At 37.2% G+C, this 144,179-nt stretch overlaps 6 protein-coding genes, 1 long non-coding RNA gene and 2 other non-coding genes across 9 annotated transcripts in view; 4 read left to right on the top strand and 5 right to left on the bottom strand.

The window, feature by feature from the left end:
- Nucleotides 1–2,113, top strand: part of nat16l (N-acetyltransferase 16, like) — a 2,913-nt gene extending 800 nt beyond the window's left edge. The window contains exons 2-3 of the mRNA XM_062993564.1: nt 121–345; nt 1,529–2,113. Of these exons, the coding sequence (XP_062849634.1) occupies nt 121–345; nt 1,529–2,113 (810 nt within the window). The remainder of the gene's footprint in view (nt 1–120; nt 346–1,528) is intronic.
- Nucleotides 2,114–44,251: 42,138 nt separating this feature from the next.
- Nucleotides 44,252–49,202, top strand: vgf (VGF nerve growth factor inducible). Its single transcript, XM_062993186.1, has 2 exons — nt 44,252–44,418; nt 47,169–49,202. The coding sequence occupies exon 2, from the start codon at nt 47,208–47,210 to the stop codon at nt 49,134–49,136; it is 1,929 nt and encodes a 642-aa protein (XP_062849256.1). The 5' UTR covers nt 44,252–44,418; nt 47,169–47,207; the 3' UTR covers nt 49,137–49,202.
- Nucleotides 49,203–65,202: 16,000 nt separating this feature from the next.
- On the bottom strand, nt 65,203–80,741 carry ap1s1 (adaptor related protein complex 1 subunit sigma 1). Its single transcript, XM_062993184.1, has 5 exons — nt 80,596–80,741; nt 73,726–73,904; nt 69,835–69,943; nt 68,633–68,770; nt 65,203–66,293 (listed from the first exon to the last, which is right to left on the bottom strand). Exons 1-5 carry the CDS (start codon nt 80,596–80,598, stop codon nt 66,246–66,248), a joined length of 477 nt encoding a protein of 158 aa, XP_062849254.1. The 5' UTR covers nt 80,599–80,741; the 3' UTR covers nt 65,203–66,245.
- A 520-nt stretch (nt 80,742–81,261) lies between these two features.
- On the top strand, nt 81,262–118,741 carry LOC134312317 (uncharacterized). Its single transcript, XR_010011532.1, has 3 exons — nt 81,262–81,336; nt 88,577–88,665; nt 118,259–118,741. It is a non-coding gene; the product is annotated as an uncharacterized LOC134312317 (long non-coding RNA).
- On the bottom strand, nt 86,011–90,699 carry serpine1 (serpin peptidase inhibitor, clade E (nexin, plasminogen activator inhibitor type 1), member 1). The gene is made up of 9 exons (XM_062994166.1): nt 90,638–90,699; nt 88,396–88,637; nt 87,921–88,145; nt 87,545–87,739; nt 87,238–87,436; nt 86,866–86,966; nt 86,677–86,763; nt 86,504–86,587; nt 86,011–86,416 (listed from the first exon to the last, which is right to left on the bottom strand). Exons 2-9 carry the CDS (start codon nt 88,634–88,636, stop codon nt 86,370–86,372), a joined length of 1,179 nt encoding a protein of 392 aa, XP_062850236.1. The 5' UTR covers nt 88,637; nt 90,638–90,699; the 3' UTR covers nt 86,011–86,369.
- On the bottom strand, nt 116,779–119,670 carry LOC134312316 (uncharacterized). Its single transcript, XM_062994167.1, has 2 exons — nt 119,604–119,670; nt 116,779–117,701 (listed from the first exon to the last, which is right to left on the bottom strand). Exon 2 carries the CDS (start codon nt 117,668–117,670, stop codon nt 117,062–117,064), a length of 609 nt encoding a protein of 202 aa, XP_062850237.1. The 5' UTR covers nt 117,671–117,701; nt 119,604–119,670; the 3' UTR covers nt 116,779–117,061.
- A 1,367-nt stretch (nt 119,671–121,037) lies between these two features.
- Nucleotides 121,038–121,111, top strand: trnat-agu (transfer RNA threonine (anticodon AGU)). Its single transcript has one exon. It is a non-coding gene; the product is annotated as a tRNA-Thr (tRNA).
- A 2,900-nt stretch (nt 121,112–124,011) lies between these two features.
- zgc:77439 (uncharacterized protein LOC378987 homolog) lies at nt 124,012–134,901 on the bottom strand. Its single transcript, XM_062994164.1, has 8 exons — nt 134,833–134,901; nt 132,687–132,905; nt 131,843–131,981; nt 130,748–130,890; nt 129,760–129,812; nt 126,351–126,475; nt 125,172–125,486; nt 124,012–124,698 (listed from the first exon to the last, which is right to left on the bottom strand). Exons 2-8 carry the CDS (start codon nt 132,899–132,901, stop codon nt 124,345–124,347), a joined length of 1,344 nt encoding a protein of 447 aa, XP_062850234.1. The 5' UTR covers nt 132,902–132,905; nt 134,833–134,901; the 3' UTR covers nt 124,012–124,344.
- A 2,036-nt stretch (nt 134,902–136,937) lies between these two features.
- trnas-uga (transfer RNA serine (anticodon UGA)) lies at nt 136,938–137,019 on the bottom strand. Its single transcript has one exon. It is a non-coding gene; the product is annotated as a tRNA-Ser (tRNA).
- Nucleotides 137,020–144,179: the final 7,160 nt, after the last annotated feature.

The raw sequence follows: 144,179 nt of genomic DNA, 5'->3' as shown, positions 1-144,179 counted from the left end.
ATATGTTTGCACATTTTAGAGTATGGGTGCAACACTAAAAACAATTAAAACCTAATTTTTAAATGTAACAAATAATATTTCGAAGTTCTTTAAAAGTGATTAATATGTGTTTGCCTGTAGGTGGCACTGGAATCTGGACTGGTGGTTGATGGGGGTCAAACAGTTGTGGTAGAGGGTTTAAGGGTTTGCCCCACTGAAAGAGGATGTGGCATAGCTGGAGTGATCCAGAAAGTGACTGACCGCTACATTAAACAGGTTTATCCAACTGTAACAACCAAGCGACTGACAAGAGGTGACATGCCAGAACCTGAAAAAATCTCAAAATTTACTTTCCTGGCTCGTCGGGTAAGTTAAACGTTTTCTTGGTTTAAATTGAAATCATTTAATATAAGGGTTTTAAATCTAGGAGCTAAACCAAGAGGGTGTTACAGGAGTAGTGCTACAATTCTGTTATTGTATAGTACAAACTACACACTAATACAATTCATTAAAATATATTTGCCATGCTTTAAAAAATCTGTCTTATGCCTACTGAAAGAGAATTTTAACTGAAATAAACTGAAACAGAACTACTAACAATGAACTTCATTCTGGTTGCTGCAACCTGCCTCGCAGTACTAAAGTCTGGAAAGTTTAAAAATGGGCATTTCCACTATTACATCAATAGAAAAGTTTAAAGCAACTAGAGATGTTAAGAATCTGCCTGGAAGAGGAATCATGTCTGTATTGAATACTGACTGCCTTAGCCAAAATTCTAAAATGGGCATTGTTTTGATCATTCATCTGTTACCCCAAGTCAAATAGCAATTCTGTGGGATGAGGCTAAAGGTAGAGTTCAAAGGCATTGAGCTGGGAAAGAATTCTGTATAGTATAGATTTTGTATAGATGTCTTATTAAGCATTATAGGAGAAGACTCTGAGCTGTTGTCTAAGCAAAGAGGCCAACTGTGGCACACAGAATTGAGACATTATTTTCTGATAAACAATATATGTTTTTGTTAATATTTATTAAATATTAAAATGAATAAAACAGCCCATTTTGGTTGTTGTCCAGTGGTTTGCCAGTAGCAATATATTTTAATGTGGTTTAATTTTGTGACATGACAGCCTTATTTATTGTTAGGTGTTATGATTGAATACAGCTCTTATAAATAGAGATAATTAATATGCAACAATAAAAAAAAGAAACAATTACCCTATGCGTTACTCTATGGGCAAAAACATGTCTGCCTTAAATTAGAAGCTGCTGGAATATGGGTGACTGTCCACAGTAAAAAAAAAATCAGTTGTACCAGAAGCTTTTAATTCTGGCAGACCAGTTGTTTTGTGGTTCTTGTATTACATCTAACCACCTGAACAAATCTTTCCCCATCATAAGGTGGCAGTTTGTTTTTTATTTAATCTTGGCAGGAGGCCACTGTTCCATTCTCTTTTCTAACCACATCTGTATGCCGTTTGTATATTTTTTGGCCCAGCATGTTTTATGTAGATTTTCTCTCACATGCTTTGTTTATTATCTCTCTATTAGGCTGTTCTGTCTTTACGTGGAAATGCTGAGAGTTTTAATGGATTTGTTCTGGGCCTGAAAGCAAAACTTGAGACCATGCAGAATTCAAATGGACCTACTACCATAACCCCCAGTGTCTGTGTTCTGAAGGACGGCCCTCAGCTCAAGGCCCTACTCCTGGAACCTGATCTTTCCTCTAGACTTCAACTTCCAGGAGGAGTCATTATGCAAGACTGGCAGCCTCTGAGGCCAATAGAAAGCAACCTGGAAATTCTAAAAAGACGAGACCTAACTTGGATGGTTGACTTTTCCAGTGACAAATCAAGTTTCATGAGCTTCCACACACCTCTGTACCCTATTCCATTTAATGGGGGCTCCCTGCGACTCAACATTGACATGTTTGGGGCGGATCTGTCTATAGCAAGGAGAGCACTTGTATGTCATTTGGAGCAGGTAGCTGGGGAGATTCAGGGCACTGTTACTGTTCATGTGTACATGTTCCAAGCTTTATGGGAGGGCATGAGCGATTTCTGTAAGGGGGATGAGGGGGTCAAACAATGTAGGGATTACTGGGAGCAAATCTTTCTGGAAATTGCAGTGCCATAGCTAGTTTAGATAAACAGAAAAAGAGTAAGATTGTCAGTGGCATCACAACTTGAATATAGTTCATTAATTAACTAACAAATTTATACACATTTTAATTAAGATATTCTATTTTGTATACTCAATCACTATTCTGAAGTTAACATGCCTAAACAAAACTGCAAATACTAAAAAAGCACTGCACTATAGAGCGCTGTCTATTTTCTGATAATGATATTTTTGTGCTGGTGCCATTTTAACACATTTTGTGTCATATGTTAAACTTACATAATTGAAAACTACACATCCAACAAACAGTGTTAGAAAAATAATTCTCTCCAGACGTATTACAGAATGATGTGTTTACCTCACAGCTAATATGTTCCAATCACATCTGAAGTATTGTGCTAGGGGGATATTAGATTATTGGCAAGCAAGTACAATTTAGTCTAAAAATGCACATCAACAGTAAGCGAGCGATCAAAGTTTGTGCACTGATGTGCAACATAAAAGCAAAGAGAAAAAATAAATGAACCTGAGTGGATTGGGCTACGTGAACGTGAAAATCGTGTAGTGTGAACTAGGCATCAGCTAGCTGTAATGATTTAACCTTAAATGATTTAAAATGAATGAATATTACTGTTTGATATTTGTAATGTGAAGGAAACATTGAAAGTTTCTTTTAGATGTTCTTTTTTAAAAAACATGTCTGTAATGATATTTTCAAATATTATTTGCAATGTAAGTATTGTAATAGAACAATAATATTATTACTACTACGTCTTTTAATCGGTCCTAAAGAACACAGTGACACATTATGTGCATGTACCTGTACATGCACAATTATTTAATTCAGGTTCTGGCATTAATTTGATATTTAAATAGTCATGTGGACAGCATTCATTGATTATTTTATCTGACTTAATGTAACGAATTAGGGCTAGACGGGACAAGAGGGGAGACCAAAAATAGTCTCCCAAGACTGATCGGACACTGCCTCCTTAAATGCCCCGAGCTCATCATCTCAGACAGGTGCAGCTGGGCACAATCCGCTGGGCTGGGGACCAATCACGATGAGAGGCATTAGCTTGACACTGAAAACAAACTTTTCTCTAACATGTGCTTCTGAAGAGGTGGGTGTGGCAGGTGCACCTGAGTTCCAGGTTCCAGGAGCACATAGAGGCTGGAATCGTGACACTTAAAAGATGAACTTACAATCATTGGTGAACAGGCACACACCAGTCACATTCTGAGTAAGGCCAGTAATGGGTGAATGGGTAAATGCTGAAAACTACAGTCATAACCAAAAATACTGGCACACCTGCACTTCTTTTTCCCAGCACTGTGATTACAAATGCTTTGGTATTATTAACTTTATTTTTTGTTTGCATTTGAGCAACACAAAAAGCTGAGAAAAAAGTCAAATCTGATATAATTCCACTGATATTCCATGGACTGGACAACATTATTAGCACCCTCTTAGTATTTGTAGCACACCTTTGGGAAATACTAAGCTATCCTCTTCCTGTAACCATGCATGAATATCTTACACCTGTCTACTGGAATTATGACCACTCATCTTTAAGATGAACTTACTGCCCCATGTCTCACAGATTTGAAGGATGCCTCCTCCTAACTGCTGTTTAGAGATTACTCTACAGGTCTTTGATGGAATTTAGAACTGGACTCCATCATCACTTCAGAACTGTCCAGTGCTTGGTCTTGAAGTATGCTTTGAGTAATTCTTCTGATGGAAGACTCATGACCTCTAATGGAGATTGAAGCAATTTTTTTTGCAGTGCAGTTCTAAAGCTTCAAATTTATGGTGCAGCAGCAAACCTGCCTGGCTGTGGGAGAAAGACCAAAATTTCCTTTAGAGGTGTTAGCAATCTCACGAGCACATCAGGGGAATAAAACAAGCACACTTACAAGTCAGCCAAAGCTTGGTTTAATAAATACACACACTGAGTACTTTATTAAGTACACCCATTTCTTATTTATGTTCAAAGATTTTATTGACTAAAAAGATTAACTTTATCGTTATACAGTTACTTACTGTAGCCTGTTATTCTGTTTACTTTGTGACCCCCATGTATTTTTCAATCAAAAGGGCCCCCACTTACCACAGGTTATTTGGGTAGTTGACTGTTGTCAGCAGTGCTATGGCACTAACTAATTGCATAGTAATTGCATAGTAATGTCTGTTGTATTGGTATCAGTGTAGTATTTTAAAACATACCTCAGCCTTGGGAGCAAAATAATAATTCAACCAAAAATGAAGTGTCCAGTACATACATTGCTATGGTATCTAACTGTACACCTACGAAGAAAGCTAATACCTACACTCATACCAGAACAACACACACTACCTTGTTATTATTAGTGTCATTGCACGGCCTAGAATAGTCCACTAGGGTGCAGTCATAGTTTGATTCCTTGGCTGGGCAACCAGGGTCCTTTCTGTGTGGCCCAATGTATCAGACACACCGCAACCCTGACCAGACAGATAATCAATAAATGGTCCACAGGGCAAACATAATCTGGTCAGTGGGTGTCTTGATAAATGGGTTACGTGGTGAGAATGTCTACAGATCAGACACTCCTTGATTGTAATTAGTACAGATAAGTGTCAATCTTTCATTCTACCACATTCCAAAGGTGCTCATTAAGATACACCAAACCCATTGCAATTTTTATAAAAACATGACTTGTGCTTTGTAACATGGCCATTATAAGAACAGTACACTACCACTGATCTATTGACAAGGCAGAGCAAAGATCAGTGATATATTCCAACAGTATACCATTGTTTATCAATGCATGTATGCAAGACATTTATGGATCTTACCATCAACAGTCCACACTATTTAAAGATTCAGAGAATCCATAGAAATATGTACATAAATGGCAAGGCTACAATCCAATCTTAAGTGCAGGTGGCTTTCAAACTACTGACTCGCATACTATTGCTCTATGTTTTTATTTACACTTTTTCTATAGTCCCAACTGTTTAGAATTGGGTTTGACATTATAAATAACTAGTGATAGCACTCGTGAAAGCAATGCATCACAAAAGTGTCTACACAAATAGTAGCAGGTGTTCAATTCTAAAAGACATAAAGCATTATAATGTCCTCGTAAAATTCATTCATAATGCACTCTCACATTTTGCCTTCCTCACTATTCATCTTTATGAATAAAATCTGACTTTTAAATGAAGCAATCAAACAAGTTCTCAAGTTCTCAAGTTCTCTCAGTTCTCACTTGCCAATTTTAAACCCTTTATATAAGTAGAAAAACAAGCAGCTGCAGCTTTGCTGTTTTGTTTTTCACCTCCATTTCCACCTTATCGCTTCCTCTCCTTTTTTGTGAATGTGAATGTAATAATCTCAGCGCTAACACCAAACGTTCTATTTTTAATCACGTCTTTAAAAGAAATAAGTTGTCTTTAGCCCACGTTTTGCCCAATGTTACATTTAATTCCATTCAGATAATATAAATCTTGAATACCAGACTTAGCCATTCAGACCAGGAGGCATAGAATTACCTTAGCTCTATTAATATTATAGTAATTTCTGCTTAAATAGATTGTTATTGAACTTGGCTGTGCTTTATGACTCACACATAATAACATATATGCCAAGAAGCAGTGGGCCCGTCAGCACAAGAGCAAGGGGACGATAATGAGAATTACAATTGCTTGTCAATGACTTACTGAGGAAAAGAAGTACATATGCAAACAGGCAGCTGAATAACTGTATTACTGTTTTTAAAAGAGCACAGAGAAAAATGAGCCCAGCATGAACTAAAAACTGTGAGAGTCCCAGTGTTGTTCACTCTGTCTCATAGTTGCTTCCTGGCACTTGTGCAGTTGTGACCCATCAGTATGACGCATCTGAGAGAAGGAAGACAGACCAAAGAGGGCTGCCTAAATGACTGGTGAGGATAATCATTATACTTGATACCTTGAAAGTGGTGATAATAACCCATTCTCTATGTCAATTGTAGTCCCTACCCAAACTTCCTTTAAATAATTATCACCCATTTACTATTTACCTCACTAAATATGGGGCTGTAGGATTCCGCATACGCATGTAGAAAGCTATTCTTTTAGAGAAAGAGGCCTCAGACAGTTTGTACAAACTAGAATGCCTTTAAAGATTTATAACTTGGTTATAATGTATAGGTAAAAGTAAAAGTAAAACTTTACCTTACATGTGACTTAATTTAGACTTTCTTTTACATTTAAATACATTAAAAAAAAGTTGGGACAGTATGGATAATGCAAATAATGTCATATTACAGACAATATGAACCTAAGATAATTCATATTTAGTTTGGTCAACTTAATTTCACTTGTTAATACACATTAATTCCTGCATTTTTTGGGACGTTAAAGCTTTTACCACTGTGCGATGTTGCCATTCCTTCTTAGAAGCCTAAAATGCAGGAATGGATGTACTGTACGTATATTAACAATTGAAATGAACCTGACCAAATGAAACATGAACTATCTTTGGTTTAAACTGTTTGCAATTAAACAAAAGTCAAAGTAAATGTAAGAAACAATGCATTTCATGTTTTTCTTTGCTGTCCCAACTTTTTCTGATTTGTGCTCCGTTCGTTTCTCTGCACCATCCGCCATATTTTTTATTTTTTTGTGAGAAAAGTTGTGCTGGGATTGCCTTCACCGTTACGGCAGCATTGGATGCTCACTCGTTCTTGAGTCAAAATAGCATTAAAATTTTAAGATACCTTACTAGTGAGCATATTAAGGCATCTAGGATTTCAAACAGCCTACTTCTCGGGAGCGTGAGTAGGATGATGTAAAATGCTGTCTATGTAGAGAGCTCACTAGGTTTTTGAACACACCCATTGATTTCGAAGTTGGTTAACAAACATGTCCATGCACCTATTATCACAAAAACAATGATTTAATCACTGCCTCTAGATCCAAATCCAATACAAAACTTAACACTTAATTAGAAACACGGGCACTCATTTATTTTAAAAATACTTTTTCATTAACTAATAAAGTATTACCTATTGTTTACATAGACAGAAGCTAAAACATTGAGGAATGAAATACTGTGGAGGATGAGGCAAGCTCTGGAAGACACACAGAACTCTAAGTTGGCAATGCTTGTATGCTGGCCTAAAAAAATCCAAGCAAAACCTGTTTACCCTGATAAACAGAAATCGTTTAACATCTAAGCATGAGAGTACATGAGATATGCAGCCTGTATAACAAAACACAATGTTACTTTGACATCAGCTACGGCTGAAATCAGATTGGAGGGTGTTTCTTTTGAGTGTGTTAATGTGATAAAAAAGCAGAGATCGATGCACCTCGCCCCCAGAGGGTATGAAGGTTAAAGTCATTGTGAGAATGACTTTACATGAGCCTGGAATATACACATGCTGTAGTATACACACAAAACAGCTCTCTGCACCCTAGATGTTCCCTTTGGTAATCCAGTCAACCTCCTTTAAAATTCAACAGCAATTATTGGGACAGTGCTTAAAATTTGGAAAGGCAGAAATGGATTATAATTTTTAAGTCTGTATTTTATTACTTATATCTACACTGATCAGCCATAACATTATAACCACCTCCTTGTTTCCTCACTCACTGTCCATTTTATCAGCTCCACTTAACACATAGAAGCACTTTGTAGTTCTACAATTATTGACTGTACACAGCAAAAAGTCCAGTGTTGAACTAACTCCCACAGAGTTGATTTTAACACTTTTTCAGGGTTTATATAGCTCCACACTCTTAAGAGTTAAATCAACACTTTCAAAATAGTTAAATGTTTAACACCTTGTCAGAGTTCCTGTTTTAACGCATAAAACAGAGTTAAAGTAACTAAGGAAGTACAAACTTCAGCTAAACTTGAACCGTGGTATAGATAGAGCTTTGGGCTGTCAACCGGAAGATTGGTGGTTAAAATCCAGGCTCTGCTATGCAACCACTGTTGGGTTCTATCTAAAAATAACACTGCTCTGAGTTATATTTTACTATTTCAGTAGTGTTCATTTAACTCCCTACATTATTCTTCTAATAATATGAATTAATTCCAATACACCAAATAATTTTCAAAAATAACATTTATTTTTCCTGGTGGCGGCGGTTGAAGATGCAAAAGCAACAACAGGCCATTTGTTGGTCATAGGCTGAAGACAAAGTCACAATCAAATAATGGAAAATTCATCAAATTTAATACTTTTACAGAGAGGTGTTGTGTTTTAAAATGTCTATCTATTGGTCATATTTTCCCTTAAATCAGATAAACTTTGTAACAGAATAAACAAACTAAACCTTAAACTCTACAATAATGAATGCATGAATTAATGCAAAAAAAGCCTGCAATTATTAGATTCAACTTTGTCATTGTGCAGAGTACAAGTACAGAGCCAACAAAATGCAGCAGCATCTAACCAGAAGATAGAGATTATTTACATATAATACAGTTAAAGTGCAGTAGTGTCCAGATTAGACATATATTGAGAACAGTAAACAGACAATGATTGTCCAGTGTATAAACTAGTCTATAATTATGAAAGTTATGAAAGGTGAAAATTATAGCAAATGCATTAAAACACACAAAACACACGTCGCCTCGAGATCACTTCCTGGTGAACTTTCAGCTGACTGCAACACGTGACGCAGCTCTGGTGTTGAAGTAAGCCTCTTGGCCACTTTTATGATATTTGGCTTGAAGAACGCATTCTGTCTTGTCATCAAAACAGGAGAGTCTTGATCAGCCTTTAATAAAGAATTAATTTTAAACTACTAGTTGTACTACTACATTAAATGCTTAATTTCAACCCAGTATAAACATCATTCCAAACTTACCAATCCTTTTGTATCCAGAAATCTTGGGAAGATGGAAAGGATATCAGCACTTCTGCCTGGATCATTAACAAGTTTCTGGCGGTGCTGAAAAATGTCCCTCATCATCTTCTCAGATTCTCATTTAATCTGAAAAGAGATTAAATATCTAACTTAAATGTATGTAATTGTCATGCAGTTATTTGGCACAAATAAAAAGAATATGGAACACACATACCCATGATTATTAATCATATGAGCCACCAATATGGTAAACATTTGCCCAGAATAATCATTGAAAAAAGAACAAAAACAACTACAGTACACAGTTCCCCAGGAGGCAGGGAGAAAACAAGTCGTTTAGCTTGCTAACCTAGCTGACTAGACGGCTGCACACGCAAACAAAAAATCACACAGGACCAAAAGCAGCTGATGTAACTTAAGTGGCAGCAATCAGCTGCAGTCAATTTGTGCAGCGTTCTTACAACAGAAACTTTCTCTCTCACTCTCACACACACATCCTTCAGTACAGCTATGTTTTATACTGACAATATCATCATCAGTGTACACTTTCATTAAAACTGAATTAATTACACTTACCGCGTAAACTTGAGAGGAGGAAAAGGGTGCCGTCGTCTCCTTGTCTCCAACCGAAGAAGTAAAATGCTAGTTTAAGTTAATCTAGAGGCGGAGTTTAAATTAATCTAAGTTAGGTTAACACCGATCCAATCAACTCTGCCAAATAACTCCAACACTGAACAGAATTTAAATCCGAATGTGTTAAAATGACACTTTGAGAGTGAAAATCTGAAATGTTTAACTCTGAAATTTCAACACTCCAGTTTTTGCTGTGTAGTCCATCTATTCATCTACATAGCTTTTTAGCCTGCTTTCACCCTGTTCTTCAATGGTCAGGACCCCCACAGAGCAGGTATTATTTAGGTGGTGGATCATTCTCAGCACTGCAGTGACACTGACATGGTGGTGGTGTGTTAATGTGTGATGTGCTGGTATGAGTGGATCAGACACAGCTGCGCTGCTGGAGTTTTTAAATACCGTGTCCACTCGCTGTCCACTCTATTAGACACTCCTACCTAGTTCGTCCACCTTGTAGATGTAAAGTCAGAGATGATCGCTCATCTATTGCTGCTATTTAGTTGGTCATCTTCTAGAGCTTCATCAGTGGTCACAGAATGCTGCCCACGGGGCGCTGTTGGCTGGATATATTTTTGGTTGGTGGACTATTCTCAGTCTAGCAGAGACAGTAAAGTGTTTAAAAACTCCATACCAGCACAACACACACTAACACACCACCACCATGTCAGTGTCACTGCAGTGCTGAGAATAATTTTCATAGCATTTTAAAATCATAGATCAAACTACCTGCATTTAAAATGTTCTTGTTCTTAGTGAGCATTTTTAGAAATTTATAATGGTAGACTGATGGCTGATGAAATTCTTCATTTAAACTTAAACTTTTATTTGTCCAAACTGACTAACTCTATCAGGCAAATAGAAATCAGGCAAGTAAAAATAATAAATGTAAAACATATACACTAATCTACATTTTCAGGTAATCTTCTACTCAGTAGTCTTCTAAATGGGACTACAGCTTTAATACATCAAAACTCAGCATAGGAAAAAATGTGACTGACAATATTGTGCATTTTTGCACGTCTCTAGTGTTTACAGAGAAGAGTGTAAAAAAACAAAGAAATGAAAAAAATACTGTGAAATTGATGTAAATCTGACCAAGAAGAGATTGAGTAAGCACTGCTCTAATACTGGCAAAAAAAACAACAAAGCAATACCAGCAAATTACCTACAAGAAGCATTAACTAAAACTGTTGTTGGACCTTTCTACTGTTGGTACAAACGTGATCTGATTTAAAGAGTCATTAAACTAACCTTACATGCAACCTCATCACAAAAGTCAGTAAAAAAAAAAAATCATCATCATCATCTAGTTCCTTGGACTGAAAAAATAGAAGTATCTGGTCCTTATCACAAAAGGCATATTTCTAAAATTTTGAATAAGAACAAGAATAGATATACCCCTATTTAAATACATTATTAGTTGATTATTGTATTGTAATCTACCAAATGTGAAGTAACTGTAAATTAAGGAAAAATATATTTTAATAGTTAAGCCTAAGACTTTATGTTTACCTTTCACTTTATTTAAATTTACAGCATATGTAGTTTGGCCAGGGTGCCAAACATTTTGCATAAAATGGTACATCATTACCACATCATTTGAATACATAATAAGTAGTATTTCATGACTCCTAATATATTTGCCCTTTTATACCAATTACCATAGGAGAAATAAATCCTTCAGTACAGCAGTATTGGGTCCTTGCTCTAATTATACAGTCCAGCAAAAGACAAAACATGCCAGTCCCACACAATTTTCCAAACAAAACAGCCATCAATCTAATTTCACTTCCTCTTCGACTTGGCACTACATTAATTAGCTGGCTGCTTGAAAAAAGAGGAAGTGCTTTAATTGATAAACGTGGGTATGTGCGTGTACAGAAGTGACTACTGTGCCATGGCAGGCCTTAATCACAGGAAATAAGCCCAGGAATTTGGGGTCATGAATGCTATTATGCCCAGAGCATGCTGGGTAAAGAGCCAGCCATTACAGAAACATTACATTAAGCTAATTCTCACTAAGAAAGAAGTGAGCCAGCGTGGAGGGAAAAGAGGGGGATGTATAGAGATTGCTAGTTAGGGAAAACTTGCATGGCTAAGATGAAATAATTAAAAGTAACGTTTCTAAAAATCAATATAATAAACAAATATTGAAATTAATAGTTTTGTATTAATGTCATTTCTTATCTCATCTTTGAGTCCTCTCTAGACCAAGCTAACATTTGCCAATCACCCACCTACTCATTCAAACAAAGAAAGATAATGCCAAGCTACTAACAGACAGGAAGATCATTTGGTTTGGAGAGGATTATAAAATAGGAAAAACGTCCTTTATATATTTGTCACATGATTCTATCATTCACTCAGCATGGTGGCACATACTGTACAGGGGTTTCATATAGGGTTTTGTATTTTCTTCCCATGACTGCATGGAATTTCTCGAGGTACTCTGGATTCCTCCTACTTCACTGAAACATGCTGAAAGTAGATTTGCTACTCAAAATTACTATAAGGAGTGAGTGAGTGAGTAAATGCTTCTGGGGTGTATGCCTGTCTTACCCCTTTTTTCCCAGGACCTGGACCAGAATAAAGCAGCAAGTAAAAATGAATAAATAATAACAAATTCTAGGTAAGTCAAATGACATTTGCAACTCATTGGCTTAATAAGTCCTCAAGAAATAAATATAATAGAAAAATAATTGAGGAATAGCATCATGTTAAGGGAATGCTTTTCACAGCAGGGTCAGGCAATCTGGTCAGGAATGTCAGGTAAACGAATCATGCATTTATAGACAGAACTTGAATTAAACCTGCTCTTTTCAAGTGAAAACCAAGCTAAAACCAATAAATAAGTTATTATTTTAGGTATTATTTATTGGAAATGTTGCATATATCAAAGAATGTTCTAAGCAAAAAGGGGATTGTGATGTTTCAAAAAGGCTGCTTGTCTTTATTAAAGAAGGCTGTAATTTATGCTTATTGTTGATGCTGCAGTTGCACTCACCTCAAACCAGGGGTGGGCAACTAAACCTTCCAAGGGGCCACATGAGAAACTGGGACTGTTGTTGAGGGTCTGACCAATAGGGTGTACTTAATTCTGCTCAATATTTATCCACATCATACTTCTCAATGTGAAATATTTTTCTGTGTGTGTTTAGTACCGTAATGTCAATTTAAACCCTTGATTTAAATTGTGATACTTAAGTAAATACTTAAAAGTCCATGTCGTGTTAAAAACTCTGCCGTCTCTATCAATCGCACTCAGTTCTGTTCACCAACACATAACGGCTGGATACACTTTAACACGTAAATTGAATGTTTCAAAATAAAAACAATCCTGGTGTATTGCATGTGTGATGTAAAACTTTTTTACACCACTAACCCACTGACCTCATGCAAGGGCCAGATGTTTGCCTTAAACCAAAATAATCCTGACTAACCTTACAAAGTTGATAGCAAAAGTAAAAAAAAAAGATATTTTTGCAAATTTGTCACATCGACCGTTTTAAAGCTGCATTTTGATCTGAAACATTTATTTAAGATAACAATTTATTCAAAATCTATATCACTCATGTGAGAAAGTAATTGTCTCCTCAACCTAATATTTGGTTTTGCCACCACTAATAGTAACAATTGCAATCAGATGTTAGTGATGTTAGTCTTTTACATTGCTGTGGAGGAATTTTGACCCACTCTTCTTTACAAAAGTGTTTCGTTCAGCTACACTGGAGGTTTTTTTGAGCATAAACAGCCCATTTAAGGTCTTGCCACAGCATCGCAAGGGCATTCAGGTCAGGACTTGAGTGCTTGAACAGACATATGCCTCTATGTAAAATCTGCTGTATGTTTATTTTAACCTATATTGTTAAAAATCCAAGAATTAACTATTTAAAATTATATTTGTAAAATGTTTTGTCAGACAAATACATGTTCCAATTATTCAGTCCCAGGAAGAGTACAGTCGCAAAAGATAATAAATGTATGTAAACGTTTGACTTAAATCGTGTATTTATTTTTGACTTCACAATGCCAGACACAGCTTTCTCTTCACTCCCATTTAGTTTCAGTAAAGCTTTGCATGCTTCCTCCAAATCAAATCAATGACTCATCATTGGTGTGTGCTGATTTCCGTAAGTCCAGACTTCATCATCCTGCTTATTAACCCACATCCCTTTTTCCATTCACGCTTAAATGACCAAGCATTGGCCAACTGCACTGCAGCGGATTGACCAGCGATAATCTGGAGTTACATAAAGAAGAAAGAAATGGTGGAGCAAATATGACTGGACTCTAAATGTTTTTATTAATGCATTTTCCCTATTTTTTTCCAGTCTAATGTTTTTACTCTGTTCTTTCATTTTTCTTCAGGTCTTCCTGATCTTGTACCATGAGTGTTGTTATACACATATTGACGGTTCTGATGTTTCTCCCACCAATATTGAATCCTCAGTCATCTTCCTCCAGAACTGCTTCTCTTATTACAGTGGTACCTTGTAAATCAACGTCCCCTAAACTCAAAATCTTTGAAACTCTTCGTCGAGAAATTTGTACCCTTAAACTCAACATTTCCCTTAAACTCAACATGCTCAGTTTGTTTTTAAAATGTATTTATTTAATTTCAAATTAAAAATGAATAGCCGCTTTGTTCAGCGCTCGGCTTAAGTGGTGCGGTAAAACGTCATCAAAATGTGCATATGAGACGAATTTGCATGTGTGTGGAATAACCTTCAGATTCACTCTGAAAGCTCCACATGTATCTGTGTTTAGCTGGAGTTTTCTTACTGTTTCACTTTTAAACTTGTTTTACAGCTCGGGATTCTAAGAAATTGTAAGAATCAGCTTTTTATTTCAGTGTTTTGTATATTATATTTGAGTTATTTTCAGTGTATAAGTGTCAAAAACAACCCTATTATTTTACATAAGCCTAAAATATATGCAGTTCCACGGGACCATGGAACGCATTAACAGGTTTCCCATACATCCTTATGGGAAAAAATACCTTGAAACTCAATGCCTTTTAAACTCAATGCCAGTCCCAAAACCAACTGACATTGAGTTTCAAGGTACCACTGTATATGGTTACAGATTGCTGCCTTGTCCAGTTTCTTTGCCAATGTAGAATGAGTGCATTTTTTTGACGGTGGCTTGTTGATCAGTGTAGAGATTCCTTATTAGAACAATGACATGCTCTGTTATTACCATCGTCCTGAGGACATTCCATAACTTTGTGGTCCATACAGCTGAAAGCATGCAGTATATCAATGAAGTACTTCCTTTTATTTCTTGGCTTTTTCTATAATCCAGCATACATCTGTGATGACACAGTATTTATTGTTGTTCTGCCTTTTTCTGAATCCTACTTGCACATCTGGCAGCTCTCTTTCAATCTAATGCTTTAGTCTGTGTTGAATAATTCATTTATTCGTTCATTCATTGTCTGTTTTACCGCCGCTTTATCCTATTCAGGGTCGCTGTGCATCTGATTCACTAGGTGGAAGGTAGAAAACACACCAGACAGGTCGCCAGTCCATCACAGGGCAAACACACATAAACACACACACTTTCACACCTAAGGGTAATTTTTAGTAGCGCCAATTAACCTGACTTGGACTGGAGGAGGAAACCATAGCACAAAGAAGAAACCCACGCAGACACTTGGCAAACATTCACAACAAACTCCACACAGAAAGGACCTGGACCACTCCACCCTGGAATCAAACCAAAGACCTTCTTGCTGTGAGGTGACAGTGCTAGCCAGTAAGCCACCATGCCGCATAATTTTACTAGTGTATAATATGAAGGATATTAAATGAGAGTTTGCACACTCCTTCTTTTCTCTTTTCTTTGGCATTGAGATGAAAAACTGACCTCTGTAATCTGGCAGCAATCGGTCTGACTTCATCTTTAATTTAGTGTGTAAACTTCACTTTTATTTGTCCTGCTTTCTTTCCTTTGTGTAGCCCTGTCTTTGTCCCTTATGCATCTGATAATAATCTAGCAAATGGACTGCAGGCATAAAATCACATTACAAACAGGGATGAAGATGGGAAGCACCAGAGCAGACTGAATTGAAGAAAAGAAAACAGACAAAAGAAGACAGGCAGTACAAGACGGCAAATAATGTTAAACCTTTAGAGCTGACTGTGCAAGCAAGGTGCAGCAAAATACATAAACACAATACACACAGACACACTTTTCTTTCATTGTCTATCCAAAGAAATTCACACACAAACACACACACACACATACAGAATGAGAGAGAGAGAGTAGGAGGGAGAAACAGTATCATTGCCTTATTAAACAGACTCTCAAAGGAGTAAATGACCGCCCTGGCTTGATTGATAAGAGACAAGGATTGTTACTGATGACGTCACTTGGAGGTCGTTACATAAGAAAATAATGTCAAAAGGACAAAGGAGTAAAATCATGATCAGTAGTGGTACTGCTGTAAAAATGAATGTATCCTATTTGCACATCTGGCAGTTCCCTTTCAATCTAAGGCTTTAGTCTGTGTTGAATAATTCATTCACTCGTTCAATTATCGTCTGTTTTGCCATCACTTTATCCTATTCAGGGTCGGTATGATACACTAGGCAGAAAGTAGGAAACACACAGAAACACACACACTTACTGCTGTAGACATTTTGCACACGAATCTTGATTTGTTTGTAATAAAAATGAATGCTTTGGGTTGCTTTAGTTTGTAAACATTTTTATGCATTACATACACTGCATTACTCAACACAAGTCCATGCATCTAATATTAAAACCAGCAAATGTAGAAAGTGTTATCTGCTCTGTCATTTTAATATGGGGATCAGATTTTAGTAATTTGCCTTCACCCCTAGTCAGAAAATGGGCCAAACTCAAAATTCCTTTTAACTGTCCCAACAACAAATCTTTGGTCAGAAAATAAGCAAAGAGAATATGCACTAACACTGATCAGACATATCATTATGACCATCTTCCTAATATTGTGTTGGTCCCCCTTTTGCTGCCCCATATGCAACAAACTGAGATGCACTGTGTATTCTGACACCTTTATACCAGAACCAGCATTAACTTCTTCAGCAATTTGAGCTACAGTAGCTCGTCTGTTGCAGCCTTCGCTCCCCACGTGCATCAATGAGCTTTGGTCGCCCATGACCCTGTCGCTAGTTAACCATTGTTCCTTCCTTGGACCACTTTTAATAGATCCTGACCACTGCAGACCAGGAACACCCCACAAGAGCTGCAGTTTTGGAGATGCTCTGACCCAGTCGTCTAGCCATCACAATTTCGCTCAAATCCTTACGCTTGTCCATTTTTCCTGCTTCTAACACATCAACTTTGAGGATAAAATGTTCACTTGCTTCCTAATATATCCCACCCACTAACAGGTGCTGTGATAAAGAGAGAATCAGTGTTATTCACGTCACCTGTCAGTGGTCATAATGTTACACCCTCTCGGTGTATATGCCACCATTTCCTCATTACTGCTCACTGTTGCAGTGAACTTTGCAGTGAAGTTTTAAAATTCATTTTAATAGTCTTCTTGTGTGCAAAGATACATTCCTGAATTTTTTAAGCTATGTCTGGGTGTTCAAATTTTTCCAAAATACCTGGCCTGTTTTTGGATTTTGGATTTTTGGGTTTGGCTAATTATTTGTCTGAGAGTGCAAATGAGTGTACAAAAAAAGTTAGATTTTTGTTAGAAATATAGTACTTAATCCAGGTTCTTCTTTCTTTTTTAAGTGTAAAACTAGTGGACTGGGGCCCCAGCACCCTGGGACAAAATGCCCCAGGTACTTTTTAGATGGTACTTTTTAGAACCATTGTTCTAGAAAATGCATTTATTTATTTATTAGGATTTTAACGTCATGTTTTACACACTTTGGTTACATTCATGACAGAACAGGTAGCTACTCGTTACACAAGATACATCAGTTTACAAGTTTAATGTCAAACACAGTCATGGACAATTTAGTATCTCCAATTCACCTCACTGTGCATGTCTTTGGACTGTGGGAGAAAATCCACTCAGACCTGGGGAGAACATGCAAATTCCACACAGAAAGGACCCGGACGGCCCCACTTGGGGATCGAACCCAGGACCTTCTTGCTGTGAAGTGACTAGAAGCGACTTGCTCTAGAAAAAATGACTGGGTTGACTTAAATAACTATGCAACTTGCTCCATGGCTTCCGCACTAAGAATGCTTATACTGACATAACAATCCAGATATTATAAAGCATTATATCTTTGTCATACAGATTAAGCATACAGCATGCCTGCAGCAACAGGCGTCTGTTACAAGTGTAGCAATGGGAATTAATATGATCCACTTACTCAACTGCATCTGTCAGTTTGAAACATGTTGGTATTGCTGTGTAGTGACAGTGGGATTCATTCCCAGAAACCAGAAAACAAACAGGGCTTGTCACTGTCACAGCAACAAGCTGTTCCCTCATCTGCTCCAACAGCAGTTTAATCAGAGAAGCCGAGGCAGCATGCAAGTTTCCCCTCATGTATACAAACATGCTTATAGTAAACACTGCAACAGTGACCAACAAGTCTGGTTGCACCATTTCAGGCAATGTTCATTATAATTCCACTTTATTTTAATAACCATTTTATCCCAGTTAGTACAGGTGAGTCCAAAGCCAGCCTGAAACACTAGGTGCAATGCAGGAATACACTCTGGACAGGGCACACATACACCACAAAGCATTATCCATTTACCTGTTCACTCAGTCACTAACTTACTGACTCACACTTAGGGGGAATTTAAGGTAGTTGATACATTGTATATTTTTGAGGTTAAAGGGAAAGTTGCTGCATGATTTTACTGCACTTTCTGGCATGTACTGTTTCTTAATTAAATTAATAAATAGTAAATTATTGTTGTCAAGGACTTGTTAAAGATTGAACAATAAAAAAATACAGAAACATATTAAAGGCAATGAACATGTGTTAAAGCTTAGTTTGGTCAGTTATAAAGAACTAGAAATAATATGAAATATTAGCCACACTGTCTAGGTCAGGCCACCCATCTATACATTTATTAAAATAGCTACTGTGACACTAACCATCCCTTTAACTGAGCCCTAAAACTTAGAAGCTGGGTTTGAAGGAATTGTTTGACATACATCGATCAGCCATAACATTAAAACCACCTCTTGTTTCTACACACATTGTCCATTTTATCAGCTCCACTTGCCATATAGAAGCACTTTGTAGTTCTACAATTACTGACTGTAGTCCATCTATTTCCTTGCATGCTTTGTTAGCCCCATTTTATGCTGTTCTTCAATGGTCAGGACTCTCCCAGCACCACTACAGAGTAGGTATTATTTGGGTGTTGGATGATTCTTAGCACTGCAGTGACACTGACATGGTGGTGTTGTGTTAGTGTGTGTTGTGCTGGTATGAGGGGATTAGAGTTTTTAAATACCGTGTCCACTCACTGTCCACTATATTTGACACTCCTACCTAGTTGGTCCACCTTGTAGATGTAAAGTCATGATGATGATGATCGCTCATTTATTGCTGCTGTTTGAGTTGGTCATCCTCTAAGACCTTCATCAGTGGTCACAGGATGCTGCCCACAGGGCGCTGTTGGCTGGATATTTTTGGTTGGTGGACTATTCTCAGTCCAGCAGTGACAGTGAGGTGTTTAAAAACTCCCTCAGCACTGCTGTGTTTTATCCACTCATACCAGCACAACACACACTAACACACCACCACCATGTCAGTGTCACTGCAGTGCTGAGAATGATCCACCACCCAAATAATACCTGCTCTGTAGTGGTCCTTGAAGAGTCCTGACCATTAAAGAACAGCATGAAAGGGGGCTAACAAAGCATGCAGAGAAACAGATGGACTACAGTCAGTAATTGTAGAACTACAAAGTGCTTCTATATGGTAAGTGGAGCTGATAAAATGGACAGTGAGTGTAAAAACAAGGAGGTGGTTTTATTGTTATGGCTGATTAATGTATGTTCCACAAACATGAAAGAGTTGTAAGAAAGATGGTGGATTGAGTAGCTGGCACTAGCGGATTCTCTCTCTTTTTCTGTGTGTGTTTACCTGTGGTCTTACAATGGCTAGGGACAATCCTATTTGTTTTAGCTATTTTTCTTTTGGTTATTTAGTAATTTAGTTATTAGTTTTTAGTTTTAACCACAGTATTTTTCTACCCTGGTTAAGTACCCTGCTGGTTAAGTATTCAGTAATTCATTCTCTACAACATTCTCTACAACATCACAGTTGCTCACCTGGCATTTCACCTGGTGTTTACTGCTTGTTACAATACCATCTTGTACCGTAAAAGCAACAGGTATCATGGCATAAATCCTCCAACCTATCCTTATTTAATTCTGGATAAAGGTAAAAGTCACGTGTAACTGACACATTTTAAAAAGTGGTTTATAAAAGTGGCCTATCCAATTACTAAAAAGGGAAATTAATACATGCACTATACACTGGTTATTTACTTGATATTAACCAAGAAAAGTGCATAATAATCCAATTTCTTCTAATACAATTAATACAATTCCCATGTTGTGCCAGTTGTTTATGTGGCCAAAAAGTTCTGGGAGATACGCCATAAAACTACATCACTGTAAATTCCTGGGACAGCACGATGGTGCAGCAGTTATTGTCAGTTCTGCACAGTGTCCACTCCAGTCATTGTGAGAAGACTACTGTTCCAGCACCCACTATTACACTGATTTTATTCAACATGCCAGTAGATGGACTGGCTAATAACCCAGAGTTGTGAGTGGGGTGAGTGAATGATGCTTTAAGATGGACAGGCAGGTGTCCTTCTGTCTTTTGCATAAGTGAATCTGATCAAAACAAAGTGGTTAATTAAGCTGAAATGTATTAAGTGTAAAAAAGCAACAGGGTGCAAAAGCAACAGTTGAAATACCACATCACTGCTGCATGTGTGTTAGCGCAGACACAGTTGACCATTTCTGTTCTGATTTTTTTTTATTGTGTGTGTGTGTATGTGTGTATACCGTGTATGTGTGTGTGTGTGTGTTTGTGTGTGTCACAGTGTGTATAAATTGACAGGCGGTAATTAAATGCATTGAGCACTATCTCCTCCTCCAGCCCCGCGCCAGTGACGCACGAGCCAGCAGCAGGAGAATGAGTCATCCAGCCTCCGGGGATCCGCACCCCTCTCCTTTCTCCACATTTCTCTCGCCCTCTCAACCTCTCTCTCTTTCTATCTCTCTAATTTACTCCTGCATTTTTTTGCTTTTTAAATGCAATGCCTCCTTTTAACATTCAATCCTGTGTATAGTTTTCTTTTATCTTGCTGCCCTCTCACCACCTTATTTTTATAAAATGCCCAATGCATTTCATTCTTCTCATCATGTTTGTCCACCTGTAACCCTTTTAGGTCTTTTATCACACTTTAAACTTTAACCTTTTCACACATTTTTTGCAAACATGTCCACTTTCCCAGCATAAGATATACTTCTGGCCCCAGCATGTCTTACTGGGCGTGCTCTGTAGTAGTGTAGCAGTGTAAGCGCATGTTTTGCTTACAAGCTACCTGAACTGCATTATCCACTCTGCTGAGCCAACCAAGTTTTATAAATCAAGTTACCTAGGAGGCAAAGCTTATCTTCCAGCGTTCTGTTTACTTTATCGCACGTCACACGATGCATAGTGCCCAGGGACTCGGCAACCACTACATGCTGCTTTTTTGTGACAAAGGACTGTGGATGAGCGATGTATGTGTGTGTGTCGACAGATGTTCAAGGCAGGGTCTGTCAGCAGATGAATTTGGTCTGATCTACACCAGCTGGGGACCAAAAAAGGACATAAATACATACTTTTCTAATGTGTATGCACAGAATTGTGTAAGATGGCATTTTAAATAAGTACCGTGATAATTTAATCAAAATAATTAAAAGTGCCACTGACAAAATGTCTTAGTTTGTTTATTTTCTCCAGTTCTTGAATCAAATTAATCATCCCAGTATAAAAGTGACATTTTCCATTCAAATCATGCACTTTAACTGCTTCTAGCAAAAACTAAATTGGTACAGTGGGGCAGTAAAGCTTGGGGCAAGATCACTGAATAATTGACACAGTTATGAGCCAATCACATTATTCTTTATATAAAAAAAAATACAAAAATCGGACAGTGGTAGCCTAGTGGATAGAGCTTTGGGCTATCGACTGAAAGGTTGAGATTTCGAATCTCAGCTCTGCCATGCAGCCACTGTTGGGCCCTTGAGCAAGGCTCCTAACCCTCTTTGCTCCAGGGGCTCTGTACAATTGCTGACCCTGTTGTGTTGTGCTGGTATGAGTGGATCAGACACAGTCTAGATCGATAGAGTTTTTAAACACCTCACTGTCACTGCTAGACTGAGAATAGTCCACCAACCAAAAATATCAAGCCAACAGCGCCCCATGGGCAGCATCCTCTGACCACTTATGAGGGTCTAGAAGATGACCAACTCAAACAGCAGCAATGTATGAGCGATCGTCTCTTTACATCTACAAGGTGGACCAACTAGGTAGGAGTGTCTAATAGAGTGGACAGTGAGTGGACACGGTATTTAAAAACTCCTGCGCTGCTGTGTCTGATCCACTCATACCAGCACAACACACACTAACACACCACCACCATGTCAGTGTCACTGCAGTGCTGAGAATGATCCACCACCTAAATAATACCTGCTCTGTGGTCGTCCTGTGAGAGTCCTGACCATTGAAGAACAGCATGCAGAAAAACAGATGGACTACAAAGAACTACAAAGTACTCCTATATGGTAAGTGGAGCTGATAAAATGGACAGTGAGTGTAGAAACAAGGAGGCGGTTTTAATGTTATGGCTTATCAGTGTATATGACAACTAAAGGCATTCAATTCTATTCTATTTATTGTTTACTAGCCATTAGGTCTGGTGCCACCTAGAAACACTGGATGCATGTTGTCAACCTTTGACATATTTGTGAGAGAATAGACCCCAAGAAAACACATACAGAAATGGTGGAGGACATATAAAAGTCTGAAAAGACTGTAAACAGATACACGGTACAGATTTCGTTGGAATGCTGATCATTACTAAAATAATGACAATCACACATAAATTGAAACATCTACCTGTAACTAAAGCAAGAGCTGCTATAGTGTACTATTCCAATGTTTGGCAGAACTTTGCCAAACATTAATGCATCCCACTTCCCCTCCTAACATTAAAGCTGAAGTACAGAAAGGTTGGAGGTGGAGAGAAGTTAGAACGATAGTATTCAAATCCAGTATAGTTCACTACATTATTGGAGGGGATGGCAAGGTGGAACAGTGGGTAACGCTGTCACCTCACAGCAAGAAGGTCCTGGGGTTTGACTCCCAGGTGGAATAATCTGGGTCCTTTCTGTGTGGAGTTTGCATGTTCTCCCTGTCTTTGTGGGTTTCCTACAGGAGTTCAGGTTCTCTTCCACAGTCTAAAGACATGCAACTTAGGAGAATTGGAGATACAAAATTGCTCGTGATGATGTTTAACATTGAGCTTAAACTGATTAATCATGTGTAAGCTGTCATTACCTGTCCTGTCATTAATATAACCAAGGTGTAAAACATGACATTAAAATCCTAAAAACAACAAACAAACATTATTGGAGGCATTTTATTATGGCTCTAGGCCTTTAACATTCGATGTTTAGGTAGCACATAATTAAACTATAATTTTAGTTTCTAGATACATTGACCTTAATTAAAAGATTAACTGTTTTAAGTATTAATTGGTGTTCCATTATTATGTGAACACAACATCTAAATGTAGGTATGGACCTATCATAGCATAATTCACATGATCTTACTAATTTATAGGTTTCCTAAATGTTTTAATGATATTAGGTTAGCAGAGGTATCATAAATATAAGATACACACTATATATAGAAAAACTTCCACCTGGAGCGAACTATGCTCACAAGAGGAAGGTGATTGTTAATTAGGAAAAACTGACACAATCAGCTATGCCTCCGTGCCCCCTATACCAGCCAAAATGGCTATGCAAAAGCATACAACTCACACAACTTAATGTGGCTTACTGCAGAACTATTGTATATGTATTTCAGCCACAACAATTCCTAACGGGTGTAAAAGGTGAATTTACATGCTTCCAACAATTTTCAGCAACAGTTTATATATGTTATTTCTTAGATTAAAGTAAATAAAGGAGAGTTTATTTTTTGATGTTATCTCTTTTAACACTGTACCTTTGTCATTTCTGATTATAAGCTTAACTTGTTTTGGAATGTTGAAATACTTATCTTTATAGCAGAACATGTTTAAGAAGACCTGGTTGTAAAACTTGGGACAGTTGGTGTAGAACTGATACTCAGGCACCCCAGTAGCCATCCCTCTCTTTTCTTACCCACCCATGAGTGCAGTGAGGGTGAAAATGTGTGGGTGAGAGTCCAATAGTAAATTTTCAGGTTTAATTACATCAGCAATTGTTTCAGTGAATGCAACATGGGGGTGTACAGGGAGTAATAGATTACAAGAAGAGAAAGAGCACATTACATTATATTTAAGAGCAAAAGCCAAAAACTAATGTGACATTTTATCACAGCCAAAGTTTTTAAAGCCTCTCGATTTAAAGTCTCTGTTTTTTTTAGTTAATTGCTCATAAAATGTGGTTTTGTTATCTAAGTCCTTACATTAGTCAAACATGTTTTGTCTGAACTAAACAAACACAAGCTATAATTCTGTTTGTGTTGTTCTAAAACAGTGTAATAAATTAACTACAAAAAAGTATGTGAATGTCTCAGCTAATGGCTTCTTTATAACTCCAGGCATTTTGGGATGAAAGTAAAGGTATAGGTTGTATGGAGCCCTGACTAACAATAGATATCTTTGTCTTTGTAACCTGTCATTATCAAAACACATTTCACAGGACAAAAAAGATGTGTGAATGAGGAAAGGCCTTTCTAAAGACATCTAGGTAAACCAATCAGAAAAACTGTCTACAGATTAAAATGTGTATGAACTTTTTGTAATTACAAGTAATCAAAATATAGTGTATCTTTCTCATAAGTGTGCAAATCTAATCAGTGAAAACAGGGGCATTACTAATGCATGGAAATAGTTGTTGTAGCTATTAGATATAATGGCTATAAGGACATTCCTTGTCCAATCTGATCTATAGGTGGGTATTTAACTTATTTATAAATCTACAGTAGTTCATATCAAGGCAGAATGTGTTTCGCTGTTTATTAAGATTATAAAAATCATAAATATCATTATATAAATTCATATGGTTTACAGACTTGAAACTGCAGTCATGCAGACTTTTTTGCATACTTGCTGAAGAAATGAATGTATGAATGTATGAACGTTCTTGTTCATTGTATTTCATCTTTCTCTCAATTATATTTTACTTGCCATTTGTTATATTCACTCCTCACATGACTTTCACCTTTCTTCTCACTGACTCTCACACCTCACAAACATCCTGTTCTGTTATTCTGCTATTCTGCCATTTAGATTCACAATAAATCCTATTTATAATCAAGTTTAAGAGCGTTTGACTTCAGCAATGTCAGAAATTTTAAACAGATAAAGAGAGAAAAAAAGTATCCTGACATTTATTTTAGACTGATAAAATACAAACGCTGATGTTGCAGTGGATGTGGACTCTTTATAAATAATAAATGTATTCTGATTCTGATTAAGTTAAACAGAATTGAAAAGTACTGTGAGGCTAGAGCTCAGGGAAACATTAAGAAAATAAACATACATCTTAAGAGCAGAGGTTAGCATTAACATTATAGGTAAGTTGAAGATGGGTCATAAGGTTTGAACAGCACTGACCTGTTTAGAAGAATGTTAAAAGCTCTTTAGTGTACAAAAGATGTCATCAGAACGCTCTACTTTTAAATAGGGGATATCTGTAGAAACTATGTAGAAAATAATCTGGTAATGCTGTTTTAGCTGTCTTTTGCTAACTGATGATACAGTCAGCATACATAATGTAAAATAAATATGAAGTGGCAAAATAAAATCCTCTTTTTCTGACTGTGTATTTGTCAAAATGGATAACTTTAAAATAGGGCTGTCATATGATGAAAATTTTTTTAATCGAGATTAATCGCGATTAAAGAACCAAAATAATCACGATTAATCGACTGCAAAAATAACTAAGCAAAATTTGAAGTCATGCACATTTTTATAGCAAGAACATGTTTACCAATAAACAAAATTAATAAAATTATGCTAAAATTATTAAATTATTATTAGATAGCCAGCCAATGTCTATATAGAGCTGTTAACAGCTACCCATCTTTCAGCCAGTTATTCAAAATGACAAGTCTGTTCACATTACCTGTATACAGTATAAACACAATGTTGCTGTGTTAAAGCAGTGCAAATTACCACAGTGACGTACACTGTAAGCCCGGATAAGTTCAATCTACTTAAAAAATTTGAGGAAACCGGTTGCCTTAAAAAAGTTAAGTAATGTATAATGAAAACTTGAGCATAACTTAAAACATTAAGTTATTACACCTAAAAGGCAAGTTGATTAAACTTTCTTTTTTTTGTTATACCAACTGCTTTTCCCAATAATTCTACTTAATATCTTGAGCTCAATGGAAAAAACTATTGATTTCTTCTTAGTTTTCATGTTAATTACATTTTAAATATGAATTACAAATGTTTATAGAGAAACAGACACAATTATAAAATTATTTTTCTTTATTTCACTTCAGAAGTATTTACTTAAAATACAACATGTCAAGAAAACATCTTTAAAACTGTACAAACTGTATATAAAGTTCTGATGAAACACAAACAGCTCCTCACAGTAACCATGAACCTGTAAAACAACAAAAAGAAACAACATTATAAACACTATAAACAACATTAATAGCATTAATTTAAGGATTAAAATAAAGCAAGCCAGCACACTCTTTGCTTCGTATGAAGGCTAGCATGCTAACATGCTAGCATGTAGCCTAAATACGGCAAATAAAGCAGCGCTGTTTGATTATTTATTTAATGTCAACATTAAGATCATTTATTTTAAACAAAATTGTTAAGTAAAGTACAACACTTACCAAAATTAGACGGAAGATGAAAAAGCCCCATCAGACTGGTGTACATGCTACTCAAAAATAGCATAATGAGGAAGAAAATGTTTGTCCACTTAGTTTAACAAAGGTTCCACTTCACAAAAGACATTTCAGGAAGACAAGTTTACTTGTGCAAAAAGCCTTAAATGAAAAGTAAAAAGTAATTTGCAACAACAGGTTTCAAAAGTTAAAACAAATGGCTGCCTGATTCACCAACAGCAAGCTGAAAAAAGGCGGACTTACATGTAAATGGTTTTTCTGTTTTATTACCTTAACTTAACTTTTTTAAGTTAATCTGATAGAAAAGTAATTTTTTTTGTTTAGTAAACTTAAATCTTTTAGCACATTTAAATGTGTACTCAAATTAGTACAATGTACTCCGCATTTTATAGTAGAGCAAAAAAACTTAAATAATTTATGTATGTTGTACTAAAAATGTTTGATTAAATATAAAGTCCGGGCTAACAGTGTATGTTTAAAGTGGCACAAAGCCCAATAAAAATTGTTTGATTAAAAATTTTAATCTTGATTAATTTTTTAATTGCGATTAAAATTTTAACGTGTTACTACTTTAAACCATTAAACAGAACATGATGATGTACCAAGGAAACTTGAGTATAGATACATTGTATCTCGTAAAACATGACTGCATATTTTAAGAAAAATTGCTAATCAACCATACCATTCTTATAAAAAAAAGTTATTGTACTCTTGGTTGCTCATTTAACCAATTAACCCAATCTGATTGGTCAGCCAAATAAACACAGCAAAGCTTGATTTTAATCAGCCCTGTAAATTACAAAGTGATTACTGTTATGACTGACCGTTAAAGTAATCATTTTGTGATAATGTTCTTTGAAAAGGCAACTCAAATTCTTTGGACAACAAGGGTCTCATTATGTAAGGTGATGGAATGGGAGTTTATTAGAAGCTTACTGGAACAACAACAGCTCAGTTGCAAAGCATTAGGCCACACAAGCTCAAATAATGCCAAAGCGTGCAGCAGTTTACTACAATGCCCCAGGTAATAACACTTAATTCCAAGTTACAAACTGGCTTTCTATTACAGAAAAGCTACATCTTAATTAAAATCTCTCTTTTCTGCAAATTTGTATAACCCAGTAAAATTACAAATCCAAGTTACAGGCCTAAATAAATTTGAAGATAAGCCTAATGCTGTAAGTTGTCAGACAAAAGTTGCACCATTTTGCACAACTTCAGTTATCCCCCCCCCCCCCCCCCCCATTCTCAATTCAACAGTATTTAAATAAATAGATTGAATCACAATTTTACATGTCATAATATAAAAACAAACATCACAAATCCAACAAAGTCTTATTTAACTCATTTAACAAATTAATTAAATTGACTGATTGTGCCATACATTTTCAACAGGGGACTAATCTAGAATGCAGGCAGACTAGCAAAGCTCACATATTCTGTATGTATAAACCACAATTTTGTGGCATGTGAAGAATAGCCTTCGTTTTGATGGTAGTATATGTCTTTCTAAAATCCCAATATACCTCAGTATGTACAATGGTACCTTAACACATAATTGAGCACTGATGCACCCCATACCATGACAGATGTCTTTTGCACATTTTGCTGATAACAGTCTGGATGGTAATTTTTGACTTTGGCATGGAGAATTCTATGCTTTCCAAAAACAAGTTGAAATGTGGACTCATCTGACCACAAAATTTGTTTTCACTGTCTTTTGCTCCATCTGAAATAAGCTAAGGAACAAAGAACTCAGCAGCATTTCTATATAGAATTGATGTATGGCTTTCTTCATGAGCAATAGAGTTTGATAACAGAGTTTAGTTGTTAGTAGTGGCAGACTGTGTTAAGTGACAACAACTGTTTTCTAACGTACTCCTTAGTCTATGTGGATACATTTATCACAGCATGACAGTTTCCCATGCAATTACATCTGAGGGCTCAAAGGCCATCACATTCAACATTGGTTTCCAGACTTGCACTGCATAGACTACTAGTTCTTTGGATTCCCTGAATCTTTTTAAAATATCATGTATGGTAGATAGTGAATGACTTTTTTTTTTTTTTATCTTGCAATGAGAAAAAAAGAAAGAGGTTGTTTTTTTGAACTGATTGACCAATTTAAGCTTGCAAAGAATGCTCCACTGCCTTTAGTGGATCCTCCACCCAATCGGAATACCCTCACCTGTTACCAATTCACCTGCTTATTGTAAAATACTTCAGAAGAGTGCTCTATACAATTTAGATTCCTATGTTGCCTCGTCCACACTTTAAGTGTGTTTCAGGCAGCAGATTCAAATTTTTTTATATTTACAAAACACAACGCTATATTTAAATCTGGATGCCAGAGGAGCACCAAAACATAAGACAGATGTTATAGTATGCAATTAGATTTTACAATATTTTGTATTTTAAACTATGTGTCACCAGTTTGGGGAAAGCCCTTTTTCTGAGTCAGCTTAACAGCTGTACATATACAAGGCAAACTGCTTAACAATTTGTCTAGCCAGGTTAGAAGAACTGTGGTCAGCCTCCAGGACCTCCAGGACCAAGTACATGAAAATTAAATTAAGGCTTGATTCTCCTTTTAATATACACTGATCAGCCATAACATTAAAACCACCTCATGTTTCTAAACTCACTATCCATTTTATCAACTCCACTTAACATATAGAAGCACTTGTAGTTCTACAATTACTGACTGTAGTCCATCTGTTTCTCTGCATGCTTTGTTAGCCCCCTTTCATGCATGTCAGTGACACTGACATGGTGGTGGTGTGTTAATGTGTGTTGTGCTGGTATGAGTGGATCAGACACAGCAGCCCTGATAGAGTTTTTAAACACATCACTGTCACTGCTGGACTGAGAATAGTCCACCAACCAAAAATATCCACCTAACAGCACACTGTGGGCAGCATCCTGTGACCACTAATGAAGGTCTAGAAGAAGACCAACTCAAACAGCAGCAATAGATGAGCGATCGTCTCTGACTTTACAAGGTGGACCAACTAGGTAGGAGTGTCTAATAGAGTGGACAGTGAGTGGACACAGTATTTAAAAACTCCAGCAGCGCTGCTGTGTCTGATCCACTCATACCAGCACAACACACACTAACACACCACCACCATGTCAGTGTCACTGCAGTGCTGAGAATCATCCACCACCTAAATAATACCTACTCGGTGGTGGTCCTGACCATTGAAGAACAGGGTGAAAGCAGGCTAAAAAGCATGCAAAGAAACAGATAGACTACAGTCAGTAATTGTAGAACTACAAAGTGCTTCTATATGGTGAGTGGAGCTGATAAAATGGACAGTGAGTGTAAAAACAAGGAGGTGGTTTTAATGTTAAGGCTGATCGGTGTATTCCACATTAAAATCATGTGTTCAAATTCAGCTTGTAGAAACTAAGAAAATGCAAAAAAAAAAAAATTGTGCACAATTGCAAAATGAAACAGGTGTATAATTTTATGTGACTATCAGCAGTTACATTTTGTTCAGTGTTTCAGCATTTTTGATAATTTGCAAGCAGTTTCTATTGCTTTCCATTCATAGGGAGTTGGCAGCCATTAACACACACACACACACACACACACACACACACACAGTAATTGCCTCTTCAGATTATAAACCCAATCCAAATATTAGAATCAGCAAATGATCCAAAACAGCAATTCCAAACCAAAGGCATACACTAAATGTATTTGAAAACCTCTTCTAAATAGTGTTTTAAGCTATTTAAAAACACCCACTGCTAACAATTACAAAAAACAAGCAAAAACCAATGTATTATTCATAGACAATAATAACCACTAGAATGGGTTGGAACAGGGTAAATCTGGACTCATCAGACCACATGACCTTCTTCCATTGCTCCAGAGTCCAATCTTTATGCTCCCTAGCAAATTGAAGCTGTTTTTGCCGGTTAGCCTCACTGACAAGTTGTTTTCTTAAGGCTACACAGCTGTTTAGTCCCAATCCCTTGAGTTCCCTTCACATTGTGCATGTGGAAATGCTCTTACCTTCACTATTAAACATCCCTGAGTTCTACTGTAGTTTATACCATTTGATTCCACCAAACGTTTAAGTAATCGCCGATCACGATCATTCAAGATTTTTTTCCGACCACATTCCTTCCTCGAAGATGATGTTTCCCCGCTGTCCTTCCACTTTTTAATAATGCGTTGGACAGTTCTTAACCTGATTTTAGTAGTTTCAGCTTCTCCTTAGATGTTTTCTCTGCTTGATGCATGCCAGTAATTTGACCCTTCTGAAACAGATAAACATCTTTTCCACGACCACAGGATGTGTCTTTCGACATGGTTGTTTAACAAATGAGAAGCTACTCACTGCATCAGTTAGGGTTAAATAACTTGTTGCCAGCTGAAACATAATCACCCATGCAGTAATTATCCAATGGGAGGCTCTTACCTATTTGCTTAGTTAAATCCAGGTGGTGACCTTTTTTTTGGCCAGGCAGTGCATATTGGCTTGTCGTGGCCAGCCAGCCACAAAAAACATAATCACAGTGTACATGCATTGACTAGAATGGTCTAAAGAACTCCACCATTGGACTGAATATTTTCTGATGTTATAAAATATGTTTTTGCTTTACATACTCAACATGTTCAACCTTAGAAAGTCGTACAAATACTGTTGTGGCTTCATTAAAGCAAATTCATCTTTTTCCATTCATCCAAGTCTCCTACTGGACATGCATTTTGCTGAGGGCCTCACTGAACACTATGTTTTTATTTTCTAGGCAAGCATGGGAAGCATTATAGCCCCTACTCAACTAACACACTTGTCTATCTGTTTTTGGCCTTTCCATTTGGGCTGCCTTTTTTAGCTTGCTTATGTTGTTTCTTTTATTTGTTTCTGTTACTTTGTTGTTCCCCTATGTTTTGTTGCTTTTTAGCCACTATATTGTATTGCATTTTTTCTATTTTATTTATGCATTTTCTCCCATTTTCTCCCAATTTAGCATAGTTAATTTGTCTTCTGCTGCTGGGGGGATTCCTGATTGCAGTCAAGTTGGGTATATTGCTGCTCGTGCCTCCTCCGACCCGCGTGCAGCCCTTAGCGGAACCCTTTTTCACCCATGCATTCTACACAGGTGCCTGTCTGCTAATCAGGGTCCTTACACAGCGTTTGAAGACCCCACCTACATAGTCCGGTCATCCCGCCCCTAGCAGAAACGAGTCTGCTACAGACACTGCCAATTATGCCAGCTAGATGGTGCCCAGCTGACCAGTGGCAATATCCCGCTGCGCCACCTGGGTGCCATTGCAGTGTTTTTTAATCATAGACCTGATGACCCACTGCCCTGCATTGTTTCGAATTTTTCCAACTCCTAGCATTTTTCAGTCTTTCATGAGATAAATCAGGTGTGTTTGGGTCACAAAGAGGTTGAAACTTTGCAGCCGGAAAGCCTCCAAGATTGTTGCTGAGAAACCCTAATCAAAAGGACCCCAGGATAAAGTGACTGAATTTATTCAGGCAGGTAGCATGTTTAAAAATTTAGCCAGTAAACTAACTTAAATAGTCAAAAGAACAAACATAAGACACATTCATACCATTTAATCCAGCCTCCCAGACACATTTAGACAGTGTCACTACATTTCTATAAAACAGTTTATTTTATTTGTTTATTTAATATGATTTTAATGTTTTACATGTTGGGTACGTTCATGACAGGACAGATAGTTACAGGTTACATGTGATTCATCTGTTCAAAGTAAATGTCAAACTCCATCAAAAGAAATTGGGAATCTCCAATTCACCTCACTTACATGTCTTTTTACTGTGGATGGAAACCTGCCCAGAGGGTAAATATATGTATACTTTCTGCCAAAGCTTCTGCAGTGTTTGGCATTATAAATAGCCATAAAGGTTTAAATGTGTGCATGTTTTATTCTCAGATAGATCCAAAAAATTCTAAATAAATTCTATCCATAAATAAATAAATACATACATACATAAATTACAATATGTCTGACTAGCCATAGAATGCCCCCCCCCCCCCCCCCCCCCCCCACACACACACACACAGAATTAAGAGTTTTGCTGTTTGTGTGCCATTACTGTACAGTCGGGCTTACTCAATTAGTTGATTTGATAGAATGAAAATGCTGCCTTTTATGCTGGCTTTTAGTGATGATTCATATCTGTAATTGAAGCGTACTCTTACCTCTTTTTTCTAGTAAGAAGGTAAGCAGCAGCAGTTGCTTTGCATCTAATAAAATGTAGCCCACTAGGTAGGTTAATGAGGCTATATGCTTGCACAACACCTCAGTAGGTGCTAATGAAATAAAGGCTCTCAATACTGTGTGAATATCTAGTGATAGTTGGCCAGCTTTTAAATTTAGTGGCTGCCGAGGTTAGGTTCTCTAAAATATAATACTTATGAGTCAACTAAACAGTAGCCTTATAAAAAGAGTATTACAGACTCACATTTTAGAACAGTGATCACAACATCTCAGCACTTTACAACAAACATCTCAGCACTTTACTATTTGCAAATAAAGAAAATGCTAAAAATAAAGTTATATTATTCAGAGTTGATTACAAATCATATGACCAATATTTTCCATGACTATTGCTTATTACTTTTATGCCAAAAGTCAGATTTTTGCTTGCCACAACAATTAAAAAAATCTTTATCAGCACTTGCAGAAGTCTGTATTTTGTCTAATATATTTTAAATTTGTTATTTTTAGTCAGAGCTGATTTTATGATTGATTTTAGAACCTGTTAGCAATAGTTGTAGCTGAAACAACTACACTTAATAATTACAAGGATTGTCCACATAATTTTAAACCCTTCCTAGAAAATTAAAGTCTGTTACAGCCAAAAAGGGGGGTGGCAGTTGTTGGTAGCAATTTCATTATAATGCCCGTGGTTTGGGAACATGATGCCCAGCCAGCTAATGGTCAGGTGCTCATATACTTTTGGGCATCCACCTATTTAAACTAAAAAAACAACAACATATTACTAACAGACTAAACCATTTACATCCATTTTCGTTTATGTGATGCATTGACTTTCAGCTGTTATGGCTCTTAAACAGGGCTGGTGCCTTTTTTGTATTTTGCATTTAATAAACATACATTGTAGGAAAACCTATAATGCATCGTTTTCTGATTTTCTGAAAATCAACCGAACTTGCCAGTGTCACATCTGAGGGCTCATCCATGTCAAGTCAGACACCACCAGTTTATTTTTTTTTACCTCATATTTCAATTTAAACCAGTATCATTAGCTCTGCTGCCATCATCCCTCCACAAATCAAGCCCTGAATAAAGTTATGGCTTTAAAAATATGACTAACGACATGCCCACCCATTATGTTTTACTGCCCACCCAAGCAAAGCAGTCCAGAACCTTTGCTGCTCTTAAAGGTTTGCTCAAATGTTTACTTTAGTTCCACTTTTCCTAAAACCTCAGGCTTTTTTTTTGGCAAGAATCACAATTCACACTGCTAAATAAATTCACTGCAAATGTTTTATCTGAATGAGGGTTATCAGCATCTGCAAGCCTTTGATAACACAAAGATCAATACAGTGATGAACCAGCTTCATCACAGCTACAGCAACTAGGCTTCAGCTGATGATTAGAATGCACAATGACTTACTCCTATAAATAAATAAATACCTTAATCAATAAAATCAAGTACTCGAAAGGACACTTGGGTTGTTCCCCAAAAAGGAATAAACATTCAGAAATGCAAATGCTCCTTAAATTTTCAAAAATATTTGTAGTTTTAAAGAACCATTTTGAGCTGCAGATCATTTTTAAAGCAAATAATCTGACCTTACATCTACAAGGTGGACCAACTAATGAGTGGACACAGTATTTAAAGAATCCAGCAAAGCTGCTGTGTCTGATTCACTCATACCAGCACAACACACACTAACACACCAGTCAGTAACTGTAGAACTACAAAGTGCTCCTATATGGTAAGTGGAGCTGAAAAAATAGACATTGAATGTGTATATACCTGTATATATATATACTGTATATGTACAGTGAAGCCCGAAATTATTCATACCCCTGGCAAATTTTGACTTAAAGTTACTTTTATTCAAACAGCAATTTTTTTTTTGGACCGGAAATGACACAGGCGTCTCCCAGAAGATAATAAGACGATGTACAAGAGGCATCATTATGGAAAAAAATATTTCTCAGCTTTTATTTACATTTGAACAAAAAGTGGCATGTCCAAAATTATTCATACCCTTCTCAATAATTAATAGAAAAGCCTTTATTGGCTATTACAGCAATCAAACGCTTCCTATAATTGCTGACCAGCTTTTTGCATGTCTCCACTGGTATTTTTGCCCATTCATCTTTAGCGATGAGCTCCAACTCTTTCAGGTTGGAGGGTCTCCTTGCCATCACCCTGATCTTTAGCTCCCTCCACAGATTCTCAATTGGATTCAAGTCAGGACTCTGGCTGGGCCACTGCAAAATGTTAATGTTTTTGTCCGCTAACCATTTCTTCACCACTTTTGCTGTGTGTTTTGGGTCGTTGTCGTGCTGAAATGTCCACTGGTGCCCAAGGCCAAGTTTCTCTGCAGACTGCCTGATGTTGTTGTTGAGAATCTTGATGTATTGATCTTTTTTCATGATGCCGTTTACTGTGATTAGGTTCCCTGGTCCATTGGCTGAAAAACACCCCCAAATCATTAGGTTCCCACCACCATGTTTGACAGTGGGGATGGTGTTCTTAGGGTTGAAGGCTTCTCCTTTTTTACGCCAAATGAAGGATACATCATTGTGGCCAAACAATTCAATTTTTGTTTCATCTGACCATAAAACAGAAGACCAGAAGTCTTCTTCTTTGTCCAGATGAGCATTTGCAAAGGCCAAGCGAGCTTTTGTGTGCCTTTTCTGGAGAAGTGGCGTCCTCCTTGGTCTGCGTCCGTGGAACCCAGCAGTGTGCAGTGTCCGTTGGACTGTCTGCCTTGAGACGTTGCCACCAGCAGAGCCCAGATTCACCAGGATGGCCTTGGTGGTGATCCTTGGATTCTTTTTCACCTCTCTCACTATCCTCCTGGCCAGCACAGGTGTCACTTTTGGCTTCCGACCACATCCTCTGAGATTTTCCACAGTGCGGAATGTCTTGTATTTTTTAATAATACTTTGCACTGTAGCCACTGGAACTTGAAAACATTTAGATATGGCCTTATAGCCCTTTCCTGACTTGTGAGCTGCCACAATGCACAGCCGCAGGTCCTTAGTGAGCTCCTTTGTCTTAGCCATGACTGTCCACAAACCAACTGCAGAGAGTTGCTGTTTTTCACCTGTTGAGTTGATTAAAACAGCTGTTCCCAATGAATCAGGGTAATTAGGATGCTTTAGAACAGCTTGGACTATTTGGAATGGTATAGAACTTTGGATTTTCCCATAGACTGTGACAGTTTGCAAAGGGTATGAATAATTTTGGACATGCCACTTTTTGTTCAAATGTAAATAAAAGCTGGTAAATATTTTTTTCCATAATGATGCCTCTTGTATATCGTCTTATTATCTTCTGGAAGACACCTGTGTCATTTCTGGTCAAAAAAAAAATTGCTGGTTGAATAAAAGTAACTTTAAGTCAAAATTTGCCAGGGGTATGAATAATTTCGGGCTTCACTGTATATATATATATATATATATATATATATATATATATATATATATATATATATATATATCAGACTTTCTAACATTAAAATTTCCATTCTTTAGCCAGTAATAAATTCTTACATTTGCTGGTTATCCAAACATGGCTTGCCAGTAATACACAACAAATAGTGAAATATTTTCAGCCAGCTCCTGTGAATGCAGAAACCTTTAAGGAACCTTTTTTGGCAGTGCATACCAAAGATAAATCATCAACTTCAGTTTAATGCATTAAGAACACCAGTATTTTTTACTTTCATAATAATAACAAATGATTCATGCTTTCAAACAGAATACTGGTGGTATTTTGGAAATAAACAGAAAGGCAATGGCTGAACTGCAGCATTGTGTATTTGTGTGTGTGGGTGGGTGGAACACTCGCACAGGCATTCCCTGTTACATAAAGGCAATATGGGGAAGCCCTGGAAAACACACTATGATTGCCAACATTTTTTGCTGGTGTGTGGGCGGACGGTTTTGCTGCCTGCATTCTGAGCTGGAAGGCAAGCCTCCCACAGATCTGCCTCCATTATAAATGGGTTCATTTAAAGAGGAAAAAGAGGAACAGGGTAAAATTATGACTGCTGCATTGGGGGAGATTGAGCTGGGGGAGCTTACTGCATGATGCAGAGAGAGCCGCATCATTAACTCTGTCTCCTCAGTCAGCGCTTACCAGGAGCCTGCCCACGCAAAAAGAAAGTGACGTGGGCGGTATATTAGCGATAAAAGGCTCCACAGACCACATCTATTTGGTATTAGTTGGTTCAGATGTATTTGTCATTAGATGTGATGCCACCGTTCTCTCTTGTGAGCTACAACAAGTTTTTAAAGACATTTGACTGCTTTGAACAAATGACACTTGCTGGGTGAAGGAAACGTACCCAGTCAACCACGAACTGAACACAAAATCTCTATTGACATCCATATAACAATAATTAGCAATGCTGTTTGTCTGACCTAATCTAATTCAGTCACTGCCAATCATAACAATGTATGACATACACACCCTGGATGTTGTTATATATATGAGTGCTATATGTTGTCCTGGTACATATAAATTCATAATAAGTGATATTGATTGGATTAGACAGCCAGGGCGGTAAGGAAGGGGAGATAAGGACTATGTCCTTCCCCTAAAAAAACAGATATTGACAAATATAATACAGAAATACTGGGGCCACATGTAGAGTTGGCTATTGCAGCACCAATTTTAACCATATTAAATAATAGCTACTGTCACAACTTATCTTAATGCTTCCACCCCCAGTTAAAGGATGAAAGAATAAAAGAAATGTGGATCTAGTGAACGGCCCAGAAAGAGGTTCCCTGTTCACCGGCACGCTGCCAGTGGCCATATTGCTAGTAATTTTGAAGAAGTGCAAATTGAACAAATTGCATGAAAAATGTGGTATATAAAATACAAATTACTTTAAACAGAATTGGTCTAAAAACAAATAAAAACAGTATTGTTTTCTTTTAAAAAATACAGCCAAAGATCAGCAGTGGTTAAAGATTAGAACAACAATAGAATGTGGATATGCCTTAAGTTAAACAACAGGGCACTAGGGGGGAGGGGGGGTAAAGAAATAAAGAAATAATAAGGAGATAAAGAAATAATACAACAATGGCGGTCTGGCAACCAGAACAGGACAACTACTAATCTACAGTGCAAATCACCACATACAGCAATTCTCTACACATAAATCCAAGCTAACCAGTGCCAGGACTCACCTTCGTGATATGCCCCAACTATTAACATACACCCCACCACTAGGGCTCAGGCCTAATGGTCTTCACCAATTGCTGTTCATAAACATTAAACAATCACATTCACTGATTTATACAAGTTAGCTACTTTTTTCTTAAAACCCAGTATAAACAATAACCAAAAAGCCCAAAAGACAACAAAATAGAGGAGAAGTAAACTGCTTAGCAGCTTGCAGGACCCTGCACAAATACCAGCCATTAGGCAAGATACGCTGGTACTTTGAAGACAAGAGGTTGCTTTGAAAGCACTTGTCCTCAATCTCACACTAAACCAAAACATGGGGAGTATTTACTGTTTAAGGCTTGCCAATAGGCTATGCATTAGTCACAGAGTACAAATTAAACACAATAGTCACCTAATTTAATGTAAAATATTATTTTTAAAGCTTTGTCTCTTATTCAATGAACACCTTTTGACTTGGAGTACAATTTTAAGAACATACAAAAAAATAATAAACAAAAAGTAACTGAGATGTGTACTCACAAAGTTCCCCCTTAATAGCTCAATAAAATAACTGAACCAAAACACGTAACAGTGGTATCTTAAAACTCAACGTCAGTTGGTTCTGGGAGTGGCGTCAAGTTTAAAAGACGTTGAGTTTCAAGGTATTTTTTTCCATAAGGATGTTTGGGAAACCTGTTAATGCGTTCCATGGTCCCGTGCAACTGCATATATTTTAAGCTAATGTAAAATAAAGCGGGTTTTTTTTTTTACTGAAAATACTGAAAATAACACAAATAAAATATAAAAAGCACATTCACATGAGAAGCATCACAATAGCTTTTATGCTTTTATTACTTCATAAGGAGTGTGGCCATGCACAAAGCTTAACGTGACTTACTGTACTAAAATGAGCGAGAAATTTCATTAGTAAAGAAAACTTATGAGCAGTAATAATTAAGAGAGGTTTAGTGTTTCTATGTCGTTCTTTTAATACATTAAGTCACATTAAGCTTTTTTTAATGATAAGGTTTTATACTCTCAAAAAAGCTGATTCTGCCGCTCAGATGGCGCAGCGGTAAAAACACTAGCTGTTCACCAGAGCTGAGATCTCGAATACATCGTATTGAATCTCGGCTCTGCCTGCCTTCTGAGGCTGAGTGGCTACATTAACGATTGGCCTGTTGTTCAGATAGGGGCGGGATTAAAGCTGGATGGGGACTCTCTCTCAGACTAGTGCGATCACGACCTCTGCTGGTTGGTTAGTAGTGCCTGCATTGAGATGGGAAAGGAGTGCAGTAGAGGGTGTGGCTCTCCGTACACAGCGCTGTACTGCACTGCACTCGTCAAGTGTAGGTGATAAGATGTTCAATTGCTGTACACGTGTGGGAGAGGGCGTGGAGCAGCCTTGTCCTCCCCAATCAGGAGTAGGGACCAGCATTAGTGAGAGGATGATTGACGGGTCGAAATTGGATGCACTAAAGTGGGAGAAAAGAAAAAAAAAAAAAGAAGCTGATTCTTACAATTTCTCAGAACCCCGAGCTGTAACCCAAGTTTTAAAGTGAAACAGTCAGGAAAATCCAGATAAACACAGATAAATGTGGATCTTTTAGACTGGATTTGATGGTTATTCCACACAAATGCAGATTCGTCTCATATTCACACTTTGATGACGTTTTACTGTACCGCACAAGCGAAGCGCTGAACAAAGTGGCTGTTTATTGTTAACTTGAAATTAAATATATAATTTTGTAAAAAGCTGAACACGTTGAGTTTAAGGTAATTGTTGAGTTTAAGGTAAACGTTGAGTTTAAGGGTACAAATTTCTCGGCAAAGGGCTTCGAGTTTCAAAGCTTTAAGTCACATTAAACTTTTTTTAATGATAAGCATTTTATAATCTCTCGAAAAAGCTGATTCTCACAATTTCTCAAAACCCCGAGCTGTAACACAAGTTCAAAAGTGAAACAGTCAGGAAAATCCAGATAAACACAGATGCATGTGGAGCTTACTTGTGAAACGTTGAGTTTAAGGTAAACACTGAGTCTAAGGGCACAAATTTACTCGCCAAAGGGCTTTGAGTTTCAAAGACTTTGAGTTTAGGGGACGTTGAGTTACAAGGTACTACTGTACTTCCTAAATTAGATGAATTAGATAAATGCAACAAATAATAACTTGTACTTGTGTTACCCCAATTACTCTTAAAAACAAAATACAAACTTAAACAAGCTCAGTGACTTGAAATGACTTTGCTAATTATTCACTAGTTAAACATTTTACATCTTACACATTATAATAATTCACAACTTAATTATTCCACAAATGACTGCAAAATTACCAAAATAATGATTGTGGGCCTACACACACAAACGCGCACTCACCCAATAGCAAACAGGTACAGGCATGAACGATGTTCGAATGCGGTGTGGCTAATTATCCTCTTCTGATAAGTTGGAAGAAAAACACAACTCACAGCCAAAAGCGAATCGAGAGATAAAGCGAAGGAAAGTCATAGTTTTCCTCTTTGGCGTGATAACTTCATCCCACACAGTTTTTCACAGTGTGGTTTACCTGACCTTCAACTTTGCAAGTTCCAGGTCCAAGCGCAGTAGAACCAAAAGCCCACAGCTCATAAGCCAAGTTTATCAGCACACAGTCCTCAAACACTAACCAGCCTATTATAGGTGCATGTATCACTATAACCAAAGTTCGCAGTGTGATCCCAGCTAGAAAAAAACGGTTTTAGAAGCACAAACTTTTTATTGTCCTTGTGTACACAAATTCAGTAATGCAAAAATATATTAGTACCTGGGCTACTTTCTGTCTATCTGTACTGTTTATGTTGCTGTTGTATTGTTTATTCTATGTTTATACAATGACTAGACATAACATTATGACCACTGACAGGTGAAGTAGATAACACTGATTATCTCTTCATCACGGCACCTGTTAGTGGGTGGGATATATTACGTAGCAAACGAACATTTTTTCCTAAAAGTTAATGTGTTAGAAGGAGCAAAAATGGGCAAGCGTAAGGATTTGAGCAAGTTTGACAAGGGCCAAGACGACTGGGTCAGAGCATCCCCAAAACTGCAGCTCTTGTGGGGTGTTCCTGGTCTGCAGTGGTCAGTATCTATCAAAAGTGGTCCAAGGAAGGAACAGTGGTAAACCGGCAACAGGGTCATTGGCGGCCAAGGCTCATTGATGCACGTGGGGAGCAAAGCCTGGCCCGTGTGTTCCGATACAATAGACGAGCTACTGTAGCTATAACTGCTGAAGAAGTTAATGCTGGTTCTGATAGAAAGGTGTCAGAATATACAGTGCATCACAGTTGCAGGGCTGTTTTGGCAGTAAAAGGGGGACCAACACAATATTAAGAGGCTGGTCATAATGTTACGCCTGATCATGTATATAGTGTTCCTTTTTCTATTATTTTATTAGATGTATATATGTTGACAACTGCATCAAGAGAAATTCCTTGTACATCTGGTACTTGGTGAATAATAAAGATTCTGATTCTGTGTCTGTCTATCTATGTATCTACTATTGGGTGTGTGTGCGTTTGTGTATGTGGGCACAAATTTGATTTGTGCACAGTGGCTAATTTGAATGCTCATCTCTGTCACAGTAAATTTCAGATCTAGTCACTTAGGAGGTCATTGACTTACAATGAATTTATTGTTGTTCATTAAAAAATGTGCATGGCATGTTCTAAGAATTGTTCATGTCTTGGCCATGGATATATTAAATGTTTGGCCTAATGAAAATGAGTGAATGAATTTTGCACGTTAAACATAGCAGATATTGGTCGGCAAACAGACCTGAGTAACATTGATAGAATTGTTAGGGCCAAATGACTGGGTTGCAGTATCCCTGAAACAGCAAGGTTTGCTGCCGTAGTAAGTACTTGCTATTAGACAAGCCACAAAAGTGTCTACAAGGAGCAAACAGGCATCAGAAACGGACAATGGAAAAATGAAACAAGTTCAGAACAAGGTCTACTGCTCTGACAAATCCTGGATGACCAGACACAAGTGCATTGTTTACCCACAGAAGAGATGCTACCAGGATGCACTGTAAATTCAGGATGATTCAGCTCACAATGTACAGAAGGTGAAAGAACTGCTGGTAATATCCTGGTAACAGATACCACAGAACTCCTTCAAATGTCTTATGGAGTCCATGTCTCAGCAGGTCAAAGCTGTTTTGACAGCTTATTAAGTGGGTGGCCCTAATGTTTTAGCTGATCTGTGTAATTATTCAGAGTAACTTTTAATATAAAACTATAACATTTCTTGCCTTTTGAGTCAACGGATGGATCATATTTAAAATTAATATAAAACGTTTAAACTCTAGGATAAACTATATTGTTCATATTGCTGCTTAATCAACACATGGCCATCCACTCTTTTGCACTGGAGCTGTGCCTATTGCCTCTAGTCAAAAACACTAAATCAGTAATGTTGTGTGGGCTAGCAAAATCATCCAATAACTTCACAACCAACATAATGCCATTTTACACGCTTGAGTTCCCTTTCGCAATAAAACAATTTAATGGGAAAAAGCAACACTTGAAGTATTGACCCAAATGTCATTATTTCCCACATTTCTCACATTCATAACAATGGCCACAAGCAAGAAAGAAATAGAAAGAAAAAAATCCATTACCTGGTTAAATGCTGACAGGCCTGTTTTAATTTTCTTAAGCATATCTTAAAGTTTAGCACTTACCTTCTGTTCATGTTTCTCTCCAGAAATAATGAACAATGCTGTGGGTTCAAGTGCAAAAGCAAGGGAAGAAAAAGATGACTCACTGAGTGAGAACACGCACTTAAAAAAACTGCAGCTTCTCTAATGCTGTGTGGCAGTAATATATATATATATAATTTGGCATCATGTTAGGGTCTTTGCATCTACCACTCTTTGCTTTTTTTTAGAAGCACAGTAAAATAAGTTATAATTCCATCTGTTACGATTTGCAATACACCCACATTAGCTTTTCTTTGTTGACTATCATGTATGCACTAATACATACGAATGCTTGTTGTGGGAGAGCAAATAAATGTTTTCAATTAATTTCATTACACTAGTAAAATTTATTGCAACAAATAATCTTATTTTTGCTAAAAATGTCAATGTAGTACATTATACAAATCAGTGACTTGTGCAACACCAGTGAAAGACATTGGCTATTGGAATCTGAGATGCAAAATAACTTATAAATGTATGAAAGATGGGGAGTGAGTTTCAACTTACCATTTAAATCTGGTGATTAGATGCTGATCCAGAATATGTTTTAGTACAGAAAAATGTTAGTTCTCTTGTAACATAAATGAACTAAATAATAGAAACGTGTTGTTTTTATAAATTTTTAGACAAAAAATTAGTGATATAATTGTAATATGAAAAAACTATTTAAAATGTAATTATTTTATTTTGTTGTGGGTCAACTACTTGTACATTACAAAAAACACAGTTTGTATAATGCATGCATTTACACTTCTTTAAAAATAACTGACCCTGTACTGATTCCCTGTGTTATATATCTGACGCACATTTTTATTTACATTTACAATTTCAGCATTTAGCAGATGCTTTTATCCAAAGTGACTTACAGTTGTGACAGTATACAATCTAAGCAATTTAGGGTTAAGGGCCTTGCTCAAGGGCCCAACAGTTGCAACCTGGCAGTGGTGGGGCTTGAACCGGCAACCTTCAGATCACTAATCCAGTACCCTAACCACTAGGCTACAGTATTTAATGTACTTGGTTATCAACAAACATATGCACAAATGGAACTTAAGTTGAAACACATTTTGTAAAAGACTGTATATTTTAACTTATTTAGGTTACTAGTTATACAATACCTATACCACCCCTTAACTTAATAACCTGCACCACCTGTAGCAGCAGTGAGTGCAACTAAACATTTTTAATAATTTGATCTTTTCCAAAAATGACCGTCCCTTCTCCTCTTTGTAGATGCCCTGGTGTCTAGAGGACAGAAAAAATGGTACTGCTTCATTCATTCGGTTTTGGGTTCATTCATCAGGGTACTGCAGCGTGGCGCGCGACCTGGCTCCCATCAACACAAAAATCCTTATCAATGGAGTGGCTGACGTCAATGAGCAGCGGTGACGCGCATCACGTGATCGCGAGAGGGCCGAAATATAAAGCAGAGCTGGCCGTGGTCCTGAAAACATCTCCAGCGCGTCACGAAGCCTTGAACTCACCGGTACATTCCGCCAAGCATTGTAATACCACCCATACACTCAGATCTAACAGGAAAACTGCTTCTTTTAGAGAGAATAACTGTACCTAAACGTGAAGTACGAAGAACAAAGAGCAAAAGTACAGCAGACCACGTCAGCGCTCGGGATCCCGGTAAGACCTCATTTACATACAATAGCGTCATAAAGTAGCGAAAACTAGTTTAAATCGTAGCCTATGCATGCAGTCACAGTGTTCATTGCATTGTTTATTGCTTATATGCTTATTTAGTGATATGAATTTTACCAAACACTTTGTTTACTTTTATTTATTTATGATTTTCAGATTCAGTGCTATAAAACGGAACATTTTGCAAAATATTCTATACAGTATAATGGGTTTTAAAATTTACATGCAAAAGGGAAACTAAAAGAATAAACATTCAACAGTTTTCTAACAGAAACAAATCCACAGCATTAATGATGTACATGGGTGGAGTCGGAACTGATGCATCATCATTGTGGTCATTTGAGTAAGCGATGCCTGTAAATGACTTGTACATCACTGTCGATTTCATGTTGTGGGAACACTTATGATAAATAACCTAGATGATGATCAACAGTAATATTGCCACTCCCCACATGTTACAGCATCTTGTCTTATCATAACATCTGTGTGTTATTGGGAAGTCAGCTGCCAAAAAGACTTCGTAACTAACTTCTTGTCCTGTGGTTTATTCACTTCATGTTTTTCAAGTGGCATAGCAGATATGTGTAGTATTTCCTATTAACTTCTTGTATGCTGGTTAAATGGTGCATGCAGTTTAATGTAGGCTGAAGTATGTATTTATTGATTATACCTGAAAACGTGTTCTTGTAAAACGGAGTTTCCCTGCAAAAACAGTAACGTTAAAAGCTGTCATAAATCCGTACTTATAGAAGAAGCAAGAATCTTAGGCATTATGGAGACTCCTAACTAATGTGCATTATTAAGTATTGTTAATAAGTGGATGTGTGTGTGGGTTGTTCATTTGATGCCTGGACAGGAGTCCAAAAAGACAAAAAAAAATAAAAACCACCCACATCGTATTAACATTGTGTGCCCTCTTAGACTGGAGTTTGTTATATTTTATCTGTATTAAGTTGGCCAAATTATTTTATGTCCAAATATGCGTTAAAGGTGCTGTCATAGCAAAAAAAAAAAAAAAAAAACCTACACTGAAATCCTACTGATCACAGAATCACGATTGGATTTCCACTTCAGTGCATAGTATAGGTGTCTGATTAATAAATGCAAGTACAAGAATTTTCTCTGCCATTAATACTTGCCAAGAGGTGCGAGCTTTTTAGAGTATTAGAAAGGCTATAAACGTTAGGGCTAAAAATAGATAGCACTTTATTTCTCCTCTTACAGTAACACTATAAAGCTCTGTACATTTGCCAACATCTGCCACCACACCAAATCAAAAGCTCTGCGCTTTCAAGTGATTTTCCTATACTGGCGTTAGTGCGGCTCGTGTGCGGGTGCTCACATATACAAAGTCTCTTCAAATCTTCACGCACAACAGGTTTTTAATAAATAAAGTAATATAGTAAAGATTAACAAATTAGCACGCATTTGCAAAACAGTGAAAACCCTCAGATATCGATTATAGCTGGACTGTAGCTCTTTGTTTCTGTGAAGCTTTGTTCTCTTTGGATGAGAGCTTGTGACGCACGATGGAAGTCTGTTGCCATGATTTCTATACAGTGGAATAAAATTCTGAATGCACAGTCTGCATAATTAAAGCATTTTAAAATAATGCTTTTTGTAAAAAACATTTTTAACATTTTACCTGAAATTACATAAACAAATAGTAAGGCTTTCTACCCAGACATGAAAATTATCATTTTATAATATCATTAATTAATAATAAAAAAAAAAAGCTAAAAAGAACTCTAAAAAAAAGTATTATAGAGTCTACAGTGTTGGTAAAACACATATTTTAGATAAAGGAGATAAATTTGTGTATGTTTGAAGTGCAGCACAGATGCTGCATCACCTGAGTTACCAACAATATCATGCATTTCATCCTATAATTTTTTACCTGTTAATTTTTATACGAATATTTGGACAAAAAAAAATCTTGGACTACATGTCTCGGACTTGTGGGAGAAAACTGGACTACCTGGAAGAAACCTGCACAGACACGGAAAGAACATACACAGAAAGGACCGTTCACACATAAAGGGCAGGGGGATTAAACCCAGGCCCTTAATGTTGAGAGTCAACAGTACTACTGACTGCACCACTGTTCCACCCTGAACCTGGCCTTATGTTGTTTATTCCTAAAAACCTGGTTTGTTGTAATTTTTGAAATTACTAGCACACCAGCGCCAAGATTCTGAACTCCTCGGTTCGAAACTCGACGTTGCCAGTTGAGTTCAGCTGGGTGCCATCTGGCGGGCACAATTGGCAATGCCTGCAGCAGATACTAATTGGCCACCGTATCTGTAGGGTGGGGACTGGACTATGTGTGGGTGGGATCTTCATATGCTGTGTAAGGACCCTGACTGGCAGAATGAAAGAAGTGCAGAATGCAGGGGCGAGAAGATGAGGGCTGTGCACGTGTCGGAAGAGGCGTGTACAGCAATGTGCTCTCCTCTGATGCAATCGGGTACCCCTCAGCAGTGGAAGACAAATTGAGTGCACTAAATCAGGAGGGAAACGGGGAGAAAATGCATAAAAAAAACACAGTTAATAATTCTAAAAAAATACAATAACAATGTTAGAATGTTAGAGTTGAGGATAGCAGTGTAGAATTTAAGCGTTAATGTGGATAATCATTCAGATCTTGGGTTTTAATTTTTGAAAAATTATAAAAATTATAACATGAATATGACTACTTTTAATAACCTGTCCTGAATATTATTTTTGTCTGTTAGGTGTTTTTTCATCCCCCCCACCATCTGATCTGCACGGTCATGATTCGGAGCCGACAGCCCTCAAGAGCCCCAGTTGTGCTTCTCATCATCTTCTTCAGCCTTACGATTAAGACCACAAAGTCCAGCCCTTTGACTGGAAATATTGAGGGTGATCAATATGGGCCCCCCTCTTCTGAACTTAAACAGGCTCAGTTTCAGTCCACTCAAACAATAAATGATCAGCAAGTGCCATCAAATGAAGAGGAAGAGGAACTTTTCGAAGATATTGACCCCAAAACCCTAGCAGCAGTCCTCCTGAAGGCCATCAACAAGCCTCAGGAGGAGGTAATAAGTAAAGAAGACAAGTCCAGAGAAATGAAGCACAAAGAAGAAGAGGAAAGGGAGATTCAGGGGGCTGATAGAGACAGAGATGGGCATCAGGAGCTGGAAATGATCATGGCAACTGCTGAGGCTCAGGGTAGAGGAGAAAGAGAGGATGATGAAGAAAGAAAGAGAGAAGAGGAAGAAGAAGAACGGCTCACTGAAAAGGTGACAAGTCACACTACTAGTCAAACGATACCAGTAAAAGTACAGGAGGTAGTCACAAAGGAAGTGGTAAACAAGGAGGGGCAGCAAGAAGAGAGAGGCACAGATCAGGACAATGAGGAACAGATAAATTCAGAAGAGTTAAAGAATCTAGAGACCATGCTAGAAGAGTTTCAGAGCTACAGCACAACCAGAAAACGAGAGCGTGATTCCTCATTCAGTGAAAGAGAGAGCCGAGGTGATTACTTTGACTTCCTGGACCGGAATGGTCTCATGAACAATGAGATCAAGCCCAAACCCAAGGGCTACGACCTGGCCGAGCCCAAGAAGAAGCTTAAGTGGCAGCAGGAGCTGGAAAAGGACAAGAATCGGCCATTGTCTAAAGGAGGAAACTTTATGGATGATAATCTTGAGGATCAACAACAAGATAATGGAGAGGAGGATGAGGAATTGTTGAGTCCTGAAGAGGAGGAAGCCAGGGCAAAGGCTGAGCAGGAGGAGGTGCGTAGACAGGCAGCTGAAGCCCAGAGAGCCAAAGCAGAGGAAGAGAAGTTGGCAGATATTGCATCAGACATGATATTGCAATACATGGTCAAGCAGGATGGAAAGAAGTACAAGGACAATAATGCAGCAGAAGATAAACGCTCAGAGGAAGAGGGCACCAATGATGATGATCTTGATCCACAAACTATTGACAAGTTGATTGAGATCTCCAGTAAGCTGCACCTGCCTGCTGATGATGTTGTAGATATAATCAGTGATGTGGAAAAGAAAAAGAAAAAAGATGCTCCTGAAAATCTGCAATGGCAACGGCCTCTTATAGTTCCTTCAGCACCTGCTGTGCCATCTACATCCTCAAGAACGACACCATCCTCAAAGCCTCCTAAACCTAACACAACACCACTGAAAACATGGTTCATGGAAAGAGCTTCCATTAAACCCAATAAGCAGGACTTTTGGATCAAGCAACAGCAGCCCTTTTGGACCTATCCCTCCTATCGGTTTTACCAGAAGCCATACAGTCCTTATTACCCCATTTACATGCCACCTCCCAAGCCTAAACAACGCTACTTTGCCAAGCCCTCGTTCTCTCTTAATGAAATTCTGGGTAATTCATTGGACTATGACTTTAATTACCCTCTCAAACAAAAATACCGTCCCTGGACAAAAACTCGCTCCAGGGCACCTCCGATCTACTGGCGGAATCTCTACTATCCCAACTATATTGTCCCTCCTCCACGGACTTTTCAAGCTGCACCCATGCCCAAACCCTGGTCAGCCCTGCGTCAACGACCAGCTTACTATTACTCGCCCCCAGCTTCTGTAGTTACCAGACAGGAGGACTATTACAATCAGGTGCAGCAGCCACAGCATGCCAGTGATGAGGGGCTTGATAACTTTATTGAGAAGGTTCTTCTGAAACACCCTCGTATGTTTCAGTGAAAATGATGTAATGAAAAAGTAAGAGAAAAAGACTTTGAGCAAGAAGGAAACAACTAAAAGACTGTTTTTGCCACCACACCATATGTTAATTTCTTTAAAAAAAAGTTATTTTAGCCTGATCTGTCCTGAACATTTCTGTTTTGCCTAAAGACTGTTAATGATGCCTTTTTTGTTTTACAAGACATAACAAAATGATGTCAGGATGATGATTCATATTAATTTCACCTCATCTGTTTACCCTCCTCCCCTACAAATACCGACAGAGCACTGAAATGATGTAGGGTTCAACCAGGGCTCAAATACTCAACTACAAACCTAAAACTGCTTCACACTCCAAGAAGGCCTTTTAAAAACACAGAGAAAGAAATACAATGTGGCATCTTTTATAAGCCTTACTTCTATTTTTTGATCATTTTTATTATTTTAAAACATTTTAAGATCATGTTGTTTTTATTCATTATAAAATAGAGAAGCAAAAATATTTAAAGGACACCTTTAAAGAATGCATGCACAAAAGGCATGTTTATTCTACTTCATAAAATTCAGCCAGACTAAAAAATTATCTGAAATCAGTGCCATATTGTTTTCAAATATTCATGTTTGGTTCATTCAACCTGAAAAATTATACTGTCTCAGCTGTACCTAGCAGTATTCCACTAAAGCGTGTGTGTGCTTATTTTAGGAACAAACTCAGACCTGTATATAGAAATGTTATCTATATACTGATAGTGTTTCCTTTTCTGATGTTTTTACCATCGTTTTCTACACAAAACATGTTGATGGTGCAAAGAATGCTCATACATTCCAAGTATTTTTAAGAAAAAGTTATTTCATAAACTGTTTTAAATACAGTAATTAATTGCCTTACTAAAACATGTTCTTTGCTTTTTAAGACTGGCAACATTTTTCATTGGCTGGTTTGATCATAAGCTGGGTGTTTCGGAAAAAAAACATTTTTAGATAATAAATGGGGGTTGGGGGTTATAAATGTATTAAAAATGTATTAAGAAAATACATTTATAAGTTGCATGAGGTATGAAGGCAAAATGACATTCATGTGCACCTTTACCATACAATGAAACTTTAAGTTTTATTGTGGTATTTGACCAAATCTTGATGAGCTATATGTTCTCAGACACCTCTGTGTGGAGAAATTGAACAGCTCCAGCAACAAGAGACTTTCAAGTCAACAGAAGTTAAAAATAGCATCGACAATCTTCTAATTGAAGTCAATCTCACATATAGCTTAAAGCTTTTAATCAATATCTACCCACCAGCTGCAACCAAGATCACATCTAGCTGAAGTCAGATTTAATGGTACAGGATAATTTCCTAATGCATTAGCAGAGCATAAAAGATTAATAAAAAGTAAATGATTTCCGAACATTTTAACCAACAATGGTTTGGAATAAGAGGCATTATTATCAACAGTCCATTCAACATATTTATTTTAAAAAGTCCCAGTCAAGTAATGGTGGACAGATTTCGCCCTCAGTTCACTCCTTGAGTACCAAAATATGATTATTTTTCTGCAGGACAGTACCAGAAATAAAATAAAAAAGATAGAATAGGGGAGGTACCCAACATCGTAATTCATTCAAGCAGCTTTTAAATCTAAATAAGGGAGATAAGATAAAGATAAAGAATAAAAAATGGACAATAAGGTGACAAGTATGTGCACGTTTATGTGAACTTGCATCTAAAATGTATTTCTTTGAAGACATTATGAGCATTTTAAAAAAGTATAAAAAATGATAAATGTCTAGCTTACAAGAGTTTTAAAAACTGTCTTGTATAAGGAAAATCAGCTGTCTGTCAGTTTTAGATGTATCTTGTATGTATCGTAATAAACATGCGTTTGCTGGATGTAAATAATCGCATGTTAATGACTAGTTTTGCTACACGGAGAATTAAATAAAATTGACTATTTTTATTATGATTTTGTGTTGTGTCTACATTGTTCTTTACCATCACTGTTTATAATAGGTTTGGCATATTCTCCATGCCTGCATAGGTTTTCTCCAGGAATACTGCTGTCCTCTGATCTCCCTATAACACCTTTTCTAAACATCACCTTGGGTGTGAGTATTATTTATATAAATTTCTTTTAACATGTTTAGATTATTTAAAAGATATCTTAAATGAGCCCTCACTCGTGCTGACAGGCAGAAATTTAGCTTGAGGTGGATGGTCAGATCTCCACAGACCCTTTGCAAGTAGCCTAAAAGAGATCCTGCTAATAGGTTCTGCTATGATTGTGCTACCATGCTGCAGGTATATTCATATAATACAGCAATTATCCTTGTAAACTGTCTGACTTAATGATTACACAAAGACTCTTAGCATGGGTAAATGCACTAGGTAGATGTTACAGACTTCCTACCAGGCAGTAAATAAATATGGCCTCAGTAAGGGTGCCTGCTTTATAAAAAAAAAACACCTCATCACACATAACCAGTGCTGTAGTAAATACACATGCGCAATCACATCAAAATGTCAGCATAATCATGTACTATGCAGTTGTGAATTGGAATGACCTTTTCTTTCATAAATTACTCATAAAATGTGTGATTATGTCATAAGTAGGGCCCTACTAAATTCACATGCTTAATGTGCTTAATTTCACGGACCTTGTTTTTCAAAAATCACAGATTTTACGAATTTTTAAAGAAAAGTGCCACATTTCACGGCACTTTGTCATTAAACAACACTCATGATCGTCTGTTTTGATGTGCCCCCCCCTCTGCATCCACAGAATTGGTTGGGAGTTTTCCAAACTCAGTTACATAGTGTTATTAGCTGCCTTAAACTTTGACATTTTGATTAACCGATTTCACAGAGTTTACAGCAAATTGCATATTACACAGGAAACAGCTCATTTCATGGTTCGTGACATGATTTTCATGGTCGCAAATTAGGTAGCTTTAGTCATAAGAATAAACAAAAACATTCAGTCCAAGCTACCAATAAACAAACTATTGTTCATTCTATGCTTTGACTAAACAGTTAGATAAACCATTCTTCTGATGCTCTCCTGTACAGTTCATGGTAGAAAGGGCTGGCAACAGATAATTTTGGTGCTACTCAGCTTTAATGTTCCTAATGACCTAGGTTTCATACTTGTTGTATGTAAGGAGCTGGATCTGTTTTACTAATGTCCAAATGGGTTTACATCGACCTCTAAAAATTTGCCAGTAGGTGGACTGGCTATACTAAAGTGTCACTAGTTGCAAGGTGGGTGAATGGCTGTGTGTTGCACATCTCAGCTCATCATTTGAAAGAAAAATCATAAGCCCAAATTTAATTATTATTAGCGCTTGAATAAGGATCATGGGGATGGTTTGGTTACAGAATCATGTCCTTCTGCCTTGCGAAATATGGCCGGCTGAGGGAGCATGGAGGCACACATGTTTGATGTGTTAGTTAGACATTCACTAGCAACTTGATGACCGTTAATTTGCTCCATAGTTTTTTCATGACAGATGTGCCAGCTCCTCTGTTGGCAATCTGCCTTTTCTTGAAACCATGATGCTGGGCTCGGCCCAGTGTGATTTTCTGCTAATGTAGGAGGACACTTTGCATCTTTCTGGAAACTCATCCAGTGTTGAGGCCCTTTTCAGGTGTCATGAGGGACCCAGTTTGAATGAGCGTGCAGCACTACCTGCTGCACCACCCTAGCAACCTGCTACTTTTACTACTACTAATAATAAGTATAACAATGTTTAAAAATAATCATTTAAACCTCTACACTGTTGGAGTAAATTATGTGACACCCATAAGCACTAGATGTCATCACACATGACACATGGTACATTTTTAAAGCAGGTATTATGAAAACCATAATGCTGGGCTTGGCCCAATATCATTTTCTGCTAACGTATGAAGACACTTTGTGTCTTTATGGGAACTTCAGTGTCGAGGCCCTTTTTGGGTGTCATGAGGGACCTAGCCTGTGCTGCACCACCCTAGCAACCTACTACTACTACTACTAATAATAATAATGTATACATTTAAACTTTACTCATCATTTTATTCTCTACGCTGTTGGAGTGAATCCTGTGGCACCCATAATCACTAGATATCCTCACACATGACACATGACATAAATATTTAGAGCATGTATTGTGAGAACCTTGATGCTGGGCTCGACCCGATCTGATTTTCTGCTAATGTATGAGCACACTTTGTGTCATTCTGGGAACTTCAGTGTCAAGGCCCTTTTCGGGTGTCATGAGAGACCCAGCCTGGACAAGCATGCAGCACTACCTGCTGCACCACCCTAGCAACCTACTACCACCACCACAAATACAAATAATATTAATAAAATAATAATAAAATAATACATTGTTGGAGTGAATCCTGTCTCACCAATAAACACTAGAAATCATCACACATGACACTCATTTATTCAATTCAGCAGGAAACATATGCCCTGCTGTTTGGAGAACATACAAAACCTCTCAAAGGCAATGACTGGAGGTGATGATCAAACCCACTCTTTATATTTTCGATCTATCTATCGATTAATCAAACAAAAGACAGACAGATAGACAGATAGATAGATGAAACAGAAGAAATAAAGCTAATAAAACACTGTAAGATAGAAGCAAAGATGGAGGGATGGAGAGTGTGGGGGTGGAGAGGTTGATGAGAAGAGCACAGCCCACGGAGGTGCAGTGATTCATGAGTCACGTGGTAAAGGTGTGAGTCATACTCCCTTTACTGCAGAACTCCCTTCCACCAACACACAAAGCAAGCAGTTTAATCATATTCACTAACTGAGTCCACCAGCAGCCAATGCTTATTTTAGTACAATAACATTACATCCCCTGTTTCATGGTCGTTCCATCCATGTGCATTACTATATGGACTGATATCCATCATGACCACAATGCATCATGCCCATCAATACAGTAACACAAAGTGGATAATTGGTATTAACAATGTACAGAAGCTATAGCTTTTTTCTTCAGCTTCTCTAATCACCAATGTCTGGTTCTCCTCTTCATGAAACACCTTAGTAGAGGACAGATTTGGACTGCAGGCGGACTTGTCACGCACCACACTTTAAATTACTTGCAATCTTGTGTTGAGAAATGTTCTTTTTGAACTGGTTTACATCTAGCAGAGACCTTCATCTAAGCAACTTACAACAACTTATGACAGAAACAATGCAAGCAACTGAGAATTAAAGGCCTTGTACAAGGGCCCAACAGTGACAACCTGGCAGTGGTGAGGCTTGAACCCACAACCTTCTGATTACTGGACCAGTACCTTAACCACAGTGCTACCACTGCCCTACAAAGAACTGACTGAAAATTGTAAGTGCAGTTGCTAACCGCTTCTTTTCACCTGCAAGAGGAAGGTTCACGTAGGGATCAGTATCGCATATGGAGAGTCATACCCTGCTCTCCATTATCCCCTTTCTATCCAGGCACCATCGATTAGCCAGCAGAGGCCTTCATTGCAGCAGTAATGAGGAACATCTCACACCTTTCTATCCAACAAACATTAGCCAATCATATCTGTGGTAGGTGTGCAGTAGCCAACTGCATCTTTTCACCTGCACAAGGCAAGTTCATATGCCGATCAGCTTTGTGTACAGAGAGCCACACCCTGATCAACACATTATCCCTCAACTCAGACGTGTGCAGACACCATCAACCAGCCAGTAGAGGTCATAATTGGCTCAGTTATGAAGAGTCCCTATCCGGCTTTATCCTATCCTATAAACAACAGCCAATCGTTTTTCATGCAGCCGCCCAGCCCAACCGGATGGCAGAGCTGAGATTCGTAATAATTTTTAACATGTAAATTGGTTATTGCACTTGTAGACGTTAACAAAAACCTAATAAATTGTATATTAAGTGTTTTCTGTACCTGGAACTCTGCAAGTCCAACACTACATGCGGTGTCATCGTGCTGCCCAGAATGAAAACTTATTAAACTAAATTTAAAAGAATCATAAAACAATCAGCACTTTGTTGTGTTCAAATATTGATCTTTTTTCACATTCGGCGTGACTTTAAACCTTCTGCTTTCGGGCACAGCATGAAAAACAGCATAATAGAAAAAGCCACAGAAAACCAATGTGCTCAGTCTGCAATAAACCACCCAGTTCATCAGCATCTGCCCTGTGGTGGATTCTTCACTCCTTAATAATGGCTATAAGCAGCTTCAGCTTCGCAATGTGAGATCTAAAATACAAACAATAAAAACCCATTTTTGGTCATTTTGTTTATGGCAAATAAAGATTGTCATCAATGTGTGTGTATGTGCAATGTTATACTGTTGTTTATCAGTACATACTGTAGCTAGTTACAGTTTATAACCATAATACGGAGTGGCTGTAAAAACTTGGCATTAAAAATTCATGCTGATGAGTATGGAGGAGCCAGTCCATGTGATGTAGAAAAGCAGCAGAGGTCAAAGACATTTGGCAGAGTTTCAGTCACCGCTGGAGCCAAGCTCATGCCAGATCAGTCCAAATATTCATCTTGTGGTGGAGTATTAAAGGCATATTGGTATAGAACGCCATTTCATGAATCCTCCAGCAATCTGCTTTAATTTCTCACTTCTAAATAAATAAACACCGCAGGCTGCTTTGAGGAAAACATTCTTATAATTTGTGGTGTATGTATGTGTGTGTACCAGTGGTGTGATGTAACAGAGTAGTAATACTTTATTACAGTACTTAAGTATTTTTTGTATCTGTACTTTACTTGAGTTTCTAAATTTCCGTCAACTTTCACTTTTACTTTCCTAAATGAAATGTATACTTTTGCTCCGATATATTTGCCCTATACAAATGGTACTGAGGACAATGCACATTTTTAAAAGCGCCATATGTTTTGTTAAACTCTCTTTAGGTTATTGGGATATACTGTATATATATACAGTGTATCACAAAAGTGAGTACACCCCTCACATTTCTGCAAATATTTCATTATATCTTTTCATGGGACAACACTATAGACATGAAACTTGGATATAACTTAGAGTAGTCAGTGTACAGCTTGTATAGCAGTGTAGATTTACTGTCTTCTGAAAATAACTCAACACACAGCCATTAATGTCTAAATAGCTGGCAACATAAGTGAGTACACCCCACAGTGAACATGTCCAAATTGTGCCCAAATGTGTCGTTGTCCCTCCCTGGTGTCATGTGTCAAGGTCCCAGGTGTAAATGGGGAGCAGGGCTGTTAAATTTGGTGTTTTGGGTACAATTCTCTCATACTGGCCACTGGATATTCAACATGGCACCTCATGGCAAAGAACTCTCTGAGGATGTGAGAAATAGAATTGTTACTCTCCACAAAGATGGCCTAGGCTATAAGAAGATTGCTAACATCCTGAAACTGAGATACAGCATGGTGGCCAAGGTCATACAGCGGTTTTCCAGGACAGGTTCCACTCGGAACAGGCTTCGCCAGGGTCGACCAAAGAAGTTGAGTCCACGTGTTCGGCATCATATCCAGAGGTTGGCTTTAAAAAATAGACACATGAGTGCTGCCAGCATTGCTGCAGAGGTTGAAGACGTGGGAGGTCAGCCTGTCAGTGCTCAGACCATACGCCGCTCACTGCATCAACTCGGTCTGCATGGTCATCATCCCAGAAGGAAGCTGACGCACAAGAAAGCCCGCAAACAGTTTGCTGAAGACAAGCAGTCCAAGAACATGGATTACTGGAATGCCCTGTGGTCTGACGAGACCAAGATAAACTTGTTTGGCTCAGATGGTGTCCAGCATGTGTGGCGGCGCCCTGGTGAGAAGTACCAAGACAACTGTATCTTGCCTACAGTCAAGCATGGTGGTGGTAGCATCATGGTCTTGGGCTGCATGAGTGTTGCTGGCACTGGGGAGCTGCGGTTCATTGAGAGAAACATGAATTCCAACATGTACTGTGACATTCTGAAACAGAGCATTATCCCCTCCCTTCGAAAACTGGGCCTCATGGCAGTTTTCCAACAGGATAACGACCCCAAACACAACCTCCAAGATGACAACTGCCTTGCTGAGGAAGCTGAAGGTAAAGGTGATGGACTAAACCCAATTGAGCACCTGTGGCGCATCCTCAAGTGGAAGGTGGAGAAGTTCAAGGTGTCTAACATCCACCAGCTCCGTGATGTCATCATGGAGGAGTGGAAGAGGATTCCAGTAGCAACCTGTGCAGCTCTGGTGAACTCCATGCCCAGGAGGGTTAAGGCAGTGCTGGATAATAATGGTGGTCACACAAAATATTGACACTTTGGGCACAATTTGGACATGTTCACTGTGGGGTGTACTCACTTATGTTGCCAGCTATTTAGACATTAATGGCTGTGTGTTGAGTTATTTTCAGAAGACAGTAAATCTACACTGCTATACAAGTTGTACACTGACTACTCTAAGTTATATCCAAGTTTTATTTCTATAGTGTTGTCCCATAAAAAGATATAATAAAATATTTGCAGAAATGTGAGGGGTGTACTCACTTTTGTGATACACTGTATATATATATATATATGACTTGAATGTACAACCCAGATCAAAAACAAGGTGGGACAATATAGAAATTGCAAATAAAAAAATGCAGCATTTCTTACATTTACATTGGCTTTTTTTTCCAGATATTGCAGATACGAACCCAAGATATTTCATCTGTTAATATACCTACACCTGCATTTCAGGCCTACAACACATTTCAAAAAAGTTTGGACATGGCAATTTAGGGCAAATAATGAGGTAAAAAACTGACAAGATTTCAAACAGGTGATGTCAACAGGTGATTGTAATGATGGTTTGGCACAAATCATGTTCAGAAGAAAGAAAGAAACTGTATTTTGTTCTATAAATTATTATGCTGTAAAGACCTTGTTTTTCTGTAGGTGTAAACTAGGCTTGTTAAGGTGAACAGCTTCAGTGTCTAGCCATACAAATGTTTTAACTCAATGGGCACAAATGCCAACAGACATACTAGAAAGTCTTGCGAGAAGCCTTTTCTGAGTAGCTGTTGTTATTGTTGTATGCTGTATGATTGCAAGGACATCACGTTATTTACCATTTGCTTTTGAAATGGGACGTCCAACAAGCTCGTGGTCAGGTGTAAAAAAAACTTTTGACCATATAGTGTCACACATATACCATAAATGTGAACAATTTGGTAGAAGACTTATCGCATATTAATTTTGCCAAGGGTGAAACCAGTTATCAGGTGTGGGGGCAATTACTTTTTTCTACATAGGTGATCTAGGTTTTAAAATAATCTTTATCTTTAATAAATAGAATAATGATTTAAATGTTAAAAGATCTGAAACATTTAAATTTGACAAATTAGATAGAAGCTTATTTGAGAAGCAAATACTTTTTAACAGCACTGTATGTCCAAAAAGCTCATGGTCACCCATACTTATAGTCATATAGCATAAGTTGTTTCAGGTGGTTGTTAGGATGTTGCAAAGTTGTTGATATGGTATCTCATTTGATTAAATAATCAGCTAAGATAAAACATCACTGTATTGTGTACTGTATTGAATTGTTTCCAGGACGGCTCTTATGATTTATTCATGCTGCTGTATAAATGGTAGAGCAAAGTTTTTACCGCTAGGTATTCTTCTATCGTAGGTATATATGTTGAATTGCTTGGCCCTCTCTCTCTCAGTCTACATTTCTCTTAAGTGTATGAAGTAAATCCACAGTGACCAAACTCTATCATCAATTTTTTTTTTGTTAAACGATGCAATTTTTTAAATGGACGTGGCTCTATTTGATGTCCATGGTAGATAGAACTGCTAAAAAAGTGAGTGACTCAGCAGTGCCAAATAAAATGGAATCCACGAGGACGCCCACAGATTTTTAATGAGAAGTCGCTGCGAGTGCATTATCACCAAGGTAATACATTTAATACACTTAGTAAAGCAGTGACAGCATTTACAGTAGCACTCTGATCATGCTATGAGTAACTGTTTGTTTGTCTTGGTAAAAATACACATCCTAACCTGTTCAATAAGCAAAAAATCATCTACCGAAGTGTCCAAAAAGCTTTTGTGTGTTGAAATCACCAACTGCAGCACCAACCATTAAAAGCAACATCCCACACATAAATAGCAAATGGAAAATGTACATTCATCAATTATTCATTTTTCTTCAGTAATTACTTCAAACTGATAATGGTCATAGGAGTGACTGGAGCCACACAAAAACACTGGATGCACACAGGGGCAAATCAGAGAATACAATCCCCCTCATGGTATGTTTTAGGGAGAAGGAAATTCACAGACAGTTGCAGAACATGCCAAACTTCTCACAGTGACCAGAGGTAATATTCAAACTGAGTTACCCATGGCCCTGGAATCATGCAATACAGAATGTACCTGCTGCATCACTGTGCACATATATTTTAATGTATCTTTAATAGATGCAATTCTGACAGAACAACAAACCAACCTATTCACTATATAGACAAAAGTATTGGGACACCTTTTCTAATTTTAACTAACCAATGAATGTGTTTCAGCCACAACAATTGCTAATGTGTAATAAATCAATTATATGAAGGAAATTATATTCTCTTTGCAGAAACAGTTTATGGAAGGTTCTTTCCTGTTCCACCATGACTGTGCCCCTGTGCACAAAGCAATATCCATAATAACATGAAGAAAAGCTTGGTTTAAATAAACTCCAGTGGCCTGCACAGAGCCCTGACCTTAGCCCCACTGAACAGCTTTGGAACATCAATTGAGGCTATCTTGAACAACATCAGTATCTAGCCATACAAATGCTTTTTGTGAATGGGCACAAATTCCAAGAGACATACTACAAAATCTTGTGAGAAGTCCTTGTTGTTATTGCTCAATAGATCGCAAAGACATCACTTTATTTTAATACCATTTGTTTTTTAAATGGGATGTCCAACAAGCTCATGGCCAGGTGTCCAAAAAACTTCTGACCATATTTATTTATTAGGATTTTAACATCATGTTAGGGCAGTTGTAGCCTAGTGGTTAAGGTACTGGACTAGTAATCAAAAGGTCGCTGGTTCAAGCCCCACCACTGCCAGGCTGCCACTGTTGGGACCTTGAGCAAGGCCCTTAACCCTCATTTGCTTAGACAATATACTGTCACAGTACTGTAAGTCGCATTGGATAAAAATGTCTGCTAAATGCCGAAAATGTAAATGTTTTACACACTGTTACATTCATGACAGGACAGGTAGTTATTCGTTACACGAGATTCATCTGTTCACAAGTTTTAATCAAACACAGTCATGGACAATTTTGTATCTTCAGTTCACCTCACTTGCATGTCTTTGGACTGTGGGAGGAAACCAACACAGACACGGGGAGAACATGCAAACTCCACACAGAAAGGACCCGGATCGCTCTACCTGGGAATCGAACCATTGTGGTTAGCACACAGAAATATGGATTGTTGGACTTGGGTTTAAATTTCAACTTCAATTACTGTATAAGAAGAAATTTAGAATGTCATATGGTCAAAAGTATGTGGACACCTGGCCATTAGCTGGTTGGACATCCCATTACAGAACTATTGATATTAATATGGAATTGGCCTACTCAGACAGTGTGTTTGTCAAAAAGGGCACTAATGTTGGACAAGCAGGTCTGACCCACAGTCATTGTTCCAGTTCATCCCAAAGGTGTTTAATAGGGTTAAGATCAGGGCTCTGTGCAGGCCACTGGAGTTCCTGTACACCAAACTCTCAGTTTACTCAAAACTTAAATATTAAAAACAAACATACTTTTATGTAGCCTATTTGCATGATGAAATTGATCAAAAGAACAGCAGCGACCAGCAGAAATTAATTGTGGTATATTTTTGTATTTCTTATAAAGATAGTTTGAATAATTTTATTCTAAGTGTGATCACAAAGTCACAAAACAATGCCACATATCTATGCTTGAAAGCTATGGATTAAAAGCAAGAATGCAATATTATAAACGTTAAATAACTATTTGGAGTGAGCAACAGAAAAAATTATTGATGGAAACATACAGAACATTAGCGACACACTGACACAACAGTAAACAGAAATTTTATGAATTGCATTTTTCTGAGCATGTCTGCGTTTAACGTGTTTAGGTTCATCTGCGACCCCAGTTTTTTCAGTCTTGCTTGTTTCAGTGGTGCAGTCAGTTTCACTGCACCACTGTGACAAAAGACCAGTGACTCATCCACTTACATGCTCCATCTCTCCATCCCATTTTCTCAGTCAGTAACTCTAACACTGTGTTACATCTCCGCTGTGCAAGCACACACACAATCCTTTAAAGAATCTGTCATCATTCTTTTTACTTATTAGACAAGAAATATCAGTCAACATAATAAAATTATTTAACAGGGAGTCCTAATGCTCAACTACCTTAACAAGTACTTTATCAAAACACTGTAGTGGAACTCTTTGGTCAGGTAGCAAACTCAGACATCTTCTCAGCTGGATTAAAGTTTAGTGACAAAAAGTTCCACTACAACATCTTTGCATAAGATCATTAGAAAGATATTATATTACTATTTAATAAATGCAAACGTGTTTTAAAAATCACTCGTGACAGACACATCAGCTATCATTTTGCAACAACCATATTCTTAAAAGCATGAAATTTAAATTATAGGATATAACTTCACATTTAGGCCACATACACAGTCGAGTCAAATTATTATGCAAGGCAGCTGACTAGGAGTGACTCAATAAGGTCCTGGTAGGTTGTCACAGGTATCTGGAGCCATGCTGACTGCAGTGCATCCCACAGCTGCTGTAGGGTGCATGGAGGGGGGGGGGATTTCCATAGAGTGAACATGACGATCGAGGTGGTCCCACAGATGCTTAATTGAGTTCAAGTCTGGGGAATTAGGGGGTCAGGGTAGTACTTGGAAGTCTTGGTCATGCTCTTCCAACCCAATGTCAGACCTTTCTAGCTGTGTGACATGTCGCATTTTCTTGCTGGAGGATCCCATCCACCCCAGGGAAGATACTTTTACCCATGACAATGATGAGGGATATAGTGTATGTGCAGACAGCATATCGCACACCTTATAGACCGTTTCAAATGAATATTCATGAGTCCAGGAAGTGACGTTGATGTTCCTAAGACGCTTCCGCTTGGTGGTAAACAGCGCTCAGAACAACAGCGATTGACCACAACTGCTTCAATTCTTTTGCGCTAGTTCAGTTGTGATTTACTGACAGTATGTCTAAATTAAAGTTAGGACCGTGTTGTTCGGTTGTCGGATGTTCCCTCAGGCCAGGTACAAACTTGCTTTCAGAAATTAAGGTGAACAGATTTCCAAAAGACAACGCACAGCGAAACGCTTGGATTGCTGCTGTAAATAGAGCCGGCTGGATACCCACCATCAACTCTTATAATAAATGTAATATATATTATTTCATAATAAAATATTGTGAACAAATGTACTCACTTAAACGCTGTTCTCTTGGTGTCTTGTCCCTGACGTTTAGCTTAAGTGTATTAAAATATGCAGGCGCTTAATATTTGTATTAATAGAACAGAATAAACATAAACCTAACATAAGCCTTAAAAAGTTTACATTTTCCTGAGAATACGATGTAAAAGCCATAACTTTATAGGACTATATTTTGGGGAAATGTCACTATATGGAATTATATTAACGGCTTAATTAGCTGTAATAATTAGCTTAGCTTAATTATTAAATGACACACAGACCTGTAAAGAAACATGGTTCTACTTTTGTAATACAAAAAGTAAACATTCTATTTATGAGTACATTGTGCTTACTGTAATATATTTCATGTATTTCCAGTTAGGCTATAAAAAAATCGTTTTAGCATTAGCTAATATGTTCTAATTCAGATGAGAAGTAATTCACTGTGGTTTGTCATATTTTTATCATATTATAATGGCTCTTAACTCAACAGACACAAAAGGGGAGATGACACAATAATGATTTTAATAATTAATTGTATGCGTCCAAACTGCGGTTTGCTTTCACTGCCTCTCTGGTGTAAACACACTCCGTTTCAACAGGGTAGTGATACACGTCTGGGTATGTTACCTCAGGCAAACGTTTTAGGTCAGCGGAAAAACACTTCTTAAATTCTCCTCAAAAGGGTCTGGTAAAGATACTTGATGATCTATCATTCATTTCTGCTAATATCGCGTTTGTTCCGCGTTCGGGAGACTCGCAAAGTACGAGCTCGTCATGTTGACAGCTGGATGGATGTTTAAAAGTGGCGCTACCGGAAAGGCGAAAGGAACAGACATGCGCAGTAGCGTTGTTATTGTTTACCCTCATTGAAACGGTCCTCCAAGCCAGCTTCTGAAATGTGACTTCCTTTATGAGCGACGCGCTGCTGCCGTGTAAAGTAGGAAGTGGCCATAATAATGTGACTCTGCTGTGTATACAGTTCTGTAAAAAACTGTCCACTTTTTAATTTCCTTCTGTTTGAACATATTTGCCAAACAAACACTTACTGTATTTTATTATTAGTCCTCCAAATCATTGCAACACTCACTCTGTCAAAAACAACACTAGGTTTTTGGGTATTAACTGCTTAAGGCTTTTCCACAGCATCTATTCTGTGTTTAAGCAAAAACTTTGATTAGACCCCTGTACAACCATTTTTTTTTTTTGCCATACAGATTTAGATGTGTTTGTATAATCCAAGAACCCAACTTTACTGACAGATATGACCTAAAATTCTCCCCCCAAAACAACAGGTTGTCCAAGTGTTGATGCAGCAGTTTACAACAAAAAGCCAGAGTTTTTGAATGACCGAGGCCTCAATATGATTATTAGATGTGTGACAAAAAATCACTAACTAATGGTGGGGAAGAGGTAAGAGATAAGTGATTTTAATATGCACTGTCGCCTCACAGCAAGAAGGTCCTGGGTTTGATCCCCAGGTGAGGCGGCCCGGGTCTTTCTGTGTGGAGTTTGCATGTTCTCCCTGTGTCTGCGTGGGTTTCCTTTGGGAGCTCCGGTTTCCTCCCACAGTCCAAAGACATGCAAGTGAGGTGAATTGGAAATACAAAATTGTCCATGACTGTCTGACATTTAACGTGTAAACTGATGAATCTTGTGTATAAAGTAACTACCATTTGTCATGAATGTAACGAAAGTGTAAAACATGACGTTAAAATTCTAACAAACAAGAAAAAAAGCTCTAAACAAGAGCAGAAAAGGACAAACACAAGGGGGAATTGTAGGCTACTTGACTGTCAATGAAGTGTCAATGTATAAAGGCATGTGTGCAGTGTGGCTGTAAGTTTCAAAACTGTAAGCATTCTTAAAAAAAAATATATAATAATCATGTAAATACAGGTAAATTGAATTACCACTGTGGATTTTAAATAATAAAAATAATAATATAAATGTTCATGCTAATAAGGCTTGTTATTACCAAAATGAATATTTTAGCATGAACAATTTGTGACATTTTGTAGTAGAATATAACATGATACCTGCTATAGCAGCATATATACTACAATTGGCTGTCTTCATGTGCAGTAGAGTGTCAAGTGTTTTTCAAAGCGCATACGTAACTGATAGCAAGTGGTTGTAAGTTCGGGGTGGCTATTACTTGGCTAGTACCGAGGTTAGTTAGGACAAATTTTAGTATCTATACAGTTAATGGTTATTTGGTTTTACTGACTTTTTGGTGGGTTAAATAAAAAAAAAAAAATACACAAAACAGACTAGGACCTTTTCAGTACTAAGTGCTACAATAATTATGTTTACCAGCTGTTTAAAATTTCCAATGAAAAAAAGACCAATTACCTTGTAAAATAAGCTAACATGAAATAAAAAAGTTATAAAAGCAAAGTTTTGTCACTACAGACATTACAGACTGCACTTAACATCATTACATATCTTTTAAATGCTTTCCTTAGGCACTTACCTGACATTATTTAAGCCACAAAAATTGAATAATGCAATTATTACATAAAACAGGATCTCCAGCTTAATGGACATTATCAAAAGTAGCTCTCAAACATGGGACAAGAGGCAGTGATTTAAAGTAAAATGGTGCAAAAATAGAGAGAGAGAGAAAAAAAATCACAACTGTACTGAATTTTTTTTTAATTTCAGACAGCACAGTAAAAATAATTTTACCATCATAACTAAATCATACTCCCTACCCAAATCCCTTTATTGTTTTTTTTAAAGAAGGTACTTAAATATAGTTCCCTTTTATCATATCTTTGGAAAGCAGGAAGAAGACATACAAAACAGGAAAGAGGTTAGGCTCCTTTTGTGGTTACTTTTGCCTTATATTCATATTAAAATACACATTCATTTTTATGGGTACGACAGTAGATGTGGTTCATAAAACTAGAACTAGAACAGACTAAATCAACCATGTTCAACATTCAATATTCTATTCGATACTCTACTGACTCAAAGCCTACTTAATATTCTGTTTCTATTTTCGGTCTCATTTTATACTCATGGAAAACTGCTTTAAGGATAAACTGTGCACGCAAAGAGCTGATAGCACAGGTACCCCCATTCCTAACACACATTCCTATTCCACACACAAACATTCACACACACACACGTGCTGTGTGGTCCCTACACTGCAGGCAAGCAGTTCAGACCTGAAAGGTCATCCGCTTAAAATTTTGCATCACATTCAAATAGACATGCATGAATGTTCTTTCCTGAGCAGCAAAAACACAGTCCAAGTACATATAAACATAGCAATTTGAGACAGCAGGAAGAAATAACTGCTCACGACCAAAGGCTGACCACATGTTGTACAACCAGTGTATTTTCTTTGCACAGTAAGGCTTGGTGCAATTTTAGCTCAGTAGAAATGAAAGGCTGTGTGTCCCGTTCAAGTGTCTGTGATCTGTATTTGTATAGTGTCTTCAAAAAGACAACCTATTCTTAACAGTATAAATATAAAGAGGGGCTAAAAAGGACTACAATCGCATGCTGAACTCAGTAGTATAAAAATTGTACACACACACACACACACACACACACATTCAGTTCATCCTTCTGTCCCATGTGTTTTCCTAATTCCATCCTAAACCCCCCACCCCCCAAACTCCATTTAGTAAAATCTATTTCATCACCCTTTGTAGCAGTAGTACCTAAAGTTGTTATTTCTAAATTTGAGTGGATTCTATGCCAGGCCCATCTCCTCCAATACACTTCTTGGAGATTCATCCTCCTAAAATAAATGAAAACAACAGGAAGGGGTTAAAAACACTGGAAATACACTAACATTTTGCTTTTAACAAGTAAGTAGAACATTACTAAACTTTAAAATGAATTTGTATGAAAATTAGGTGCTGTAAATGCTACATGATATGAATCTATGCAATGAAATGTGAATGTGTGTATCTGGCTATCAACATTGAATAGCATTTTATAATTCTTTGGTTTTTTTTACCACATGTATTTTTACAGTTTTGTATATATTTTTGAGTAATGCATGCTTATATGACATATTTATACCATTATATGTGCAGTTGTCACCTGCTCATACAGTATTTTGTGCAACCTCTTTGCCAACACAATAGCAGCAGAAAAAGACTGCACCCAAGAGCGTTCCTCAAAACTAAATCTTTACAGATCTTCTAGATTCACTCAGCTTAGCTCAAAACTGTAACTGGGGTTAGGTCTGAAAACTGTGATGGCCATGGCAAAAGCCTCAGTCTGTGGTCATTTAACTATTACTAGTAGTTTAGTACTGATTAGTAGTGTCTTTGGTAAGGCATCTAGTACTTAATGGAGTCTACAATGTCATAAATCCTTACAAGGTTAGGATACTGATCTATTTTAGCATCAGACCAACCATAAAATTATGTCACCCAATAGCACTACTTTTGTCTCAACTGACCATAGAACACGGTTCCAGTCAAATGTGTGTAGTGAATTCTGAGAACTTCCATTTATGGGTAGAATTTTTTTATTTTTTTTCCTTCCGTTTTACTTTATGCAAAACGGTCAAAAATAACATTTTACCTAAAATATAGCAGAATATCACATATACTTTCATAAAAATGAGAAATAATGTTTAAAACTTTGGTTGCTCACTGCCCATTGCTGACAAATTTACACAGCCCCAGCATTTTGTTTAGTGTTGCCAAATTAGGCAGGATCCCCCATGGATGGGCTATTTATATTCACCTTGAGCCAAAAAATGTCCTTGGACTGGCAGTGGTAATTTCGAGTCTTTGCTGCAGTGACCAATGACAAAACGTCCTTATATTTGTTTTTGCAGGACTAAATTAACACAATGTATTAATTGAATTGAATGAAGGTTAAAGCTAATATCAAAAATATTAATTTTGTTTTTAAAAGTTTTGAATGTTAGGTTCATAAAGTTTCTTATACATCAGGCAAAGGTTTACATACAGATATAGTACTAGTCAACATGATTTCTTTATATTCAGTATATTAAATGTCATTAACACAATGGAATAATTAATGTGGAACTATGCAGTGAACAAGTATTGAACAAGATCCAAAATAGTAAATGATTTTAACAACAGCTTTGCAAACTAAGGCAAGCAAATAGCATTTTTTTTTTTTTTTTGGAACAATCTTTCATATGTTCTTACACACACTTACACACAAGTCTTGCAATTCATTCCAATTTAGAGTTCCTCCACAACTTATCTAATTTTTTTTACAGCTGGTGACTGAGTTCCTTTCTAGTGTAAAAAGATTCAGCCTCAAGGTAAACACAGCCCCATTACACTCACACTAAATAAATCAGAAGAATAAGGTGTTTTTTTCTTTTTGAACGACAACAAACATTCAAATTTTACATCCTCAGCAAAGACTTAAAGCAGAATAAAAAAATACAGTGGTCACTTGCCAAGGACTGGAAAAAAGCCAAGATGCCAATGTGCTTAGACGGTCGAATGAATTAGTTTAATTTATTGAAACATGAATGACAGGTGTCCACAGACTAGCAAGCTTTACATCATCATGAGGCTTAGAGGTGGCCTGTTACAAACTTTAAGCTGTCGAGGTTTGAACTGAACTGCAGTTCATTTTGGCCAACCTGTTTTTTGGTGGCTCTTGGATTACATCGGACCATATGGACAAATTTACTCTTAACATAATCACTTTTATTACCATTAAATCATTAGAATTACTATATGTATATTTCTGGTCAAGCATATTATTTGGCAGAACCCAAAATTAACCAATTTATAATAATAAAATAAAATAATAAAATAATAATAATAATGATATTTGTTTAAAAAAAAAAAAAGATAAAAAAGAAAATCCCAAGATTGCCATGAAGTGCTACTCCTTACAAGTAAATACAAACTTGATTTTGTTTGAAGACTGAGGAATTGCTGGCTGCTTTTCCTATACTGAGTCAGGTGAACTTAATTTACTTGAATTAGGAGCATCCAAAACAACAACAAACAACAAACATCTTAACCAAAACATATAGTACATTTTGCTCTATTATTAACTTGTTAAGAAATTTGGCATAATATTTGCTGTAAATTAACAGTGTATGTTTTCCTAAACACACATACATACCTCTTGCAGCAAGTCAGACTGTTCAATAGCCTTGAGGACGCTCTTTTTGGAAGTGTCCTGGATTTCTCCCCCCATCAGAAATTCATCCAAGATAAAGTAGGCCTTCTCAAAATTAAAAATAATGTCTAGCTCACACACCTAAAGATACAAATATGACAGAAAAGGAAAGATTAGATAATTACCATAGGATAAGAATGTAAAATTCTCATAGGCATAACACCCAACATAAAATGCTATCTCATAACTATAAAAGATAGATGTTTATCCTCTTAACTAATGGCAAAGTGTCCTTTTATCCTCTAAACTAATGGCAAAGTGTGCTTATGCTGTAATATAGGTTTTACAGATGATGTCAGCATCAGGCTAAACAAACTACAGCTGTCTCAAATCTCATACATGTTAGAGATTTAATAATACATAAAGGTGAATGGAATGGATTTACAATATGCAGGGTTACATAATGGAGGAGCAGAGATCCAGCATGCTAAAAATCAAATCTCAGCAGTGCTTTTGTCCAGCTGGGTGTCTACACAGACATGGCTATGTCTAAATACTAGCAGAAGCCCTGCGATGGATTGACAGGGTGTTCCTGTTTTACTTCCAGCGTATGTGCATTAAATAGTAAATACATTAATGTATATCCCCTCTAGTGCAGAAAGATCCAGCCTCGAGTGTTGCTATGTCAATACTGATGCAAGTACAGTCTGTAACATTACAAAACATGAATACTATAATTTATCTTTTATATTTATCTATTTGTTTTTAAGGTAACTTATGAATACAATAAATTAAAAGTACATTAAAAAGCAGGCATTCTAAGCTTTAAAATGATGTCTTGTTTACCAAGTATGTATATGTTAATGATACAAAGTTTAAGAGTCACAGTTCACTACTGATAAATATACATACCATGTTCCAAATGTACTCTGTACTAAACAATAGGTAATGTGCTAATTTAACATACTATTTATTGCAGAGCACAAAGAGTTTAGAACTAATGAATACTAAAATACTAAAAGCTACATTTACACAAAACGTAACAAACAATGAAAGGATTTGTTCACATAGTACAGGTGCTAGAGAAAAAGATCAAAAATAATAGCCACAAAAAAGAAAAAAGGAAAAAAATATAACTGATAGGTCAAGAGAAGACAAACTGAGGGAGAAAAAAATGAAAGTGGTAAAATTGCTGCGTGACTCACACTGCCAAAGTACTTATCCAACAGCTCCACAAAGCGATGGATGACCTCTAGTGTAATCAGCTCATTATCCTGTTCTTCCACTGCACAGCAGAAATACAAACTGGCATACCTACACACATACACACATATAAAATCTCATTTTACTGTCTGCATACTTTTAGAATTGTGTTTGACGTTACATATGTTACACTAGTAACGTAAATATAAGAGTGCATACCACACAAATACATTTGCAGGCTAACAACCAGATAACAAACATGCAAAAATGCTTGTAGCAGTAACCCACTGAACATTGATTTGTGTGGTTTGGGACTAATAAGACTTTTCTGAAAGAGGCCCCCTGGTGGCCAGAGCACACATTACAATAAAAAACAGCCCACACAACAATCCACAACTGCAGAATTATTCCTATTCAAAGTCAACGCATTTTTGCTATTAATGCATCATTAATACATTTTAAAAAGTACATTTGGGTGTATTTGAGTACATAAAGCATTTGGGTGAGGTCAGGTTGTTTTTCTTCTCAGGTGCACATGAACACCTGGTTCATGATTACACTGTGTTAAATGCTGTGGCGTTTATTTTGGGTGAATTTTGGGTGAATCAGAATTCAAAATAATAAAATGCATAAATATGCATTTTTGCATATTTGTACGCCTTGTATATTGTTCTGTAATGTGCAAAAACAGTTACAGTAGGAATTTTTTCACATAATACAAACTACAGGTTGTGATATACATTTATCAATGTGACTAGAGAGGGGGAAAAACAAACCATTGAAACATCTGCAATTCTTACAGACCACATGGAACTAGCTAGGCTTGTAAAATACCTATTTTATTTGGGTGCAGGACAAGAATACCCCTGACAGGGTGTCAATTAATTGCAGGGCTTTGCTGTTCTCCAACCCCAAATAGACAGCCAATCATGTCTGTGTGGACACCCGGCCTGCTGATAACACTCTGATTGAAACTCTGATCTAATTGGTGGTGACTTTATATCATATTGAGCTTTATATTTCTCCACTACTTTATGAATCACTGAACTGAGCTCCAAGCTGTGTGAAGTTCCTTGAAGATGGTCTTCAAATCTGCACTTCTTTGTTTAAAGATGAGGCTTGTACTTATGAAGTAATTAAAAGCGCTGATTCAGAAATTATTACATGGCAGTTGACAATGAGCTAAGCAACTTGACAAGGTAGTTGGCAAGTATTCCACAAGATCCAAGCTAGTCTCAATTAAATGACATATGGTCACTTTTTAAATACCAATATGGACTTTTTATAGTTGTTAAAATGCCTTGGCCATTTTCTTACAGTTTTAACATAATGCAAGTGAGTCTTTTACAGGATCATGGATCATCATTTCCCGTCACACAGAACAGCAGTAAAGATTAATAGGTGTCAAGTTTTGATGTGACAAGTGCTTCCACACTGACGCACAGAGCAAGTCATAACTAAAATCTGATGTGACAACTGGTGAACTTCTGCCATTCACCATCACAGCAGTACACACACTTACACGGTGAAACATTACTGTTTACACAGAGCATGAGAGTGTGTGCATTACACAGCATGAGAGAAAACAAGGACATTTATGCCTCCCTGCATATGCATGACCTTTATCTATGAGATGCCACATGGTAACACATTTGGTTGACTGTTTATATTACTGTTATACTGTAGTATCTCTTAAATAGAATACACATGTGGAGGGGAATCATGTGTGACAGAGCACGTGTGTGGTAAAGCACAAAGCCAAACTATGGTGGGGCAAAACTCAATCTGAGTTATGAGCCAAGCTAAAGCTTTGTAAGGTAAAGCTCTAGTAACAAGAGGCTGAGTCCCACACACCACTGTAGTAAATATTGTTTCAAATCATCAAGGGTATTGTTAAGAGCAAAAGATGCAAAAGGGACAAAGTAGGAAATTTAAAAAAATGTAATACATCTTCAGGTAAGACCTGGCTGCATGGATACAACATTACATTTGGTACATAAACATAATTGTTGCAAAGCATAGCACTTATTTAAACCTGGCAACACTGTACCAAGGTGCTCAAGTGGTGCAGCAGTCTATTACGTTAGCCCACTGTCACTGAGATCCAGGTTTGTATCTCAGCAGTGCTATCAGCCAGTTAAGTATCTACACAGACATTACTGGCTGCATCAGGATGAGAGGATTTGTGCCCTGACCTGGTTATTCTTGGCGGAACCGAACCCACTGTGACCCAATTGATACTAAAACACTGTGGGTGTAGTCTGTGCTTTCAGCAGAATTAAACAATTTGTCAGTATTTACACTTACATTTGACATTTATGTCATTTAGCTGACTTCTTTATTCAAAGTGAGTTACAATTCTAACCAATAACAGTGCAAGAAACTGAGGGTTGAAGGCCTCACTTAGAGGCCCAAAAGTGGCAACTTGGTGGAACTTAAACAGGCAACCTTTTGATTACTAGTCCAGTGAATTAAACGCTGGGTCACCACTAGGGCTGTCGCGCTAACCGCAATTTTGAAATATCGCGGTATAGACCAGCCAACCGCAGGGCATGCCAAGCAACCGCATCACCGCGATATATATATATTTTTTTTAAGGTCCATCTTGTTTTATACGCTTACAATTGGGCGTAATAAATGTTAAATAAATTTTCCCGCAACCTGTTCTCATGTGTTGCTGCTGAGTGTCAGGCTTTGTGTTTTAAAATGTAAACAATCGCAACAGGAATTATAGGCAAGTTTATTAATGATCAAATTGAGTTCACACTCAATAAAATACTTGTAATTTAGACTATATTTAAACAGCCTTGGCGTACTAAAACACTTAATGACGGTTAATATGGCATTGCTGGCTTGCTGGAATGATTTAAATGTATTTTTTCGTTGAATAAAAATGTATTGAAACGAATAATAACTTAAAATGTCGTATATATTGTTATGTTAATTATATCTACTAAATAGATAGTTAATAGTGGCGCAATAACCAGGCTAGATTTGCTTTGATCTGTAAAGTCGCATGCAGGTACAGTACACGTGTGTATTAGTGTAACATCGGTAACGTCGGGAACATCACTACCCCACTCAGATCCTCTCTAAACCACATCGGATGAACTTGTTGGTTTTTCTAGCGCGCATGATAACGCAGGTTTAAACTCTTACAGACTTTATTCTTTATTCTATTTTTTTTTTACCATATTTTGATTAGATGTGTGTTTAAAATATTTAGCCTAAACTCTTTTTTTTTCGTTTCACGGTGTATATCTAGCCTAGGCTAGAAGCTTAATTTAAACCTTTTTTAATAGAGAAAAGACGCACATCCCTGCTCTGTTCTGTATTTAACATTAAACACGCATTTCATTGGTCTTAAAGCTGTCTCATCTTTGTCATTATAAAGCAATAATATACTGAATCATAGCCTAACAATAAAGCTTGTTTATATAGCTCTAAAATCCAGATTAATTAAGTAATTTTCAAAAAAAAAAAAAAAAAAAAAAAAAAAAAAAAAAAAAAAAAATGGCGATATCACCGCATACCGCGATATTGAGACAGGTTGAATATCGCAAGGGGAAATTCTTTCACCGCGACAGCCCTAGTCACCACTGCCCTCACACCTGGCAAAACCATTCTTTACGATTTAACAATGCGCAATAAATTTCTTTAAAAAGCACTGCAAAAATAAGAGTGGGAAATTAGAATGACAATAGGCTTTGTATAATTCATTCACTGCCTAAATGATTGGAGAATGTGAAATCCTTTACATTTTGGCATAAAGTAGTAATTAGTAGTAATTAGTTTTAATTAGCAAAGCCTACTTATGATTTTTAGATTTAGGCTTACAAATGTATAATTATTGATGGAATCCTGTGAACATTTATGCAGTTATGCAATTTTACCTCTTGTAGACAATCTTTAGGTCCCTCCACTCCAAGAAGCTGCACATTTTGGGCTTCCTGGCCAACACTACCTGCATGAGCTCTCGCACCATTTTCTTTTTGTCGCGCTCTGCTGTGGCTGTGTACCATTTCTGCAGCCGCAGCTTCCCCTGCCGGCTGAACAGCAGCATAAAACGCATCTACAGACACAAAGAGAACCAATGCAAGAGAATGAGTGGGAGAAAAATAAAATAAAATAGAGTCAAATGACACATCAAAGGAAATGCCATGCAAACTCTGTCTAAAACTTACAGACTGCAATCATACCGTATGTTGTTATAAACAGCGTTTTAGTGTATTGCTTACTGAGCTTTTAAATCAAACCTGCCTATAAAACAGCTTTTGCTTTTGATATTTGGCTCTTTCACTGCTCAATCCCAACCTTATTAATAATTTCTGAATAAGACCGGAAATTGTGCCTATACATGATGTATCTCTTAAATTATTTAAGAGTGAAGAAAAGCACTATATTATTCCCTTTAGTCCTGTCCTACATAGCCCAATCTCTATTAAGCTCACTTATATTCATAGCCTCATATTTTGACAGGAACTTACAGACCAGTTCAAAGAGAAAAGTCAGTCACAGATTCACTTTGATTCAGCTCATAATTGTTGGGTCCTGTTGGTAACTGAATTTTTTTTTTTAATATGTCTAAATATGTGTATAGGTAAAACAGCCAACAGTGGATTGAGAAATTATAATGTATTTGGACTAGTCAAGAAACAAACTTCTACAAACAGGTTTTAATTTATTCTTTTAAATCAATAACCCAAATCACACAGCCAAAACAACACTGGAGTGACTTCAGGGCAAGTCCTTAAAAGTAATTAAGTGACTTAAACCCCATAAAACATCTGTACAGAGACCGGAAGATTGCAGTTCACAGACTCTTGCAATTGATCCTGATGGAGCTTAAGAAAAATGTGCCATGAAGAATGGAATAAACTGCCAAAAATCCAAGAAGACTTTCTGCCTTTCAACAAAATATTAAATACAGGGTTTTTACATTTTACATTGTTTCTTTATAATTCAGATTTTATCTTTATTTAGATTTTGTGAAAATAATTTCTTATTCCATAACGATTTTATGGCTGCAGGAACATGATATGCGAAAAGCCGCTTTTGCACTGCTTACCCAGCCACTGTGTAGATTTGCAGCATCGACTCACAGTTTTTATTGCTTGCGACTGCACTGACTGAACTTTGACCCAGTTTGCCACCAACCTTTTTAAAGTGCCACCAATAAAACAAATTGTTTATATGATGCAGACAAAAGTGAAACAAGGAGAACAGGTTTGAATTTTAGATGGCAGGGCCCAATTTTAATCCTGACGTTGTAGCTATTTAATAAGATGTGCATTAAAACTTTGTTAATATTAAAACGTTTCATGAACCAATTTCCCCTTTAACCTTCCTACGTCTCTAAATGACGACTGTTGAAGAGCTTTGTTGCATAAACTAAACTTCATTTTATACAAAACTGCATGTGAATAAACTGTCAATACTGCAGATTTTTTAAAAGCTTGGCGCTCAGTGGCACAGCCGGCAGAAAGCAATTTTGTCATGTATCATGGGAAAGGCTTAAACTCTTCGATAAGCAGCGATAAGCACCCAGCCTTGCAGTCAGCTAAGCACAAAATGTAAATTCAGCCTAATGCAATTATTGTTTAGTTGTTTCATGTAAAAAAATAAAGCGTGCTGGCATACTGTTATTTTCACTCAATAAGAATAAAAGACTTATCAACAAAACATAAATTAAACCAGTACTTATTAATATAGTAATTTACATATAAAGAATTCTATTCTAGAAGAATTTAAGAAGGCTATTTACATGCTGACAAAAACAATTAAAACTGTTGAGCATTAGTACAAAACACACATATGACCACTCAGTCAGATAAAAAACCCTCACACAAACATCCCGCATCACATACTTCTAATAGCAGGCATTTGAACAAATATCTGGTACAGATTACTGTGCTACTCTAGCCAGATGTGATAAGAAAAACACAAGAAGGATTAATTGAGGTCAAGGCCAAAAATAGCACCCTTTAAAATAGAAAAAAAAAAAACTTCTACTCAAATGTGTCATGTAAACTCAGGAACATTTGCTTGTCTTTATTTCAGGTCATATTTAACGCTAGAGCATAAATCCTTTCTGGTTAGAAAATAGAATGGATATAAAAGTCTACACACCCCTGCTACAATGCCAGATTTTTGTGATGTAAAAAACATCAGACCAATATGAATAATTTCTGAACTTTTTCCACCTTTAAATGTGACCTATAATTTGTGCATCTAATTCAAATAAACAAACTAAAAACTTTAGGAAGGGAAATAAAAAACATACAGTAATGTAGTTGCATAAATATGCACACCCTTAAACTAATACTTTGTTGAAGCACCTTTTGATTTTATGACAGCATTCAGTCTATTTGGGAAGGAGTGTATCAGTATGGCATATCTTGTCTTGGCAATCTCGCCCACTCTTCCTTGCAAAAGCACTCCAAATTTAATGGATAGCGAGAGCATTTTCTGTGGACAGCCCTCTTTAGATCACCCCACAGATTGTTCGGGTTGGATTCAGGTCTGGACTCTGGCTAGGCCATTCCAAAACATTGATCATCTTCTAGTGAAGCCATTCTATAGTTGATGTGGAGGTATGTTTTGGGTTTAGCTTTTTAGCAAAGGTATGAATGTTTTGTGCCAAAGTTGACTGACATTTGGAACTATTTGGAATATTTCATAAATCCTTTCATCTTAACTAAAGCCCCGATTGCAGCTGAAAACAACAGACCCAAAGCATAATGCTACCACCACCATGCTTCACTGTCAGTATGGTTATCATCTGGTGATGTGCAGTGTTGGTTTTGCAAACATGCCTTTTGGAATTATGACCAAAAAGTTTAGCCTTGGTCTATTGGACCATAACACATGTCACATGGCAGACTGGTGTAGGTCTGTCTATCTATCTATCTATCTATCTATCTATCTATCTATCTATCTATCTATCTATCTATCTATCTATCTATCTATCTATCTATCTATCTATCTATCTATCTATCTATCTTGTGTTTACTCTTGCGAGTTACATTCACGGCAGGAAAGGTTTGTGGGTGCTTTGTATCCGTTAGGTAGTCTCTGATACAAAGACATATTAAGAATGAGGGAGATTGCTGTCACATTTGGTACATAACCATTATTTGCCAGAAATTCCTGCATCTCCATTAGTGCTGCTTTAGGCCTCTTGGCAGCCTCCTGGATCAGCTTTCCTCTTGTCATTTCATAATTTTGGAAGGACATCCAGTTCTTGGTAGCGGCCAGATTTCATAACTTGTTAATGACCGTCTTCACTGTTATATGTAATACCTTGAAATTTGTACTTTTTTGCCTGACTGATACCTTTCAACAATGAGATCCATTGATTCCTTGAGAAGATGTTGTAGACCCAGCTTTTGCCATAAGATGTAGCAAACTAAATGTCAGGAAAATCACACTAGACAGCTGAACTTCATATGCAGTTAATCAGCATCACTTTATTGAATTAGTGTAGACTTTTTATATACACTGTAGCACTGACCCAGTAACAAAAACATTTTTACAACAGAAGATTTGTAAAGCTGCTACTTTTTTCATTACATTTTCACCACCACCTTATCCTGGACAGGGTCATGGCATGGCACAATGCAGCAACACACCCCGGACACCAATTCGTTGCTGAGCTATGGCCAACCTACCCCACCCCCCAAGACACAGCCAATCATGCCTGTATGTAGACGCCCAACAAGCCAATAGCACCGTTGGGGACCATGGAAATTGCTCATAGTGCGCTAGTGTAATGTACCACTGTGCCACCCGAGTGCCCTGCTGCTATTCAAACAGGTTTACAAGTGTCAGTGCTGTCTGGTCCAATTTGGTGCAGACTCATTCTTCATACAATTCCACTACTTATAGAAATAATTACAGTTGGAATGAGCATTAATTGGTTATTAGACAGTTTGCTGACATTCAAAATGTGTAACAGAAATTGCATGTCATAATACATTTCTAATAGAGTGGCCAGTAATTCCCCCAAAGTTGCTTTAAGAGCAGCTTCAGGAGTTCTGTTGATTAGAATTTTATCTATAACACACACACAGACAAATCACATCTAGGAAATACATTAACACTGGGTTAAATTGTAGGCCTAACTGTGCTAACAGGGATTGTGATCTACCAGCACCACACTCCCCAAACAACAGTTAAAATACCAATACCATGCAAAAGCAAACCCTCAGCTCAGCACCTGTCAAAACAGCTACGGTTAGTATAAACACAAAATCTACAACATATATACGAAGATAGCCAGACACTGTACAGCTACTCTAGTCATCTCACTTACAGTGGTGAATGTGCTCTGCCAGTTTGAACATCTAGTGTCACAAAAAAAGAAGGAAAGAAGAAATGACAATGTACAACAACAGATTTGTAATGTTAAATGATTAGTTATGCTTTTAAAGCTGGCAGAAGAAATGTCCTTTCTCAAGAGTAAACAAACCTACAATCACGATTTATATCTAATCGTCTTGAACACAGCTTCCCTCTAAGTGCTGTTTGTGAAATACAGGAAGCCTTATCATTTTCCCTTTCCCCCCTCATTTCATTCTTTTGTATTTGTAGTTTACATGGGGTGGGATGTTACAAATAACTTTGGTAGCTGCTCTCAAATTCATAACAAAGTCCATAACATATCAACAGGTCTAGTTCTTCTATTATTAACTTTTTGTGCAATTAAAGACGATCCTAAATTGTTTAATTTTGTAAGTAAAACTTAAAACCAACTTAAAAAAGCGGGACTGACAGTTACTGGTAATTAGGCCTAGACATCATCTGGAGTACAGCAAACCTTCAGTGGCCTGCACAGAGCCCTAATGTTGACCTAATCAAGAAAAACTGGACTGTTGATTGCAAACCAAACCTACTTGTTTTTAACACGTGTGTGACTTACTAATGCTCTTTTGACTAAATGGGCACAATTGTTCACAGATACACTCCAAAATTACGTGGAAAGTCTCCCCAGAAGTTTGGGGCTGATATAGCCACAAAGCAGGGGCTAAATATATTTGGTACATTTTGTTCTCATATTTTATTTATTAAGCTGTCCTGAAAAAAACATTTTGAAGTACAGCCACTCATAGCAGCAACACTAAACAATTTGCATAATATTATTCTGCTGTGGAGGAATTTTAGCTAACAATATTTTTCAGAACTAATTTAGACACACTTATGGCTTCCGGGCACAATTCAGGTCTCACCACAGCATTTCAATTGGGTTTAAGTCAAGACTTTAATTAGGCCACTTTAAAACTGTAATTGAGTTTTCTTTCAGCCATTCAGATGCAGAACAGTTTTTGGCACAAGCTACTGCTTGGAGGCAGTGGCCTTCAAAAAACATGAGAGGGAGCAGCAGAGATGAAGATGCTGCAGTTCTTGTTGGGAGTGACAAAGAGGAATCAGATTAGGAATAAGTTTATGAGAGATAGTGCAGGTAGTATGTTTTGGAGACAAATTAGTGAGGTAAGATCTAAATGGTTTGAGAAGAGGAAGAATAAGAGTTTTATTAGAAGACGGGTGCTGAGGATGGAGCTGCCAGGCAGAAGACAGAGAGGAAGGCCAAAGAGGAGGTTTATGCGAAGGAGGACATGGAGGTGGTTGGGGTGATGAAGGAGGATGTTTAAGACTGGGCAAAATAGAGAAGAATGATCCGTTGTGGCAACCCCTAACAGGAGCTGAAAGATGATGAAGTGGCAGTACTGCTACATAACCAAAAACACTCCAGCTTCAGTGCATAGACAAATGACCTTAGATCAAACTTAATAGTTTTCTCATATAATGTGGAAGGTTTATGTTTAAGATAACTGAGGATTATGTTATACAAGGTTGGCTAAAACTAAAACTGGTTACTACTTTTTCATAGAGATGTATTGTATTTAGTATTGTGGTTTTTATCACGTTCTGAGGTTTTCTTTAGTATAGTATTAAAAGTAAACATTTGATAGCGGTAACATTAATAATCACAACTTTTACAACAACAGCTGTGCCTGTCTGAAGCACTAACTGCACTGAACACTTGTTACAACAAGCTGATAGTTAGCTGACTATATCTACCGATTTAATTACCTAGGCTAGAAGGATAAAACTAAGGAAGGGTGTTGACTATCGACACAAACAATCGACACATTAGCCACAGAAAACTATCTTGCATAAATATACACCAGTAACACAATAATATGTGACTAAATAATAGCAAAGAACAACATACAGGTTCACTACGATGCTTCATTTGTGTGCTTTCATAATTACCCTTAATAAGCTACGTAAAAGTTTCACATTACATTTTAAGTTTAACTTCAGAAACAAGTGTAATACAACAATACAGGTAGGTTCCCATGTATTATTGGCATTTACCCTTTTACTATGTTAAGTAAAAAATGGGCTGCATGTCGTTCTTTATTTAAAAAAAAAACATTAACTAGTCAACGATTAGGCCATAACCAGACTTACACAGAAAACTTTGTACATTATGTACATTTAGACGTCATATCTACGATCTTATGTGGAAGTATTTGGAACATACAACGTAGATCAAAGTAGCTTTTAAACTTACAAGATTAACCTTTCATTTAAACTCAACGACTCTGTAGATACAACTTCAATTTTCTGATTCGATAAACACTTGATGGTAGCATGAGCAATTCTCCTGGTTTCCTCACAAGCTGAACTAGCTGGCTTCGACTGCTTGCACTATCGTTACAAAGTCCCACTGGTTACGAAACAAAAATACAACTTACCATTTTTTTTCAGCTTCTCGAGAGTGTCCTGCCCAAGCACAAGATATCAAAAGCCCTTTAATTTATCATATATTCATATCTATTTTACACTCAATAGTTCGGTAGCTTTGAAAGACCCATTCAGGTAGTCTGGAGAGGAAGCGTCATCTTCTCCACCGAGCATGCGCAAGTCGCAGTACCGCTTTGGCAGCGACAGAAAATGGTTGTGTTCAAAATTGTTACCTTTTCCCTATAGTCTCTATAATCTGTACAGTGTAGTAAAAGTATTTTGTACAAACATTGCACTGTTCGTACACATTTTAAATATTGTGGTATTTCAAGCACTAAAAATATCCATTATGTTCTAAAAACAACTATAAGCTTTGTAAAAAATTACCAACTAGTGTACTATGTAGTGAACAGGGTGTGATTTTAGACACAACACACGTACATTCCCAATAAAATGTTTGTAAAGGCATAAAAATGAAAAGATCCACCTTCGTATCAAAATGTACATATTGTAATGATGTGACATTTCGAGTAAACGACTCTGTTTGCATTCTTAATTTTAAATAAATCAATATTTTTGTAATTACGGCGGTAGCGCTGGCGCGTATGAAGCGTTGTTGCCATGACAATCTCGAAGGCCGATTCTGGTTTCCGTGGTAACACTCGGTCGAGGTCTACGCACACGGAGAGAATTAGCATAAAGTGCTTTTTAACCAGTCGACTTTAAACAATTAATTAAATCTATGTAATGTGGTAAGTAACTGATAACATAATATATGTCTAAATACTGAGTATATACTAAAATACTGTAGAACAGCTCTACCCTGATTAAATATCATTATCTATAAATATACTTAAAACTCCCTTAACATCACTTAACAGCCTACCGGACACACATGGTTTTTGTATGCAAAATTCCATTAAAAAATGACATTAAATTGAATGTCACAGCGATAAGTAATTTTAAAACTCTATATAAACCATAACCCCAAATGGCCAGAGCACCATGTTGATTCGCTGTTCATTCAACATAGTATAGCACTTACTGTTACTTACAGTTGAAAATAATCTAGCCTGGTTCTCTTAACAAATGTTCACAATTATTCGACCTTGAGTAACCTCAAGTAAATTGGAGATACTAAATTGTCCATGACTGTGTTCGGTATAACCTCGTGTACACTGATGAACCTTGTGTAATGAGTAACTACCGTTCCTGTCATGACGTTAAAATCCTAATAAACAAACAAACATTGATAACCTCAACAATTTCAGTAAGTGCTAACAATCTTCTGACACCTCACTTGTGGAATCTTCACCCATTGTTCTTGTGCAAAAGCTTCCAGCTCATTAATGTTTGATGTCTTTTGTATTGTAAATGCTTTTTAAATTTAATTTCAAAATTTTCTATGGGATTCAAACCTGGAGACTAAGAAGGCCACTGGAATGTCTATGATACTCCAGGATTGGTTCCTTATGCTTAAAAGTTTACCACAGTAGCTATTTCATTTGTCCTCAAAATGCAGTGGTATTTCTGTAAACAACAGCCACATGGTCAACATTCCACATGGTCAAAACATCCTCACATCATTACTCACCCACTTCCACAGAACTGTGTCCTGCTACTGCTAATAAAATATCCTGCTACTCTAAAATTTTACATCATTTATTTTCTCTGTTTAGTTGCTATATCACTCAATGATTAAAGCTAAATCTAGCTCTGCAGAAAAGTCTTTATTTTTCTTGGGGGTTTAATGTATCTGATTTCAACTGCAAATAATAAATTTTTATCAAACAATTGTATCCAAAGTGACTTACAACTTTGACTTTTTCATTAGTACAATGAACGTAAAGGCCTAGGAGCCCAACAGTGGCAGAATCTGAACCATAAACTTATGATAGATAGGCCAGTACTTTATTTACTATGCTACTATTATGATTTTAGGGCAGCATGGTGTCTAAGTGGGTAGCACTGTTGCCTCACAGCAAGAAGGTCCTGGGTTCGATCCCCAGGTGGGGCGGTCCGGGTCCTTTCTTTGTGGAGTTTGCATGTACTCTCCATGTCTGCATGGGTTTCCTCCGGGTGCTCCGGTTTCCTCCCACAGTCCAAAGACATGCAAATGTAAATTGGAGATACTAAATTGTCCATAACTGTGTTCGATATAACCTTGTGTAATGAGTAACTACCGTTCCTGTCATGAATGTAACCAAAGTGTAAAACATGATGTTAAAATCCTAATAAACAAACAAAACTATTATGATTTTTTAGGTAATTTATATCACATATATTTACATGTCTAATACCTAATGCAGTAAGAATTAAGAAGCTTTAATGAGTTTAACCAATATGTTAGCAAAAGATAAATTGTATGCGTGAGAAGGAAGTGTTATCTACCATTAAACATTGCAAAATGGCCTTCCTTTCAAGGTGATGTTGATACTACAGCCAAATCAAGCAAAACTAAGCAAAGCTCAGACAATACATGCGTTGGAAGGGAATCCAGTTAAAAGCACATTAGAGAAAACAATAGTAGCCTATCTTGCGTATAATGTACACTGTGACAAGAACTGTATACTCTTTTTTGCTGAGAACTGGTGAAGATGCTTAATTAACCACTTCCACATTGTTTCTTGCAATAAAGCTCTTCTTATTTAACATAGACTTATCTAAGATGTTTTTAAGAGATCCCTAATCTCCGGGATAATCTACATTTCTAGAACAATTTTCCACCAGACCACCACTGCCATGTACAGTACTTTAGACTTAATACAACCCAGCTTAACTACAAATTATTAACTTTACAATATCGTTCACAGTCTGTCAAGAGGCTAAACAAGATGCAATAGAATTAATATTTGTGTTTGGTTGTGCTTTTATTGTTTATTAGGCCAAGTTAGCGAGCATGACTTGCTAGCATGATAGAGGAGATTCCAACAATCTAACTGAGTTTTAAAGCCAGTAAATGCAAAATACATACATTGCCAAATTCTAAGTTAAGTATAAGTAAAGTATTACTTGCTAAACTGCTAACTGAACCACAATGGCAGATTATTTACCAGGTTCAACCAGCTTATCTTTACCCACTTTGTCTTTACTGCTCTTTACTCCTGCAGTATTTCAATAATGACTTGCAGACAACACCTTCTACGAGACAAATATTGTGCTTAGGGAAAATCACATGGTGGATAGAAGAGGTCCTTAACTGGCTGCTTAGTCAGCAATAAATTGCTCTTTTAAAAAAGGCCATGCTAAACATTTGTTAACTTATAAACAAATGTGTAACCATAGGGAACTTCACAAAACATTATCTTATATCTATGTACAGTGTATCACAAAAGTGAGTACACCCCTCACATTTCTGCAAATATTTCATTATATCTTTTCATGGGACAACACTATAGACATGAAACTTGGATATAACTTAGAGTAGTCAGTGTACAACTTGTATAGTAGTGTAGATTTACTGTCTTCTGAAAATAACTCAACACACAGCCATTAATGTCTAAATAGCTGGCAACATAAGTGAGTACACCCCACAGTGAACATGTCCAAATTGTGCCCAAATGTGTCGTGTCAAGGTCCCAGGTGTAAATGGGGAGCAGGGCTGTTAAATTTGGTGTTTTGGGTACAATTCTCTCACACTGGCCACTGGATATTCAACATGGCACCTCATGGCAAAGAACTCTCTGAGGATGTGAGAAATAGAATTGTTGCTCTCCACAAAGATGGCCTGGGCTATAAGAAGATTGCTAACACCCTGAAACTGAGCTACAGCATGGTGGCCAAGGTCATACAGCGGTTTTCCAGGACAGGTTCCACTCGGAACAGGCTTCGCCAGGGTCGACCAAAGAGGTTGAGTCCACGTGTTCGGCGTCATATCCAGAGGTTGGCTTTAAAAAATAGACACATGAGTGCTGCCAGCATTGCTGCAGAGGTTGAAGACGTGGGAGGTCAGCCTGTCAGTGCTCAGACCATACGCCGCACACTGCATCAACTCGGTCTGCATGGTCGTCATCCCAGAAGAAAGCTGACGCACAAGAAAGCCCGCAAACAGTTTGCTGAAGACAAGCAGTCCAAGAACATGGATTACTGGAATGCCCTGTGGTCTGACGAGACCAAGATAAACTTGTTTGGCTCAGATGGTGTCCAGCATGTGTGGCGGCGCCCTGGTGAGAAGTACCAAGACAACTGTATCTTGCCTACAGTCAAGCATGGTGGTGGTAGCATCATGGTCTTGGGCTGCATGAGTGTTGCTGGCACTGGGGAGCTGCAGTTCATTGAGGGAAACATGAATTCCAACATGTACTGTGACATTCTGAAACAGAGCATGATCCCCTCCCTTCGAAACAGTTTTCCAACAGGATAACGACCCCAAACACAACCTCCAAGATGACAACTGCCTTGCTGAAGAAGCTGAAGGTAAAGGTGATGGACTAAACCCAATTGAGCACCTGTGGCGCATCCTCAAGTGGAAGGTGGAGGAGTTCAAGGTGTCTAACATCCACCAGCTCCGTGATGTCATCATGGAGGAGTGGAAGAGGATTCCAGTAGCAATTCCATGCACAGGAGGGTTAAGGCAGTGCTGGATAATAATGGTGGTCACACAAAATATTGACACTTTGGGCACAATTTGACATGTTCACTGTGGGGTGTACTCACTTATGTTGCCAGCTATTTAGACATTAATGGCTGTGTGTTGAGTTATTTTCAGAAGACAGTAAATCTACACTGCTATACAAGTTGTTCAACTGACTACTCTAAGTTATATCCTAGTTTTATTTCTATAGTGTTGTCCCATGAAAAGATATAATAAAATATTTGCAGAAATGTGAGGGGTGTACTCACTTTTGTGATACACTGTATCTTATATCTCACAGTTTACTAATCTATCTAGTATAAAACATTTCTATGTGATCTGTTAGCTGTATTACTTAATATTCAGCACAATCTTCCACACTAATAAACTTAAATGGTTTTAAGTGGTTTGACCATACTGTAATGTATCTTATCAAAAACCGTGACACTTATTATTGTGGCACTTATGGTGGCATGGTGGATCAGAATGTATAGCTGGTACTCCACAGCTGTAAAACCTTGGGTTTGATTCTTGTCCCTGGTTAGTGTTTGTTAACTTCAAACAAAACATGCCGATAGGTAAACAAGCCTCTCTAGGTTGCCCTTAAGTGTGAGGCATCTTGGCATTGTGGGTGGCATGGTGATTAAGCATGATGTGTTGGTATTGGACAGCTCTAAAATATTTAGTTTGATTCTTGTCCCCACTTCATAAAATAATGCCAAAAGGTGGATAGGCTTTAAACTATATTTAGTACTTACGTTTATTAATTGGTTCTGACATTCATTTTATACTAGCCTTTGTTCTGTGTCTCAACACCAAGTGTTAGCAGTTGCAAATAAACCACAAACAAAAGTTGTTTTTTAAAAATGTATTCAAAATGTCATAGCCTATATACAAATCATGTGCAAAGTAGTTCCATCTTCATGTTAACAAAACATAAATAAATAAACATATTAAAAATATAGTTTAGCCAAAATGCTAAATGCTATACATGTAAAACAGGTAAATGTAGGCAAGCTTCTGTAAACATATTATCTCTTTGCTTTAAATATTTAGGTCCCAAAGTATATCTCCTAGCATGGTCACCATGTAAAGTTTATGATATGTTTTCTTCTTCATAATGTCCTTAAACCTGTATAGATTCAGTAGTAATGTGCTTGACAGAAGAGGCTGAAGTAATGTTCTTCATTGACGTGTTTAAACGTGAAATTGTTAGTGGCTCTGTGGTAGGTTTATTTGTCCGATAAATAGCACAGCACCTGTAAAATTAAACAAAAGAGTCAGCAACCATAAGGATAATACTCCATTTAATATTCCATTGACAAACAGCAGACTGTAAAACTGACCTGTTGCCTTGTGCTGGATAAGAAAAAGAAATGGGTGGTCAAGAACATGCTCCTCTATAGCCCTGCGTGAGTAAATAATGGCACCTAGATAGACACAAAAATGATAAGTGTTAAATGCTGTATAAATTCAGTTGTTATATTTATTGAGGCAGTAGTCAATGTTTGCTAGGTACCTGTGGCAGAAGAGCCTTGGGTGCCCTTTTCATTCACTTCAATCTTAACTCTCTGAAGAACTTTGGATACACATAATGCTTCTTCAGCTAGGAAAAGAAATTATAAATACAAATTATTAAAAAAAATAAAGTAAATACAGAAAATAAGGCAATAACCTTTTTTATTTACTAGTTAGTTTAGTAACTTACTAGTGATGCGAGAGAAATCAGCCTTGGTCTGGCTAAAAATGTCTCCAAGACCTAGTTTGCTCAGTGTGGACTTCATATCAAGTTCTGAGTCTATAGAAAACCTGGACATAAATATTGCACAAATACGTGAATTAGGTTATATCATCAAATTCTCTAATAATTAAAAAATAAATAAATAAATAAACAAGCATTCATTTCACATATTACTATGATATCACTATTTTTTTCTTGTTTCTTTTTTCTATTTCTTGTTTTATATTGTTTACAAGTTTTTAAACACTGTTGACTGTATATTAGCATATTTCTTGTACTAAACTAAACAATACTAAACAATTGCAAACTTAGCTCAAGTAAAATGCAGTTTTGTCTTACCTAGGAAACACCAGTTGTAGGTTAACCGGCCTTAGCTGATGTCTCCATTCCTCAATTTTCTGGCTGTTCAGCTCACTGGTCAGTGCAGACAGTGGTACGTCCCTTTCAAATGATGACACAATGAGCATGCTCAGTGAGTCTCCCTCATATGGCACCTCGAGGACATCATAATCAAATCCTTCCTTCGTGACAAACTGACCTGGATTGAGAGGAATTTGTCAGCCAAGTTCAAAACAATGCAACAACAATTTTAATTTATTTATTACTTTATTCATTCTTCAATCATTACACATCTTTTTACACTCACCATAGTTGAATTTCTGTGTTGATCTCATCATTGGCACTGGCACTGCACTTCCATTAGAAGTGTGGAAGAACCTCTCCATAGTTAGCTTAGGGTCAAAGGGCATCTTCCAGAGTCCATGGAAGTAGAGGGCATTTAATAGTACCAAACGTGTGTATTCACTTAACACTCCTGATGGCAGGAAATTTGGGATCATGCCTGAACAGAGGTAGACAGGAAAAGGATACAGACTTGTTTGGTTAATAAAGCACATAATATATTCTTAAAAAAAGTGAAGAAAATATTAAATAATTGTATTATAAATACATTCTCATGTATTTATTTAATAGTATGATTCCTTCCCATAAAAGCCCTCCTCCCCCAAAACACACACACATACCTCCAGTTCTGTCAGACATCCAGGAATTGATGACCTTCAGGGCATTCTCTGGATGACTGAAATCCACCTGGTTTGACACGCTCTGAAACGACTTTGATAAGCTACGTCTGAAGGCCTTTTCCAGGAGAACTTTTCGGTCCACCATTATTCCACTGGCCACCTCCACCCCATCTTCCATTGACAGGTCTCTCTGGAGAAGCCTCTGCAGCCGTGGCATTCCACGTTCTGCCAATGTAGGATCAAAAAGTTTAAATAGTTTCCCTACCAAACTTGTTTTATTAAGAATTTCTTAAATATTATAAAACACAAGTACTTTATATGTGTCTAAAATCTATCTAATAATATAAATATCCAGTCCCATAAATACAATAAAACCTTCACACCCAGCTCTCTGTCAAAATAAGTTCACCTTTGAGAACAATGCCATAGTCTTTCTCAAGATTATTGTGGGATAGTATGGTGTCTAAATTCTTACCTTGTAAAGAGTAGCCCATGCTCTCTTTAAGAATCTGCAGAGTGCTGCCGTAGGCTCCCAACTGAGCCATTCCTAGAACTGAAGAGATGCCATATGGAGACAGGACAAGATTTTGGCCTGGATGGGAATGGGCAGCTTCAGAGAAAACACTTAATCCAAAATCTGTCTGTTTCTTCTGCAGGAGGTTACCCAGAGTGGAACAGCAAAATGTGAGGACCACGAGAACACTTAGACTGTGCATTCTGCATTGGGAGAAAAAGAATAAGAGATGTGAGTTTAATAGTTCAAACAAGTTAACTATTTAACCAACCAACCAACCAAACAATCTTTGACTTAGATTAGATATCAGGAAACGAGCTGATTTCTCAATGACTGGTTGGTGTTATGAGTGTGTTAATCATTTTAAATTGATACCAAGGGGCAGGTTTAGTGTAGATTAGCTCAAGATAGTAACATACATACATGCATACATACATAAATTGACATATTAAATTCATTACACATGGGCCCAGGCAATATTTAAATAAGTAATATATTTAAATAAATAAAAAAAGATTCCCAACTCCAAAGTAGAAACAGCAAAACATTGTTACTTGGCCAAACCACAGGGACTATTTAAGTGCGTATGTGTCTAATAGGTGTGTGTTATGCTGAAACACCCACAGTACAAATTCAGTCCAAGGCTGTTTCTGTTTGCATGCCTTGACTCACCACCCAGTTTCTCAAAACGTGTACAGACATTTGTTCTTAAACATACTGGGTCAGTTGTATGAGACATTCATGCAAATACAACGAATAGGTTGGCACTTGAAATGCACTTAATGATTCTTTATTGAATAACAGCCTAAGCGGTCCATGGCAATGGTTTGCTTGACTACAGACACATTTTAGCAGTTCGCCACTACCAAATTATTAGTCTACATTGTTGTGTGTACTTGATTACTTCTGTAACTTAATACATTTTACTTTTATTTACTAATACATTTTACTTTTATTTAAAGAAAAAAACTATACTCTTTACTTGCTTGTTACTTTAGCTTTTATGGATCTTTATTTATTTATTATTTATTTTATCTATTTATTTATTTTTCTTTTTATTTAGGCAATTCTAGTCAGGCACCTAATGAAGCACAAATCGAAATCTGCATGTGAAAAAACAGAGAAGGGGGAGGGGTAAACTTGTGATTGGCTGCTTTTATGGTTATACCCAAGCAGTAATCCGATGGGAAAGGAAAGTATTTAGACAGTTCCCAATTCGAGCAGTGCATCAGGAATAAAAAAAAACTCATCCATGGCTTTATCTAAAGAAATTATTTGATGTATCTTGACCGACAAATACATGCAAAATTAACAAGAGCTCATTGCATTTAAGAATTAAATGGTGAATTTGAAAGCAGATTGAAGTAATTAATGTTATGTACTTAGGTACACTGTGCATTTTGCATCACCAGCAGACAAGGTCTCTAACACTTTATGTTAAAGTTTAGCACAATGCATTCTACTCCTACACTGTCTTTATTAACAAATAATATTAAAATAGAGTCAGCTCTATGTGATTTTTTCAGCTATAACTACTCTTCTGACAGGAATTTTCACAAGACTCTGAAGTATGTCTGTGGGGAAATTTGTGCCCATTCAGTCAAAAGAGCATTTGTATGGCTGGTCAGTGATGTTGATTAAGAAAGCTTCAACTAATGTTCCAGTTATTCCACTGGCATGTGCATGCTTTTCTTTATGGTTTAAAGACCATACCCTGTTTCAACACTGTTTTTACTTTAAGCACATTTAGTAGCATGTACTTTAATACTTCTACTTGAGAAAAACAGAAACCATACTTCAACTTTTACGTGACTATTTTTATCACATTAGTAGCATTTTACTTAAGTAAAGAACTCGCATACTTTAACACCATTGCCCTTAAATTAGTAAATGTTTTATTTAAATTATGTGTTTTAATAAATAACTGTTTAAATAAAAAGAACAGTTACGGATTTAACTGAAATTACAAGGATGCAATGTAAGCTTTTTACTTTAACTTAATTCATTTACATGTAGCTTACTTATATTTAAGATTTATACTAATGTAAGATCTAATTGTTGCAGGAATATTCCCCCATCATTGACCAAGCATATGCTAAAGTACATTTCTGGCAGCAGGAGTATAAAAGTTTGAACAATTGCCAAATTTATGGAAGAGAATGCCTGCCAAAGCATGACTGAATAAGTAGAACAAATCCATTACCTGCCAGTAGTTTGTCGTAGTCTCCTTTAGTGAATAACCTTCCTGCTGGTGTTCTGGAGCTGCTTAGGCTGAAAGTTGAGTACATGTCTCCACTATTTAAAGGTCTTAGAACTCCTCCCCTTTAACAACGGAAGCTATGAAGTAATCCTTCTGTCATTCCAGTCTGCACCATTCCCGTCTTACCCCCCCCCCCCCCCCCCCCCCTTCTCTCTTTTGCACAGACATGAGAATAGAAACCTTAAAAAAAACTGAGTCATACAGTTCGACTCAAAGATGCCCTGTTCTAACACAGACTGGATTTTGCCGCATCTGAAAGTGCTTTAACAGTGTTTCTCAATACTATTACTAACTCAATCACTCATAAATCCATTCACTATGTGCAGATGTGGTTCAATACAACTCTTAGCATTCCACAAAAACAATTATATATTAATGTTTTAGGGTTACATGATAGTGTGACTGATACCTCACTGTACCAGTGATTAAGGTTAAGTCCTCACTTTCGGCACAGAGCTGGTAATGCTTTCACCATGTGTGAGTGCAGTTCAGCATTATATAAAACAGCAAGTAGTGCTGGTGCTGTATTGATTCACTGACTAAGGTTTAATCCTTACTTCTGTGTACTGTCTTTTAGTATGCTCTGACTGTGTCTGTGTAAAAGTTGTGGTATGGTTGTTCCTCATTGGTTCTACACTGATTTGCTGATCAAAGTTCAATCCCTGTCTTTTGTTACTGTCTGTGTACCCACATATAATGTTTGTCCAGTGGGACAGGTTCAATACCTAAATGGTTAATGGTTTTCTTGAGTGCATTGGATTTAAAATCTTTCTGTCCATAGTAATATGGACACACATTTACCTTTAATTGAAAAAAGAGAAAAAGAATATGTTTAATATAGTTTTAGCTAACTTTTGACATTATTCCAATTTCTTATATCCTATCTGGATAAGAGATCATGGCTCAGACTCATACGCATCTCACTGTCTGGCTCCTCTGGGGAAGATGACACATGATAACACAATACTACCATATTAAGTACTACAGTGTAGCATTCCTCTGTGCAAGTTCACAAACATGTCTGAGGTCTGAGCCGACTGAGTGTCTGGAGACACAATAATGAGAAAAACAGGAGCAATAAAAAATAAGAGGCATGTAATGTGTGTCACATTTTGCCAAACCATTTGAGGCACAATAGTATGGCTGTGATTTAATATTTTGTCTTTAAGTGAAGGTGGAGAGTACAATTGGAAGTAATTGTAAAAGTGTTCAATAATTTTGTTCTTACTATTGTAAATAAACTGGAAATAACTGGAGAACACAATGAAACTTTATTACATTAATTATTACATTAACATGAGCATAGCCACCTTTATTATAAGACTGACACAAATCCAGACTGACTTGTGTACATTTCTTCAGCTAGTCACATTACAGACTTGCCGCCAAGAACCCTTTACCCACTATAATCCTGTTCACAAAAGTTTATAAACAATTTAAAGTGAAGGGGTGGTTAAATTATAGAATGCCACTTACTGGGATGATATCACAGAATGTGTAAGAAGGAGTACCATGATGGGAACAATCCAAACTTCTCACAGGAGGTAAATTTGGGCTGTGTACAACCCACATTACCTGTTATGCTACTATGACAACCACCCACAAGCATGTACTCTAAAAATGCTGAGTTATTTTTACACAGCTCCTGGGTTTACCTCAAATTTTATTAATATCCAGTAACCCAGTATGTTTGGTTTAGGATAAGAACCTGAAAGCCCATTATACAGTTTTATTTTCTGAAATGTTCTAATCCAGAAACAACCTGAGGAGAAGGATGTTGCTGTTTTTATATTATATACAGTTAATTCTTTTATTTTTACATTATAATGTAGTGAAATAGTTTAAATTATATTTTCAATTCAGTGTTTTTATCCAAGTTCAAGTGTTCTTAACACAACAATGTGGTATTTATTAACCACTAACTGGGTTAAAAATAAAACCAGAAAACTGGGTTAAACACCGTAACCCAACCTGAGTAGAATCTAACCATGTTAGTGTAGTCCATTAGACCTGGCTTTACAAGTTTACCCATCCAGTGTTATTTTGAAAATAGCTATTAACCCTTTAATGGTCTCACCAAGACAATAATGTTAAAAAAATTATTTCTTTGCATTTCTTAGTTTCTTGGGACTATACCAACAAGAAACCATTAATAATTGTTATTAATTGTTTTTTAATACTGCACGCAGTATTTTTTAATGAGTTTCTACCAAACTGTTGAGACGATCACAAAAATGATGCAACTTTCATGCATAATTTTTCAGCTGCTAGCTTCAAGTTAGACATAAAGGTTAGAAAGGCTGTTTTCTTAAAACCATCTACCTATGTTTTTAAGTTTACATGTCAACCAAAGTGTAGGTACGGACGAAACAAGATTTAAATACAGCTTATTTTTAAGTATTTCAACTCTAAGTGAGGTCAACCAAATGATTGAGCAGACCATTAAAGGGTTAAAAACTCTTTCTTTAGGGAAAAAAATCTTTTTAGGGGAAGGATGAAAAATTCAGGACACAAGGAGAACTTTTTAAACATAAGACAGTTATCAGAGCTCAAGATCAAACTAAGACACTGGAACTGTAAGGCATTAACACTCAGCCTTAATTTTAAACTGAATTAAAGAATGTGCTGGTCAGCTGTGTTGTGTTACATTTGAGCAATCATCAATCTCATGGTAATATTAAAGTGTTTCTCTGTGTCTGTACCAACCTAAATTGTCCTTCTAAATGGTGAATTACATACAATACGACATACATTGCCTTAAAAAAGAATAAATACAGCCTAAAATACAGCAGAATGTTAAAAAGCTTGACATGTTTTGGCAGTGTGTTACTGCTACTTATAGTTTGCACTGTGTTAATTTATACTTATTCTTATAATTTTGTTTCATTTCAGCCAAATTCCACAAAAAATTACTTCCCAAGCAAACCAAAAAAACTTTCTACGGGCAATAGTATATTTCAGCAGTTAATCAGAATTATTTTCCATTCATGTCATCCTTAAGCTATTTTTGGCCCATGAACACACTACTGTTTCCTTAATTCACAAGATACCATTCGAAGGAACAAATGGAAACTTAAACCACAAATTCAGACCCTAGTGGGATCGCCCACCTTGTTCACATTACAGAACAACATGAGGACTTACTTTGGCTGGATGACTCATTTGGTTACTTATAGGGCAACAGACCAAAAGGGAATATGGAAAATCTATTTAACCCAAACCACATTAAGGAGCTGAAAGCTGAAAGAGCTTTTTGTTCAAGACACAACTATGACGTAGTTTGTCTTAAGTTTACCATCTTACAGCACTATGCTGATACATGCCTGATGTGGGCAGATAGAATATAATTATTTTACTATTCTTAAGATTTATTGTATACTATACAAACACAACCAACTTTAATCTTATCAACAGCAACAGGTTTGATGTGTACATAAAAGAGTATGTAACTACACTATATGGCGGGCGGCACGGTGGCTAAGTGGGTAGCACCTCACAGCAAGAAGATCCTGGGTTCGATCCCCAGGTGGGGTGGTCCAAGGTCCTTTCTGTGTGGAGTTTGCATGTTCTCCCCGTGTCTGCGTGGGGCAGCTGTAGCCTAGAGGTTAAGGTACTTGACTAGTAATCAACAGGTTGCTGGTTCAAGCCCCACCACTGCCAGGTTGCCACTGTTGGGCCCTTGCGCAAGGCCCTTAACCCTCAGTTGCTTAGACAATACACTGTCACAGTACTGTAAGTCACTTTGGATAAAAGTGTCTGCTAAATGCCGAAAATGTAAATGTAAATGTCTCCTCCGGGTGCTCCGGTTTACTCCCACAGTCCAAAGACATGCAAGTGAGGTGAATTGGAGACACTAAATTGTCCAGGACCGTGTTCGATATAACCTTGTGAACTGATGAACTTTGTGTAATGGGTAACTACCGTTCATGTCATGAATGTAACCAAAGTGTAGAACATGACGTTAAAATCCTAATAAACAAACAAACAAACACTATATGGCCAAAAGCATTTAAACACCTGACCATAAGCTTGTTGAACATCCTGTTTAAAAAACAAATAATATTAACAACCACTCCTCTAAGAGGGCTTCTCACTAGTATTTAAAGTATGTCTGTGGGAATCTGAGCTCTTTCAGTCAAAACAACATTTGTATGGCTGGGCAATGATGTTGATCAGGAAAGCCTCAACTGATGTTCCAATGAATTCCAAAGCTGTTCAGCGTGCATGCCACTGTAGTTTCTTTAAACCAAGCTTCTGGTTTTATGTATTTATAGGGTCTTCCCTATAGTTGGAGGCAAATAGTGTCCTTTATATAATTGATGTATTACACCTGTTAAAAATTAGACAAGTTAGACAAGGTGTCTCCCTCCCTCTCCCCCTCAGGCTTGTGTAAAATCGGAGACTTACTGAGTGAGAGTTGGTAATGATATCTGAAAAAGTGTTATGATAAGCTTAGTCAAATCTTGTATCATCATAATCATTGCACCATGTTTAGACCTGTGTCAGCCTATGGCTAAGAAGCTTTTCTGAGAAAGGATGTGCCACAGTTGCGCAATTACACATACACATTCAGCATTGGAACATGTAAATAAAGTGTCTGAATATCATAAGAAAACCATGGTGGATTATAATTGAGTAAGAATATGGTTTTGGGAAATCATTCGTCTTTTGTTTCCCATATTAGCCAACCTAAGCACATGTTAAATGTTTAATTGGCACATTAGCATTAGGTAAAAACTCACCAAAATGTATTTAATTGCATATATAATTTGATCTTGCAGTACCAAACAGCAAACAGTTATCTCTCACACAAGTGATGTTTTGTTGTCAAGGAAAACAAAAACATTTGTTATTACTGTTAGTCACCATGACAAGTGAATAATAAGATCACAGAATGGCAGGATAATGGCCAGATGTTGTTAGAGTGGTGGGACAAATATGGTTTGAAAAATACGAAAGCTGAGTGAAAATGTTCTAAATCTTGAATGGAAATTTGTAAATGTACAGTGATTATTTATTATCTTTACAGATTTTTTTTGTTTTTATTTAGGTTAAAATGTATATAAGATGTACAACAAGAAAAATTATGGGTATTTTCTGTGTCGAGTTTGCATTTTCTCAATGTGTCAATGTGGGCCTCCTTTGAGTGCTTTGGTTTCCTACCACAAGTCCAGACATGCAGTCGTTGGAGCTACCAGAAATTGCCCTAAGTGTGTGTGTATTTATGTGAATGTGTGTGTGTGTTTCTCTGCCCTGTAATAAACTGGCAACCTGTCCAGGGTGTTTCCTGCCTTTTGCCCAATAAATTGGACTCACCGCGACCCTGACAATAGATAATGATTGATTGAATATATAATGTATATGTACAAACCCTTCAGAATCTGTTCTGTTAGTACCAACACCAGTTACATCATCAATAAAGATCAGCAGACCAGTTCCATGCCAAAGCCATGACACTGCCTCTTTCATGCTACACAGATGAGGTTCTGTGCCTAGGATCATTTGCAGTTCGTCTGTGTAAACACTTTCCATACACATTCATTCACACTGATTCATTTTACCGCAACTACTCTTACCATTCTGTTTGTTACAGAACAGTTTTGTGTACTTCTTTGCAAATTTCAGCCCAATTTGTCTCTTCTTAGTGCTGATGAGAGGTTTGCATCATGTAGTGTAGCTTCTGTATTGCTTCTTTTGAGGACTGGTGAATAATAACACTTTTATACCCTGCTCTCTGTATTTTTCCCTTGGGATGATATTTTTGGGTTTTCTTCACATTTTTAACAGTTCTTGTCATCAGCTTCTGTGATCTTTCTAAATGGCCTGATTCTCATTTAGTAGTTTCTGTCCTTTTAAAAATACTCCACACTGTTTTTAGATATAAGTTCTAACTGTTCTGTAGTTATATGCATTTGTATTGGCTTTAATATTATTTTAAAACTACTTGCATTGTCATTTCTCTAGTTTTCATCTTTTGTAAGTTTTAGATTAAAACAATATCTCAATGCAAACTCCATTAAACAATAACCTACCAACCCTACACATTCACAGCAATTTTAAGGTTTACAATTAAGGGTAAATAAAATCTTGATCAGTGAAAATCACCTCAGCTAAATATGTTAAGGTTCACACAGCTAATGACAATAAACCAGTATGGTCAATTGTGTGGACAACAGTGTTAAAATGTAAGCGTATAAGCTGGGCTTTAGTTTCATACTCATCCATTTACTTTAAATACAAATTTTTTAATTATAATAACCCATTTTCTCTCATATCCTTACATTTACCCAAAACATGCCAGTGAGTAGTTTCATGACTTTTAAATGCTTATAAATGTAAGTGAGAAGATAAGTGATTGAGTGTCCTGCAATGGACTGGCAGCATGTCCCACTTTGCTTTCTGTGATTCCAGGATGAGCTACAGAAATAAAGTCAAACTGATTTGGATAAAGATCTTACTAAACATTGTAAAATGAATACAAGTTCAAAGCTACAATACTGGAAAACTGGGTTTTATTTTCCGTCCTAAGCACCGAGCTCAGTCTACCTTAGCATATCAGTTAACTACCTGGGTAAGTAAGGGCTAGAACATACTACTTCACAAACATGTACTAGGAGCAATGTATTAACTGCCCCTCACATACCTGCACATGCATCCAAGATTGGCTTGTTTAGCTGTGATTAGTGAGTAGACAGGAAAGCCATCCCTCCCAGCCAATTATGTTTTATTGGACTGCCATCCACTGTAAAACTGCTGGAAATTTTAATTGTTATCTAGATGACCTCATACAGTGTTTATTAACGATTTTTAGAGAGTACAGTATGATGTAAATATAAACTGCCATTTTTACTAAATGCATTTGAACTGACAGAAAAAAAGCAGAAGCTGAGTGGGTATGAGTCATAGACTTTCCATATGCAAGGGATACCCTGAACTTTGCCTGGCCTCTGACCGAGGTGCACATGACGAAACTGAACTACTAATCCACTTCTCCAAATTTGAAGACAATTCATCACAAAGTTCAAAACAAAATACATTTTCTCTATAAGACACACCTTTATACATTTATACATAGTTTTTAACCTTTATACTAGTTGTTCACAACCCAACATGTGGTCACCTGGGATGCAGATGGAGGCACTGATTTTTTTTTAAACAATTGTAAGTTCTAGAAAGATAAATTAAAGTTATGGACGATTTTTTAATAATTTGAAACAAGGTCTAAGCCAGCCTTTCTCAACCGGGGTGCCGCAACACCCTGGGGTGCCGTCTGGCTTCATCAGGGGTGCCGTCAAAAATATTCTGACGTTACTGATATTATGAAATAAATTTAAAATACAAAAAAGTCAACTTATCATGAAAATGTAGACCATTAGCTGCCTCAAACATAAAAAATTTTCTCACACGCCCCTTTCCACATGCTACAACGTCAACGCGGGGGTCAGCACGTGACTGCGTTGCCTAATACTGCCCCCCCCCCCCCCCCCCATTACCGCGCGATGCATTAGGAGAGCGTTGTGTGAAGCACATGAACTACCTTTCTCTACGACATATTTGTGCGAACTGAGCTTTTCGAGCCTAACTTACATTAAGAACAAGTACAGGGAGCGACTGAGGGCTCTGGACCAGGAGCGACGTGTCTGCCTCTCATCCATCCCTGCCAGAATAGGGCGATTGTGTGCATCATCCCAGGCTCAGGTTTCCCATTAAAAGTACGTAAGTCACGTTTACCCCTCCCTCCCTAAATGACACCTTATGGTGTGTGTGCGTGTGTGCGTGTGTGTTAGCAGTCCGAGGGATGCAGAGTGTAAGTTTTTTAATACATTTTAGACTGCGGTGACTTGAGATTTTGCATACTTTTAAAGGGTGCCGTGACTGAAAAAAGGTTGAGAAACACTGCTCTAAGCACATCACAATTTTATCCAAAGCTTTTAATTTGATCTTGAGCTTTTCTCACACTCAAACAAATTTAACTTTTATAAAATGAACCCCAAAAATTGGTACTTGCATTTTCTCTGGCCACATGAACAGGAAACCACATTGTTACTTTCTGCTTATACATATATATGTCACAGAGACCTGACCTCAGCTCCACTGAACACTTTTGGGATAAATTAAAATGGCAATTGCGAGTCAGGCCAGTGGGTACAAATTTACTCAGACACACTTAATAACTTAACATAAATAAACAATTAGGTAATTAGTTAAAACATTAAATTTATTGTTTTCAATTAAATGCAGGTAAATTACACCTAAATTCAGTTTAATTACTTTCTGTACTTTCTGTAATTACTTTACTGTATTTATGTAGTATACATATTATTTATCTACTTAAAAGTTTAAGGAATGTCTTGGTTAGGTGTTTCATTCATTTGATCATTTTGTCAAATACATTCAGTTTATAGAAATATTACTATTGTACTTCATTTTAGGGGATTAATGAGAAATACAAAAATGTGCAGTATTTTATAAAAGCCAAAATGTATTATTTGTAGCTATAAAAGTCTTTGGCTTGTAATTTTTTTTTATATACAAGTGAAACAAGTGCGGAAAACCTAAACCGTGCACAATGTTCAGTGTTTTTATTAAAAATAAGATGATAATATCTAAAGAATAATAGTATAATAAACACAAGTGTTGAAACAATTTAAGAAATAAATGTTTATTAGTAGACTCCACCATAATCATTATATCTTACAAATTAAAATTTGGCTGCTCAGTTGCAAAGTAGCTAAATAGATAAACAGTTGCAAGGGAAAACACAGTCTGATGCTCTAGTTCACTTTGTGACCACTAGAGTTAAAAACGATACTTTTTTTCTATCCCACTTTTTCTGTAATATAAATTAAAAAAACTAAATATAATAATGGATGTACTCTGTTTTACAATACAAGCACTTTATAAACAGTAGTTCACTTTCTGATGGCTCAGGTCAGTTAGCACTGAGTATTCCAGTATTCTCTATTGTTATTGTACAACATTCATATTACATTGTTTTTTATGACTAATCATACAGCAGGAACAGATTTCCAAATATTCTCCACAGGATGTGACCACATGATTAACAAAACCGCAGAGAGAGAAACATCACCAGGGTTCTGCATTTAGAAAAAAGACTGGAAAGTGTGTGTTATCTGAACTAGAAGACAGTGAGAGTGAACTGGTACAGTTAAAGTCGTACATTTACATAACCTTGTAATAAGCATGTATGTCATGCGTAATAGATTTACACAAGTCTGCAGTGTCACTTGGGGTCATTTAGGCAACGTTAGGTCCTCAGATTAGTACAAAGTATGAAGAAAATGTTTTTTTGTCAAAGTTGTAAAGAAAATCCAAGCTGTCACATTTATAAAGCACTTTCGAAACAAATCTGCCTTGAAATAAAAGCTTCTGCAACACAAATCACCAGAAGTATGTTTACTTGAGAAAATGTAAGACATTTAAACCCAGCATATCTTCACACACTGTCAGGTGGTTGTACAAACCTCATTTCCAGAGAAGTTGGGACATTTTGTAAAATGCACAAGAGCCTGTGACTTGTTAATTTTATTGAACCTTTATTAAAGTGACAAGTAGTAAAAAAGCATTTTTTTTTCACTGACTAACTTGATTGTCTGGATTAATATAAACTAATTCTGATATTAATGCCTGCATTACAATCAAAAAAGTTGGGACAGGACAAAAAACAGTGAAAGGTTTCTAGAATACATATACGAGGGTTCTTCAAAAAGTTTCCACACTTTTTTTATACCTCTGTTTATTAAGAATTTTAAAAACAAATTGCATCACTTTTCTACATAGTCTAGTTTACCTTCCAATGCATTTTTTCCCAGCATTGTACCAAATTTTAAAGCCATCAGCAAAAAAGTTTTTGCCAATGATGCACCACTGCTTTCACCTCATCATCACATGAAAATCTTCTTCCCCTTAAAGCTTTTTTGAGTGGTCCAAAAAGATGGAAATCAGATAGTGCTAAATCCGGACTATAAGCTCTCTCTCAGTCTCTTAGACACGACCAATTATTACTGTTCCCGCCCTCACTGTTTCCTACAAATATAAAAGTGTGGAAACTTTTTGAAGACCCCTCGTAGAATACATAAGTTACACCATATTAAAATATTCCACAATAAGAATGAAACTTTAATGGTATCATGATTGGTTATAATCTAGTCCTTATATTTTAAATTTGTTACAGCTTGTGAATATATGTGTAGGTCATTTTTGTTTTGTCTGTCACGTTAAATCTTTGCACAATAAGAGAAATTCTCTGACTTTGTGTCATTCTCAAAGCAGTAAAACAGAGCAAGTATAGCAACTAACATTATACGCTTTATATGGCTGTTTGGGTTTCTTACTGTGCTCTATAGCTTGTGTGAACCTGTCTTGTGGTTGTGGTGACTAAGGGGTGAGGTTGTACATACTGTAAACTGTGGTCCATAACTTGCCCTCAACTACAGGCACATGTACATGTCAAGACTGAAAAACCTACCACAGACAGCAAAGAAAGAGTAAAGTATTACTACATTCGCTCTGTGAAAGTGCTACTTTAAACAACCTGCAATTTACAATTGTGTTTTATGTAAGCTGTTCTATTTACTTCAACTGCTGTACCACTGGATGTTCATTTTATCAGCTCCACTTACCATTTAGAAGCACTTTGAAGTTCTACAATTACTGACTGTAGTCCATCTGTTTCTCTGCATGCTTTGTTAGCTTCCTTTCATGCTGTTCTTCAATGGTCAGGACTCTCCCAGGACCACTACAGAGCAGGTATTATTCGGGTGGTGAATCATTCTCAGCACTGCAGTGACACTGACATGGTGGTGGTGTGTTAGTGTGTGTTGTGCTGGTATGAGTGGATCAACCTACAGCAGCACTGATGGAGTTTTTAAACACCTCACTGTCACTGCTGGACTGAGATTAGTCCACCAACCAAAAATATATTTAGCCAACAGCGCCCCGTGGGCAGCGTCCTGTGACTACTGATGAAGGTCTAGAAGATGACCAACTCAAACAGCAGCAATAGATGAGCGATCGTCTCTGACTTTACATCTACAAGGTGGACCAACCAGGTAGGAGTGGTCTAATAGAGTGGACAGTGAGTGGACACAGTATTTAAAAACTCCAGCAGCGCTGCTGTGTCTGATCCACTCATACCAGCACAACACACACAAACACGCCACCACCATGTCAGTGTCACTGCAGTGCTGAGAATCATCCACCACCCAAATAATACCTGCTCTGTGGTGGTCCTAAAGCAGGCTAAAAAGCATATATATATATACAGTGTATCACAAAAGTGAGTACACCCCTCACATTTCTGCAAATATTTCATTATATCTTTTCATGGGACAACACTATAGACATGAAACTTGGATATAACTTAGAGTAGTCAGTGTACAGCTTGTATAGCAGTGTAGATTTACTGTCTTCTGAAAATAACTCAACACACAGCCATTAATGTCTAAATAGCTGGCAACATTAGTGAGTACACCCCACAGTGAACATGTCCAAATTGTGCCCAAATGTGTCGTTGTCCCTCCCTGGTGTCATGTGTCAAGGTCCCAGGTGTAAATGGGGAGCAGGGCTGTTAAATTTGGTGTTTTGGGTACAATTGTCTCATACTGGCCACTGGATATTCAACATGGCACCTCATGGCAAAGAACTCTCTGAGGATGTGAGAAATAGAATTGTTGCTCTCCACAAAGATGGCCTGGGCTATAAGAAGATTGCTAACACCCTGAAACTGAGCTACAGCATGGTGGCCAAGGTCATACAGCGGTTTTCCAGAACAGGTTCCACTCGGAACAGGCTTCGCCAGGGTCGACCAAAGAAGTTGAGTCCACGTGTTCAGCGTTATATCCAGAGGTTGGCTTTAAAAAATAGACACATGAGTGCTGCCAGCATTGCTGCAGAGGTTGAAGACGTGGGAGGTCAGCCTGTCAGTGCTCAGACCATACGCCGCACACTGCATCAACTCGGTCTGCATGGTCGTCATCCCAGAAGGAAGCTGACGCACAAGAAAGCCCGCAAACAGTTTGCTGAAAACAAGCAGTCCAAGAACATGGATTACTGGAATGCCCTGTGGTCTGACGAGACCAAGATAAACTTGTTTGGCTCAGATGGTGTCCAGCATGTGTGGCGGCGCCCTGGTGAGAAGTACCAAGACAACTGTATCTTGCCTACAGTCAAGCATGATGGTGGTAGCATCATGGTCTTGGGCTGCATGAGTGTTGCTGGCACTGGGGAGCTGCGGTTCATTGAGGGAAACATGAATTCCAACATGTACTGTGACATTCTGAAACAGAGCATGATCCCCTCCCTTCGAAAACTGGGCCTCATGGCAGTTTTCCAAAAGGATAACGACCCCAAACACAACCTCCAAGATGACAACTGCCTTGCTGAGGAAGCTGAAGGTAAAGGTGATGGACTAAATCCAATTGAGCACCTGTGGCGCATCCTCAAGTGGAAGGTGGAGGAGTTCAAGGTGTCTAACATCCACCAGCTCCGTGATGTCATCATGGAGGAGTGGAAGAGGATTCCAGTAGCAACCTGTGCAGCTCTGGTGAATTCCATGCCCAGGAGGGTTAAGGCAGTGCTGGATAATAATGGTGGTCACACAAAATATTGACACTTTGGGCACAATTTGGACATGTTCACTGTGGGGTGTACTCACTTATGTTGCCAGCCATTTAGACATTAATGGCTGTGTGTTGAGTTATTTTCAGAAGACAGTAAATCTACACTGCTATACAAGCTGTACACTGACTACTCTAAGTTATATCCAAGTTTTATTTCTATAGTGTTGTCCCATGAAAAGATATAATGAAATATTTGCAGAAATGTGAGGGGTGTACTCACTTTTGTGATACACTGTATATATTTAAGTATTTAAGTAAATGTTTTAAATGTAACAAATCACAGATTCTTGATTCACTGTTTTTACAAAGTTGCCAACTTTTCAGAAAGGGGTTTGTAGACAAAATCTCTAAATGTTTATATATATATATATATATATATACAGTATATATATATGGGTCAAAGACGAGACGTAACTTTTTAGTGTCCCCACTTGATAAATAATATACAATTATATTAATATAAGTGGATATACCTTCAATCTACTCCATTTGTACATGTTTACTGAAACTTAAAGTAATTTTTACAGAAAATTTATGATTTTTGAAAAAATAACCCTTGAAACCCCCAAAATGTCATTCAGTGCAACGGTCCCCCTACCTCTTTAAGTAATAAAACATTAAGAAAAAACTAATTAATCTTAAGTAAAACTTAAAATTTACTGCTTTGGCATAATTGTACAAATGTCATGTGTGACATATTAAATAATATTCAATCAGATGTGTTTTTTAATATTAATAATATTCAGGACACTTTCAGTCCCCATTTTCCCAATCTTCAGTTGTCATTCAATACAACGTTAATAAAAAGCCTTATTTTAATATGCAATCAAGTTACTGCAGTCATGTGACCAATTATAACAACAAAAGAACACACCTGGGGACCCTTCAGCACACACAAAGGTCAATGCATTTTAACATTATTTGATAAAAATGTCTTTTTACTGACATAGTACATTACAGATTACAGACATTAGGATTTTAACGTCATGTTTTACACTTTCGGTTACATTCATGACAGGAAACGGTACTTTATCTTCATTTATTATAACACATACTTGCCACTGGTGTGGCATATTTTCATTCTACTACTGCTACTTTAATCAATAAAGAACTTAAAAACAAATTAAGTCATGAATATTCTGATTTAACAGGATAATTTGGAGTATGTCATTCAGTGCAGCATAAAATCATCATACAGTGCAACAAAAACATTTGCTTAAAATAACTGTAACAAGTAATTATTATATATAGTTTTTCATGTGAATGCAAGAGAATCCAGGCCTGCTTCATAGAAAACAGAGTTTGATTAGGTTTCAAATAGAATAGAATGTGTAGCAAAAACATCTTGTATACAAATAAACAAAATCCCAAGACGTATTAGAGTACAAACAATGCACAGAAAATTCAAAATAGAGTAAGTACAGTTTCTTCTGAGGTTTTAAATCTTTTGTAAGAGATAAACTAAACTAATAAATTTGAAATGGCTAAGATTGTTCCTTGTGTGTGTATTTTTTCATAAATTAGTCGTTGCACTGAATGACATTTTTGTGCCCTTGTTGTGTGTCAACAACACGAAAACTATTAAATAAGCAAAATGCTGAGAAAAAAAAAACATATTTACATAGGTGACACATTTGTGCACAATATTAAATAAAAAAATTATACAATTTAACCATTTTATTTTTTGGAACTTGGAAAACCCTATTCGTCTTTCACCCATATATATATACAGTGTATCACAAAAGTGAGTACACCCCTCACATTTCTGCAGATATTTCATTATATCTTTTCATGGGACAACACTGACAAAATGACACTTTGACACAATGAAAAGTAGTCTGTGTGCAGCTTATATAACAGTGTAAATTTATTCTTCCCTCAAAATAACTCAATATACAGCCATTAATGTCTAAACCACCGGCAACAAAAGTGAGTACACCCCTAAGAGACTACACCCCTAAATGTCCAAATTGAGCACTGCTTGTCATTTTCCCTCCAAAATGTCATGTGACTCGTTAGTGTTACTACGTCTCAGGTGTGCATAGGGAGCAGGTGTGTTCAATTTAGTAGTACAGCTCTCACACTCTCTCATACTGGTCACTGAAAGTTCCAACATGGCACCTCATGGCAAAGAACTCTCTGAGGATCTTAAAAGATGAATTGTTGCGCTACATGAAGGTGGCCAAGGCTACAAGAAGATTGCCAACACCCTGAAACTGAGCTGCAGCACAGTGGCCAAGATCATCCAGCGTTTTAAAAGAGCAGGGTCCACTCAGAACAGACCTCGCGTTGGTCGTCCAAAGAAGCTGAGTGCACGTGCTAAGCGTCACATCCAACTGCTGTCTTTGAAAGATAGGCGCAGGAGTGCTGTCAGCATTGCTGCAGGGATTGAAAAGGTGGGGGGTCAGCCTGTCAGTGCTCAGACCATACGCCGCACACTACATCAAATTGGTCTGCATGGCTGTCACCCCAGAAGGAAGCCTCTTCTGAAGTCTCTACACAAGAAAGCCCGCAAACAGTTTTCTGAAGACATGTCAACAAAGGACATGGATTACTGGAACCATGTCCTATGGTCTGATGAGACCAAGATTAATTTGTTTGGTTCAGATGGTCTCAAGCATGTGTGGCGGCAATCAGGTGAGGAGTACAAAGATAAGTGTGTCATGCCTACAGTCAAGCATGGTGGTGGGAATGCCATGGTTTGGGGCTGCATGAGTGCAGCAGGTGTTGGGGAGTTACATTTCATTGAGGGACACATGAACTCCAATATGTACTGTGAAATACTGAAGCAGAGCATGATCCCATCCCTCCGGAAACTGGGTCGCAGGGCAGTGTTCCAGCATGATAATGACCCCAAACACACCTCTAAGACGACCACTGCTTTATTGAAGAGGCTGAGGGTAAAGGTGATGGACTGGCCAAGCATGTCTCCAGACCTAAACCCAATAGAACATCTTTGGGGCATCCTCAAGCGGAAGGTCGAGGAGCGCAAAGTCTCAAATATCCGCCAGCTCCGTGATGTCGTCATGGAGGAGTGGAAAAGCATTCCAGTGGCAACCTGTGAAGCTCTGGTAAACTCCATGCCCAGGAGAGCTAAGGCAGTTCTGGGAAATAATGGTGGCCACACAAAATATTGACACTTCAGGAACTTTCACTAAGGGGTGTACTCACTTTTGTTGCCGGTGGTTTAGACATTAATGGCTGTATATTGAGTTATTTTGAGGGAAGAATAAATTTACACTGTTATATAAGCTGCACACAGACTACTTTTCATTGTGTCAAAGTGTCATTTTGTCAGTGTTGTCCCATGAAAAGATATACTTAAATATCTGCAGAAATGTGAGGGGTGTACTCACTTTTGTGATACACTGTATATATAAACATTTAGAGATTTTGTCTACAAACCCCTCTTTCTGAAAAGTTGGCAAGTTTGTAAAAACAGTGAATCAAGAATCTGTGATTTGTTACATTTAAAACATTTACTTAACTAACAAAAGTACAAAAAAGATGTCTAATGTTTTTAATGACCAAGTTCATGGTATTTTGTAAAAGAAACATTGTCTACTGAGAAACCAGTTAATGTTCGGTTAATTATGCTGGGCTCTCTGTGCTGACTTATGCAACAGTTTCCAGACAGTTACATAACATGCTTGGTTCTGTGTTAGCCAGACACACACCTTGGTGACTAAATGGTTCAAAATACACACCCTATTCACGAATAAATAATACCTGAGAAAGCATTTTACAATGTAAATCATTCACAACAACATTTTGTACATGGTCCATTAACACCAAGTTCATGATTACTGCTTAACCCAGCCTCTGGAGCTCTGGGTATTCGAATGCTAGTTTTTGTCATTTAAGCCGTATATATACGTGTGTGTGTGTCAGTCTGTCTGTCTGTGTTTATGACTCAGTATTTACCTGACAGGATTTCTGAATCATATTGTGATGTTGTGTCTCCTCACCCTCAGGCACTCATACAGGAAGTGTTCCCTGTCTCTGTGTACAGTAACTAAGGACAGGGCAATAAAGAGAAATCCTCCAAGCATTTAAAAACAGATTCTGTCTATGTTTTTCTTCCGTGTCCCACTGCATAATCCAATTACCTTAAGGTCGTCAGATCAATGTACTGTTCACACGACACGACTTGATCTTTTGTAACTGGGAGTTTTTAATTTGTTGTGGTTTGCACATTACATGACTGATCAGTGATAGAAGGACCACACACTACTCGATCTTTCACCAGGAGGAATGGCTGACGAGTCTGTCTGGTCGGCCAAACTATGTTTTGTCACGAAAACACGAGAAGTGACAAAGGGGGTGATGTGAGACATGGTTCTTTCCTTCCAAGAAATGATCCAAGTTGTTTGTGCACTGATATGCAGTGGAAAAAAAACAAGAGGAAAAAAATATGTGTAAAGAGGTGGATTGGGATGCGGCCAGCAAGTATTGTCTGTTCTGTAGATGGACAATAAGGTAACAAAAACGTAAAGCTTGTGTCAATGTTTAGGCATTAGCTTTAGCTCACAGACAGATAACATGAATTTTTCTCAGCAGTGTTCTAATTGAAAGTAGAGGTTATAAATAGTTCCCTTAATAATGAGAAGCTCTCCAGGTTATAACACAACAAGGCATTTTCACACCATCACTGTGCCATTGCCATTTTTGTCAATGTTCTTATTAGAAAATCCTGAATTAGCTTTTTACTCAGAGATAATTATTTCCTTTGTGTGCACTTGTTAAAGGTGTAGGAAACAAGGTGCTGCCTTCCTGCTTTTCTTTGTTTTCCTCCTTGCTACCTTCTCATTAATCCTGTTTTTCCCAGCCTCTTTCATAGAGTCTTAAAGAAAGAAGAAGAAAGAAAGAAAGATATCCTTTATTTGTCATATATACATATACAGATGTACAGTACAATGAAATTCTTTCTTCGCATATCCCAGCTGGTGTTGGAAGCTGGGGTCAGAGCGCAGGGTCAGCCAACTTACGGCGCCCCTGGAGCAGACAGGGTTAAGGGCCTTGCTCAAGGACCCAACAGTGGCTACATAGCAGAGCCAGGATTTGAACCGCCAATCTTCCGGTTGATAGCCCAAAGCCCTACCCACTAGGCTACCACAGGCCTGTTTAAACACTTAAACACTGAGGATTAAGATGCCCGCAGCTAGTAAGATCGGTAGGATCTTTTGTAAGTTTCTTGATAAGTTGTCACTATCAAGAAACTCTAATATATTTTTTCATTGGAAGATAATAGCAGGATCATGGCAATTTTAAGGCTAATTTAAGGTAAGTGCTTACTCTGATATTAGTATGGAGCCCTGTTGGTGACATCAGATATAAACAATGCATAACCATGACTTAGTAAGGTGTGGGAACAAGATCCTAATGCATGCGTATGACTTAGTAAGGCATGGAAATGAAATAATTAAGTCATGGCCACAGCTTAGGAAGATAAGATCCTTTATTTTGGCCACGGCTAAAATAAAGCTTACAGAACTGGATATGACTTGAATGTATATTGTAGTCAGAGTCAGAGTCAGAGTCAGAGAGGTTTTATTGTCATTTCAGCTACATACAAGTACATATTGAAACGAAACAGCGTTCCTCTAGGATCACGGTGTAACACGGTACAAAAAGTGCAAGACAATACAAAACACTGTAAATACAACAATAAATACAAAAAATCCTATAATAAATAACTACAAAAGCTATTCCTAATTATCCCTAATATAAACAAGTAATTAGAAGACAGGACTAAAGACAAGTGTTAGTACATGATGGTGAATAGATGGTACAATGGTTCATGAGGTAGTGACATGTACATTAGCAGCGTAAAAATTGGCAATGCCGATAAGGTGCCTAAAAAGTAAATAAGGTGCAAAAATACAAGTAAGGTGCAGAAATTACTTGTGCAGTTCCAGGAGGTGTGCAAAAAATGCAAGTAACATAGTCAATACAGTTCAGTGTGTGGCAGCAGAAAATTTAAATTGTTTAGTATATGACTTTGAAAATTGAAATAGTATATGACTGTCCAGGGAAAGTAAGCTTCACTTACCATATAGAAGCACTTTGTAGTTCTACAATTACTGACTGTAGTCCATCTGTTCTCTGCATGCTTTTTTAGCCCCCTTTCATGCTGTTATTCAATGGTCAGGACTCTTCCAGGACCACCACAGAGCAGGTAGTATTTGGGTGGTGGATCATTCTCAGCACTGCAGTGACACTGATATGGTGGTGGTGTGTTAGTGTGTGTTGTGCTGGTATGAGTGAATAAGACACAGCAAAGCTGATGGAGTTTTTAAACACCTCACTGTCCCTGCTGGACTGAGAATAGTCCACCAACCAAAAATATCCAGCCAACAGTGCCCCTTAGACATCGTCCTGTGACCACTGATGAAGGACTATAAGATGACCAACTCAAACAGCAGCAATAGATGAACGATTGTCTCTGACTTTACATCTACAAGGTGGACCAACTAGGTAGAATTGTAGAATTGTCTAATAGAGTGGACAGTGAGTGGACACGGTATTTAAAAACTCCAGCAGCGCTGCTGTGTCTGATCCACTCATACCAGTACAACACACACTAACACACCACCACCATGTCAGTGTCACTGCAGTGCTGAGAATGATCCACCACCTAAATAATACCTGCTCTGTGATGGTCCTGTGGGGGTCCTGACCATTGAAGATCAGGGTGAAAGGGGGCTAACAAAGCATGCAGAGAAACAGATGGACTACAGTAAGTAATTGTAGAACTACAAAGTGCTTCTATATGATAAGCTGATGAAATGGACAGTGAGTGTAGAAACAAGGAGGTGGTTTTAATTTTATGGCTGATCTGTGTATATAATTCAATAGTTAGACACAGCGTACAGTTTGGGTTAACAATTATTTTAAATGAATTTACGGCATCAAATTACAGTTTCGGGATTTTAAACCTCAACACATTTAATCTCTTCTTTTCTGTTTATGATGCATGTTTGCCTCATCATTCAACATGCGTTCAGATGCTGTAATGCACTAAAAACGAAAGTAGAGAAACCAGACCCTAATTAAGTCTTAAAGCTTCAGTGTATTGCCAAAAACAATGACATCATTTTAGTAAAAAAAAAAAAAAAGCTCTAAATCATTGAGTTTCTGTACTTTCCAAATTTCTTCTGGTATATTCCAGTCAACCCTTTCAGCTCATTGAGGTTTGATGTCTTTCTTTAAATTTCTTTAAATATTTTATGGGATTTAAATCTGGAGACTGGATGTTCCAGGACTGATTTATTAAGCAAGCTTTGGCTGACTTGGAAGTGTGCTTGCTATCTTTGTCCTGCTAGTAAGTCAATTTATCACTAAGGTTCAATTTCACCACAAGTGGCATAACATTCCTCCTCAAAATATCTTGGTATTTCTGTGAATCCATTGGCTAGACATACAAGATTGCCATCTACTGCATGCTTGGCCATGGGGATAGCATCCTTCTGGTCATAAGCCTTGCTTGTCTTGCTCCAGACAAAGCATTTATTCATGTCCATACAGTTCCAGTTTTGATTCATCACTCTAAAAAATGCTGTCCCAGCATTCTCCAGGCCTATCCAAATTCCTTGTGGTCAAAAGTAATGTGTGTTGTGGAGTCCAGCCATGAAGTCCTTGGTTGTTAAGTGATATTTTTATGGCTGTCTCTGAGACATGTGTCCCAGCCTTCATCAGGTCATCGTGTAAGTCTTTTGCAGTAAGAAGGGTTTTTCTTAGTTGTCCTGATGAGATTGCTAAGCCCCCTGGATGAGATTTTGGACTTTCTCCAGTGACTCGGCAGGTTTGTTTAAAACACTGTTGAAAATCGAAACATTACTGCTGCACCTGCTACATTCATACTAGTATAACACAAACTACCATGTCATTAACATGTTAGTGTCTTTGCAGTACTGATTATGATCCAACACCCACATTTTAACCAAATATTATCTGGTCAGTCTGAACACAGCTTACATTTCCACTGTCTGACGAGATGAGTTAGGCCCAGAGAACTCAGTGTGTTTTTTTTTATTTATAGAATTAAAGTATGTCTTTCTTCTTGAATATTAGAGTTTCAGGTTGCATTTCTTGATTCAGTGGTAAACTGTGTCAAGTGACAATGGCTTTCCGAAACAGTAGTCCTCAGCCCAGGTGTTTATTATTTTTATTTCCATAGCATGACATGGAATGCCCCCTAAAGGCTAAAAGGTCACACACATTCAACAGTGGTTGTGATTTCTGTGGATTCCATGAATGCTTTCATAATATTATGTATGATAGATCTTATATTAAGATATAAATCATTTGCAAGCTTGCACTGAGTAATGCTTCATTAACTGACACTATTCTAATGTCCCCAAATTCTCTCATGTTTCTCAAGGTTGGTACAAAGTTGTGAGCCTGTGTTTGCCTGCAAAGACTAAGCTTTTGGTGGATCCTTATATTATTCCCAATCATAATACCCTCACATTCACATGTTTATTGTTACATGTTTTCAAATGGTCTAACAAATATTCTTTAAAATTTAAATCATATTTTGACCCTGTTTTAACTTCTTTGAATGTGTTTCAGGCAAAATGTATATTAATAATAATTAATAATGCGAACGAATAATGATTTTCGGTAATTTTTTTATGGCAACCATTGGCAAATTCTTACTCATTTTTTACTTTAACTGCCTGTTTAAAGTAGTGCTGGTAACTGTTTACTACACCCTTGAGGTTAGTACTTTGAGTCTCTTTTACTGGATTCAGAGTCTGCAATTTAAAGTTACTGGAATTCTGACCCAAAAAAGGCAGTCACAGCATTTGCAGTAACATACAATAACCTCTGGTCTACGTAAATTTGGTCATGGGTGTATCCTACAGCAAGACAATGACCAGAAACACTCAGAATATCAAAACTTCTTTAGAAGAAAAGAATAAAATGGTAGACAAATCATAGAATGATCAAAAAGCTGGTTTGAGATAAATAAACAGAACGTTAAAAGCAACCTTTATCTTCTTCTTCTTGTTTTGACTGCTACCATCAGGGGTCGCCACAGTTGATCATCTTGCCCTGTCCTGAACATGTCACACCACCCACCTGCATTGTCTTCCCTCACCACATCAATAAACCTCCTCTTTGGCCTTCCTCTTAACTTTCTGCCTGGGGGCTCCATCCTCAGCACCAATATAACTCTCATTCCTCTTCTGTACATAACTAACCCATTTTGCCTTCCTAACTTCTGTCTCCAAAACATCCTACCAGTGTTGTCCTTCTAATAAACTTGTTTCTAGTAATCTTGTAATCTTGTCTATCATCATCTTGTCTATCAAGAACCGCAGCATCTTCACCTCTGCCACCTTCATCTATCTCTCCTGTGTTTTTATCAGAAAGCAACCTTTATCTGCATGAACGATATTAACTCGTAGGTCAATATAAAAAATTAAATGTATAAAACAAACATCCTAACTATGAGGGCACCCAGGTGGCACAGCGGGATATTCCGCTTGCACACCAGCACTGAGTTTCTGACCTCCTCGGTTCGAAACTCTGCGTTGCCTCTGGTCTGCTGGGCGCCATCTGGCGGGCATAATTGGCAGTGCCTGCAGCAGATACTAATTGGACACCGTATCTGCAGGGTGGGGGCCGGACTATGTGTGGGTGCGTGGGTCTTCATACACTGTGTAAGGACCCTGACTGGCAGAAGAGATGCCTGTGCAGAAAGCAGGGGCGAGAAGAGGAGGGCTGTGCACGTGTCGGAAGAGGCGACATGTTCTCCTCTGATGCAATCTGGTATCTCTCAGCAGCGGAGGACAAAATTGAGTGTACTAAATCGGGAGGAAAATAGGGGAGAAAATGCATTTAAAAAAAATCCTAACTATGGAGTTGCAACCACTAAAACACTTCTAACTAAATATTTTAACTGTTGCTGACCAGTTTTGCCATTTAAGATTTAATATTTGTGACCCTGCATTTGAGTAAATTGTGCATTTTAAAAAAGGTCACTCAGAACTCAAATCTTCTTATTTGCTTTATGCTCAAGCAGTTTAAGGCACTAATAATAGGGATGTGCTTACATTATCATATAGAGTAAAAAAGAGAAATTCTAAAATATATTATACAGTGTCACTGTATAGTGAAGGTGATGGGTAAAGTTTTTTTGTTTCCTTTTGGTTTGGACACTACTAATAAAATCTGGACTATATAAACTTAAAAAAAATATTGTCTTTTAACCAGTGTAGACTGCTTTTAAGCTTTTAAAATGTATTTTTCTAGCAATCGTAGGAACTTCTTTACAACATTGGTATTACGTTTTGTACTGACTGATAACAAGCCTTCAAATGTATTTTGTGGTTTCTAATAGAAAATGCTTAAACCAGGTAAGGATTAGTACGTTTAGGAATTTATTGCTTTCTGGTGTCAAACAAATTTGTTTAAATGTGGTTTTAAACGATTGTCTGTTGGCACTTTATATACACACATAAACACCATATCAATTTAGACCATATCAATTTCACACCCAGGAATAAAGAGAATAAATTCAAAGGACACCACGATCACACATCACAAAAATCCTCATAAAAAACAACTTTAGCAAGAAATACATCAAATGAAATGTGAACACATTATCCACTTTGAACTCAATTTAAACACAAAATCAGACACAGTTTTCCTGTTGCCCCATCCAGGGTGTTACAGTGTGCCTTGCACCCATTGAAAAGCTGGGATAGGCTGCAGCTGCCCCCCCCCTCCCCGTGACCCTAATTGGATAAAGTGAGTGACTGAGTGAGTTTTTCTGTTACAAAGAAAAACATTTTGTCATTAATTTAAGCAGTCATGCTACAAGATTAAGGGTTTTAAACAGTTCATTTTGAAAATGTAATTTCTTTGCTTTTTAAGCAATACAGTTCATACCACAGGTAGGCAGTTAATCAACTAATAACATAAATTAACAACAGCATTTATAAAGCATCCATACAGTTTAATTGATTGCATATACAATAAATCTAGCACCAAAACTCAACACCTTAAATGAATGAACAGACTCAATGAGTGGCTTATGTATCCTAAATAATCCTGCAGAAAGCTACAGGCTACAGTTGAATCACTGACAGCAGTGATCTGAGTCATTTTAATTTCCTTTAAGCTTTGCTTAGAGACACTTAATCACACCATTTCCTATCACAGCACATTTAAAGATAAGCATGGAACACTAACCAATGCTCATCCCAGAATAAAATTCACTGGAAATTTATGACACAGCTCCATTTTCCTGTGCACCACATGTTGACCCAAAAACAAGGTGCGTAACTATAAAGAAAAGCTGTGTGTGATTATTTAAAGGCATGGAGATATGAACATTACAATGCAAAGGTGACCGGACCTGACCTAGAAGTCCTGATCTGCTTTTCGTATCTTTTAGAAAAAAATAGTGAACTGCTTAGATTGAATTTTCTGCCAGAAAATAAATCATTTAGGTGAAGCAAACAACATTTCCCAGAAATGACACTGCGAATGGCTAATGTTTTACAGTAAGCTCCCATGTGATCAACAGTCCTATCTTCATAATAAAGAATCTTTACAAATTTAGTTTATAGTACATTTGTATCCGTATGATCCTTTAACATATTTATCAAAAATAAATAAATCTAAGGAACACACTATCACTATTTATTTGCAATATTCACTTTGTGAAGTTTTAAATAGATGTTTATAATAGATAAGAACATGTAGAAATGAACACAAAATCTAGTTTCACAAAGACAGATACTATAAAGGTGCCTCTGACGATGTTAGATACTCTAAACTTTATAAGTCTGTAAGATATGTTTTTTTAAAGACAAATAGTTCCTTTTTTATTAAAACACTTTCTTTAATAACAAGAGTATTAATCATCATATAGAAATGATATGTGTGTAGAATATCAAAGCTGAAGAGGTCAAAGCCCTGTGACGAATTGACGCCCTGTCCAGGGTGATTCCTGCCCTGCACCAAGTGTTTCACAGTAGAACAGGACCCACGGTGACACTGAACAGTCTAATGCAGCTGATCAGTGTAACAAAATTAAATACAGTCTAAATTCTGACAGTTTTGAATTTAGTTAGCCTGGATCTTGGGAATGGAAAAGGGGTGTTGGAGTGGGGGTCGGTTCCGGTGTGAGAGCTCCTTACAAATATGGAAAGAATGAGAACCATGAGGCTAAATTCTATTTTTGTACATTTATGTGGGGTTAAGATATACAGGGTGAGTAAGAGTGAGTGAGAGTACATGTGGGTTTAGTACTTTTCGACATCCTGGATGTAGGCTGTTGCTCTGCCTATTGTGATTGTGCTATTTCTAGAGCAACCATACTAAACACTAAATAGGGGTTTTCTGTTAGTGTTACACCTAAAAAATCAAGCTTTAATTATTTTAACAATACTGTAATCATAATAATCCTGCCATGACTCCTAGTGTTTTACCAATGATTATAGTCACAAGTTACAGCAGATTATAAAATGTAACTATGTTTCATTTATATGTGTACAGATGTGTACAGACATATGGATTTCCGATTCATCACATTTACAACACACTTTTATCCAAAGCGCCTTGAACTTGTTACTGAATGCACTGCAAGCAATTAAGGTCAAAGCCCTTCTCAAGGGCCCAACAGTAGCAACTTTGTAGTGTAGGGGCTAGATGTGGCAACCTTCTGATCATAAATCCAGTACATATTTTACCAAACCACTCCTGGGCCCATGTGACTATTTATTAGTGTAGCATGATGGTTTCTCATGCAGTATCATCTGAGGACTCAAAGTTCACACACATTAAACAGTGGTTTACCTGTCCTACACAAACTGAGATTTTTTCCAGATTCCCAGCATCTTTTCACTATATTACGTATGATGGATGCTGAGCCACAACCCATCATTGCTTGCAAAAACTGAGCCTTTGGTGGAACCTCCTTTTATATTCAGTTATAATACCCTCACCTGTTACCAGTTTTGTTGGCTTATTATGGAATTTTTCAAAATGGTGTAACTTGAATATTTTTAAAACTCTTCACTAAGTATGTAGCAGGTATCAAATTCAACATTTGTTTATATTTGTACAATTGTAGTTGGTCAGCAAAAACATTAAAAGTCATGTCTTTGTACTTTTGTCTGTTAAGGTTCAAGAGTAAAGCTACTCTGGAAATGGGGTTTGTAAAAAGGTTTGTATTTAATGTCCTAAAATGGCAGTATAAAAGTCATGATTCATTAAACCCCTTTCATGCATGGTGGTCACTACAGTGGACAGCTATTTAAAAGTCATTATTTTCCATGGTCGTAGGTTTTACTGTTATTGATGCATGACAGCCTTTTAAGGGGACGCTACTAAACAACCCATTATGGCGCCACCATGTGGCCAATAATTGCAAGTGCAACGAATCATATGGTAAACTAAAATCAGACTCAGACTCAGACTCAGACTCAGCTTTATTGTCATTCAACCACGTACATGATAGAACGAAATACAGTTTCCCAGGTCTCGGTGTGTGTGACATGAAGGAAATAAAATAGAATAAAATATAGAATAATATAGAATAAACTATGATAAGTAATAAAAATTTAGAACAAACTGAGAAACTAAAAAGAGTACAAGTACAAAGTATTTACAAGTATTGCACAACAACTGCAGCAGCTTATGTTTACTAAAGTGCATGATTTCAAAGGTGTAGCAGCAAAAACTAGCAGCAACAATCCCAAGATTGTCAAAGTGACAGTGTGCCAGTTGTGTCCAGTATGGTAGATTGTGTTGATAAGATGTTCAGTATATGGGGAGTAGAAGAGTTCAACAGTCTGACTGCATCTGGGTAGAAGCTGTTTTTCAGTCTAGATGTTTTTACCTGGATGCAGCGCAGCCTCCTTCCGGAGGGAAGGGGGGTGAAAAGTCCATGTGCAGGGTGGGTGGGGTCACGGAGGATGCAGGTGGCTCTTTCCCTACATCTGGTTGTGTAAATGTCACTGATGGGTGGTAGGCTGCATCCGATTGTCCTCTGTGCAGACTTAACCACTCTCTGCAGCGCCTCCTTCTCTGCCACAGTGCAGCCAGCATACCACACAGTGAGGCAGGTGGTCAGGGTGCTCTCCACCACACAGCTGTAGAAGGACCTGAGGATGTCTGTGTGAAGACCTGCCCTCCTCAGCTTCCTCAGGAAATACAAGCGTTGGTTGGCTTTCTTTGTGACAGCTGTGGTGTTGGTGCGCCAGGTGAGTGTGTCGGTCAGGTGTACCCCGAGGTACCTGACAGAGGGTACCATCTCCACAGCTGCACCATCGATGTAGAGGGAAAATGACTGACGGAATGTCAGAAACTCCATTTGCTTCAGGGATTTCTGTAAAATTCTACTACTAAAAGGCATCTTTACTGGTTAATAAAATTTGAGCACAAAAAGCAACATCTAAGAAGCAATACAATCATTGTGTTGTTCAAACATTTATTTTTTTGAAGCTGTAAATTACAATTAACCACATGTTAACAATAACTACAACTAATGTATTTTATTCTTAATCCATATTATGGTGAAAATACACCTCAAGTTTGATTTTGCGTCTCTGTGATTATATACAGAAGAGAATCACAAGGTGTTCTTTGTACCATTTGTACCAATACGAGATGTATTGAGATCAGATTTGGGCCTGGAAACTACTGGCCTCAGCTCAAGGAAGCAAAAAATGCACACAATAGACCAAGTACATTTGCTTGAAATGTGTTGTGTCTTTGTGCCCTGGCTGCTTTGCTAACGTATCCTAAATAGATTTTACATACAAGCCAATTCATTTCTTTTCTATGTATTTACAGGGCAGTAGTAGAGTTCATGTTGTTCATAGCCAGTCCAGTACATGTTAAAACATGGTAGCATTTGTTGTACATCATTAAAAGTTTGTATTTTACTTTATTTTTAAAGACAACAAGAGAGGACAGACAGACGAAGTTCGTTCCACCACTTGGGTGCCAGTACAGAGAAGAGCCTTGACGCCTGTCTTCCTTGAGTCCTGCGTGGAGGATCAAGTCAAGCGAGACTAGTGTCTTGGAGGTTGTATGGTACAGAGTGGGGTTCTATTAGACCTTGAAGGTAACCTGGAGCTGGTCCATTTTTGGCTTTGTAGGCGAGCATCAGTGTTAAACTAAATGCGTGCAGCTACAGGAAGCCAGTGAAAAGGATGCAGCAGTGGGGTGATGTGGCAGTGTTTAGGTTGGTTAAAAACCAGACAGGCAGCTGCATTTTTAATGAGCAAGGGTTTCTAAAAATTTATGTTCTATTCATTGGACTGTTAATAAAATATCACTCTCAGTGAAACTCAAATGCATGCTGTCCACCTGAGTGACTGTCCACATGAATAACTCTTAAGTAAGTACATTTCAAATTTAAAAATGCAATTCAATAGTTTTATTAGCCTGAAAGGAAAATTAAACCATTTTGGAAAAAAAAATCTTGATTCATGTTGTTATAATTCATGCATGAAAGGGTTAAATGCATATACGCTGGGCACAAAAAATGCAATAGTGTTACTGTAACACCAAAATGTTTCTGACAAAATGTTTTAATATTAGTTTATTATTTAAAAAATATCTGCTACTATATTATTATATAATTATATATTTTTTATTTATTTAATTAGTTAAACATTAAGTAAGGTTTTCACAAAAGTACTTTAAGTTTGAAGTTCTCTCTCTCAGGACATACTGTTTTTCAGTAACGTTCATGTTTCTGTCCGTGTGGCGACGTGTCCTCAAATCTTCACTCTAAGCTTTTCACTTTATTCTTTCTTTTTTTACGCTAATTTATTTAATTTCGACGAGTCAAATAAATAAAAAACTAACACTGTACGGAACACAGTACGGAACACCAGTATTCCATACAGCACCGGTTAATCAGCGTTTCATTTGAATATTCACCCCCAAAAATCTTATTTGATTTCTGAAAAACAGGCGATTGTTTAAAAAGACTCGTATAATTAATATTACATACATTTATAAATGTAAAGGTTACTGGCCACTGATGCGCTACGAGCACTGTGCGGAATACCGTGACATTACGATAGGTTTGTTGAATTGTATAGTTGTGTTGGACTTAGGGTGGCCAGATTCATAGTCGCAAAAAGGAGGACATTACACTCCAAAAAGCCGGACATCATATTAGGAACAGGGGGACATGCTACTGCAACACACAGAATGAATCCAGAACCCATATAACAGAGTTTCTGACCAATTTAAGCAAGAATTCTATAACAAATTACTGTTTTACTCACTAAATGTTGTGTCTACTTTTTATATTTAAGTCTGTTCCTCGCTGCCTCCAAAAGTTTGCTTTTTGGCATTTTCACCGCGTTCCTGATCATGAGAGTGAGTGATTGACTCAGGTAGCGGTGTTTACAGAACAGAGGGGGCGGGCGAAATTCAACCACCCAATCACAGACTAGCATTTAGAGGGCGGGCCTTCTGCGATTCGCCAGTGGTAGCACTCTTTTAAACAGTAAAAGGAGGCTGTTAAACCAATGAAATACAAAGCATTTGTTCTGACATGTACCTGAGCCAATGACAGATAATATTAATCAAAAATGAAACCGGTTTACTCCAAGAGGAGGATTTTTAAGTGTCCGTCCTAGCGTTGCGTGAATGGAGGACTGGCAGCTGAAAAGCCGGACTGTCCGGCCTAAAACCGGACGTCTGGCCACCCTAGTTGGACTAGAACACTTCATAAACTAACTTTGTAGTTTAGCATCTGTTTTAGAATCAGTATCACGTTCCAGTTGACTCTGCATACCTTTTCAAATTCAGCTCGTGTTTCCTCAGAACATCCTCCCAGCTAACAATTTTTGGTTCCCAGTACGTTCTGGGAACGGATCATTTTGGTTGCCCAGGAAAGTTTTCTTTATGGAAATAGAACGTTCCCGTTTGGTTGTGCATTATAGTTGTGGGAACGTTCCCCTAACGTTCCCGTAACCTTAAAATTATTGAAACCTTTAATTAAGGGAACCTTGTACTAACCTTTAAATTATTGAAAACTTTAGACAAGAAAACCTCACTTTCTAGTTGTGCTAATGGAGAGTTCTGCTTGCTATATACTAATTTCTCTCACTGGATCATGAAAAAACCTTCCGGGAACGTTACTGGAACGATACTTTATACACATAAGAAATAAAACCTTATACAAGCTTTAACTAACGTTCTCTGTTAGTTCTCATAAAACCATGAGAGAACGTTAGGTTTCATAGTTTTATATTTGGTACTTGTAAGTAAAGGTTGATCTACATGGACCGTCTCAAGCAAAAGGCTGATCATAAGAAAACCTTCCGGGAACGTTACTGGAACGTTACTTTAAACACATAAGAAAGAAAACCTTAAGGCAACTTTTAGATAACGTTCGCTGTTAGTTTTCATAAAACCATGAGAGAACGTTAGGTTTCATAGTTCCCGGAACGTTCCGGCAACAGCGCTGATTTTATTTAACGAAAATAGAACGTTCCCATAACGTTATGGGATGGTTCCCTAAAAATAACCATAGGGGAACCAAAATCTAACGTTACGGGAACGTTCTGTGTTAGCTGGGCTGATAACTGTTTGGGACTTTAACCACACAAACTGACCAACGATCTTTAACCATATTTAACAAACACTTACCCTACTTTGTAGAAAAGCTAGAGCGGACGCTCATGGTGTTAAGGCATTATCCACACTACGCAGGCGCCGTGGCTTAGTTGGTTAAAGCGCCTGTCTAGTAAACAGGAGATCCTGGGTTCGAATCCCAGCGGTGCCTTTTCGGTAACACTCTGGCACCACTTTAACTTTGAAATCAGTGTCACCTCACCTCAAATGCAAACGTTGTTACGGAGATTTTACAGAGCTATACACTAATATTTGGTTTGAAGCAGACAAAAAAGCAAAGAAGAGCACAAGATTCCTTTATTGTTCTTAAATGAAATAGCAATCCTGTCCTTCAAACATAACAAACAGCAATTAAAAAATAGAATAGACTATAAAAGAAAATAAATAGAAAACAAATGAAATCGAAAATGTACAAAAGTATATAGCAGCTGGATAGTGCTGCTATATATTTTTATATACAGTGGTGTGAAAAAGTGTTTGCCCCCTTCCTCATTTCCTTTTTTTTTGAATGTTTGTCACACTTAAGTGTTCCGGAACATCAAACCAATTTAAATATTAGTCAAAGACAACACAAGTAAACACAAAATGCAATTTTTAAATGAAGGTGTTTATTATTAAGGGAGAAAAAAAATCCAAACCTTCATGGCCCTGTGTGAAAAAGTGATTGCCCCCTTTGTTAAAACATACTGTAACTGTGGTTTATCACACCTGAGTACATTGTCTCTAGCCACACCCAGGCCTGATTATTGCCACACCTGTTCTCAATCAAGACATCACTTAAATAGGACCTGCCTGACAAAGTGAAGTCCACCAAAAGATCCTTAAAAGCTACACATCATGCCGAGATCCAAAGAAATTCAGGAACAATTGAGAAAGAAAGTAATTGAGATCTATCAGTCTGGAAAGGGTTATAAAGCCATTTCCAAAGCTTTGGGAATCCAGCGAACCACAGTGAGAGCCATTATCCACAAATGGCGAAGACATGGAACAGTGGTGAACCTTCCCAGGAGTGGCCGGCCAACCAAAATTACCGCAAGAGCGCAGCGACGACTCATCCAAGAGGTCACAAAAGACCCCACAACAACGTCCAAAGAACTGCAGGCCTCACTTGCCTCAGTTAAGGTCAGAGTTCATGCCTCCACCATCAGAAAGAGACTGGGCAAAAATGGCCTGCATGGCAGAGTTCCAAGAAGAAAACCACTGCTGAGCAAAAAGAACATTAAAGCTCGTCTCAATTTTTCCAAAACACATCTTGATGATCCCCAAGACTTTTGGAAAAACATTCTGTTGAACTCTTTGGAAGGTGTGTGTCCCATTACATCTGGCGTAAAAGTAACACTGCATTTCAGAAAAAGAACATTATACCAACAGTAAAATATGGTGGTGGTAGTGTGATGGTCTGGGGCTGTTTTGCTGCGTCAGGACCTGGAAGACTTGCTGTGATAAATGGAACTATGAATTCTGCTGTCTACCAAAAGATCCTGAGGAGAATGTCCGACCATCTGTTCGTGACCTCAAGCTGAAACGAACTTGGGTTCTGCAGCAGGACAATGATCCAAAACACACCAGCAAGTCCACCTCTGAATGGCTGAAGAATAACAAAATGAAGACTTTGGAGTGGCCTAGTCAAAGTCCTGACCTGAATCCTATTGAGATGCTGTGGTATGACCTTAAAAAGGCCGTTCATGCTCGAAAACCCTCTAATGTAACTGAATTACAACAATTCTGCAAAGATGAGTGGGCCAAAATTCCTCCAGAACGCTGTAAAAGACTCATTGCAAGTTATCGCAAATGCTTGGTTGCAGTTGTTGCTGCTAAGGGTGGCCCAACCAGTTATTAGGTTTAGGGGGCAATCACTTTTTCACACAGGGCCATGTAGGTTTGGATTTTTTTTCTCCCTTAATAATAAACACCTTCATTTACAAATTGCATTTTGTGTTTACTTGTGTTGTCTTTGACTACTATTTAAATTGGTTTGATGTTCCGAAACACTTAAGTGTGACAAACATGCAAAAAAACAGAAAATCAGGAAGGGGGCAAACACTTTTTCACACCACTGTAGTTTATATGCACGCATGTTACAGGAAGAACACATTGCTTGCCAAAAGTGTTTTAAGAGCTGCAACATTACAAACTGGTAAATGCCTTACTGTCCCAACTTGGAATGGATGTGTATTAACAAATAATCTCAAGTTGACCAGACAAATCATGAAGTACTTGGGTTTATACTGTATGCAATGAAATTAAAGTCAAAGTAAATGTAAGAGACACTGGGTCTGGTTTTTTTTTTTGCAATTTGCTTTTTTCATATTTTTTCTTTTCTATTTATTCACTTTTATAGTATGTTCTGTTTGTTAATTGCTGCCTGTTATGTTTGAAGGACAGGATTGCTACTTAATTTTGTTGTACTCTGTGCAATGAAAATAAAGGATGATTATGACGCAACATTCTGTGTAAATGTGTAGTTTATGCCTATGTTGCTGTCTTTTATCTTAAAAAAAAAACAACACAATATGTATTTTTTGGTTTCTACTTAATGTTAAAACATTGATAATACATCAAAAATACGTTTTATGTGTTTTTACATTACAAAATCCAACAGCGCAAAATAGTGTTTCAATCTATAAAAGTAGCTGTCATATAAAATTCTGAATAATTAACATTGGTGTTTATTTACTTCTAAAGCATTTTAAAAGACATTTTTAAAGCTGTTATAAAAGTAATCCAATTACTACATCCTTTTATTTTGATACGTTTCCTTTTTATGAAGAGGGCAGGGACCAAAGTGAAAATCAGTAAATAAATTACAGTGAAAAGATCCTACTGAGATTAGATCTTCTTGTTTAGGCATTAAAATGTACTCATCTTCAGGCTGGATCAGTTTAACATGTCATGTTACCTGTTAAGCTAAAATCCCATTTAAAAGCACAGATTTAAAATCAGTGTATAAAAACATTTGATCCTTTCGTTGAAACATTGACAAACAACTTTTACAAAACTGCCCAACCACATGTTTAATATTTACATCATGGAAAAAATAAGGTCCACACAGAGCATGTAAATGTTTTTTATTTCTCAACTTAGCCTGACAAGTACAGAATATTAGCACCCTACAGAGAATGCATAACTTTTTGTTTTTTATAATGGGCTGTAATTTAAAAAGAGAGAACATGACTAATCCACTTAAAGCTTGTATAAGCACCATTAGTTAAAATGGAAAGAATGTAAGTGTATCATGTAAAAGCAAGAAGGGCACTTCTGGCATGAATCTCTTCGAGTGTTGGTCAGTGGGTAGTATATCTGAAAGTGCATGTTAAAATATAACAATCAGCACACTATACCCATGTTTATTTATAGCCTCTGGTACACTTTTCATTTTTCGAATTATATATGTTTGATCTGTGGCTTCTGCAGTTGTTCACCCTGTAGATTCTGCACCATCCAATCTCTTTCATCAACTACAGTGTAGTTGTATGTTTTGTAGTTGAGCATATCCTTAGCACGGAACACCTTGTTGGACTCGTACAAATTGCTCCAGTAGCGAGGAAGTGGCTGGAAGCCACCTAGGTGGGCTAAGTGGTCATTATAAGCCCACTGCTCTGAGTCCAGCTTCAGGATGTGGCGGGTGGCAATACCACGGGATCGACGCTCGGCCATATCCAGCTCGATGTCCTTTTCCATTTCCTCACATGAGGGAAGAGGGAATGAGCCATCCAAGACAGATATAGCAAACTGAGACTGGGAGGGAAAAAGACAAATTGAGAAAGAGGCAAAGGGGAAAGCAATTATTAGACAGTAAAAAGCAACCTTATAATGTAAATGCCAGAATGACTGATTGCTACGAGTACTAGAGAAGATGATGAATGAAAAAAGAACTTCAGACTAAAATCAGACTAAAAGACATCTTAGTCATCTACAAACATGTATGGAAATAATTACAACTGCAGTAGCTGTAGTGGTAGGGTACTAATGGCATAGTAATCAGAAGCTTGTTGGCTCAAGCTCAATCACAAGTTGCAGCTGTTTGACCCCTGAGCAAAGCCCTAAAATGTTTGCATTGTATCACTCACAACTGTTAGTGTGTAATAAATGCTAACAATTTAATTAGTTACAAATCAAGACTACCAGTTCACAGGGGTTTAAGGAAACATGTTACCAACAGTTGCAGTGTTTTAATAAACCACTGTTGTTTATTCTCACTAGACACTCACCTGCATGTGAAAGTGTGGAAAGGGGCATATGGCTCGGCAGATGCCCATAATGAAGAGTGATGGGTAAGCTGGAGGTATTAGAAACTTGTAGAGAGGATAGACCAGGTGTTCTTTCACATGCACACCCACTTGCTCATTTAGAAAAGGATAGGTGAAGTTGTAGCCTGTGCAGAGTAAAAAGACTTCTGGAGCTGCCTGTTTGCCATCCTTAAATTCCAAAGTGCCATCATCCAGCACTTTGGTTACTGGAGGAGCCTGCTCCACTCCTTTGGGCAGTGGACATGTCAAAGGTCGCTGACCATGACTCAGGATTACCTGTGTAAAGAATAAAGATTTTACACATTATTTTTGTGTAACACCACTTCTAATTTTGGGGTTTGGCTATTTTAGTCTCTTAAATTGCTAACAGATGCATCAAATTGTCTGACGGCTCTAAACATCCTCATTAATTTAATCTGAACACTATGAGCTAGACATCACTGCCCAAAATCAGTGTCTAACCTTTGGGCTGAATTGTAGTGGATCCCTGAAGTCATGTTCCAATTTTACCTGTAGGGCAGCTATAACCTAGTGGTTAAGGTACTGGACTAATAACCAGAAGGTTGCTGGTTTAAGCCCCACCACTGCCAGGGTGCCACTAATGGGCCCTTGAGCCTCAATTGCCTAGATTGCAGAAGGTTGCTGGTTCAAGCCCCACCACTGCCAAATTGCCACTGTTGGGCCCTTGAGCAAGGCACTTAACCCTCAATTGCTTAGATTGTAGAAGGTTGCTGGTTCAAGCCCCACCACTGCCAGGTTGCCACTGTTGGGCCCTTAAGGCCCTTTACCCTCAATTGCTATTATTGTAGAACATTGCTGGTTCAAGCCCCACCACTGACAGGTTGCCACTGTTGGGCCCTTGAGCAAGGCCCTTAACCCTCATTTGCTTAGATTGCATACTGTCACAGCTGTAGGTCCCTTTGGATAAAAGCACCTTCTAAATGCCAAAAATGTAAATGTTCCAAAATCTAGTGAAAAGAGTTGTAGATGCTAAGAGCACATATGGGAGTAATGTTTAGTTGTATACATCTGGAAAGTAGTGCAGGTATGTTTGATGATCATAATATATATATATAGAAAAAGATTATTATTGCGTTGTAACCAGAATATGGTAGAGATAAAAAAAAAAAAGTATTACACCTTAGCATTCACATCGGAGAGCTCCATAGCAATATCTAGTCCTGAAAGACCAGCCCCCAGCAGCACCACAAACTTGTCTGCAAATGGTTCTGCACTGCGATAATCATGGCTATGCATCAGCATACCTACACACATACACACACAGCATTTATAATCATAAAGTAAATTATGAATGTAATAAAATAAGGGTGACACGGTGGCGCAGTGGGTAGCACTGTCACGTCACAGCAAGGGCCTTGGTTTGATTCCCTGTCTAGGCAGTCAGGGTCCTTTCTGTGTGAAGTATGCATGTTCTCCATGTGTCTGTGTGGGTTTCCTCAACAAGTCCAGAACCATGCAGTCATGCCAACTAGAGCTACTAAAAATTGTGTGAAGAAAAAGTGTAAAGTGTGTGTGAATGTGTGTCTGCAATGGAATGGTGACTTGTCCAGATTGTTTCCTGCCTTTCGCCTGAAAGTATATAAGGTTATTATTTTAAAAAATATTAAAAATATATAAATATTATGAATGAGCAAGTGGCATCAATAACTACCCGTAGTATTTTGGCAACTTTATTTTATACATAGGAGTCACTGCAGTCTCAAAAAAGCTTTACAACCCCCCCCCCATGCAGTACCATTATGATCCACTAGGGGATCATGACGACAACAATTCTAAAAACCGAGCCTGTGCCTGTCCCTTTGCCTATCCTCTTGAGATTTAATCCTCAATTCCCGTTTTTTCTTTCTGGCATATTCATTCACATCCTCAGTAAGAGCGTTATCTTAATCAGGGTCACCACCTAAAAACATGCACAACTACCGCATTACTCACTTATTCTCAAATTTCGAAAAGAGTAGCCAATCCACCTACATTCAGGTAAAAGAGAGGTTTCAAGAATTTACATCAAATACTGCGAAAACGTCATACTCAGGACAGTCAATCCAGAATTCTGAAGCTGTGCAGCATCCACACTACCTCCTGTGCCCCTTTCTAATGTATTTGTTCTAAATTTGACAGAATTTTGTTGTTCCGCTAGTCATATGCCATGTACAAATCATGTCTGGAGACCAAGATCATGTTAAAATCTAGCCTTTTTATTCTTATATTAAAATCTGTTGAATCTGCCTCATTTTAGACTGTATTGTCGAATGATTGAAATGTATGTTATCGTTTTGCAGCCAACATGAATTATACTCTTATTACACACACTTTATTATGCCGTCATTGCATAAACTTCAGACATAATCTGCATGACTCTTGTAACATGGCTCTAAGTAATATATTCAAGTAGGACATGGTCCAACCAACATACAGATAACATCAGGTAGTAGTTTGTGGGGTGATTTTTTTTAATGGATCAATGAATCACAGTCATCTGTTTGTACTTTCTACCTCTGCAACTCCTTATGCCTAGTTCACACTACACGATTTTTGGCCAGATTTCGCTCGGCGACTGGTCGGCGCTAGATTTGCCGGCTCGGGAGCAACTCGGCGATCGAAACTCGGCTCTCAGTCGCTATGTGTGAACTATCCAACAACTCGATCCGACCGGCTCGCCGAGCGCTCGGCGACCGGATTGAGATATCTAGCATGTCAGATATCTGATCTCAGTTGCACGTCTGGCAAAGAGTGCTCTGTCGAACAGCCAATGAGAACGCAAGATATGGTGTGAGGGGAAACGCAGGAGAGGAGGGTACCGGTACATAATACTGTATAGACAGGGACATAATATAGTGTATATCAGAATACACCGGCACACACACAAGCTTTACAGTATTTCTGACTTGATCGTTCTCTACAAAACACCAACGTTGCATTGCAAAAATATTAATTAACCTCCAACTTACTATAGAACAATCCATACTGTTCGTGTTGCCAAATCCACTCAGATTTATTTATTTTTGCTCCTTGATTTTACGCTGCACATCAGCGCACAAACACTTTGATCGCTCGCTACTTGTTGACGTGCATTTTTGGACGTGGTATCATTAAACCCCTCATCACTTCTCGCGTTTGTTTTCGTGACAAAACGTAGTTTGGGAGACCAGAGAAGCTCGCCTGTGATTCCAGTTGGTGATAGATCGTGTAGTGTGAAACCCCTTATCGCCGATCAGTCGTGTAGTGTGAAATATACACCGACTGAAAGACTCCCGAGTGCAAAAGCAACCCCAGACCATCTCACTACCACCACCTGTTTTATGGTTGGTATGATATTCCTATGGTGGAATGCAGTGTTAGCTTTACACCAGGGTCCCATATCTTCTAAAAAGTTTATCTTTAGTCTTGAGAGGTCATGTTTTTTTAGGAAAAGCAAGATGGGCCTTTGTGTTCTTTTTGGTCAGCAGTGGTTTGCATTTTGCAACACGTCGATACCATTTTCTCCAGTGTCTTTCATATTGTGGAACTGAGTAAGTTGATCATTGTTTTGGCAAGTTCATTAGATATTTATCTGGTTTCATTTGTGTCTCCTGGATGAGTCATCAATGCAGTCATGGTGAGAATTTTAGAACTTTCACTCCTGCGAAAATATATCATTGTTCCAAGTTTTCTCTATTTGTTGATTATGGCACTCAGTGTGGATCGATGGAGTCACAGAGCCTTACATTTGTAACCCTTTCCAGACTGCAGTATTTCATTAAAATTGTTTCACATCTGTATTTCAATCTCCTAAGACTGTGGCATCATGCGCTGCTTTTCGAGAGTCTTTAGTCTGCTTCACACTGCCAGACAGGTTTTATTGATTTAAGTAATGTTTAGATTCAACAGACCTGGCAGTAATCATGCCTGGGTGGGGCTAGTAAAATTAAACCCAACTGTCAATTAACTTTGGTTAACAGTTTAATATTAGAAATAGCACATAGGGTTGAACAGCATTTTTTCTTCAATAAATACAATTATTATTTTAAAAAGCATTTGTGTTTACTTGGGTTATCTTTGTCTAATATTTTAAAGTAGTCAGCTGATCTGAAACATAAGTGTGCAAAAGTAGAAGAAATGAGAATAATTTCATAACACTTTACAAGGCACACAGAGAGATTAGTGAAAATAAATGTTGTTTCTGGAAAGCAAAGGAATGTTGATCCAGGCTTTATGTACCACATGTTCTACCAGACTCCCCACAAATCATCAGTCTAAGAACAGAATGTACACTCTATTTAGGTTAATAATTAAATTGATACATTGATCAAAGACCCAATAACCCTATGAAATAAGATAAGACTTTACAGATGGACTTTAGATCATGAACCGTTTGATTAGATTTTTTTTGTCAGTAAGCCATATGTACATCTTAAATGTACCATAGCAAAAAGAAAGCAATTAATAATATTAAAGAACATTTATAGCTGATAATGACTGGAAAAGACAGAGGGGTTTAATCGTGTTTACATTACATAACACTGCAACAGTGCAATGTGGGCACACATACCTTTGAACTTCTCCAATCCAGGTATAGATGGGATGTATGGGTCATAGAAATGCCTATAATTCAAAATGATCAAAAAAAGCACTTTAGTCTTACTATGAATTGCTACATTATTGCTATATTGCTATACAACATTGTGATATTTAAAATGACAGTAAGTAATAAGTAATTTCAATATGTATCAACAGTTTTTAGGCATTTAGGATTAACAACAATGTGTAAGAGATGGTGATTATTTGTTAAACTTACAGCGACAACACATTCTACGAACTAAGCTAAATAAGCTAAATACTGATCCACCTTTGCTCTCTGTCAGCTATCAGCACATCTCAATTATCAGCTCAACTATCAGCACATCTGTCATGTAACAAACACTGCCTAAGGTAAACCCTAAACGAGCATGTTTAAAGTTTTTCAATGCTTATCTAGTGTTTGGTCTCATTTGTCAATACATTACGTCTCACACTTTAAGGTCTTAGAGATCAAAGGCAGATGGTGGACAAAATAACAGAAACAGCATATGGGAAAAAAAGGTGTATAAATCCGAACTACAAACACACTGTTGTGCTAGACTACAAACATGCTGTTGACTGTCAGACTGTCAGTATGAGCTATATAAATTGGCACTTTAATGTGTTAGGTTCAGTGAGACCAAATAGTAGGTGCCTATCCTTCATCAAAAACTGGAATATTATTTCATGCTGCAAGGGGATTCTCAAGTATCACAACTGGATTAGTAAAAAGAAAAAGTGGTTGCAAATGGAAGCTCACTGACAGTTGATAGTCACTAAATGACTAGCTAACCAGCTGCACACCTGGTTACTAATTCACTCAAGCACAGCTATACTAAACCACTTTTGGCCTACATTAAAATTAAATATAGTAAAAGATGCTTGTGCAAAACACCAACGTCAATCACTATTCTAGTCCATGTGTTTATTTCATTTAATAGATTCCTGACAAACCTTAAAGCAGGTTACAAAAAACATACCCATTGCACACCATTACAGCATCAAACCGCTCCTTGATGGATTTGCTTCTGTCTACACCATCACTACTGGTGATATCCCAGGCCAACCCTTTCCATCCATTCTTCACTTTCACTGGATTAACTGCATCCACCTTGGTGCCAAACTGAAAAGGGTTTTCAAAAAAGCATATGTGTAATTCATTCATGGATATGAAGTATTTTAGACATACCTGTTATTCTACACTGGTTTATAAAGAATTAGGACAGTAATTGTGCTTACAACTTACTTACATGTTAGTCTACAGATACATAATTATAAATAATATAGAAACACCATTTGAGGAAAAGTTTGGACATTTTGTAAAATGCAGCAAAAACAACAATCTGGGTGACCAACTTCATTGTATTGTAAATATAAGCAAATTTTGAAGCCTGAAACACAAAACCTGGGACAGGTGCAGTATACAAGTGAAAATTGTATTGAATATTCAGGTTACAGTGTTTCCATGATCATGATTGGGTATAAAAGGAGTATACAACAAAAGCTGGTATGCAAGCAAAGATGGTTCATGGATAACCACTTTTTACTATTAAAAATTATCATTAAAATTTACCATTACCTTCATGAGAAAATGTTCAGATTGTTAATCAGGTCTTTTACCATCTACCATAAATAATACTGTGAAAATATTCAAGTAATTCTGAGAAATCAAAAGTCATAAATGTGAAAATGTGTGCTGTGGTCAAATGAGTTCATGTTTCAGCTTCTCTGTGTCAAAGAGTAAAAAGAGCTTCCAGCTACTGTTCTGTTATCAGCCAAAGTTGCATTAGCAAACAGCTGCCATGGCATGGGAGTGCATCAGTGCAGATGTGTGAAGGTATCACTGACACAGAGGTGCATACTGAGATTTAAGCATTTTTTAGTATTTACAATTAAATACAATTAAATTAGTCAGTAAAAACATTTGAAACCTTTTCTTTGTACTTTTGTCTAGTAAATAAATTATAGCATTTTACAAAATGTCCCAATTTTTCTGGAAATTCGGTTTGTAGTTAGGAATCACTTTTCCATAAAATACAATGATTTCTTTACTGCAAAAAACTGCAAAAGCATACCCGAATGTGGTCCCAAAGACGGAAATGGTCACAGTACTGCTCGAGGTACTTGCGCACCTCTGTGTGATGGACAAATGATGGAAGATGCTCTGCAAAGGGGAAGTCAGGAAATGACATGACCTCTTTAGGAATATTCGTTCTGGAAAATTAAAAAGAAAAACAAAAGGTTCAAAATTTTCTAATTATTTATGTAAAGCATTTTTGTAGAATACCTTTACTTAATATCCTAAGTCAAAATACTTGTAAATAAATGTTGAAATGTAATGGAAAGATTTGAGAAACAAATTTGTCTAGTTGTTACAAGTGTACCATTTCATCTGTACATACTGTCCATATTTGCAAATTTGCATATCAGTTTTTGCACACTGCACTACTGCACTATTTTCACCAGCACAAACAATAATGTATATATCGTATACATACAGTTTGTGGTATACTTACATTACCACAACATTTCTGTGCAGTTTAGTCACTTTTCAACACTTACTCTTTAAATATATACTGTAATATCTGTTACTACTCTGTACATAGGTCTCCTTAATTTCACTTAACTGGTCACTGCTGCACTTGTAATATATGTAAATAATCTCTATCTTGCACTTCTGGTTAAATGTGACTGCATTTTATTGGCTCTGTACTTGTACTCTGCACAATGACAATCAAGTTAAATCTAATCTAACAAAGCATTTATTGACAGAATTCAACAACAGCTCTTGGACTTCGATTAGAACTTTTCCATTATTGGCAATTATTGGTCATAGTAAATATACATGCAGTAAGACAGAGTTTGGGTTGAAAAAGCTGGTTTAAAAGATGCTTTAAGTTTTACGTTACATAACATTACCTGAGGTCTCTGTACATGCTGCTGTGGATGGGCAGGCCATTGTCATAGAAGCCTGTGCAGTCTTCATAAACCCAGGTGCCTCCCACATTCTGAGTCAGCTCAAACAGAACAGGTGGAGCAAACAGGTCCTGCCGAGCAAGGAGGTGACGTGCGGCACACAGGCCTGCTGATCCGGCACCCACCACAGCTACACGCAACTTCTGCAAGCTGGTCATGATCCTATGTAGAGGAAATAGGGAAACCATATGTCTTATTAAATCCTGATAGACAAAGACCAGCAGGGACTTTTTAAAATAATACATTGCATTCCAAAAAAGTTGAGATGGTAAAGCATTTTCCACTTTGTACTGTTGCCATTTTGTTCACCACCTGTTTGAAATCACATTATTATTTAGTTTGTATCTGTTTGCAATTAAATGAATGCAATACAATAAAAGTCAAATGTAGTAAAAAAAAAAAGCTAGATGTAAGAAACACTGCTTTTTTATTTGCATTGTCCATACTGTGCCAACTTTTTCTGATTTGGGGTTCTACAATTACTGTGCTATGGTGCACAGTGCACAATGCAACTTTGTTCATAGCTTATTCCCAAGGTGCACATTTTTAGTAAAGCAGTGATATACACTTATAGTACAGTGTATATATCACACAGTATTATTTAACATGACTTGGTGTTGGTCTGTAGTAAAGCTATAACCTGCTTTCATTGCTCTATCACAGCAATTGCATTTTCAACTATCCACTAGTCATTACTTTCACAGCAAACTTTCTGTTTAATAAATAAAAATCTAACAAATTTATGTTTAATGTAAAAAATCATATCATATAATTTAGTATGCAACTTATGTATGAGTGTGTATGCTTTTCAAAATTTCAGCATGTGCATATGTGTGCAACTATTGTTATAATTTCAATCTTTACAAAATTAACAATCAATCATAGATTTAGGTATGTCTGCTTTTGTAACTTTATCTTGCACTGACTGAACTGCAAACACATTGCAAACAAAATAGTAAGAGCTACATTATTATTATTATTTCTAATTATTTTCCCTGTTATCTGTTCTATAAAATAGTTTACTATTTTAGGTCTTATAAAGAAGGTAATACAATGTTTTCCAAGTTTCCTTTATTTTGATCAAAACCTGCTCTTAGAATTTATTTTAATTAATATAATTAAATTATAATAATAATAATAATAATTTAATTAAATTATCTTTGTACTCAAAAACTTTAGACACATTGTTTTATGATCTGATATCAATTACTGTATATTATTTAATATTATAGCTCTGATTATATGTATAGCAATAACTACAAAACATCTTTAAGTGCTCTGGGTAGAATGTTGGCTTTAGACATTACAAGCAGAACTACAGTAGCAAGTCATGTTTTAGCCCCTAGTATATTGAGTATCTTGAGTCCCAAGTTATTTAACAAGGTCTGCTTGCATGTTTGTGTTTGTGAGCATTTAAAATAGGAGTGGGGTGAAAGTCTTAAATGTGTCTGGCAGGGGGAATGGGAACAAGCCAGCCCAGCTGTGTTTTAAGATGCTGTTTTTCTAAGTTTTTTTTGTTCTTCAGCCTTTACCACCAATTTAATAATATCAAGAACAATAAAATATTGCACAGTGCATCTATTCGGTGCCAGTATATATACAGTGCCAGTAAATACGATTAAGTAGAAATATATAAAGGCAGACTTTTATTTAGCTTTTTACTGTTCAGATTCTTTTAAGTACTCAGCTGTAACCAGGGCAAGGAGAACTCCTGTGGCTCACATGACAGACCTGGGGAACATTGCAGAGGTTGTAATACAGACTGTATGAAGATCCTGATCAATATACAGTGCACACTACTAGTAGCCACTTTCGTTTAAGTATTTTATTGTTGTCATTGTTGTTTAAAAAATCTAAGTTGCACCGAAACATACAGCTCATTTGTAAAATCAGCAATACAATGCACTGCTGTGTTTTAAAATAGGTCAGTGCAGCCTATATCCTTATTAAATCTGTGGCGCGATCCAACACAATTTGACAATTAGATTGCTGCTTTGATCATCACAGATTAGTTACCACTTCAACAAAAACGACCACACATGGAATTTCTTTTAACCATGTAAAACTAAGAGGATTAGTTAGTACTTACTAAAATCCAAGTCAGTGGTGGGACCCAAAGCTCCAGTCCAGCACAAACTTCTCAGGGCTGAGCAGAGCACTGAGCAAAGGGAGAACACGCTCAGTGTGGAGCCTATTTAAAGATTGGGCTTCTGTCCAACTATCTTCATGTTCACGACTGATTAACTCTTTCCTCAACAGTCTGATGGTCAGTTTGCTTAATGCAGCTCTAATAAAAATTCAAAAAGCCAGACAACGACCTAGTAGGCTTAATTAAAGTTAAAACTGGTTTCTACCTTAAAACATTTTCGCTCTTTGTTTTTGTCTTACAAATGCAAATCTAAATGCAAAAACTGAAAGGATTACACAGGTCAAACAGCGACATGTACAGGTTACTGTGTACAATTACAACAAATACGGCAATAATGTTGACCGTACTGTACTTGATTTGTAACCGCTTCAGCCTGGTAAGGGTCGCAATACAGGAATACATCCTTAACAATAATTACAGGACACCAAAGTACAGAAACAAAACATGCAGATATGGAAGGAACTTGCAGAGAGGGAGCCAGAGGTGAGATTCAAACACAATGAACAAAGTAGAGCTGCTATTTTTTTTTTAGTTGTGTTTTATTTTAACACGTATCTGATAAACCATTTAGTAATGCATCGAAGTGGTTTTAAATCTGTGTCAATAATGTTACTAACCAAATCAGTACCTTATACTGAAAGATTTGAGTTTGTCCAGTCGCCTATACAAACCCCAATTTCTAAAAAGTTAAGATATGCAATAAAAACAAGAATTTGTAAATAAGGTAATTCTTTTAAACATTTATTCATTTGGATTTTAACATCATGTTTCACACATTGGTTACATTCATGACAGAAACGGTAGTTACTCGTTACACAAGATTCATCAGTTCACAAGTTTTAATGTCAAACACAGTCATGGACAATTTTGTATCTCCAATTCACCTCACTTGCATGTTTTTAGACTGCGGGAGGTAGGAAATGAAGGAAACCCATGCAGACATGGGGAGAACATGCAAACTCCACACAAAGGGACCCAGACCACCCCACCTGGGGATTGAACCCAGGAACTTTTTGCTGTGAGGTGACAGTGCTACTCACCGAGCCACCATGCCATGCCTTTTGCATTTATTTACCAGACAAAAATACAGAGAAAATGTTTTACAGACTTGTCAATATAAAGAAATTCAGAATTTGATACCTGTAATATGTTTTTTTAAAAAGCTGGCATGGAGGCACATTGACAGTAAATGTGTTTACATGGTAAATGTGTTTACCACTGTGTTACAAGGTTGACCAATTCCTGCTTACTACAAGACTTAAGCTGCTCATTTGTCAACTTCTCATCGTGATGCACCATACAATTTCAAAAGAAGAGCCAACTTGACTGCAATCAGGCCAGTTAAGCATGAGCACTCTGGTCTACAAAGCCACATAGTTGTAGCGTGTGCATTATGAAGCCTGATATTGTCTTGCTAAAATAATTATGGACTTCCCTGAAAAAGACGTTGCCTTGATGGCAGCACTAATATCCTAATATACTGTACACTTTACTGTCAATGGTACCTTTGCAAGACACCCTGACTTTTACACCTTTCAAACTAGGGGTGGGTTTATAAAATCGATTTTTCGATTCGAATCGATCTTTATTTGAACGATCCGATATAGATTCATATGAACGCGAGATCGATCTTTTAAATACGCCCCTTTTTACGGTGCACACGTTCTGAAGTAGTGATGGGAATTATGGCTAATTTCGTTCATTTTAAAGAGTCGTTTAATAGAATCGGATCGTTCGCAAACGACCCATCACTATTCTGAAGCTAAATAAATTTGTGACGACTGTTAAAATTGCGTAGCAAAAAACACTCCATAGGGTTAATAAGATCTGGGATACTCGGGGTTACTTATGAGAACCCATTGCCAAGCATAGTTTCAGCTTTATTTTGCTCTCCAAAAAATGTTGTACAGATTTAGCTTGTAAACTAATTATCAAGATATCTATGAACCAGGAATAGGTTGTGTTGTAAGAGGGAAACGCTTAAAGCTCTATAAAGAAGTGGGATGAATATCGTAGAGTAACTCTGGAGAACAAAAAAAAAAGTTCGCTGCGAGCAGGGTTCGAACCTGCGCGGGGAGACCCCATTGGATTTCAAGTCCAACGCCTTAACCACTCGGCCATCGCAGCTGACTGAACACCTAACTGTAGTTTCACAACCTACAATTTATACACTACATTAAACTCCTACACTTAGATTCATGGTTTATAATAATTAACGAGGATCATTGCAACTGTCGAAGCTGCAAAACATTCATAGTGCGATTCAGAGCTAAACTCGGTACATTTTTAAGCATACACCGACAACCGAATCAGATATATAGAAATGACAAATGTTCAACAAAGACTGAAGAACAAACAATCATAACGCATCGAAACTAGCCGTCAATACTATATATTTACTGCATAAAAACTGCATATGAGCCATAACTCATACCTGTTGTAGAAATTTTCCACTTCTGATGTTACAACGAAATCTGTTGCTATCATAACATGTTACCCATCGCTAGAGGCCGCTGTTTTGAGAACTTTTGTATAAACGAAAACTACGATGTTACAATAGTTTATTCATACTAGTCTGTTTTAATAGTAGTAGTAATAATACTAATAATAATAGTAGTAGTAGCAACACTACTTTTATTACTATTACTACTACTACTCATAATAATAATAATAATAATAATAATAATAATAATAATACATACATACCCAGCTAACAGGTAACGTTCCCACAACTTTCACTAACGTTATGTAAAAGTTCTCCTAATGAGCAAACGTTCTCACAATAACGTCAGTAGAACCTTCTATAAACGTTACGTGACCTTGATACAAATTCTGACAATGTTAGTCTGAAATGTTCACAGTGTAACGTTATATGAACGTTCTTCTAACATTGTTTTAAACTAAAATTTAAGGGAGTATGTGTGTGATATTCTTTAGACACATATTAGGAAACATTAGTCAACTGTTTTACATCAGTTTTAAGAGGTCATAAGATGCACCTACTGAACATTTTTGCTTTATCAGTGGCGGCTGCTGGTCTTTCAAAGAGGGGAAGCTCATTGTCGGCTTACATCATAAAATTTGTCAATTTATTTATACATAAATTCTGCCCTCTGTTCCTTTTACAAGAAAATGGCCTGAAATGGGTTGCAGTTTGTCTTTCGACTTCACTCGCAAAATCCGCGATGGGACTGAAGCTCCCAGTGATTAAGTGACTAATGAAGCGTATTGCTTTGGCAATACGAATGTCCCTATTTGTCATGCCAATAAAGCTTCTTTTGAGTTTGAGTTTGAGAAGTGACGGTGTAGCGCTCAAACTACCTGTCAATCAAAACGGGATTCAGCCTTTCCACTGATCCTCCAATCATCTTGCAGAAGCTCAGCGTCCAGACCCGCCCACAGCCCCATTCACCCCCAGAGACGCTCAGCGTCCGGGGGCGGGACAAAATCGAGGCATTTATCCAATGACCGGCGAGTTTCGGAGCATTAAAAAAAAAAATCAACGCAGTCCCATAGAAGTGAAGAGACGCTCAGCTTCTGCGGGCAAATGCATTGATGCTACGGGAATGTATGAGTTAAGTTAAGAAAATCGAGTCGATTTGTGATAATTAGCTGATTCTGAACGAACTCGTCTTCGAGATGAACGTGTTCTAACGCGTTTGTAGTCAATGAAATGTTAACACAACTGTACATATTTGACCATTTAATTTTGGAAATTTTAGGGGAAGCTGAGCTTCCCTTGCAGTCTTAGAGAAATCGCCACTGTGCTTTATATAATATTTTATTCAATAATATATTGAAGATAAACCATTACTTTTTTTTTTTTTTTTTTTTTACAAAATCTGTTTCTGCTGTTATCAGAAACAACCAGTTTTCCAGTCTAGTCCGTTTTTGTGTACTGTTGCCATGGTGACGGAGATTTTGGCGGTTAAATGAGCAGATTGAACTGGTTTAAACCAGATTGAGCCAGTTTTCTCCAGTTTATTCCAGAGTGGGCCACCTGCCGGTCAGTTTACAAGGTAAAAAGTGAACAGTAAAATACTGTTTTTTGGTACTGTTGCTTGTGCTACAAGTTTTATTTTAAGTTTACTACTAAGTTTATATTAACTTACTTAACTTTAAATACTTACTAACCAAGTTTAAATTTACTAACTTACATTTTAACTAATTTAAATTTTACAACTATTTAATGTACTTAACCCTTTGATGCACAAGCTAAGCAAACCCCTTCTAATGCACAACATGGGTCAAAAATGACCCATATTCATCCATTCAAGAATATTTTCATATGCACATTTGTCAGTTATTCATGTTTTTGCTGTCTTAGCTAATAAAAGCTATCTATACTAGAATATGTAAACAGCTAGCAAGCAAATAGTATTGGACATATTCGAGATTCAAGAGCCTAATCTTTGGTTGTCTTTCAAAAGATCAGTAAATATGTTTTTGACTACAAACACTTACAAATGTCAGTAGTTTCTGTCAAATTCCATAGTAAATACATAAGGGTCATTTTTTAACCATGTTGTGCATTAGAAGGGTAGTGATACAAAAATGATTTTTATTAAAAAAGCAAAAAATATAAAACTGAAATAAGGATTTGTGATGATCAAAAACAAGTTAATTGAAAAATTCATGGAAGCTTGAATGACGAAATTAATTTATTGCAAAGATATAGAAAATAAAATCTCAGTTGGGTCACTTTTGACCCAGGTTGTGCATCAAAGGGTTAACATTAGCTAATATTAGCTAAGTTAGTTAACTTAGATAGCTAACTGTACATTAATTATGGGCATAACTGTGTTAATTAACACAAATAACTTTTCAATTAATAAAAAAATTGCTAAGATACAGCAGTTGTAGAGATGAATGTTCATGAATTAGTAAAAAAAATGAATGTGTACAGTAATGTTTAAATATAAGCATTAAAAACACAATGAAATAAGCCACAAAGCTGAATTCAGCTTATTTGCCAGTTTCATGTTCAAATTTTAATTCAAATGAAAACAAGTTAAGGTTGTTATTTAAAACGCAATGATTTAATAAAAATTACATTTAAAAAAATCACAGAAATAGAATAATAATTAAAAGTAATTAAAAGTCACTATCTAGATCTAGGCAGTTACTGAGATATTTAATCTCATGTTTTATTTGTTTATTTTTAATCTTTTCTTTTTTTTCTTTGCAGTGTGATAAGGCTGTTAACCCTCATGGCAAGTGATATGGTATGTTGAAAACTGTTGAATAACGTTGAAGAACCATTCTAATAAAATATTCATACAACCAAAATGGAACGTTAAGGGACATAATTTTGAATGTTCTTAGAACATTCCAAGACAACGTTCCAAGAATGTTAAATTTTATAGGTGACATTCTATGAACGTTTTCATAACTTAAAAAAAAAACATTCTGAGAACATTAAGACAACTGGACAGAATAATGTTGAGTGAACATTTCAATGCAACATTCTCACAACTAAAATAGAACGGTTGGGGAACGTTCTCAGAACGTGATTTTGTTATCTGATTATTTGCGGTGATTGGTCAAATTTGGCCCCATCATGAAAAGAAATTGCACATTGATTGGTCAAATTTTGGAATTTTTCTGCATAGTCCACAAAGTTGAATCAGTTCATCTGGACACCAAACTTGTGAATTTGTGTACCTGGATTGTTAAGCATACATCAAGAGGTTTTCTGCATAGTGATTGGCAGAGCTGTGACTGAGTGCTTGTCCAACATTTCTGTGCTGCGGTTGGGTAAATGTTGGAAATTTTGGACTGCGGGGAGGATTTCTGTACAGTGATTGGCTGTCGAATGTTGGAGCAATTAATTTGATTGGTCCTGGCAGTCCAACATTTTCTAATGTTTCCAAAATTTTGCCAGACATAGAAATCCAATGGGGTCTCCCAACGCCTTAACCACTCGGCCATAGCAGTTGACTGAAAACATTACTAAAGCCTTGCAGCCTACAATTTATATACTACATTCAACAATCTCACACTTAGCTCCATGATAGTTTCATAATAAATTACGAGGATCATTGCAGCTGTCAAAGTGCCATTACAATAGTCCATTCATTCATAGTCTGTGTTACCACCGCTTTATCCTAGTAAGAGTCTCGGTGGGCCCGATACACTGAGCGAAATAGGAAACACCCCAGACAGGTGTCCAGTCCATTACAGGGCAAACGCACACACACACGTTTTAGTAGCTCAATTTAACCTGACTGCATGTCTTCGGAGCAAATCAGAAAGCGAGTGGAAACTCATGCACTCCTTGGGAGAACATGCAAACTCTATACAGAAACACACTCTACAGAAAGAACTGACGGAATGGAACCCAGGAGCTTCACATTGTGAAGTGACAGTGCTATTGACTAAGCACCTACACCAAATGTATTCATTTATATTTAAAAAATATATATATTTCAATAGAAATATAAAAGTCCATTTACAAGTACATTTGTATAATTTATCTTCACAACATGTTTAACATATGAATAATATTAAAATAGATCAAGATTGAGCTAAACAGACTAATAATATTAAAAAAAACAAATTTGTATGTATTCTTGAGATATTAATACTTGACAAAAAGTGTTACTTGTTAATGTTCATTTGTTCTTATTTTTGCAAATATTTATGTTTACTGTTGTTGAAATTCTATAATTGCTTTGGCAACACTAAATATTGCAAGCTATATTTAATTTTTTCAATAAACCTGTGTTGTCGGGTTTAACATCCAATCTAGCAATGCAGTATCCTCCTGAATCATTGTGAACCTCACAAATGCTGTATTTTATTTATTGTATTATTTTAGGCTGGCCATATTTTGGTTTTCAAAAATAAGGACACTTGGCAGGATGGGAGGATGGGCAAGACAGACACATGCACGGGTTGTGTGGTGTTTTTAATAAGTAGTAAGAAGTAATTTCATGTAATTGGAGGCACCATGGTAACGTGTGTAAAGTAGAGGTTTAAATATTTGACAAATGCATTAATAACCATCCAACTATGTTATTGTACTTTAATTAATAAACAGCTACTTTTTTACAAGACAACTAACAAATGTATTTATAGTCAGATAATCCAATTACTTTCCCTAAACAATAATAACAAATAAAATAGTTCCTCAGCAGAGCTATTTCGACAGAATGTGGAGCTATCACATACGTTTGAGTTTTGCAGGTCATGCATTCTGCCTCCCAAGGATTCAGATCGAGACAAAAACGCGGATTTTTTTCTGTAATTCGTCTGTGAATTTTCATTTGCACTTGGGCATTTTTAAGAGAAGTGCAGTATAGCGGGACCTAGAGAGAAAGGTGAAATCAGTGCAAAACACGCTAAGAATAGCGTGTGCAGACTACAAGTCGAATCCCTGACATTTTTGGTGATTTAGAAATCCTGGCCGGACGCATTTTTCAGGTCCAAAAAAGAGGACTTGCCCGGGAAAAAGAGGCCGTATGGTCACCCTATTTATTTTATTATTTACGTGTGTTTCATACAACGATTGGTATACTAGATTCCAAAAGTCAAGAATGACTCAACATTGCCCCTAGGGTAACCTTCTACACCGGCTACAGATTTCTGTGTAACATCGAGTTTAGCGTCACCGCTACGTACTGACAGTTTCCGGTTCGTTGTGGACAAAACAAATCTTAACTAAACGTAAAAGTCTCAGATGCAGTTTTTTCTGTTGAGTTTTAAATCCTTTCTACGTTTAATAGTAGATCTTCTTTAAATTATATTATTTTTGTATGGTTAGCCATATTTGTTGTTGTTTAGTGTATTTCATAAGTAGTCACAAATGTTAACACATACACATGTGTTTTTAGGCTTTTTTGTTCTTAAGTCAAAATGTTTGTTAGTTAAACCTGTTTTTCCCATAAGAAATAATGTAAATAGAATTAATCCGTGCCAGACCTCCCAAACCACCCCCTTACCTAACCTTTCTAATGTCTTAAAAATTATTTTTTGTTATGAATTCAAGTGTATTTTTCCTTAAATCTTAAATTATAGAATAGATATTACTGTAATAAACAATAATGAACAACAATACAGAGTAGTACTGTACTGTACATAAAACATTTCAGAACAGTATGTGTGCTGTACCACACACCATAATACATTTCCTTCTTTTTTTAATGTATCTACCAGAAACAACAATAACTCTCATATTTCTCTATTATTTCCTTTATTTCAATAGTATTGTATTTTGTGGGTGTAATTGCACGGAAGAATAACTTCCTTCTTCTCACTCACTAACTGTCCCCTCTGTCTGATACACAATGACAGCTACTGGCAGGACTCATTATACAACACAATGAATAGTAATAGATTCATTTTCTTACCACTATGCTTTCTCTGCACCTTTTTTGGGGCCATTTTGATATTTAATTTTACAAAATATAAAGAAAGCACCGAAAAAACACTGTTCGCTGTCCGAATGTTTGCTCACTGTATATATACAGTATATATATATATATATATATACAGTGTATCACAAAAGTGAGTACACCCCTCACATTTCTGCAAATATTTCATTATATCTTTTCATGGGACAACACTATAGACATGAAACTTGGATATAACTTAGAGTAGTCAGTGTACAACTTGTATAGCAGTGTAGATTTACTGTCTTCTGAAAATAACTCAACACACAGCCATTAATGTCTAAATAGCTGGCAACATAAGTGAGTACACCCCACAGTGAACATGTCCAAATTGTGCCCAAATGTGTCGTTGTCCCTCCCTGGTGTCATGTGTCAAGGTCCCAGGTGTAAATGGGGAGCAGGGCTGTTAAATTTGGTGTTTTGGGTACAATTCTCTCATACTGGCCACTGGATATTCAACATGGCACCTCATGGCAAAGAACTCTCTGAGGATGTGAGAAATAGAATTGTTGCTCTCCACAAAGATGGCCTGGGCTATAAGAAGATTGCTAACACCCTGAAACTGAGCTACAGCATGGTGGCCAAGGTCATACAGCGGTTTTCCAGGACAGGTTCCACTCGGAACAGGCTTCGCCAGGGTCGACCAAAGAAGTTGAGTCCACGTGTTCGGCGTCATATCCAGAGGTTGGCTTTAAAAAATAGACACATGAGTGCTGCCAGCATTGCTGCAGAGGTTGAAGACGTGGGAGGTCAGCCTGTCAGTGCTCAGACCATACGCCGCACACTGCATCAACTCGGTCTGCATGGTCGTCATCCCAGAAGGAAGCTGACGCACAAGAAAGCCCGCAAACAATTTGCTGAAGACAAGCAGTCCAAGAACATGGATTACTGGAA

This window comes from Trichomycterus rosablanca, chromosome 4 (genome assembly GCF_030014385.1).
Source record: "Trichomycterus rosablanca isolate fTriRos1 chromosome 4, fTriRos1.hap1, whole genome shotgun sequence".
Classification (NCBI taxonomy): Eukaryota; Metazoa; Chordata; class Actinopteri; order Siluriformes; family Trichomycteridae; genus Trichomycterus; species Trichomycterus rosablanca.
Note: the sequence above shows the minus strand (reverse complement) of the source record. Positions and strands in the feature narration are given on the sequence as shown.

Coding starts and splice junctions, on each gene's coding strand:
- ap1s1 (XM_062993184.1), bottom strand. Junction 68,771..69,834: donor TGGATAAGTACTTTGGCAGT/GTGAGTCACGCA, acceptor TTGTATCTTTAG/GTGTGTGAGCTAGACATTAT. Junction 66,294..68,632: donor AGTCTGACTTGCTGCAAGAG/GTATGTATGTGT, acceptor CATTTATTTTAG/GAGGATGAATCTCCAAGAAG.
- LOC134312316 (XM_062994167.1), bottom strand. CDS start 117,670: ATGGAGTTTCTGACATTCCGTCAGTCATTTTCCCTCTACATCGATGGT.
- zgc:77439 (XM_062994164.1), bottom strand. CDS start 132,901: ATGACCAGCTTGCAGAAGTTGCGTGTAGCTGTGGTGGGTGCCGGATCA. Junction 131,982..132,686: donor AGCATGTACAGAGACCTCAG/GTAATGTTATGT, acceptor TTAATTTTCCAG/AACGAATATTCCTAAAGAGG. Junction 126,476..129,759: donor TGGATTGGAGAAGTTCAAAG/GTATGTGTGCCC, acceptor GTATGTGTGTAG/GTATGCTGATGCATAGCCAT.
- vgf (XM_062993186.1), top strand. CDS start 47,208: ATGATTCGGAGCCGACAGCCCTCAAGAGCCCCAGTTGTGCTTCTCATC.
- serpine1 (XM_062994166.1), bottom strand. CDS start 88,636: ATGCACAGTCTAAGTGTTCTCGTGGTCCTCACATTTTGCTGTTCCACT. Junction 86,764..86,865: donor TGATTTCTCTCGCATCACTA/GTAAGTTACTAA, acceptor TTCTTTTCCTAG/CTGAAGAAGCATTATGTGTA. Junction 86,588..86,676: donor CCAAGGCTCTTCTGCCACAG/GTACCTAGCAAA, acceptor GTGTCTATCTAG/GTGCCATTATTTACTCACGC.